Source organism: Eptatretus burgeri, chromosome 3 (genome assembly GCF_056783735.1).
Source record: "Eptatretus burgeri isolate ZD-2024b chromosome 3, Ebu_testis_v1, whole genome shotgun sequence".
NCBI lineage: Eukaryota > Metazoa > Chordata > Myxini > Myxiniformes > Myxinidae > Eptatretus > Eptatretus burgeri.
This window is the reverse complement of record NC_140963.1, coordinates 49274275-49375369: the sequence shown is the minus strand read 5'-3', so window position 1 is coordinate 49375369 and position 101095 is coordinate 49274275. Positions and strand designations below refer to the sequence as shown.

At 43.0% G+C, this 101095-nt stretch overlaps 1 protein-coding gene across 6 annotated transcripts; it reads right to left on the bottom strand.

Moving 5' to 3' along the window:
- Positions 1 to 5531: 5531 nt before the first annotated feature.
- SLC12A8 (solute carrier family 12 member 8) lies at positions 5532 to 91504 on the bottom strand. Of its 6 annotated transcripts, none has more exons than XM_085873208.1 (17): positions 91410 to 91498; positions 84166 to 84255; positions 78829 to 78910; positions 63020 to 63136; positions 48171 to 48350; positions 44608 to 44754; positions 37439 to 37630; positions 36871 to 37102; positions 32575 to 32688; positions 32232 to 32319; positions 30341 to 30428; positions 29447 to 29593; positions 14245 to 14914; positions 13277 to 13374; positions 12947 to 13064; positions 10530 to 10590; positions 5532 to 7107 (listed from the first exon to the last, which is right to left on the bottom strand). In XM_085873208.1, the coding sequence occupies exons 5-17, from the start codon at positions 48336 to 48338 to the stop codon at positions 6942 to 6944; spliced, it is 2289 nt and encodes a 762-aa protein (XP_085729334.1). In that variant the 5' UTR covers positions 48339 to 48350; positions 63020 to 63136; positions 78829 to 78910; positions 84166 to 84255; positions 91410 to 91498; the 3' UTR covers positions 5532 to 6941. The 6 variants fall into 6 exon arrangements, with proteins under 6 accessions (XP_085729334.1, XP_085729335.1, XP_085729339.1 ...); XM_085873209.1 differs by lacking the exon at positions 91410 to 91498 and adding an exon at positions 91375 to 91402; XM_085873213.1 differs by lacking the exon at positions 13277 to 13374 and having other exon boundaries at positions 91410 to 91504.
- Positions 91505 to 101095: the final 9591 nt, after the last annotated feature.

Below are 101095 nucleotides of genomic sequence, written 5' to 3'. Positions count from 1 at the left end.
AGTTTTGTATACGTTAAGAGCACGCTGGCATACGTCGTAGTACGCTGGCATACGTCGAAAAATTTTCAACATGCTGAAAATTTGTCGACGTACTCGGCGTACTACGACGTATGCCAGCGTGCTTCAGCGTGCTCTTAACGTATACAAAACTTACCCACAACGTATTCGACGTGTACCAGCGTATTCGGCAAATTTTTCATACGTCGGCATATGCTGGCTAAAACGTCAAGGTGTGACAGCGGCTTATGTGGCGCATGACTGTAATGGGAAGAAATAAAATCAGTCACGGACGGAGTTTCTGAACAATCTTTTCGTGACAAGATTTCGGCCAACTCAGCCTTCTTCTTGGTCCTCCTCAAAAAGAGCAAATGTGCAAAACAAAATCTCTCGCTCTCGTCCGTGACTCATTTCATTTCTTCCCGTTGTATACTTTATACAAATGAGGCACCCTACCCAAATTGTGGAATTTCTGCTATTTCTCACAGTTATATGTGTATGTATGCAAATGACCTCCTTCCATGCTCTTCTGGCCAAATAAATCTGCATTAGCATAAAGCACCGAAGAAAAGCAACACAACATAAGCCCTTTGCTGTTTCAAACTCTACCTGAGTTCCTTCACAGCTGCAGACATTCACAAGTAGTACATACATGAGAATCACAATTCTACACCCCCCCCTCTCTCCATCCATTCATCCATCCACTGGGACTGTGGAGATTGAGTTATTTTCCACCACTGTGCAGAGTATTGGTGCTGCTTAAGCAGTCTCTTGGGCTATTGGGCACAATCATGGACAGGACGTCACTCTGACACAGGGTACCAGCAAGCTGGCACTCATTTTGCTGACCGAGGAAGGATAACAGGCAGAGAGTCAACCCCACCTGGTATTAATTCAACAGCCAAGCAGGATTTGAACTCAGGATCCTCGGATTCCAAGCCTACCACCGTAACCATTAAGCCAACACCAGGCATACGTCCCCCTCAACCACCAGATACAAACATATTGTTACAAATTCGCGCCCGCCAGCGTCTTTCCACGAATAGCAACCGCGTCGCCCACCGGACGGACAATTCAGTCTTGACTTTCCAGAGCTAACGCCGGAAACCAGTCACGGGTGGGTTTCTAATCCCCACCATGGCCGAGCCAATTGTCTACCCGCGCAAGATAGGGTCACTCGCTGAATTTGATATACCTGAGTACCTGCGCGGGCAGCTGACCGGGCGACCGTACCTCGACGCAGGTCGGCTTGGGACACGAACCGCTTAAGCGGTCCATTCCGTTCTGCAGTGATAACCGAGCGGGTATTATCGCCCGACCTCGCCGGATCCGATTCTATTGAACGGGTGTTTAAAATCCAACTATTTATTCCGCGATGCAAGATGGCATTTTCAAGAAGGGAAGGAGGACGCAATGAACGGGATACATTCAAACCAAGCACCTTTATTTATACAACACGTATGCAGGCAAATTGAAACAAAAGCAAGCACGTATACAGGTGAATAGAAAACCAAAAGCAATACAACCGAATATAAGCAATAACTGCACATGCACTTAAACAGTTCCACTTCACAGACTCGGCGCCACAACAACATTCATTCAAAAGAAGGAAAGGGCCACCCTCGTGGTGCAACAATGGGCAGGTCGCGACGTCTGCTCCCCACGGCTACCAGGACAGCCACGCCTGATTGCGGCCATGCGACGATGCGCAGGTCGTGACGTCTGTTTCCCACGGCCACAAGGACAGCTGCGCCTGATTGCGGCCTTGCCAAGGTGAGGTGATCCGGGCCCCGGCAGGCAACGCGGTTTGAGAGGAACGAACGGGTCTTTTAGTGCTCTGTCAGAGTTGATGCTCTATAAGAGTTGATGCTCGATAAGAGTTGATGCTCTTCCGACCCCGTCCGCTCCTCAGCGATGCGCGAACTGTGCCGAGGTCCGATCATCTCGGACGGCCTTGGCGCTGGCAAGCTCTCCCCGGCTGTCCTCTCCGACCCCTCCAGACTGCAGCGAAGCTCCGTTCTGCTCGCCCTTATATAGGGCCGGGAAGACGAGATTTGGCCTTTGCTCTCTGACCCTTGACCCTGTGCGGAAAGTGGACGTGGTAGAGATCACCAGCCCTCTGGATCCGATTCTCCGAGAGCGAAGCTTCCACACAGAGCGGACGTGGTAGAAATCAACACCCTTCGACCCCCACAGGCCCTGCCCCTTTCTCTCCTGTGATCCGTTTTTCGAGGCGAAGGTGAGGTGATGTTTGTGGCGTGGAGATGTTGACGGTTGCTGGCAGAGTGGTGAGGATGGCGTGGTTGTTGAGAGGCAGGTGTGGTTGTGGTTGGTGTTGTGGTTAAGGGGAGCGATGTTGGTTGTTGTAATGGTGGTGGAGATGTGGTTGGTTCAAAATAACGATAGAAAAAGAAAAACCTACCTCAAAGGATCACAGCCCTGTGACACGAATAAACCCCATTAAACAACGGTGGGGGAAATCTAACTGAACACAGACTTATCGATCTAACTGAACTACGGACCTTTATGGTGTCCTGCGAATTTCCACAGCCGTAACAATATTTTCACGAGCAAAGGTACTCAGCGTTGCCAGGTCCCTCCTCCCACCCTCACCCCCTCCTTCTAGACTCCGACCCCTTCCCCTCTCTCCCCCACCCCTTCTCCTCTCACCCACCCCTCCTTCCATACTCCCACCCCATCCCTTGCCCTCTCTCCTCAACTGACTCCCACCCCACCAGTGACAGAAAAGTTGAATGGGCATTTGAAGTCACATCACGACCAACACCCTTCCTTCGCACTTTCCACTGACTTTCAAGGCTCGTTCTGGACCTCTTAATGAGAGTGAAAGGCTTGTGATCGAAAGGGGATTGATGAGATTGAAAGGGGATTGAGGAAGAGGAGGGGGGGGGAGAGGAGGAGGAGGAAGAAGAAATAGTTGTGAAACAAGATAGAACGAGCATTGAGTAGGAATAAGGAATAGTGGTGAAAATAATTTTTGAAATTTTCCATCGCTAATCGTTTCTTCACGCATTTCAAAAACGAAATACATAACCATGGCAATGTTTTTTTTTCAACCAAGTAAATCGATGACTAACTTTCCAACGGAAGATAATCGGCTGAAGGTACAGGGCAGGGGCGAAGTTCAAAACCATGAACAGGCATTTTTTGTGGAAAATTGAGGATTTTAGAAATACTACCTTAGTTGTTGACCTTTGGCCTATGTTGACCTCAAAATTATTTGGCTGGTTGAATTCAGTGCCCTGAAATATAAATCCTCTTCAAATTTCAAGTCAATCGGATAAAAATTGAGGATTTTAGAAATCTCACCAAAGTTGTTGACCTTTAGACCTCAAAAACCATAGGCTTCTTCCTTCTGACAAACTCTACCATGTGGTGAAGTTTCGTGAAGATCGGTTTAAAATTGTGACCTGTAGGCAACACACAGACAGATAGACAGACAGCCAGAATATTAAAATCCACTGACCAATATGCTTGAAAAATCTTCGACTTTGCAAGTAACAATCTAGACATCAGGCAGAGCATGATACTTGTAAAGTCCCTAAAACAGATTTGACCATGGAAATAAACTGGTGGTTGAATTCAGTGACCTGATCGGCAAAGCCTGTTTAAATTTCAAGACGATCGGATGAAAATTGAGGATCTTAGAAATGTGACAGTTGTCAAGTTTTGGCCTATGTTGACCTTTTGACCTAAAAAAACAATCGGCTTCTTGCTTATGACGAACTCTACGAGGTGGTGAAGCTTCGTGATGACTTGTTAAAAATTGTGACCTGTAGGTGGTTTACAGATAGCCAGACATACAGATTAACAAGATATACCTCGTGCTTCGCATGACAATCGCATTATCCACCCCCCTCCCACCACCCTCACAAAAAAGTTGCCATGGATACATCAAATTGTCCATTTCATTCAGATTAAAATTGACAATCTTAATCAAAGCACAGGTCAATCGGATGAAAATTGATTTTATAAAGTTGACTTTTGACCTTCTTGCCTCAAAATGAGTTGGTTTCCCAATTCAGCGAGGAAATCTGCAATATCTGTTTAATTTTCAAGTCAATCAGAAGAAAAATGATTTTAGATATTTGACCTTCGATCTCAAAATCAATAGGCTTCTCAGTTATGACTACCTCTACAACTTGATGAAGCTTCATGAAGATCGGTCGAAAATTGTGACTGGTAGGCGGTTGACAGACAGAATAAGAAAGTCGACCGACCAATATGCAGTACATGAAAAATCTTCGATTTTGCAAGTAACAAAAAGACAGGGGTAAAAACATAACCTCCTTCCACCTTCGGTGGCAGAGGTAAATAGAATGGCATTCCGTAGAGCGCATACCACATACCTCTACCAGGTGGAACAGTTTACGTTTTGTATCCCACTGATAGGCCGGTTCTACATCCGGACCTTAAGCAAAATCGAATTGGCCCATTCATCACCTACCCAACTCATCCACTAAGTTTTGTCATAACTCGTCCACAACTTTTTGAAATATCATGCTATATATCGTTTTCGGCCTCAGTTGTAGGACTTAAGTACCACTTTAAAAAGCACGATCCGCATCCTCACCAAAATCGAATCAATTCATCCTTATCACAACCACAACCTGTCCACCAAGTTTCGTCCGAGTGTGTAGAGAACTTTTGGAAATATTGCACTGTATATAGTTTTTGTCCCATTTCTCAATGATGAAAAATCACTAACAAAATTATAGTAGAAGGATTTTCACCAAAATCTCACCATTTTGCCATCGTCACACACCCAATCTTTCCCGACAAACAGACAAACAGGAGTAAAAACAAAAAACAGGGGGGCTAACAGACACTTCTCAAATTATTCCATGTAGTATGTGAAGTAAACATGTACTCTAACAGGGTGTTGTAGAAGTAGTACACTTACCTTTGTGTGTGTCTCGTCTTGGTGAGATTATCGTGACGACTATAGATTTTGGGATTTGGTGCTTTGCAGACAGAGTGTTGTTCAGAGGGATGTTAAACTGGCAGTCCCATCTGCCAGCAATTGCTGTTGTATGTTAAAGATCCCATGGTGTCCTTCACAAAGAGTAAGCAAGTTATTGCTCACACTCTGGCCAAACTCCAAATTCCTGCCACCTCAAGTCAAATGACGACCTGGCCAGGCAGTTCGTGAAAGACTTGTGCCAAAAACGTTCCATCGCAGGCCCCTCAAGGAAGTGAGAATAATGGAGCTGCTGCAAGTAGTAGTAGTAGTGGTAATAGTAGTAGTAGTAGTCGGAGTATGATAAAAGTCTGAATGGAATTCAAAGCTCGACTTTCCAATTATTGCAAAATGATAAAAACATTTGACTATCTCTGCCCCTCAATGCATTGCAAAGCAAACTACGTATATAGCATTTTAACCTCATTTCCGTACGTGTCACAACAAAGTCATTCGGATAGTTTCAGTACCAAGATGATAACCACTCCAGTTACCCAAAATGGATTGTTTATTGGCTTCATAAATTTAGACAGCTTTATTTACTTATCTCCTGGTGTTGCATGGAAAGATTGCTTTTATTTAAAACCAAAATAAACACAACCAAGGGTATAGGTTTGAACACAAAGAATACCATCCAGAATAAAAATTATCCAAAACGACCAATTTAAGGGCACACGTCGACCACAAAGGTTGGAAACTACAATTAAGATTCAATACATTTTAACCTTTCCTTTCAAGGGTAGTTGTATTGTGCATGAATATACATGCGAAGATCCCTTTCAATTACCTAACTTTTATCATCAACCCAAATTGGTAATGTTATCAACCATTGTTGCTGTAGCCAAAGGCAAATGTTTAATTAAGACCTTATTGAGAGCACACTTGTCCAAGAAAAAAAAAAGAGAAGTAAAAACCTCCTCGAACCGTTCAACACAGATCCAGCCAACTTTAACGTTCACCTACTAACTGGTGACGAAACGTGGCTTCACTACTAGGATCCTGATACCAAATTGGTACATGTGCAATTAAAGCACAAAGGATCTCCGATCCCCATCACCCGATAAATTCCGTACTTAACCCTCACCCAATGAGATCATGACCTTCATTGTTTTGGGATGCCAAGGGTATCCTACCGATGAGCTGCATGACTCACAAAACTACAATCACAGGGACTATTACACCAACCTCATGCTAATATTGCAGTAGATAATCAAGGACAAAGTGTTTAATGCTCCTCGTTCATAAGAACACATCTGCATACAAGGCCAGTGTTGCATAGACCACCATCCATCACTGTGGCTTTGAGCAGCAGGATCACCCTCCGTATCACCTATACTTGGCCTCAGAGGCTGCTCGATGTTTTCATATCTAAGTCCCACCTGCACGGCCATTGATTCACCAACTTGATGAACCGACTGAAGAAACTAATACATGGCTGAAGGAGCAATCTGAAATCTATTTTACTCGAATAAAACGCTTGAAGGACAAATGGAGCAAGTGCAACGAAGTCAAGGGAAACTATGTTGAAAAATATAAAAAGTTGGCATTGCGAACTATTGTGAGATTTTCGTTCCTTGAACGTTTTGAATTACCCTCATAGTTATTACAAGTTACAATTTTTTTTCAGTAATACACAGTACATACTTAAACGTCTTTCATTCACTCTCCATGTTACTGAAGTGTGTTTGTGGCATGAGGTACACGCATTAATAAATAGTAGTGCAATTGGGTAGTTGGTCGTTGTGAAATGTTGCACATTGAAAAGGATGGTAGTTTTGTGCATCATTAACGGTTTTGATGCAACAAGGATTGACCTTCAGGTTTGGTATAAGCGTTCAGTCAAAAATGCACCAGGAATAGAGTATGCGTCTCCTCTACTGTGTCTCTCCTCATCTACAATTTCCAGCATATTTCCTCTTTGTGAAATGAAGAGCACAAAGACTGATAAAAAGCGTTTCAGAGGTCCTCATTGATCCTGTAGGGTTAGAGCAGCTGGTGTAACAGTGGATGAACGGTGGAAGCGTTCACGCAAGGCAAAGTCCTCATTTTCCTCAGTCAACTGTGTTGTGGATATCCCTCCAGGAACAAATGAAGGTGGGACAACAAACTGCTCGACAGGTGCTGGTCCTTTCCTGTAATGCAATCAACAGGAGTACAAGGTGAGTAAATGAAACAGACAACAAACTTTACTGCAACCAATTCAATTTTGCACATCATGCTGGGAGAATAGATGAATGTATATGCAGGGTGCATTGAACAGAAAGGAATTAAAACAATCAAATGAACTGACAACATTCTACATGACTGTATTTGATTGGAACTTCTGCTGTCTATGTGATGAGGCAAATAATTTACCCGGGCATGGACTTCTTGGCAGGATACCATTCCATTATCTCATGTCCAGAGGTGGTTTTCGGTACATACACAAACCTTGAAATTGTATGGGTCCCCAGGGCAATTATCTGCACTGTGCCACTGATGGTAAGGCTGTTGATGAGGACATATGAGAAGCCAGCTACAAGCATTTGGAACTCAAAATAGGTGATAAAATTGATTTCAGGAACCTGACGGTGAAAGTACACTCAGACAGAAAGAATGGAAGAAGGCTCTGAGTGACTAAATGATATAATAGGTTGTGAAGAAAGTGAAAATTTCAGATGAGCAGATTTTGTGGAGGTTGGGTGAGATAGAACAATAACTAAGAGCACACACATGATGTGCGTTGAATTAAAAAAAATTTTTTTTAATGTTATTGGTACAGGTTAAGGTTTATGCTGATGGTCATTCAGGATGAACTCCTGTAACAACGGAAGTGAATAAGAGTCGAGCACAATGAGTTGACCAACATCACGCGTCGTCCAGACCAGGTGAAGGAGGTACATTGCTCCCACTTGAAAGGTCGTTAATTAGCCAGCTGGGTTTGTAGTGGCAATCAAATAGCGGCATGGTAATTCTCCTGAAACTAGACTTCCATTAGCCTGGAATCGAAATTCTTAATACTGCTACCTTCAGCTATACTTGAACATTCAATTTTCTGAGATGCCAGTCTCATGTCCTCACCTGTACCCATGATCAAGCCTCAAAACAAGATTTTAGTTGATTTGGGACTCGACGACACATTTGTTATCAATGCAGTCTCTCGATAAGTTTTCATAAAGGCATAAGTGGGATCTTTATCTCAACTTCATTCCTTTGGTGAAGTTTGTACAAAATGAAAGACAACACCTTAATTCCTCAAACACACAAAGTCCAATCAGCATTTCAGCCACAAGAAGAAGTTCAGTAATTGTGCAAACTGACATGGACTTTAACTTATCTCCCTGTTGACATTGTAAGGATTGCTGATGTCATGCATCGCCACAAGACAATGTTGATGGAAATTCATTTCTAACCCCATCTCGTCGTTCTCTTTCCTACTACCCTGGCACATTGTTAATTGGACTTGCCTCAGCTGTCTAACCTGGGCTCGAATCCCGACCCAACTATAAACTGTCATCCGGATGTTTCACAGGTAGGGTGATTCATCAATGTGCTTGCCATCCCTTGGATGGATGTTAGACAGGCGTCCTGTCTGCCAGCATTATTTCTTGGAAGACGTTAAAGATCCCCAGTGTCGTTCATGAAGATCGTCAAACAGACCATTTTTCAAATTTGCCGACGTATTTTCAAACTGCTGTGATATGAAAAAAACGATTTAATTCTTAAATTGAAAGTTTAATCAATGCATTAAAAGATGCACATACATCTCATCCATATATTGTATCTTATTATTAAATGTCAGACATTTGCATCTCCCAAACATTAATAGTACAAATACTCATAAGTTAATTCCCCCACTCCTACTACAAAAACATCAAGTCAAGCTAGCTACAATTTACAATTTGTAACAACGACAATGTGCTACAGTACTTACTCTCGCTGTGTACACAAAGTTAATTGATCACACACACAGTTACATCCACCAACGAACTGATTGTATCCCTCCAGTCCTTTGATCAATTTGAGCTGCTCTAAGGTATAAGCACTTGTTGAATACAACAGAAAGTTTACAGTCTGGATACGTGACACCTGACCACTTCTCAATGTCACTAAACCACTCAGTTTTGTCAATCTTGTAGGGATCTGTGTCATTGATTGTATTAATCTCCTGGTATCTCTCTTTACTGACTGTCCAAGGTATTAGCAAAGTTTGAAGCAGAGGCATGAATCCTGAGGCCTATATGTACTATCGCCTTCGCAAGGTACGTGATGACTATCGGCTCAAACCTTTTGATATTTGATGATCCTTTTAACAGTCGCTTTGGTCGTTTTTCAATGAAGGGAAAACTTATAGGGAGGGCATGGCAATTGAAAACTTGAAAACTCGAGGGCATGAAAACTTACAGGGAAGACACCCCTACACAATACACTCTTCAAATACAGGTGCTGAATGAAGAGTCAGAGCCGCTGGAATTATGGGTTTCCTGGGTCAAAACTAAGATCCAGGCATTCAATGACATCTTGGATGCTGCTGTCCTGTCTGTGCCTCTTTGTGGTGAGGATGTTGAGGTTATGGAGAGATTCACTTTCCTTGGCAGCGATGTTCATGTCTCTGCTGGCTGTGAGTCAGAGGTCAATAGACGTCTGGGTCGGGCCTGTGGAGTCATGGATTCACTGGATCATGGGGTGTGGCGCTGCCGGTACCTGTGTGGGAGGACGAAAGTCAGTGTTCAGGTCCTTGGTGCTTCCAGTCTTGCTCTATGGATGTGAGACTTGGTCTCTGACCAAGGATCTGAGATGGAGACTTAATTCCTTTGGTACCAGGTCTCTTCGGAGAATCCTTGGCTATCGCTGGTCGGACTTTGTGTCCAACGAGCAGTTTCTGAGAGAGATTCAAATGAGATGTGTCCGTGAGCCGTGATAGTCCGTGAGTGTCAGCTGCGGCTGTATGGACATGTGGCTCATTTTCCTGACGCTGATCCTGCTCACCAGATTCTTTCAGCGAGGGAGTCTCATGAGTGGAGGAGGCCAATGGGCTGACCATGTGCCTCGTGGCTGGAGCAGGTTGATCGGCATCTCAAGGAGATGGGGATGGGCCAGGCATCTGCCTGGGGGATGGCCAGACGGAGGCCCCTGGAGTACCGGCGAAAAGTGGACGCAGCGACGTGCTGCTCTGGCGCATGCTCCCATACCTGACCTGACCTGACATGGCGATTGTGAATGTGGCAGCTCTGAAGGTGGCTTTGGCTTTGCGTAGCACCAACATGGCAACCGTATGATTTTTCTCCAAGTAGAAATTGTGGGTGGAGTCAGGCGAACTGTTCAACCAATGGGTGGAACGGAATGTTACAGACAGACACACAGATGAACAAGCATATTATTATATACAGGTAGATTATTTTTATTATTGACTTGGGGCAAGTTATAACTTATTGATTAATTCAATAAAATGATTTATATAGTTTGAAAAAGATTGGCCTGAAACTTACATAATTTGCAAAAGTCATTTGCTTATCTCTGTGCTCACAGACTGCAACAGAATAGAGAAACAAAACCAAAGCACTTTTTATCTTACCTGCATAACCTCCGAAATTGTTCTTTAATCCATGTAAAGAAGTTGAAGCAAACAGAAATGCCTGAAAGAAAGAAAGGGAACTTTAACATTCAACTAAAGAATGGCAAAATATAGTTTAGTTCCATTCCAACACCTTCTCTTTAATGGCCTAATTGCTCTATCAATGTGCTCTTAAGGTCAGTATTTTAACTATGACAGAGCAATTAGGCTTGGGAAGGTGACACAGTCGGCCACAAATTTGACTTGGACGAGATACGTGTCCGAGACACAACATCCAACAAACAGCACAGATTGATTCTGGAGACATGGGACATCAAGAGCCGAGAGGGTGGCCTAACTGGGGAGACCATGGACACACCGACACAATACACTCCTCGAATACAAAAGGCAAAAACTGGATGGTGAAAACAGCTCGATAAGGGGAGCAAAAACCAACAACACTCGATCTCCAATACCACACCCACACATGCAAAACATCCACCAATCATGCAATCTACACGTCATCACGTCCAACCCGGACATGAACCCAGTCACACTTGTGCCCAGAAACACAAAAATAAGAACGAACACACATTTATTAATCCCCTCAATGGGTACATTACTCGATCACGAGTGACTGAAGAGCAGAGCAGACTGTTGATAATGTGAATGGGTTTTTTGGGGGAGGTTTTGCTTAAGGTCAACACAAAAAAACCACTCCTCAATTGACCCCTCGCACCGGCACATACTGGGAAACGAATTGTCGCCTCGGGAATAAAAGCGGACATGTGTTGAGGCTTGGGGTCTATTAGCCTCAGAGAAGCAGGTGAAACCGCTTGAGACAAGATCTGCTGTTGCTTGTTTTTACTAGATTAGCAGGGAAGATATAATCACTTTTTTGGTTGGATGCATCTTTTTCTACAAAAAAATAAAAACAACACACACACACACACACACACACACACACACACACACACACACACACACACACACACACACACACACACACACACACACACACACACACACACACACACACACACACACACACACACGCTCCGCCTCCTTAATATGCAGCACAAGGCTGCGGGTAGCATCATTGGGTGAGGGCATACCTGTGCCACTGATGCAATTCCCCTATTACCAGTACACTGGTACTCATTTTGCTGACCTCAGAAGGATGACAGGCTAAGTCAACCTCACCAAGCGTTAATTCAATGGCTGAAATGGGGTCAAACTCAGGACCCTAAGGTCCCAAGCCAGCCACCCTAACCGCGAAGCCAACACCAGGCTTGATACACAGATCGTCCTCATGCTGTCAGGCACTTAAGGTTGTAGTTTCATTGGCTCGGGGAACAAACCTGGATGAGTTTCCACGATACTTGACTGGCTCACTTTTCCCAGCAATCTGGTACTCATTTTGCTACAATCAGACGGATGACAGGCTATAATAACCAAATTGCAGGTTAGACCAGAAAACACTGGTTATATTCCACAGTGCTTGATGACAGATCATAATTTTGGCATCGTTTAACTGTATTACCTTCGGCAGTTGTTAAAATACTTCCCATAAAGGCACAAACAGCTAAGCAAATGCTGTTATTTCCCAGAATTGAAAATGATCACTTTTCATCACACTTTACACACCTTAAGGGGCCATGCAAAAGTTATCTGTATGTACGAGTTATGGCAGAGGGGAGGTTACATGGTGGTTACACAGTGTACCAGAAATATCTAACCTGCTTTGCTAAAGCTAAAAGTACTTATGTTATACAATTATACAAGTTCAGTCTCTTCCTCATATGAATTGTGCTCATGGGATTTCAAACAACATGATCCATGTTCCATTCAGTAAGTGACAGGTGATTTGAGTCGTGATGAAACATTCCTGCTCTCAGAAGAACCTCAGATTTTTAAGCTGAAAAAAGTATTTATTGTGTGTTGATGCTGCCCCATTGATTTGATGGACCATCATAAATATGGGGCTATGGCACTGCCTCCTGATGATGATCCTTTTTCCTTGTCATAATCGTTGCTTTATCGACTCAGTGTGGAAGAAACGACTCTAACTTAGCCTTTGCAACAATTTCTCACAAGCATCAGACATCACCATTATACATTTGAATAAGTGGGGAAAGATCAGATACAGGGGGTAAAAAAACAAACATCTTTTTGGGCTGTCAAATGTCGATGTCCCTGAATGTATGATTTATGTGCATAACTACTCCATTTTTAAACGATCCTCTGATACAAATGGTATTATAACAGTGGCAGGTCCTGTCAAATACTGTGGAATAGTCAGCAATATTGCAGTGAGATGCTATTCCACAGGTAACACATCAAAGTCACCTGAGCTGGCCCAGTATTGGGCCAATTGCATGAAAACAATGTCCACCAAATGCTACCTCTGGCCGGATAATGCTCGTCTGGGTACTGACCGGGTGGAAGACCAGGGCTGGCCTGCCCAATGTACAAAAACAGAAGCAAGGCCACAGCTATAGTGATGAGGGAGAAGATCCAGTGGATGATAAACATGATGACGAGGCATACTCCAGCCTGATTACAGAAACACAATGACATCAGTCAATATGAACAAACATGGTGGGCTGCGTAACTTTGCATCTCATCGAAATGGATGAATTAAATGCATTTTACAGTGTAGGTTTCAGGCTGTATGACGAAAAACAAGGGTTTCTCGAGTTCTGCTGCATTTTGATAGTAAAGCTAATTCCTCATTCATAATCTTAAAATATGGGAAACATACTTACACCAATTAGGGAGATCCAGCGATTACAGAGTTTAGAATAGAAAGAATTTGACATCTGATAAATTTCCAATTCCCAGGGATTCTTGTGATGAGAAGAATCTTACAAGGGAGAGAACAAATTTCATCAAAGCAAGAAACACATTCTTCACAATGCATACCTGGTTAAGTTTGCAGAGGCCATGGTCAGTGGTTTACATGAAACAATTGGTGCATTATAGTCAAACTTCAGCAGCAGTAGTGCAATTGTTTCTAAAATAAAATCCACGAAGAGGGATGCTTCCCAAATCATAGAATCACATCATTAAGCTCAATCATTTTAAGGATTTAAACAAACTGTATGGGCTGGCAGGATAAAGTAGAGGTACACACTCGTTTATAAGCTGTCTTGCCTGGGTTTGAATATCGGCTCAGCTATAAACTGCCATCCTGGTGTTTAGCAGGCCAGGTGTGGCATCAATGTGTGTGCCGTCCCTCGGAAGATACGTTAAACTGGGCGTCCAATCTGCCGGCATTAGTTGGTGGACGTTAAAGACCCCGTGGTGTCCTTCACGAAGCGAAGGCGAGGTACATCGCCTACACCCTGAACAGATTCAAAATTCCTACCGTTTTTGACTGCTGAAAAGGCAATGGCAAACCATCCAGCATAACCCTTTCCATGAAACTGCCTCGGCAGCACCGACGCTCTTTGAGGAGTACGTCTCAACACTCTGGAATATAACACAACTTTGATATGCAGTATGCTGCATGACAAGAACAAATTGGAGTGGCTTGGTGGTTAAGTAAGAAAGCCTCGTTATTTTAATCAACATGTGCATATGCAATGCACTAACAGTAGGGTAGTGGAACTATATGGGGATACAATGAGGGGATCAACACACGGGAGAGGGGGGAGGAGGGAGAGAAGAGATTTCATTGTACAATTCACACAAATAAAGGCAAATTAGCAAATAAGCATTGGCTTTTCCTCACCAGTTGCAGTCTCTCCTTTGCTAGATTTCCTGCTGGAAGTCTCAGAGGTTCCATCTCTTTTCTCCTTTGGTTTTTCATCACAATTGGCAGAGACCACAGGCTCCGGTTGGTCATCCACTCCAATGGCCTGGCTATTAATTGAAGCACTGTCCTCAGAAAGTGATCCATCGAGATCTTGCTGGTCCCTCTTGCCAATTGAATTGAGCATGAAGCTGTGCTGCAGCCTCTCTTTGGCCACTTTGTGCTGTTTGCCCTGAGGGACGTCCTTCTCCGGTCGCTTGCTTCCACCAGCATTGCCATTCGGCATTTGGTTGGGAAAAATCATTTGCATATCTCTAGTAAACTCCTCCAACGATCCCTGACTCCGACTTCCTCCACCACTCTCACCCTTGTCTTTGTTTATCAAAGGCTTGTAGCCCCCTCGCTGGTCACCATTTGTTCTGCTATTTCCCACAGAGGGTCCTCCAGTTGCCCAACGCATCCCTTCCATTTGCTGTAAATCATAACTCATTGCCAGGGCAAAATAAGCATAGGCCACAGTGGCATAGGTGATGAGGAAGTTGATGGTGACAATTGGAGAGAGGATGTCCACTTCACTGATGAAGATGAATATTACAGTGACTGCTCCAACCACCCCAATGGCATACATTGGTGTCTTGTTGGGTCCAAACTGTCATAATAATGTTAAGAAACAAGATAATAAACAAGCATGTGTCATACTCATTGTCACATAAAAATCAAACACTCATGACATTAGTTTGTGCTCCATGAGATTAAAATAAACTAGTGACTCGAGGGCTGTGATTAGAGATTGCTGGTGGCTCCCAGTATAGCCAACTTGTAATATTAGCCAATTGGTAGCACTTGAAATTCTGCCTCATAATGAAAACAAATGTTTTTGGTTTTATTCTAAAAAGCGGGACACCACGGACACCAAGTCTAAACACTTAATGCCTCCCTCCAGAAACCATAACAGTTGAAAAAAAAAAAACTATTTGAAAATTGGAAGGAAAAAAAAATCAAACAATTGAAAATGAAATAATTCAAAATTGTGGGGAAAAAATTGAAATTTGAAAAACTTAAACAGCAATAATTATAATTTTTTTCAATAATGGATAAAATAGTCTTCAAAAAGCAGGATACCATGGATATGAAGACTAAACACTTAATTTCTCCCTCCGTGAACAATAACTACCAACAAACAAAAGAGGTCCCACAAGGGAGTACTTTGGACTACCAACCAAGAGGGACAGTGTGCAAGCAATAGTTATATAGATGTGGAAACGTTTTCAACAATGAGTCTTGCACCAGATTATTACGGTCTTTATCATGAAGAAAAATTCTTTGATTGATACACATCTAATGCACAAACTCAGTCAATGGAACAATATGTTAGCAGGAATAGGAAAAACAAAAAGAACCCTTTTCTGGCAAAGATAGAAGCAGAGGTATCAAAAAGGTATAAATGTTTAGTGAAAATATGAATTCAAGCAAAGGTGGAGGATAATTAGCAATAATAGAAAGAGGAGTAAAGAAGAAAAACCAGGAAAATAAAAAGATGCGTGCAGCATTTTAATCACCCCATCACATATCATTCGCATCAATGAGTGGATTATTCACTTGGAATGGCAAATTTAAAATAAACTAGTGCATGCCCGTAGATGCGTGGCCGTATGTGCAAACCCTCCCCCCCCCTGCAAAAAACTCAAACCGAGTGCCAGAAAGAACAACCACACAAGCCGTTCCTTCGTTTTCACGTGCCCTTACGTGCGTGGCTGTACGTGCAAAACAAACAAAAAAAAATATATATATATATATATATATATATATATATATATATATATATATATATATATATATATATATATATATATATATATATATATATACTTTAAAACCACTTGCCAGAAACAACCACACAGGCCGTTCCTTCGCTCTCGCGTGGCCGTACGTGCGTGGCCGTACGTGCGTGTCTGTACGTGCATGGCCGTACATACAAAATAAAAATAAAAAAAACTTTCAAACCGCGTGCCAGAAACAACAACCACACAGGCCGTTCTTTTGCTCTCGCGTGCCCATATGTGGCCGTACATGCAAAAAAACAACCAAAACTTTCAAACAAACACACAGGCCATTCCTTCGCTCTCATAAACAACGACTGTATTGGGGCATTGTGTTTATCTATAAATGCGGATAAGAAATCGAGAAATTATTAGAATACAGTGTCATCACTATCCAAAAGTAGTGCATGCCCGTACGGAATGTTCACATCATTCCACGAATTATTGCTTGCATTGAAGTAACAACTGCTGTGATACTTACACACAGAGTTAATTAAAATCAAGTTTACCTCCCTGTCTCTGCTTGCCATGACATTCGCTGCCATTTACCATTGGCACTCCTACCCCACGGTAACTAAAGCACCGATCGATCCCCATCGTAACCAGCACGGCACGTGACGTCATCGTCGGCCGGCAGTGCACCGGCCTACGCAGCCACGCCCACGCAGCAACGTGTCCTGTGATTGGTAACTAAATGGCGCATCGGCCACGCCTACACAGCACGTGTCCTGCCATTGGTTGGTAAATACATGGCCATAACTTGGGAATCACTTGTCCGATTAATATCAAATCTTGAAAAGGCACATCCTCAGGTCCCCAGTAATATAGCTGGCAAGTTTCAATTAGATCGGACCAGTGGTTGTCGGGAAACAGCAGTCTCACACACACACACACACACACACACACACATACACACACACACACACACATTGCTGGAATTATAGATAGATGAAATGAGGTCAATGACATGACAAATGAAGGGGTTGAATGCAGACTGTAGAGCAATGAGTAAGGAAACCCGTCGTTGTGAATCGTTTTTACCACCAAATTGAGATGTATTTCGTTGGCAAGCATGCTGAGTGGAGCTGAATTCCTTTACCCTTCCAAAGGCCACAGCATTTTGACAATTGGAAACAAAAAAAGTTGTGCACTTTTTTTGATAAATTATTTTTGGAACAATTTTTCTTCAACAAATAAATAATAATAAAAATCGTCTCCATGTACATTGTACACACCTTTATCTCGTTAGCACCTCTTCATAAACAACATCGCTGAGGAAACGGCGCTTCTTCTTTGTTTCCTCGTCCAGGGCAAGAATACGGAGGCTTTTAATGGCCAATTATTCAATTAGCGCCAACGTATTTTGCCTTTTCCCAAGGAAAAACACGAAGAGGAGAGGAGAGGAGAGGAGAGGAGAGAAAAAACCCGTAATGGCAAACGCGGTTGAGTTTCTCTTCACCAACGACCACAGCTATGCAGCAACGCTTCCTGTCATTGGTTGATATAAAATGGCCGCAGCAACGGTTCCTGTCATTGGTTGGTAAATAAATGGCCATAACTTGGGAAGCACTTGTCTGATTAATATCAAACCTTGAAAAGGCACATCCTCAGGTCCCCAGCAATATATTTGGCAAGTTTCAATTAGATCGGACCAGCGGGTTGTCGAGAAACAGCAGTCACACACACACACACACACACACACACACACACACACACACACACACACACACACACACACACACACACACACACACACACACACACACACACACACACACACACACACACACACACACACACACACACACTTCTGGAATTATAGATAGATAAACCTCCAGCAAATGCACAATCATATCAGAGAAATCAACATAGGCAATGTGATTCATTCATTGATTCGTTCATGCAGTATGGGGTTGTGGGCTTGCATCATTGCAGGAAGCATGGCAGTGCTGCTGATACCATTCCCCCTGTAGGTCAGGACAGATATTTGATATTTTTTTCATAGTGCTGGTGATGATTCGACTGCTCCTAGCGAAAGACAGAGTGGTATCATGACCATCCACCAACAAGCAGTGCTGGCAGATGGTTCCACTGGCTGAGCGTCCTTCCGAGGGACGGTATCAACTTGATTAGTGCTTCATAAGCTGGATATGCATTGTTCAAGACAAATGATGGCAGTCTTTAAAGATCTATTCAAACTATTTTATGGGGTTTTTTTCCATACAAAGTTGAGGCTCATGGTGGAGTGATGTCTCTACTCTACTACATACTTAGTTAACGGCCCCAATTATTCCCACATTCTTGTGGGGGCAGCCCAGAAATATATTTGGCCTGTCTCCTTTTGTCCAGCAAAATTAACACAGCCACCCCTCCTCTTCGCATGCTCAGCTCTCAACTCCAGTCGTCGTTCTCTATGAATATACTTGATTTCACCATCTTCAGAAATCTCTCCTGGAACCAACCGATCCTCAGTATCGTCTCCAATAAACTTGGTTTCCTCTTCAGAGCTCGCAAATACTTCAACTTGCATCAGCTTTGCACCCTCTACAAATCCCAAATCAGATTGATGATAGAATACTGCTCCCATGTTTGGGGTGATGCTGTTCCATCAGTCAGTGGTACTCTGGATCACATCCAACTGATTACCCATCCTACTTTGTCTAGCCATCTCCAAACTTTGGCCCACCATTGAGTAGCCCCCTTGAGCAGGGTAATTCTAAAGGGTAATTACAAAGGGTAATTCTAAAAGGTCATTCTAAAGGGTAATTCTAAAGTGTGCTAAAGGCTTCTAAAGGATAATACTAAAAATATTCGAAAGGGTAATTCTAAAGGGTTCTAAAGGGTAATTCTAAAGGGTTTCATTCGTATCTAGGCTTTGCCTCCTTCATATTAAAAATGCCAAACTGAACCGCTTCGTTTGAACATGGATGTGATTTTTCTTTATTTTAAACCTCTCATGGATGAGCTTAAACCTCTCATTGGTGAGGCCTGACGTTGGCATGGATTTTCGCGAACCCACCGAAGGTGGCAAGAATTTGTAATTTATTCAGGGTGCTGGTGATAACTCGCCTACTTTTCGTGAAACACACCGTGGGATCTTTAACATTCACAAACAATCAGTGCTGCATGGTACTTCCGATGGATAGTGCCCACATTGATACATCGCCTCTGAGAAACATGGTAATCATTCATAGCCGAGTCAAGATTTGAATCCATGTTTGGCTGCTCAGAGGTTGGTGTGCAAACCTCCAATCAATCTTGCCTGTCCAACAATAAAATGTATTCAGTAAGAATCCCTATATTTACCTTTGATGCTAGAAGGCAATTCAAGACAGCATTCATACTTTCGTTTCAAATGCAATATTTCCAACATTAAAATAACATGACTTTTGCAAACTTTGTATAAATTATACATACATTATGTACTTGATGCCTGGTGTTTGCTTAATGGTTAGGGTGGTGGGTTTGGGATCCTTGGATCCTGAGTTCAAATCCCACTCAGCTGTTGAATTAATACCAGGTGGGGTTGACTCTGCCTGTCATCATTCTGAGGTCGGCAAAATGAGTGCCAGCATGCTGGTATCCTGTGTCAGAGTGGCGACCCATCCAGAATTGTGTCCAATAGCCAAGGAGACCGCTTAAGCATATACCAACGCCCTGCACAGAGTATGGTCCCAATCTCCTCCTCCTCCTCCTCCTCAACTACCTTGAATGAGCTGAGAATAATTGTAGTTTGATGCTTTTCTACATGTTATAGACCAGATTTTCACAGAAATTGTATGAAATTTGGAGTAGGGTTCAGCACATTTGTCCAGAATGATGATTTGATGCTTTGTGTTCACTGAAGGCTCTCAAACGAAATACCTTTAATTAGGGTTTTGGGAACCTCAATCACCCATTACTGTAATTATTTATTTATTTTATTCCTTTTCACACTTTTTAAACGTTTTTATTTCCTGGTTGATCATCTGGTGTCAAACATTTTTTGTAAAGCAAAATAAAAATTAAGGAAAAACAGATGAGTCTTTAGTATTAACTGTCTTTGTAGGTTTGAGAAATGCAATTTATAAAGTTGCTGATGATGCAAGTAATTATTTATTTTAAAAAATCGTGGAAATTTGTCAGGAGACAATAATAATTGCTCCAAGGACTTCATAAAGGAATTGAGATACTCTCCATGAATTTAGTTTTTCCAACCCCATCATCATCTCCATCCATCCATCAAGACCAGACTCTGTGCAGAGCATTGGTGCTGCTTAAGCACTCTCCTTGGCTATTGGGCACAATCCTGGACAAGTCACCACTCCAACACAGGATACCAGCAAGCTGGCACTCATTTTGCCAACCTTGGAAGGATGACAGGCAGAGGAAGAAGAATTCAATTAAGACACCAAAGAAATGCTTTTCAAATGTGGTCAAAAAACATGCTTTTGTATTAAATGGAGATATATTTGAGTATTGCTTTGTATGTCTCAAAGATCATTTATTTATTGTACATGGGTGGTTAAAATTGGTCCCAGACAAATCTATTGTACATGTAGTGCATGTAGAAACTTAACCCCCTCTCAAAATTTTCACCTTTTGTTTCCTTATAGCCTGGAATTAAATTGCGTAAATCAGACTTTTTCCATCTTTATTTACACATCTTAACCAACAACTTCCAAGTGAAAAAATTCCACAAATTTCAGAAAATTCATTAAAAATACAAAACTACAATGTCTTGGTTGGATAAGTGTGCACTCCCCCTTATAATATAAATTGTAAATTATCTCAGGTGTAACCAATCATCTTCAAAATCACACGCCAAGTTAATTGGCCTTCATCTGTGTTAAATTGTAGTGATTCTGATTATTTCAGAATAATATCAGCTGTTCCTGTAGGTTTCCTCTGCTGAGTTGTGCATTTCACAGCAAAGACTCAACCATGAGCACCAAGGAGCTCTCAAAAGACCTCTGGGATAATGTTGTGGGAAGGCATAAATCAGGGGATTGGTATAAAAATATTTCAAAGGTCTTGAATATGCCTTGGAATATAGTCAAGGCAATCATTAAGAAGTGGAAGGCGTATAGTACCACCACCAAGACCCTGCCAAGATCAGGCCATCCCTCCAAACTGAATGACCAAACAAGGAGAACACTGATTAGAGAGGCCATCAAGAGGCCAATGGCAACTTTGAAAGACCTACAGACCTTTAAGGCAAAGACTGGTCACTGTGTGCATGTGACAATAATATCCCAAGCACTCTATCAGTCTGGCATGGACAGTGTTTGGTAAGAAGGATATATTACTCAAAGCCCACCTTGCGTCCCATTTGAGGTATGCAAAGAACCACTCTGAGGATTTTGAAGGTGTTTAGCAAAAAATTTTGTCGTGTGACGGAATCAAAATGGAACTTTTTGCCCAAAATACAAAACATTATGTTTGGCATAAACCCAACACAGCACATCACCCAAAGAACGCCATCCCGATTGTGAAGCATGGTGGTGACAGAATCATGTTATGGGGATGTTTCTCATCAGCAGGGATGGGGTACTTGTCAGGATAGAAGGGAAAATGGATGGAACAATACAGAAAAATCCGAGAGGAAAACCTGCTGCCCTCTGCAAGAAAGGTGAATTTGGGACGGCAGTTCACCTTTCAGCATGACAACGACCCAAAGCACACAGCCAAAGCTACAATGGAGTGGCTAAGGAACAAAAAGATAAATATCCTTGAGTTGCCTCGTGAGAGCCCAGACCTAAATACAATAGAAAATCATTGGCATGACTTAGAGATTGCTGTTAATCAACACTCCCAACACAACTTGACTGAGCTTGAACAGTTTTGTGCAGAAGAATGGGAAAATATTTCCCAATCAAGGTGTGCAAAGTTGGTGGAGAACGATCCCAACAGACTCACAGCTGTAATTGTTGTCAAAGGTGCTTCCACTAAGTATTAGCTCAGGGGGGTGGATACTTTTCAAACCAAGAGATTCTAGTTTTTTATTTTTAATTAATTTTCTGAAATTTTTAGAATTTGTTTTTCACTTGCAAGTTGTGGTTTTGGATGTATAAATAAAGGTGGAAAAAGTCTGATTTAATGAAATTAATTCCAGGCTTTCAGGCAACAAAAGGTGAAAATTTTGAGAGGGTGTAGACTTTCAAGAGGCATTGTATATTTCTCTTTCTTTCGTTCAGGTGAAATATAAGCCACTTGTCTACGTTTATCTCGTCATCTATGACTTGCTACAGGTATCATGTAAACCTGTACTAACCTGTTCCATGGTCAGGTTGTCGGTGACTAAACCATCTCCCCCACCAGGATTTCTGGTGAGGAAGGTGTTTGGTGATGGACACCCAGCAGGATTAAAAACAAAACCTGTCAAAGGGCGAGGAGCTCCTTGTGAGCCAACGGCCATCCATATCTAGTGCCCAACTGTGTGGGCAGACGTCCTCCTGCAGTTGGGTTACTTCTTATTTGGAGGATGGTGGCAGGATTTGCACTCCGGCCACCGTAAAACCCTTCATTCTGCAAAACATTCTCGAAGCATAAAAAAAATCTGAAAACCCACTCCATGGGAGTACTTCCTGTGCAGCTTCCTTTCACAGGGCAGCTCATCGGATGATGGGATTGGGGCAAAGCCTTCGGGACCCCAATCTTTGATGATAGGAGGGAAACCACGGGATAACATTCCCGGGTCAGATTGCGGGAGAGTGTGTTGGAGTGGTGCTGAGGTGTCGTCCACCAGACGGCAGTCTCCTTGGGTTAACTTGAGGCGGTCCCTTCGGGTGGGTGCCTGGAATGTCCTATCCCGAAGAGAGGATGATCATCTGTCTCTGTTATCTGAGCTCAGGCGTTTGGACATCAGTATTGCAGCACTCTCTGACGTTCGGAGACCGGATTGCGGCAAGATCATGGCGGGTGGTTACACCTACTATTGGTCTGGTCGTTCTGATGGTTACCATGCCCAAGGAGTTGCTGTCACTGTGTCCAAGAAGCTGGCTCCAATGATAATTGAGGTAACACCGGTCAACTAGCGTATCATGAGACTAAGGATTCATCACTCCTTGGGTGTTATTTCCCTGGTCTATGTTTTTGCTACGACTGAGGTGAGTGATCTCACCGTGAAGGAGGCATTCTATGCCATGCTTGAGTCTGTGGTTGTCAGGGCCCCAGGCGAGATACACTTCGAGTCATGGGGGATTTCAATGCATCGACTGGAACTGATAGGGATGGTTATGAGACATGTGTTGGTCCCCATGGGTCTGGAACTGTGAACCTGAATAGCACTAAGTTCTTTGACTTTGCAAGAAGACATGGGCGGAGGGTGGCCGGTCAATGGTTTCAGAGCCCACAAGCTCATTTCTGGACTTGGTAATCCAACGCTGGCGGTGTGGCAAAGGAGATTGACCATGTGCTGTTTGATGGTCCCTGGAGGATGATCCAGAACTGCACGGTCTAACGCAGTGTTCAGTTCCTCAATACTGACCACTGACTTGTTGTAGCAACTCTTAAGTTGCACCTTAAATCCAGGAGAATGGTACCTTCCCAGCCGAGGCTGGATGTAAGCAAGCTCAAGAATGAGAGGGCAGCTGAGGAGTTTGCGAATAGGTTGAATGGAGATTTGGGGGGTCTGGGTGCTTTTGGAGATCCTGAAGAGTTGTGGAGTGCCTTCAAGACCACCGTCCTTGATGTTGCCGGTGGATGTCTTGGAACTCACCATAGGGCGAAGAATAATTTTGTCTCTCAAGGGACACTGGATACCATTGACCAGAGTCACAGGGCCAGGCTGAATGGCAGAGCTGAGCTGTTCAGGGAGCTGAGGCGTAAAACTGTACGTGCGCTCAGGGTGGACAAGGAGGCCTCTGTGAGAGGAATCTGTGAGGGGGTAGAGCATCACCTGTGGTAAAGTGATTCTCGTCCTGCTGACAGCAGAATTCACACATTGCGTTCATCTAAGCCCATCCCTCGGTGTACTTTAGTTAGAGCAGAGGTTGGCAGGCTCTTGACAGAGGAGTCCGAAGTGAAGGCCTGCTGGGCCGGTTACTTTGAGCGGTTGTACCATGATGATCCACCAGCTGTCAAGTTGGACGTCAGGGGTGTTACAATCACTGTAGCTGACCCTCCAATCAACTGTGGTCCACCTTCGCTTAAGGAAACACAGGCTGCGATGAACCGGTTGAAATGGGGTAAAGCTCCTGGGATCTGTGGCATCCACGCTGAACTTCTCAAGGCTGGTGGAAATGCTGCACCCGTGTCATTGCATGCAGTTCTGTGCTCTGCCTGAAACACAGGCATCATCCCAAATGACTGGGAGAGGGGCCTTGTTGTCCCTTTCTGGAAAGGGAAGGGTGATCGCCAAGACTGCAACAACTACCGAGTGGTGACGCTGCTCTCGGTGCCGGGCAAGGTCTTTGCTCAGATAATTCTTGATAGGGTTTTCCACCATCTGCTTGAGCACCAGCATCCAGAGCAGTCAGGCTTTACACTAAAGAGGTCAACGATTGACCGTATCCCTGCTCTTCGGGTCTTCACTGAATGCAGATGAGAGTTTCGGCAGGGGCTACTTGCAGCCGATGTTGAACTCTGCAAAGAGTTTGATTCAGTGAATCGGGATGTCCTCTGGAGGATTCTTGGTCTTCGTGGGGTGCCACCGAAACTGATCGATCTGATGTCTGAACTCTACTCTGGTACTGAGGGTGCTGTGAGATGTGGTGGTACCATCTCTGACTTATTTCCAGTTGTTACTCAAGTTCGTCAGGGGTGTGTACTGGCCCCCACACTTTTCACCACTTGTATGGACTGCATTCTGGGGAGGATGTCAGAGAGATCAAGCTGTGGTGCATCATTTGGGAATGTCAAGATCTCTGACCTTGATTTTGCAGATGATGCAGTCATCTTTGTGGAGACTTTAGAGATCCTTTTGGGGGGCCCTCGAGGTGCTGAATGAGGAGACAGAGCTGCTGGGATTATGGGTTTCTTGTGTTAAAACTAAGATCCAGGCTTTCGATGACATCTTGGATGCTGCTGTCCTGTCTGTGCCTGTTTGTGGTGAGGATGTTGAGGTCGTGGAGACATTCACTTACCTTGGCAGTGATAATCATGTCTCTGATGGGTGTGCGTCAGAGGTCAACAGACCTGGGTCAGGCCTGGGGAGTCATGGATTTACTAGATCATGGGGTGTGGCGCTGCCGGTACCTGTGCAGGAGGATGAAAGTCGGAGTCTTCAGGTCCTTGGTTCTTCCAGTGTTGCTCTATGGATGTGAGACTTGGACTCTGACCAGGGATGTGAGATGGAGACAATTTCTTTGGCACCAGGTCTCTTCAGAGAATCCTTGGCTATCGCTAGTCGGACTTTGTGTCCAACAAGCGATTGCTGAGAGAGACTCACATGAGATTTGTTACCTGCATAGTCTGTGAGCGTCAGCTGTGGCTGTACGGACATGTGGCTCGTTTTCCTGACGCTGATCCTGCTCACCAGATTCTCTCAGCGAGGGAGTCTCATGAGTGGAGGAGGCCAGTGGGCCGACCACGTGCCTCGTGGTTGCAGCAGGTTGACCATCATCTGAAGGAGATGGGGATGGGCCTGGCATCTGCCTGGGGGATGGCCAGACGGAGGCACCTGGAGTACCGGCGGAAAGTGGACGCAGCGACGCGCTGCTCTGGCACATGCTCCCGTACCTGACCTGACCCTGTCTTAGGGAGGATTACTGATTACTGTCTTTAAGCTGTCTTCGGGAGGATTACTGGTATAATATTGTTTGATAAAGCAGAAATGTTTTAATAATGGCATCAGGGAACCACAGCTGGGTTGTGTACATTTCCGTCAGTAAGAATCTACTCTGGACAAATGAAACTGTATTGTAAGATTCAATTAATGGCTTTAATGTCTGTGAAATTGGTTTTTTCTAAGGCTTAGATGTTAGAGCATTCACCCATGAGCTATCTAAAGGCCCAGTCACACCTTGACGTTTTAGCCAGCTTATGCCGATTTTTTGAAAATTTGTCTAAAACGCTGATACACGTCGAATACGTTATGGGTAACTTTTGATAACATTGAGAGCACGCTGAAAAACACTGCCATACGTCGTTGTACGCTGGCTTTAAACGTTGTACTTTTCAGTTGTCCTCAAATTTTCCATGCTTGAAATTTTAAGACTTATGCCAGCGTATGACTCACACATTCTGCTGAACGCTGGCCATAAGTTGTAGGCACGTCACGCGATCGTTAACACACGTCGACACATGTTACTTGTAAGTTACTCATAAGTCGAAACACGTCGAGGTAATGTTTAGCGTACCCGAAACTTATTTCTAACCTATGAGTAACGTGTTGTACTCACGTTACGCGATCGGTGACAAACATAGACACACGTTACTTGTCAGGTGCTCATAAGTCGAAACACATCAAGGTAATGGTTGGCGTCAGTGTTCCAGACTCCCTGGTTTTATTTTTATTTTATTTTTTTCTTCCTTCCTTCGGTATGATGGTAATTTTGACACTTCGATTTCTAGTGCGGTTATAATATAATATAATTAATAGGCTGCCGCTCAACGATTTAAATCATAACCGCACTGTACACTGAACACCGTCATACCGAAGAAAAAAAAAAAACAGGGAGTCTGGAACACTGACGCTAACCATTACCTTGACGTGTTTCAACTTATGAGTACCTTTCAAGTAACGTGTGTCGATGTGTGTCAACGATCGCATATCGTGCGTACAACTTATTCCCATCGCATGCGGAGCATGTGTCATACGGCAAGTACGTCGTAAAATTTTCAACATGTTTAAAATTACAAGACGTACTCCACTTACTACGACGTATGATAGCGTACTTTAGCGTTCTATTGACGCATACCAAACTTACCCATACCGTATTCGACGTGCGCCAGCGTTTTCGACGCATTTTTCAGAGGTCGGCATACGCTGGCAAGATCGCCAAGGTGTGACTGCGATGTTGACACTTCCATTTCTGCGGCGGTTATAATTTGAATCGTTGTGCGTCAGCCTTTTCATAACCTACGCCACGTCATCGTCGGCGATGCGTGCAGCGCGCTATGCCTAAGTTAGACTATCGTTGGGCATAGGTTGTGAAGGCCGATAACAGGTTCAGCAGTCGTTGGTATAAGTTATCTATAACACAACGAAACGTTCTGTGTCCGTTACTAATATGTTGTGCATAAGACCAAGTCGTTATGAATACGTCCGAATCTTTAAAAAAAACATCAAAAGTTCAACGTAAGCCAGCGTTTTACATACATTTTAATACGTTGCCATTGCTGGCTAAAACGTCAAGGTATGACTGGGCCTTAACATGGGTTTGAATCTTGGCCCACCTATACAGCGCCATTCTGGTGTTTCAGACGTCGGATGATTCATCAATGTGTGCACTGTCCCTCGGATGAATGTCAAGCTGCAAGACCTGCCAGCCGGCACTGGTCATTGGTGGATGTTAAGTATGTCAGTTTCTTTCACAAAGAGTAGGAGAGCTACCACCATGATCTTGGCCAAATTTAAAATTTCTGCCAGTGAACTGTGAGGCCTGGCCAGTCGGTTCACGAGAGATTTGTCCAAAACAAACAAAAATAACCTTATATAGCCAACTACACAAGGTCTGAATGATTGGTGCAATTTAAGAAGAAGATTAGTAATAGTAGTAGTTGTTGTCATTGTTGTTGTTGTAGTAGTCGTAGATCAAGCAAATCCTAAGATATTATCTATGAAAAGGACTTTATACTATTATTTAAGACTCAAATGCCTGTTGTTTGCTTAATGGTTAGGGTGGTGGGCTTGGGATCTTTCAGTCCTGAGTTCAAATCTTGCTCAGCTGTTGAATTAATTCCAGATGGGGTTGACTTAGCCTGTCATCCTTCTGAGGTTGGCAAAATGAGTACAAGCAGAATTGTGCTCAATAGCCCAGGAGACTGCTTTGGCAGCACTGACACTGTACAGAGTATGGTCCCAATGGAATTTAATTTAAGACTAAATAAGAAATATTTTTGTTAATCAGAATCTCACAGAGGAGAACAAAGATGGCTGTCCCATTGACCATCACGTTCATGTTTGGGTCTGTTCTTACAGAAGGGTTGGTCTGGAGTAGATCCAAAGTTTTTAGTGCTGATGCCTCTTTAAATCCAAGTTAGTACTGCATGTCAAAACTTTGGAGGTGTTAATTCATCAGAGACCGTGGAAGAGTCATTCAGAGCAAATCTGTGAAAAACACAGCACAAGCACATCTTGCTCAACAATAACTCAATGTGTGGGTGTTTAACTTGCTTGAGGGCAACAACTGCAGCAATCATCATGTGATTTTTTCATCACGCTTCCTTAGAACCGAGTTTGGTGTAACATGATTGCCTCTCATCACTGCAGAGCATAGGAAGTCCACATTTTCCACAAGCAATAATACATTTGAAGCATCATGTTGAAAGACTGAATGCAGGAGTGGTGTGTGTGTGTGTGTGTGTGTGTGTGTGTGTGTGTGTGTGTGTGTGTGTGTGTGTGTGTGTGTGTGTGTCTCCATATGCAGGTTTCCGAAGGTGGAACGGAGCCCTCCAAGGTATCGAAGTATCCACCTTCGCGTGTGTGTGTGTATATGTGCACTATTTGAGAGATCATACCATATGTATGTATGTATGTATGTATGTATGTATGTATGTATATATATATATATATATATATATATATATATATATATATATATATATATATATATACATACATACATACATACTGCATACGAGTATGAGTGTGTGGCTGTATATGGGTGTAAGTGTGTGTGCGTGAAATTTGCTGTTGTTAGCTGCTATCGCCACATGGGTGTGGATTTCGGGAGATGGAACGGAGACCTACTCCTTTCATAAAACAGTCATGTGGTCCGCCGCCATGTCTTCTCATGATGCCAACTAGTTTCTTACCCTGCTCTTATGACTTGGGACATGCTAAAAAAATTTTTTTTAGTCTGAACACCTAACCTTTACCACAGATTAAGATTGTTGTAAATTGTTATGTACCAATTCCATTGGATTAGGTCTGTGAACACATTTTAAAAGACCTTGTGATATACTTTGCTGGAGTCGGCCTTTTCATCAATTCCACTGCTACAGAGATTGTAGCAATAGACTGAGCATTATGGGATGTTTCTCTTAAATTAAAGTAGAAAGGATATAAATGAGTTTTGTTGAAGTACACTGTCAGAATAAGTTGAGTCAGAAAAATAAAGATTGCAGGAATTGCAGATACAATGTTGGCATGAAGGGCTGAATTGCCTTTTCACATACTTAGCCATTGTTGTACTCATATAAGATTCCTTGACACATTTACTTCAATATGCAAATAAAGCTTCTGTCAATTCTGTCGGTGAAATGCTTGACCATACCCCTTTTGCGAGGAAAGAAATAGCAGGAATAACATGTTCTTCTGCGATGCACTGTAAGATGCGTGGAGCTCCGTAAAGCGAAGTCATACAAGATGCTAGCGAGGAGATATAAAGCCCAATGAGGAACAAGAAACCAACCAGGGATACCTGTAACATACAAGGCACCCACTGTTAGATAAGCAGGAATAGTTTGGTGGGTTAAAAAGAAAACTACTTATTCTGAGTTTTCTTGGCCAGGCAAGAGTAAGGATACTTTGGGAACTAGAACAGCACTTGGTGGAGAGCATTTCTTCACCAGGTTGAACAGTTTACATTTTATATCCCACAGATAGGCTGGATCTGCAACCGGACATTAACTGAAATATAATCAGCTTGTTCTTGTCACCTTCCCGACTCACCCACCAAGTTTTGTCATAATCCATCCATAACTTTTTGAGATATCATGCATTATTTCGTTTTTGGCCCTTTCTCTATTGAAGGGAAGATTCACTTTAAAAAATTCTCATATCCGGATTTGGATCTTCGCCAAAATCGAATCAATTTGTCCTTGTCAAACACCCAGCCTGTCAACCAAGTTTCGGCCGAATCCATAACTTTTTGAGATATCGTGCTATATATAGATTTTAGCTGTACCTCTCAATGGTGAACAATCACATAAAAAATTCTAGTATCCGGATGGATCCAGAAACAAATCTTCACCAAAATGGAACCAATTCATCTTCGTCACAAACCTAACCTTTTCACTGAATCCGTTCATAATTTTTGGAGATATCCCACTCATAGACAGACAGACAAACAGACAGGGGTGAAAACATAACCTCTGTCCACCTTCGGTGTCGGAGGTACAATTTTACAAGGGGAGGTATGTTGAAAAGCAAGGGTTTCACGACTTGCCTTTTCAGCTATCATGAAGTCAGTGTGGAGAGCATCACGTGTACAGGTCGATCCAAGCAGAAGAACAAATACCAAATAAAGAAACCACCTGAAAAAAGAAACAAGCAAAGATATTTACTATGACATACATGGAACACTGGAAATACATGAAATGTAATGGCAAAGATCTACTATCTCGTGCTGCAGCTGTTGTGTCAGTGCTGTGACTTCCCAATTTTAGCACCTTTAAGTTTGAGAAAAGGAAACCGAGGGCCAAAGTCCTGCTTGCTGGTACATAACTCCATACCACAGGCAAAAAAACCTGTGCACCTAATCAAATCAGCTCTCACCGAAACTGCTGTGTAAAGCAACCTTCATAGTTGCTTTATGCAGCAGTTTCGGCTGGAGGATCATGGGAGATGTTAATTTATTTATATAATCCTAGCCACCTGGGTTTAGTTGATTCGGTGAGAGCTGATTGGCTATTCCCTCAATTCACAGGTGAGAGATGTGGGTGGGCCTTTTCTATATACTAGACGATCCGTGAACCCGTTGGGTTCCCGTTATGATAGCGGTTGATGAAAAAAACCAAAAAGACACGAAATTTTATTATTATTTAGTGGTCAAACTTTAACTTGAAGAAAATTTGAGCATTCACCTCAGGAGTCATCGTTCAACGAAGCACGTGTCTAAACACAATTTTATTTATTAACGAACACGGAAGTATGAGATCAAAATGGCGATGTTTATTTTATGCTTAAAAATAAATCATTCTTTGTCTGCACTAAATGTTTGAGATTTTTTAATAAATAATTTCAAGAAAAAAAAAGATAGTTCCAGCAAACTATACCGCTGAGGTTGTTTGCATTGATCAAATTCTCCTGAAGAGTACTTGACTGAATCGGGAATTGATTTTTTAATAATTTTTTTCGTTGCCCGATTTTAAGGAAACTTGATACTGCACACCACAGGTGAATGGTGAGTAAGGTGGCCGTAAAAGTTTTGCGCTATCTTGTACCGTTTTCACTGTATTTCGGGAACATACATACATACAAGATTAGAGGTTTAGTAATATATATATATATATATATATATATATATATATATATATATATATATATATATATATATATATATATATATATATATATATATATACACATGTATGGAGAGGGTGCAAATTCTCTCTGAAAATGTGTATCGTGTAGCACCACCGAGTAGTGGTGGCAGAGGGTATTACAATTTCCTTTTTTACCTGGCAATGCTGAGGTTAAAGTACTTTTGCACAGGTAAATTTGTCTTTCCCTCCCCCCCCCCCAAGAAAAAAACCAATAGAAGGGCCTGTCAATGTGTGTGAGACATTTCTAGGGGGAACTGACATCAGGATGAATGGGAGGTAAAGGTGGAGGGGGGGAGTGGGACATGAGTATGGGAACAGGAAGAGGGAGTGGGGTGGGGGATCGAGATGTTAAAGCACTCTATGTACAAGTAAATTTGTTTTTCTTCTCTTCTCCTTCTCACCAATTTTTTTGGCAAATATGACGACTAATTGGTCCATCAGCAAAGCGACAGGTAGGCTCTACTAGTTGATTGTAAATGAGCTTCAACACTTGATGTAACCTATGTAAAGTACCTGCTGCTTTGCATTGTGGGGGAAAAAGACAAAAGAGAGTTGGGAGAGTTCTTTTTGAGGTGAGAGTTGCTGTTGAAAAAGTTTTGGGAAGAAAATGGAGTTTGTATTCAAGTATTATATGCAAGTCATAAAGGTGATTGTCATACAGGCATGATGGACGGAGTGGCCTGAGCTCCTCCTGTGCGGAGGTTTCTTATTGTTATTCCTTTTAGTAACATTGAAAAAATTTCGAATTGATTTGCACAGTGTAAAATTCAATCAACAAGCATCGCATCTTACGTTATGGCGAGAGCACAAAGGGAACCCACAGGGATACTGAGTGATGGTTTATTCAGATCTCCACTCATATTGAACCCAGCCATGACCCCTGAAAGTAAAGAAACAATGTCACAAAGCACAGATTGTATACTAGCTGACAAAAGGCCTCATTATATTTCATTGCAGTTTATTCAGTTAAATTAATGGAGTAATGTTTCTTTGAATTCATAATGTACTTCAATGTGGGGATTAAACCCAACCTTTAGATTTTAACATACACAGCATTAATCATTAGCCTATTAGAAGTTTAGTTATTCCTTTGCTCAAAATTTTAAAGGACTTGTGCTCTATTTGCTTTGCTTGCCTGTTGCTGTTGGAAAGAAAATGCCAAAAACGGTGAAGAAGTTTTGGTCTGGCAAGTATTCTGGAAATGTATTGTTTCTCAGCAGTGTCTCCGAGTATCCCACAAAGCCGTTTTCTGAAATCACCAAAAAAAAAACAATGCACATATATTTATTTTAAAATGGGAGGGGTTCAGACTGATACCTAAATGCGGGGTTTGGATGGGGGGGGGGTGGCAGGATGGCCTAGGGGTACGCACACTCATCTCTCAGCTGTTTCGAATCCTGACCCAGCTATAAACTGTCATCCTGGTGTTTCATAGGCAGGGTTATTCATCAGTGCCGTCCTTCGGATGTATGTTAAACTAAGTGTCCCGTCTGCCGGAATTAGTGCTTTTCTACGGTACCTCAGTAAAAAGATTGCTTTACTCTGATTGGGAGACATTCATGTGGAAATAGTGGAGAGTTTCATCTTCCTGGGTTTTAAGATTGATGTGAGTGGAAAATGTTCACCTGTGTCTGTTCCCCAATGTTTTGTCCCTTCCACTCCCGCCCCTCTTGTCTCATGCCTCCTTGCTGTGAGTTGTGTGTTAGCTCTCATACGAGCCTCGACCAAGGTATACAAAAAAAAAAAAAAAAAAAAAAAAAAATGGGGAGAAGAAATCAATAGATGTTTTTAGCATTGGGAAGAACAACAGTGTCAGGATTGACAAAGATATCGACATTAATACAAACCAATAGGGGGCTGATGAATACTCTGGTATTTCCAGTTGCAATCTATGGATGTGAGTCATGGGCAGTGAAGAAAGAAAGGAAGGAAGGAGATTGAAAGTTTTGAAATGTGGTGTTGGAGACTAATGTTAAAAATTCCATGGACTGCGATAAGAATGAACAAATAAGTGCATGAAGAAATTACACCACCATGTACATTAGAAGTGCTGATGCTAAAACAGAAAGCGTCATGTTTTAACATCATGTGTACAGACAACGAAAGTCTGGAGAAATGAATCATGCTGGATATGGTTGAGGAAAGAAGAGGCACAGACCTTGTAATGTACTACTGTATGCATGGGGTAAAGGCTGAAACCAAGCTGTCTCTGCCAGAGCTTCTAGAAGTATAGTAGTGCAGGATAGGGATGTTTGGAGAAAGCTGATCAAGAATGTCACCAGAAGTCGGACATGACTTAACGGAACGAGATGACTCAATGATCAAATGTAAATAACAACTTGGAATGCTGATATCGTGAACGATTGGGTTTTGTAAATATGGTCCGTGTTCGCAAACTCGTTTAGGGTGCATGTTTTGAGAGTCAATCGTACGACGTCACCACGGCAGCTATTTACAGTGTCATATGACGTCACCATGTCAGCTATTAACATTGCCAAGCGGCTGCGTGGCCACAGTGGTCGTAAATAAATTGGCCTTTTGCCTTCTTTCAGGTAATGTAAACCTTCAATCCTTGTATCAGATAGTATCAGAATATAAGGTGGACCATTCTGTAGGAGTTTAGGTATAAGTTCCTTCGAGATCTTGTTGTTTTATCAGTTTTATGGGCAAGGTTGTTTGCTGGTATGTGTCATGTCATGCCATGTGGGCCCCGCACAAGGCCTGGTTCAGGATGGACTTCTTGATAGTGTACCGAATAAATGACTGATATAGTGCAGCATTTTCTATGAAAGATAAAGATAAGAAGTACTTAATGTAATCTATTTCATATATTTGCATCTTTTATGATGCTCTGGAGTTTTGATAATGGAGTACATTTCTACGGTAGCCCAGTCACACCATATTGATGTAATGTGAACATTCCAGTTCATGTAACTTGTTCTCAGATCATTCCCGACTGATCTTATCAGGATATTTATTGCATTGTGTCAGATTAAATGATTAAAGAAGACAATTGTATTGATTGTAATAAACCATATCGTTTTTCTGAAACTACTATAGCATTGTAACTTTGATAAATTTAGTGAGTAGAATTGCTAACTTAGCAAGGATTACGTCACCACGTCAGCTATCAATGTTGTTGCCAACTGGCTGTGTGTCCACAGTGGTTGGAAATAAATTGCCTTTTTGTCTACTTACTTGAGGTACAATGTTCAAACTGTGTTGTTCAAACAATGACTATGCAATCCCAGCCCATGACTGGCTAACAATGACCATTATACTTACTGCCAAGGGAAACTGGGGTCCTCTCTTTGATTGGCTTGTGGATTTTCTTCATGTTTGCATGGAATGTGTATTTTTTTGATATTGCTGTACCCACTCCCCCCCATCCCCAAGGCCTTTCTTTAAGGTCAGTGTCCCTCAAGGCAGTGTCCTGTGACCAATTCAATTCCATCAATGTAGGAATTACCCAAGTTGGCTCTGTACCGCTTAAGGCCCGGTCACACCTTGACGTTTTAGCCAGCGATGGCAACGTGTTAAAATTTATGTAAAACGCTGGCTTACGTTGAACTTTTGATGTTTTTTTTTTAAAGATTTGGACGTATTCATAGCGACTTGGTCTTATGTATAACGCATTGGTAACAACACAGAACGTTTCGTTGTGTTATAGATAACTTATACCAACGAATGCTGAACCTGTTGTCGGCCTACACAACCGATGCCCAACGATAGTCTAACTCAGGCATAGCGCGTTGCACGCATCGCCGACGAGGTCGTGACGTAGCCTATTAAAAGGCTGACGCACAACGATTCGAATCATAACTGCCGTAGAAATGGAAGTGTCAACATCGCGGTCACACCTTGGCGATCTTGCCAGCGTATGCCGACGTAACAAAAAGTGTGTCTAAAACGTTGGGGCACGTCGAATACGGTATGGGTAAGTTTGGTATGCGCGAGTAGAACGCTAAATACGCTATCATAAGTCGTAGTAAGTAGAGTACGTCAAGAAATTTTGAACATGTTCAAAATTTTACGACGTACTCGGCGTATGACACACGTTCGCATGCGATGAGGATAAGTTTTACACACGATATGTGGACGCTTACACACGTCCACAAAGGCTACTTATAAGCTACTCATAAGTCGAAACACGTCGCGGTAATGTCTTTTTTACGCGAAACTTATTTCTAACTTATGTTTGACGCGCTTTGAACCAATTCTTTACGTAGTCCCAACACACATCGACGTATGTAGACGTATTCTGGTCGACAAAAAAAAAAAAATGAATGTGTTTCTAGGTTACAACTGCCATATAAAGACGTGTTCCCAGCGGTTTTGGGAATTGGTATATAAAAATGCTGCTCATAAAAGGGGAACCCAACAGTGTTTTCGAGTCCTTTTTGAGTCGATGTCCATGTCAGCAGTATCAGTATCAGTATCAGTATTAGTAGTAGTTTGTTCATGTTGGCAGTAGTAGGTGAGTGTGAGGGGGAGGGTGTGGGTTATGATGGATCCTCCTTGCGTCCGCGTGTCCACGGGTAGGTTCATAGGCTGCCACTCAACGATTTAAAGGGCTGCATCTCCACTATTGAAAGTAGACGCTTGCGCTCAGCAATTGGAATTTTTTTTACACTCAACGACTTTTAAACGGTACCACTCAGCTAGTTTCATTGTTTACAATGAACGATTTAAATTGCTGTCACTCGCCTTTGTTTTTTTTTGTTTTTTTTGTTTTTTTTTGACGCTGGGGTTTGGAAATTTGAAACGTTTCTTCTGAACGTGTTAAAACGCTCAAACTTGACTATTTTAAATAGACGCTGCCGATGGACAATTGGAATCATAGCCAAGCTAGACATCGAAGTGTGAACATCCTCATCATGCCGAAGAAAAGTTTGAAGAATCCTGCAAATAAGTGTCCTGGCCGTGGCCGTGGACGCTGACGCAAGGACGATCCATTATACCGACGTCTTTCAGCCTATGAGTAACTTAAAAGTAACGTCTGTCGATGTGTGGCAACGATCGCGTAACGTGCCAACAACACGTTAATCATAGGTAGGAAATAAGTTTCGGGAACTCTAAACATTACCTCGGCGTGTCTCAACTTATGATTAACTTACAAGTAGCATGTGTTGACATCTGTCAACGATCGCAGACCGTGCCTACAACTTGTGGCCAGCGTAGCGGAACGTGTGAGTCATACGCCGGCATACGTCGTGAAATTTCAAGCATGAAAAAATTTGAGGACAACCGAAAAGTACGTTTAAAGCCAACGTACAACGACGTATGGCAACGTACTACGACGTATGCCAGCGTGCTCTCAATGTTATCAAAACTTACCCATAACGTATTCAACGTGTGCCAGCGTTTTAGAAAAAAAATTCAAAAATCGGCATACGTTGGCTAAAACGTCAAGGTGTGACCGGGCCTTTACCAGGATCGAGATGTGTGAAGGAGCCGGTGACAAAGTCGAGCATGGACACAGCCAGAAGCACAAGCAGAACCAGCTGCAGACGGATGACCCAGATGACCCCAGCCAGGTTTATGGCCAGCAGGCCAAGTAATACGGCAACAGCCAAGCCACGCACTGCCCACACGTGGGTCACATCAAGTGAAGCCAGCACCGACTCAGCAAAGCCAGTGACATAGAGTGCGCCGACCACACACTGCACACATCGGTCAGGGCAAGAAAACATTGCGGCAGGCTCAATTTTGCACAATGAAGGAACGTATCGATAACTTCAACTACCTTTTTATCCAAACCAGAAAAAACCTTCAATGATACACTTCAGAATGTCAATCTTTCAGTCTGTAAAATGTCACCTAGAATTAAACAACAAAGCATTCATGACATCAGCAGTCCAAAGGTGACATCCACTAATGCTACAAATAGCCATTCTGAGAGCAAAGAAAGTGCAATTGGCCACATATCTCAGCTATTTCCAGTTATAAAGACTTCTGAAGAAAAACTGACAAATATGATTCCACTCTTCTGTACTCACCTGACCGAAGACGTACAGTAGGCCTGTTGTCCCTCCAACTCGGCTGCCCAAAACAATTGCTATCATGTAATAGGTTCCGCCACTGCCAATCTTGCATCGTTCACAGATGCCAATACCAGACAGTACCGTCACAAGAGCAACCATGATTGCCAGGAAGACCATCACGACACTCAGCAATACACCGACATTTCCCTAAACAAAATACAGCACACTTATGTACTCTGCAACCCTTACTTCGATATCACAACTCACATTATATACAAGTTCATGAGGTAAGCAAGAAACAGCATAATATAGATTTCGAATGTCTTGAGTAATACAAAAAAGAAAATGCAAGACATATTAACTGAATGAGACTCGATTCATGTATTCATATTCTTTTCATACGGAGGTCTTTGATTCATCGAAGAAAAGGACGACAAGTGATGGAAGTCTTAAAGACATTAACTTGGTTCATCAAAGTGAAAACATAAAAATGAGATTTCATATTCATTGGCGAATTGAGAAAAGCATTAGAAAGATGCAATCATTAAATTACGTCTGTCACAATAACCTTAAAATTTGGTATTGCACTGTCTCGCTTCGAATGGTGTTTTAAATTTCACCAAAATAATAGCCAAGGTCAACTTATTTATTTGCAAAATCAAAATTTTTCAAGTATATTGGTCAGTTGATTTTGTTATTGTCCGTTTTTTTGTTTGTCAATCGCCTATTGCAATTCAAAATCAATAGTCATGAAACTTTGCGAAGTTCTCGAGGTCGTCCCAACTGAGAAGCCCATTGATTTTGAGGTCAATGTTATAAAATCATCATTTTTCATCCGATTGACTAGAAAGTTGAACAGGATTTGCATATTGCATCACTGAATTGAGAAACCATCTATTTTGGGTCAAAGGTCAACTCAAGGTCAAACTTCTAAAATCATCAATTTTTTCGTTGAAAATTGTCAATTTTCATCCGATTGACTGGAAAATTAAAAAACAATTGCATAGTGCCTTACTGAATTGGGAAAACAACTATTTTGAGGTCAAAAAGTCAAAGTTGAACTCAAGGTCAAACTTCTAAAATCAACTTCAATCTGAAAAGTAATCAATTTTCATCCGATTGACCTGAGCTTTGATTAAAATTGTCAATTTCAATCTTAATGAAATGGACAATTTGATGTATCAATGGCACCCTTTGGAGAGGGGGGGGGGGATTTTGCAAGTATCATGCTATGCACGACGTCTTTCTCGTTCGCTTATTCATATAAATTTGCAGTTTTACTGTTCTTTGTTACTACGAGTATTTTATCTGCTTCTTTTAATGACACTGGGTATTGGAAGATGCATCTGCAGTATTATCCACTTGTGATCTGCTGCAGCGACTGCACTGTATGCATGGAACATTGGTTTTCTTCATTTAGATCATAACAGAAATGACAAAATTTTCTCGGGGGACAGAAAGGTTGGGAATCATGAAAATGGATTAATGCATGCAGGAAAACCGGAAAAAGGCGCTGACTATTCCTTGTTCATTACTGGAATTCTGCCTATCAAACCAAGGCTCAACCAGGTCTTCACTGACTTGTCGATTTTTAGCAATGTGCCAGAATGATTGACAATTAAAAGAAACATTTCTGGAATCGAAAAACTGACAATGTCTGACGATTTTGAGGAATAGGAAAAATAGAGAAAGGAAATTTGTCGAATGGAAAGGCAATGCAGAGGAATGGTCCACTTCTGCTTCATCATCTGTGAGCAATCAAAAGTATTTGTTTGAACTTTAACTCTCTTAAGTAACACAGAGTACTGTTATTCAATATATGCAACTCTTTTCAATATTATGACTCAGGTTTAATATGATTACAATTGCTTCTTATGCAAGGAGTTTCATAAATAATGCAACCCTATTAAATTCACAGTGCCTAAAGAAAATCTACACCCCCTTTCAAAATTTTCACCTTTTGTTGCCTTATAGCCTGCAATTAAATTGCATTAAATCAGACTTTTTCACCTTTATTTACACATCATATGCCTGTTGTTGGCTTCGTGGTTTGGGTGGTGGGCTTGGGATCCTAGGATCCTGAGTTCAAATCCCACTCGGCTGTTGAATTAATACCATGTGGGGTTGACTCTGCCTGTCATCCTTCTGAGGTCGGCAAAATGAGTGCCAGCTTGCTGGTATCCTGTGTCAGAGTGGCGACGTGTCCAGGATTGTGCCCAATAGCCAAGGAGACTGCTAAGGCAGCACCAACGCTCTGCACAGAGTATGGTCCCAATGGATGGATGGATGGATTTATACATCATAACCCACAACTTCCAAGTGAAAAACAAATTCTACAAATTTCTAAAAGTTAATTAAAATTTGCCAAACTAGAATATCTTGGTTGGATAAGTAGCCACCCCTCTGAGTTGATACTTGGTGGAAGCACCTTTGACAGCAATTACAGCTGTGAGTCTGTTGGGATAGGTCTCTAAAAACTTTGCACACCTTGATTGAGCAATATTTGCCCATTCTTCTGCACAAAACTGTTCAAGCTCAGCCAAGTTGTGTGGGGAGCGTTGATGGACAGTAATCTTTAAGTCATCCCACAGATTTTCGATTGGATTTGGTTGGGGATCTGAATGGGCCACTCGAGAACATTCATCTTTTGGTTTCTTAGCCACTCCAGTATAACTTTGGCTGTGTGCTTCAGGTCATTGTCATGCTGAAAGGTGAACTTCCGTTCCAATTATAGCTTTCTTGCAGAGGGCAGCAGGTTTTCCACAAAGATTTTTCTGTATCTTTCTTCATCCATTTTCCATTCAATCCTGACAAGTGCCCCAGTCCCAACTGGGGAGAAGTATCCCCATAACATGATGCTGCCACCGCCATGCTTCACAGTAGGGATGGTGTCCTTTGTGTGATGTGCTGTGTTGGGTTTGTGTCAAACGTAACATTTTGCATTTGGGTCAAAAAGTTCCATCTTGGTTTTGTCAGACCTCAAAGCTTTTTGCCACATGGCTTCAGAATCTCTGGAGTGGATTTTTGTGTTATTCAAACGGGTCTCAAGTTGGGATTTTTTGAGTAATGGCTTCCTTCTTACCACCCTACTGTACAGGCCAGACTTGTGGAGTGGTTGAGATATCGTTGCCACATTCCCACAGTGACCAGTCTTTGCCGAAAAGGCATTTGCCATTGCCATTGGCAATGCCATTGGCCTCTTGGTGGCCTCTCTGATCAGTCTCCTCCTTGCTTGGTCATCCAGTTTGGAGGGATGGCCTGATCTAGGCAGGGTCTTCGTGGTGGTACTGTATACCTTCCACTTCTTAATGATTGTCTTGACTATACTCCAAGGCATATTCAAGGCCTTTGAAATATTTTTATACCAATCCCCTGATTTGTGCCTTTCCACAACTTTATCCCAGAGGTCTTTTGAGAGCTCCTTGGTGCTCATGGTTGAGTCTTTGCTGTGAAATGCACTACCCAGCAGATAAAACATACAGGAACAGCTGAGTTAATCCTGAAATAATCAGAATCATGACAATTTAACACAGTTGGAGGCCAATTAACTTGGTGTCCGATTTTGAACGTGATTAGTTCCACCTGAGCTAATTTACAATTTCTGTTATTGGGGAGGGGGGAGGGGGGGTGGACACCTATCCAACCAAGATATTCTAGTTTTGTATTTTTTATTAATTTTCTGTAATTTGTGTAATTTGTTTTTCACTTGGAAGTTGTAAGTTATAATGTGTAAATAAAGTTGAAAAAAGTCTCATTTAATGCAATTTAATTCCAGGCCATAATGCAGCAAAAGGTGAAAAATTTGATAGGAGATGTAGACTTTCTCTTGGCACTGGATGTGAAATATATATTTCTTGATATAAAATTTGTTTCTATTGCAGGTTTGTATGAAGCATCATTTGGAGGAAAAACTGCAAACATCAGAGTCATATTGCTAATTTTGAATTTTGAAGATGGCATGAAAAATTGAATAAAGGATATTTATTGTGGAGTCTTACTTTGCCACATAGTAATTTAAAGAAACTCAAACACGATTCAGAAAGAAGTTCGAGATCAGATTAACCCCAGATAAGTCTGCTATTTTTTGATTGATAAAGAGACTTAAGTCCCATGAGACAGTACAAAATCTTAATTGCTCAAAGTCTGGTCGACCGAGGACTGAAAGATCACGAGAAAACATTGAAGCGGTCCATGAAGCAGTTTTGAGGAGCCTCAGAAAATCGCTGCAACATCCATCTCAAGAATTGAATTTATCTTCATCAAGTACACAAATAATTCTGAAGCAGGAACTAAAAATGTACTCGTATCGCATAGAAACGAAGCAAAAACTAACAGACAATGATAAATAACTTTGTGTGATGATGTGTGAATGGGTTGAGGAAAAAATGCAAAGGGATCCAAATTTTCTGAGTAATGTGTGGTTTTCTGATGAGGCCTACTTTCTTTTAAGTGGTCATGTTAACTCTAAAAACAACGTGTTCTGGGGTTTGAATTCTCCAGGTGAAGTTCTTGCCAGGCAGTTACACAGCCAGAAATGCACTGCATGGGTTGCCATTAGCAAATCTGACATCATTGGGCCTTTCTGGTTTCAAGATGAAGATGGGAAATCAGTAACCATAACCACTGAATGGTACTTGAAAGTTATCCAGAAGTTGTGGTTGCATTAGCTAGGAAGCACCGCATCGACAGGGCTGTGCAATGCTTTCAGCAAGATGGGGCCACACCTTCCAACGGATCAATTCAGTGGCTACAACAGAAATTCAGTGATCAAATCATCTCGAGAAGGACTGATGTTGAATGGGCACCCCATTCTCCAGACCTCAATCCAGCTGACTTCTATCTTTGGGGTTAACTAAAGGATAGAATGTACCAGGGGAGACGACTATTGACAACCTCAAGAATGCAACAATGCAACAATGCAACAACAAGAAAGAGGTGACAACCTCACCAACATCAAAGCTATTCCACCAACATCGAAGCTACTTTTTTAGTCAGTTCCGAAGGAAGTAACTTATAAAATGGGGGTCCATGTCCGTCGATCCGTCCATCAGTCAGTCCGTCCGTCTGTCCACAATCAATCTTTCGATCATTATTCTGCAACCTGTGGTCAGAATTACTTGAAACTCGGAGGGATGATAATTGGGGAGATGCCGCAGAAAGTCACGCAATAAAATTTCAGATTTGTCACCAATTGACTTAGTTAATTAGTCTAATGAATTAATCTTCAAAGTCCTAAAACTCATAGACTATTCATAGTTTTTGCTTCTGGTTTGGTATAATGGTTCTATGAAACAATGTCTACAGCTTGTCTGAGCGTTTTTTGAATTTTTGTTCAGGAGGAAAGAAGATAATGAGTCTTAATGAGTATGAAGTTCATTAGGGCCAATTAATCTTCAAAGTCCTAAAACTCCAAGAGTATTCGTAGTTTTTGCTTTTTGTATGGTATAATGCTTCTATGGAACAATGTCTACACCTTATCGCAGCGTTTTTTTTCTTCTGAATTTTTGCCCAGGAAGAAAAATAATGAGTCTTACTGAGTATGAAGTTCATTAGGGTCAGAATAAAAACAATGAATGTTAATGAATATATCCAATATCGATGAAGTCGGAACTGACCAGGGCCCACGGGCCATATTTTCATTTCGATCACCAAATTTAACAGCTACCAGGAACAAATAGTATTGTAAGCTCTTTTTGATTCATTTATAAACATGAACAAGTTGAAGGAGTGGAGGATCCCCCAGGCAAAAATGCTACAGTTGAACTCTCATATACTGGAGTTGGTAACAGGTCCTACTACAGTAGTCTGCAGAGAATTACTACAGGAAAGGAATTTTTACCTGGGGATGAAAAAATAGATGTCCACCATCCAACAAACACCCTCTTTTTGCTTAGATTTAAATAACCAAAACTCATGGAAATTACTGGAAGAATTGGAATATTAGAATATCCTGTGATGAATCTGAGTCTATGGGCCTATCACTTTCACATCGCAAACAAGCGGTGGTCTCTCTGTGTTCTACCATGTCCTTTCTGGTTTTGCATCCTCTGCTCTTTCTGTGCTTTGTCCCGCCCCAGGTTTTTGCAGGGTGCATGTGTTCCACCATCAACCCCCTTCTAGTGAAACTCCCAACATATAAAATCACTGCTCACCTCCACTCATTCATCCCTCTTTTTTTCCTGCCAACTCCCACATTCTCTTCAATCTCATTTTTCTCTCCAGATGTTCAAGACAGCTGTTCACCACCATCCCAGATCATCCCCAATCCAAAACTATGATCGACGACAACATATTGGGCCCAATATATATTTGAAATATCATGCTATGCAGTACTAGATCGTTTTTAGCCCTATCTCTCAATGGTGAAGAATCACCTGAAAGATTAAATAATTCTTGTATCAAGAACCGGATTCGGATCTTCACCAAAATCGAATCAATTTGTCCTTGCCACACACCCCAACCTGTCCACCAAGTTTCGTCCGAATCCGTACACAACATTTTAAGATATCCTGCTATATATCGGTTTAGTCCAATCTCCCAATGGTGAAGAATCACTTTAAAAATTAGCAGATCCAGATCCGGATTCGGACCTTCACCAAAATCTATTCAATTCGTCCTTATCACACACCCAACCTGTCCAACAAATTTCGTCAAACTCAGCCCATAACTCTGAGATATTATGTTTACAGACAAACAAACAGACAGACAGACACAGAGGTGAAAACATAACCTCCACCCATCTTTGGTGGTGGAGGTAAAAATTAAAAAGTTATCGTATCCAGATATTCACCAAATTCAAAACATTTTGTCCTTGGCAGACACCCAAACTGTCCACTAAATTTTATCCGAATCCGTCTCTAACTCTTTTGAGGTATTGTGCTATGTATCGTTTTTAAAGTGATGTTAAAGAATCACTTTTAAAATTATTATATCCAGAACCAGATCTTCACCAAAATCTAATCAATTTGTTGCTGTCACATATGCAACCTGTCCACAAAATTTCGTTTGAATCCATTCAGAACTTTTTGAGATATCCTGCTCACAAATATATGGGCAGCAAAACAGACAGAGGTGAAAACAACCTTCATCCCCCTTCGGTGGCAGAGGTAATCACACGTATGTGCTGAACACAACCACATGAAGCACACACATTCCCAGTCTCTGTAAGCTCGAAGATAACTTACCACCATCCAACCAGTGCGCAGAAAGATGACAACACCAAAGATATTGATCAAGCAGGAGGTGAAGACACCATCCCAAGTGCCGAATAACACAGGCTCTCGCACAAAGAACTGGCTTTGCCACCAAGGTGTGGTTTCAGTTTCCTGTGCCTATAGGTGATACAAGTATACAAGTTAAATCAAACAACAATATCACAGCTCTATACAAATTCATGTCTCAACTCTCGTGTTGCCAATGACTCAAAAGGGTTCTTATCCAGGCAAAAAGTCCAAATATTCCTTCGATTTGATTTTCCTCTGAGGTTGTTGATAGTCATCATGTGGTTTAGTGAAATCACATTTCTGTTTAGAGGGGAGTAAAGTGATTACAACATTTTACACCAATATTATTATGCAGTAATTGTGAAAATGGATAGGAATTTTATAAGTACAAATATAAACTATTGTGTTGTGTTCACACAAAACAAATACAGTGAACCCTCCAATATCGTGCGGGTGAGGTTCCTAGAAAATACCATGATAGTTAAAACTGAGATCGTGGAAACCAAGGGCCAATGGGAAGAGGGGGGTTTGGTTCCTTGACTTTGAGAAAATATCGAGGAAGATCGACGGTAACCATAAATAAACACATTGGCATTGAAATAAACATATAACTATATATAAAGTGTGTTAACATTGAAATAAACATTAAAATAAAATAAATACAGTGGATATTAAACAAAAACACATGATTTTTACCTTTCTAATTTATTGCAAAACAGCGAGATTGGTGGTGGTAAACATATTACGTACTCGCACTGCACTCTCTGCCTCAATTGAAAACACAAAAGTTATCTTGGGATGATGCTGTTAGAGGGGGGAGGGGGAGTGTAGAGGGGGAAGATTGAGCAGGGAGGATGAGTGGGGAAGGTGATTCAACGAATGGAAAAGCAGCATTAGCTTTATGACGAAGGTGCCTGCAGCATTGCCGCAACCCACAATGGAGAAGGGTAGCACGATCCATTAAATGACCTTCCCTTGAACTATGAGCTTCCCTGCTTGGAGAGCAGGGTAAGAGATGGCATCATCTTGCAGAATAATCCCGTCTTGTCGGTGTTAAAAACGTGCTCCGTCATAAATCCCTTCACCTCGACTGGTTTCATGAGCTGTGCCATGAGAATGTGTGTTTGAGAACGGGGGTTCAAACCTGGGAGTCGGAAATTAATGGTTTGGGAATTCGGTTCGAATAAGGAGTTGGATAATGAAGGTTTCGGAATTTAAAAAACAGTGCATGAGAAACACTACAAGGCTCGTAATGGGAGGGAATCGTTCACGCACGAGCACAGGACGTAAATCTTCTATGCCTAGAGAGCAAAGAACGAGGTACAGAACGAGGTACACCGAATAATCCTGTATTGTCAGCGTTAACAACCTGTTCCATCATAAATCCCTTCGCCTTGATTTGTTTCATGAGCTGCGCATGAAAATGTGTGTTTGAGAATGGGGGTTTGAATGTGGGGATCGGAAATTAAGTGTTTGTCCATAAGGTTCGAAAATGAAGGTTTACGATAGAGGAAGAGCAGTACAATGTAGAAGGTTCTACCTTCAATCATTGACATCGTAATGGTGGCCGGACAGATGCCGCATTTTCTCCTCGAACCAACCGATAGAACAGCTCGATCTTTTCACCCAATGTCATAACCTTTCTATGTCTTTTGGCACAACTAACTTTGTCCATCGCTTCACATTTGGGCTTACTTAAAACGGTGCACGAGAAACACTACAAGGCTCATAATGGGAGGTAATCGTTCACACACAGGATGCAAACAATGACTCATCTCAGCACAAAAACTGTGATTGCTCGAAATGAAATCCCGCGATAACGGATTCAGAACACAATTGGTTACCCACGATTGGTAGAAACCCGCGATAGTAGAACCCGCGATATTGGAGGGTTTACTGTGTGCCAAATGAGTTTCTCTCTTTTGCTCCAATTGAAAGGAAAGTAAATCCAGATTTTATTTGTCCATGCTATTTATTTCCTTTTTATTGGCATTCTATATCCCATTATTGTGAGATTCTTCATGTAACATGTATACATTTGTTGATTTAAAAGAAAACAAGCTCAAATGTGCGAACATCCTCGTCCTCTTAATGATGACGTCATAAAAACGAATATGACGTCATTGTGATGTATCAAGTTTGTGAGAAATTATCTGTGCTAATGCCCGGCTTGATTGCCGCAAACAAAATTCAAACAGCTTGCCTAGTTTCGGAGATAATGGTATAGGCGATTTCCGTTAGCAGCGATATTATGACGTCAACTTTTTTTCGAGGAAGAATTTCCAAAATCGGAGATGGTTACTGCCTGCGCGTCGGCTTTCTGCATATACATGGCAAGTTTCACGAAGATCCAATGAAAACTCTGGGTTGTGAAACAAAAAATGTCAAAATATAGGAATGACATCGTAAAAATTGATATGACATCATAGTGATGTATCATATGTGCGGTAATTCATCTCTGCTAATGCCCTGTTCGATTCCCGCAAACAGAATTCAAAAAGCTTACCTAGTTTCGGAGATAATTTTTTAGGCGATTTCCATTAGCGGAGATATTTTGACGTCATCGATTTTGAAAATTCCTCCAAGAAAAAAAAGTTGAGATGGTTACTGTCTGCGCAGGGTATTTTTACATATATATATATATATATATATATATATATATATATATATATATATATATATATATATATATATATATATATATATACATATATACACGCCAAGTTTCAGGAAGTGTCGATGAAAACTGTAGGCTGTGAAACAAAAAAGTCCACAAGAAGAAGATGAAGAACAACAACGTGAGTAAGACCGAGATCCTCCACGAGGATCTAAAACGTTTTTATCCACAAAGCAGAGTCCACTATTTTTTCCATAATCCAAAGCTGCAGTGATGTATGTTTCTCATGTCATGTGGTTCGCATACAAAGCAAGAAAAGTGGAACTACATGGCTCTGGCGATTGCCCATGACAAATGGATGGATCCCTTCCATATTCAAGTTAGATTGTCTGGATATTTGTTGCATCGAGGAATGTGAAAGTAATCACTATCAGCGATTCAACTTGTCCCATAGCACAAATCACATTCAGATCTTTCGATCTTGTGTAGAAGATAATATCAAGGTAACGACGTTTCTTCTTAGATCTCAGTACAGTACTTGTTTTACTTTCAGTCTGGGTACCCTTGCACACTCTTTCTGCACTAATTGCTAAATGAAAGATAAACAGGTGTGCATTTCTCTCAGTTAATTCAGGCCAAGTTTTCAGTGAAAATGGAAAGATGGGGATTGAGACTTGTCCTCAAAGTATAACAGCAACATTCCTGCATTGTCATGTGTAACAACAGCAAGGGTTAAAAGGTAAAAAATAATTGATGGCAAACGACAGTACAAGAGAAAGTTCTCCAGTCATTCTGCAGCAGGTGGCTAAAGGCTCACAATGTTCTCAAATGGTGAAAGTGAAGCAACATAATTTGTAATAAAAATAATGTGTGCAAAGGTTTGCATGATATTCTTATAAAACTTTACCTGCGTTTCCTCATAGAAGAGCTCCTGGAGTTGGGATTCTTCCTTGATTGCTCCATACGAGTCCCCTGGTGCTGCCATAACCACTGACACTTCTTTGCTGTGACCCAAGAGTAGTGCTGTCTTGCTATTCTGCTCAGAGTTAGCAGGCCACACACTTGATTTCACCATAGTCGGTTCGAGCTGGAGGTAGATCCATGGAGACATGTGAAGAGTAAAGAAGAAAATTTAAATGCAATCAGATAAAATCAAACACGATGTACTTGTAGAAAGTTTTAAATGTAAAATTGATGATTTTCCAGAATAACGACTTGCTTAAAAATAAACAAAAAATCATAACTACATTAAGATGTCATGAAAAAGGGAGTTTTTTTAGTGCTGATTTGTACCACCACAAATCATTTTACAATGAAGTAATGTGGGAAGGCATTGCATTTAAATACATATGCATACAAACTTACACGGAAGAACAACATGATACTAGGTTTTGCAGTCTTCTGAAAACATGTCGAATGAGGCAAATAACATCGGGAAGGCAAAGGGAAGCCTGGGGTTAGCTTAATGGTGAGGTGGCTGGTTTAAGATCTTCGGATTGTAAGTTCAAGCCCCTGTTGAGCTGTTGAATTAACACCAGGTAGGGTTGACTCAGCCTATCATCTTCCAAAGTTGCCAAAATGAGTACTATTGCACTGGTACCAAGGGCATTCTTGTTCTTCTGTATGGCAGCTTGGCTGCCAGGTAACTATCATTTTGTTGGAGTGCAACTATGCTGCTGATGTAGTGCCCCTATACCAGTACACTGGTACTTATTTTGCTGACCTTGGAAGGATGAATGGCTGAGTCAACCCCACCTGGTGTTAATTCAGCAGCCAATGAGGCTCAAACTCAGGATCCTAAGATCCCAAGCCAGCCACCAACAGGCTTACACCAGGGGCATTGCATCAGCAGCACAGCTGTGCCCCCAGCCAACGATGCCACTTGCCACCTCGTGCTGCACACGAAGGAGGGGGAGTAGGCATGTGGAACCTCAGGCCTTTGACATGTTTTGATCCAGCCAACGTGGTCTTGCTTACAGGGTGATTCTCGTCCTGCTCAAGTGATTCTCATCCTGCTTACAGGGGAATTCGCGCATTGCGTTTATCCAAGCCCATCCCTTGGTGTACTGCAGTTATAGCAGAGGGTGGTAGGCTCTTGACAGAGAAGTCCGAAGTAAAGGCCCGCTGGGCCGGTTACTTTGAGCGGTTGTACCAGGCTGATCCACCAGCTGTCGAGTTGGATGTCAGGGGTGTTACAATCACTGTTGCTAACCCTCCAATCAACTTTGGTCCATTTTCGTTTGTGGAAACACGGGCTGCGGTGAACAGATTGAAATGGGGTAAAGCTCCAGGGATCTGTGGCATCCATGCTGAACTTCTCAAGGCTGGAGGAAATGCTGCACTCATGTCATTGCATGCAGTTCTGTGCTCTGCCTGGAACACAGGCATCATCCCAACTCACTGGAAGAGGGGCCTTGTTGTCCCTCTCTGGAAAGGGAAGGGTGATTGCCAAGACTGCAACAACTACCGAGGGCTGGGCAAGGTCTTTGCTCTGATAATTCTTGATAGGGTTGGCCACCATCTGCTTGAGCACCAGCGTCCAGAGCAGGCAGGCTCCACACCAAAGAGGTCAACGACTGACCGTATCATTGCTCTTCGGGTCCTCACCGAATGCAGACGAGAATTTCGGCAGGGGCTGCTTGCAGGTTGATCTCTCTGTTGGTTTGACGACATTGCTATGTTGATTTCTGTAAAGCGTTTGATTCAGTGAATCGGGATGCCCTCTGGAGGATTCTTGGCCTTCGTGGGGTGACACCAAAACTGATCCATCTGTTGTCTGAACTCTACTCTGGTACTGAGAGTGCTGTGAGATGTGGTGGTACCATCCCTGACTTATTTCCAGTTGTTACTGGAGTTCGTCAGGGGTGTGCACTGGCCTCCACACTTTTCAGCACTTGTATGGACTGGATTCTGGGGAGGATGTCGGAGAGATCAAGATGTGGTGCATCATTTGGGAATGTCAAGATCTCTGACCTTGATTTCGCAGATGATGCAGTCATCTTTGCGGAGACTTTAGATATCCTTTTGGGGGCCCTCGAGGTGCTGAATGAAGAGTTGGAGCTGCTGGGATTACGGGTTTCCTGGGTCAAAACTAAGATCCAGGCTTTCAATGACATCTTGGATGCTGCTGTCCTGTCTGTGCCTGTTTGTGGTGAGGATGTTGAGGTCGTGGAGACATTTACTTACCTTGGCAGTGATATTCATGTCTCTGCTGGCTATGAGCCAGAGGTCAACAGACGTCTGGATGAGGCCTGGGGAGTCATGGATTCACTGGATCATGGGACGTGGTACTGCTGGTACCTGTGTGGGAGGACAAAAGTCCGAGTCTTCAGGTCCTTGGTGCTTCCAGTCTTGCTCTATGGATGTGAGACTTGGATTCTGACCAGGATAAGAGACGGAGACTTAAATCCTTTGGTACCAGGTCTCTTCGGAGAATCCTTGGCTATCGATGGTTGGACTTTGTGTCCAACAAGCGGTTGCTGAGAAAGACTCAAATGAGATTTGTTACCTGCATAGTCCGTGAGCATCAGCTGCGGCTGTATGGACCGGATATTTGTTTGGATATTTGTTGCATAGAGGATAGTGTTGTTGCGGATAGTGGCTCGTTTTCCTGACGCTAATCCTGCTCACCAGATTCTCTCAGCGAGGGAGTCTCATGATTGGAGGAGGCCAATGGTCCGACCATATTCCTCGTGGTTGCAGCAGGTTGATCGGCATTTCAAGGAGATGGGGATGGGGCAGGCATTTGCCTGGGGGATGGCCAGACGGAGTGCCGGCGGAAAGTGGACGCAGTGACGCGCTGATCTGGCACATGCTCCGATACCTGACCTGACCACGTGGTGATATTTCATTCAATATTTTATGTAGCTATTCTCACTTCACCCCAAAACAACTTATGAATAACAAAACAAAGTGTTTCCCCCAACATAGACGTTGTAATGTCAATCATGATATTTGCCGGCTCGTAAAGATTGACAGTACAATTTATGTTCTGAGCAGATGTTCTGGGCGGAGCTTGAAGCGAAGGTTCTGGGCACAGCACAGAACGGATGCAGATGCATTCTGGGAAGCCAAAAGCTTTGGGCTCTCTGCTAAGCTTACAGTTGCTGCAAGCTTAAATCACTCTGCGAAGCTTCCATCATGTTGTAAAGCTTACACTGTATTGCGAGTTTAATACCTGCGAAGCTTACATCATGTTGTAAAGCTTGTACTGTATTGCGAGTTTAATACCTGCGAAGCTTATATAGTGTTGTAAAGCTTATACTGTATTGCGAGTTTAATACCTGCGAAGCTTACATCATGCTGTAAAGCTTATACTGTATTGTGAGGTTCATATCGAGCCACGAGGCCATCGGGGTGACCAGGCCCATTCTACGTTTTATCTACATACAAGCACGACTCGTTAAGGAGGATTAAAGTGGTCAGTATATCTCTCTATGTTGCTGATTGTAAGACTTTATGTTGTAAGAAAGATTGGAATGTATTTTGTCATGTATAAACGCTTTGCACGTCACTTACATTCGTGCTATTTGCATAACATATTGTTGCGAATCTGGAAGCCATGAGCACTCAAAATAAAGGTCCTATAGAACAGTTATACCAGAAAGTAAGTGTTTTTTAGCTAGGGTCCCCGTCTTTCGTTTAATGGGTGAATAAATGTACATGCGCTGTGAGTTATTTTAATAGTTAGGATTTTTACAGCACTCACAACAACTACGGCTCCTACATCTACAACTACAACAACAACGCCATCTTTGCTCTAACAGTGACAACCCTCTGCTCCCGGCATTCTCTGCGTGCTCGCTGACATGCGGATGTGTTCAGAATTCGTTCGGGGATTGAATTCCATTCCCAAATATGGTCATGAACCGATTTGCTTGGCTGCACGCCAAGTAAGGGAATGCGTCGTGTCCCACCCACTGAGGACAGGCCATGCCTGAGCGAACCGCGCCAGAGAGCGATAAAAGGAACGGAGAGGAAATAATCAGGTAGATCTGCTCGAGCGAGAGAGGAAGGATTCGCGCCCGTTCAAAAGGCATCTCTCGAGGCTGGGCGAAAGGCATCTCGTCGCTGGCGTGCTCCAGTTCTCGGCTCGTCTTGTGGCTGGCGTGGCTTGCGTCTGGCTGCCCTGGTTCCTTCTTGGCCGACTGGTGCTCCGGGAAGGTGCGGACGTCGAGCCGCGTGGCACGGCCAGGTAGCCTACGACTTTCTCGTCCTTCAGCTTGACTTCCCTCCGAGCTGAAGGGATAATAAAGACCATTTTGGGTCCGTTTCTTTGGGTGTGCGTCTGTGTGTGGGAATTGTATAAGTGCTCTTTGCTGTACATACTTGCATCTCATTAGTCGTGATAAATCTGCCCTTATGTGCTTCCCTCGTTTTCCCCCATTAAAAATAAATACATTTGTTAAATGTATCAGTTCGTTGCTGTGTTTCTTCCATTGGCTTAGCATGGCGCTTGTTGGTGAATTATAAAGGCTGTTGCCGCTGTAAATGTACATTTGGACCGACGGAACTTCGGCAACCGTCCGCTTGGGTTGCGCACGCTAACGGCTCGACTCATACGAGCGCCGTCGAGGGTGTGAATACTCGGTAACTCGCCACGTGGATCTCTAGGTATTTTGAAGATTGGCAAATAACCCTGTACCACGTGGTGGAATTATTGACGATTCACGGTCCAGTAAGGGACCCGTATCTGTCGGAGTTTTCCGAAAGGTACGATCTAGATTCCGGGTGTTCGGAGGAGTCGACCCTACCGCCCTACCTAGCAGTCGTGCTCGCAGCCGATAGCCGGTCCGCAACAGTATTTCGACGCCATTTGAGGTCTGTTTCCTGTTCGTTTGATTTATTGTATTTAATTTATCGTGGAACTGTAATGCACTTCTGAACTGTAACGCACTATCATCTATCATTTATGATGATACCATTTATGATGTCACAAAACAACATCATTCCTTTACAGTTTCACGGAGCTTTCACGAAGCTCTTCGGAGTTTCTTTGGGAATGAATGAACGGCTGAAGGCTTCTGTATGAACACTATTCCTTGTGTCTATATCTGTGTATGACATGCAACGAACCTGCGATACTACGATTACGAAACCCCTCACGGCAGATAAGCGCTTGCTGTCGCTTGTGGCATGCTGCCATTATAGACATTCTTATCAAAAAGGAAGCAATTAGTCATGTTAGGTAAGTTACTTTAAAATTATGAGTATGAGACATGCCTACCTGCCGCTTTGCTGAGGGATTTAATCAAAAGACAGAAAGTTAGAATTCACAAACATATTGCATGTCCATCTGTGAGTGCCAATGAGAATGTAAAATGAAGTGAAATACATTCAAAAGGATCTTCTATAACACGTAATTGTTGTTGGCATGGCTGTGGTTCTTGTTGTTTGAGTGCTCCTTCCATGTACTTTTATATTTGCACTGTATTTTTCTTTTTCTTTGAGAAGGAGTACTATATATAGTTTTGATGTTTGTTCCTCCCATGTCATTATAAAGGGTTCCTGCTGTCATATAATAATTGATGTCACTGTATGAACCACCACAATAAAACTCAAGGTCACACTTCTTCCTCAACCACAAAAACACTGCCTTTCAAAACAGGCATCTTTATGATTAAAAGGACAATAATTTTTGTTGAAACTTATTCTATTATTACCTTTCCAACCAAGTAAATTGATTATTACCTTTCCAACCACGTAAATTGATTTTAGTATTACCTTATGGTACCATTTGTAGGATACAACAGCAGGATCCCCTTCAAGGGGCTGTCACACCTTGACATTTTAGCCAGCGTATGGCAAGGTCTCAAAATGTATGTAAAACGCTGGCGTACACTGAACTATTGATGGTTTTTTTTTTAAGTTTTGGGCGTATAATAACGTGTTGGACGTATGCATAACGTATTAAGGCCCGGTCACACCTTGATGTTTTAGCCAGCGATGGCAACGTATTAAAATGTATGTAAAACGCTGGCTGACGTTTAACTTTTGATGTTTTTTTTTTTTTTAAGATTTGGACGTATTCATAACGAGTTGGTCGTATGCATAACATATTAGTAATGGACACAGAACGTTTCGTTGTGTTATAGATAACTTATACCAACGAATGCTGAACCTGTTGGCGGCCTACACAACCGATGCCCAACGATAGTCTAACTCCGGCATAGCGCGTTGCACGCATCGCCGACGATGTCGTGACGTAGCCTATTAAAAGGCTGACGCACAACGATTCGAATCATAACTGCCGTAGAAATGGAAGTGTCAACATCGCGGTCACACCTTGATGATCTTGCCAGCGTATGCCGACCTAAGAAAAATGTGTCTAAAACGTTGGGGCACGTCAAATACGGTATGAGTAAGTTTGGTATACGTGAGTACAACGCAAAAGTACGCTATCATACGTTGTAGTAAGTAGAGTACGTCAAGAAATTTTAAACATGTTCAAAATTTTACGACGTACTCGACGTATGACACACGTTCCGCATGTGATGGGGATAAGTTTTACACACGATATGTGGACGCTTACACACGTCCACAAACGCTACTTATAAGCTACTCATAAGTCGAAACATGTCGCGGTAATGTCTTTTTTACGAGAAACTTATTTCTAACTTATGTTTGACGTGCTTTGAACCAATTCTTTACGTAGTTCCAACACACATCGACGTATGTAGACGTATTCCAATGACGTCTTCCGGTCGACAAAAAATAAATAAATGAACGTGTTTCTAGGTTACAACTGCCATATAAAGACGTGTTCCCAGCAGTTTTGGGAATTGGTATATAAAAATGCTGCTCATAAAAGGGAACCCAACAGTGTTTTCGAGTTCCTTTTTGAGTCGATGTCCGTATCAGTATCAGTATCAGTATTAGTATTAGTTTGTTCATGTTGGCAGTAGTAGGTTAGTGTGAGGGGGAGGGTGTGGGTTATGATGGATCCTCCTTGCGTCCGCGTGTCCACGGGTAGGTTCATAGGCTGCCACTCAACGATTTAAATGGCTGCATCTCCACTATTGAAAGTAGACGCTTGTGCTCAACAATTGGATTTTTTTTACACTCAACGACTTTTAAACGGTACCACTCAGCCATTTTCATTGTTTACAATGAACGATTTAAATTGCTGTCACTCGCCTTTGTTTTTTGACGCTGGCACTTGGAAATTTTAATCGTTTCTATTGAACGTGCTAAATCGCTCAAACCCCACTATTGAAAGTAGACGCTTGCGCTCAACAATTGGATTTTTTTTGCACTCAACGACTTTTAAACGGTACCAGTCAGCTATTTTCATTGTTTACAATGAACGATTTAAATTGCTGTCACTCGCCTTTGTTTTTTGACGCTGAGGTTTTGAAATTTGAAGCGTTTCTTCTGAACGTGTTAAAACGCTCAAACTCGACTATTTTAAATAGACGCTGCTGATGGACAATTGGAATCATAGCCAAGCTAGACATCGAAGTGTGAACATCCTCGTCATGCCGAAGAAAAGTTTGAAGAATGCTGCAAATAAGTGTCCTGGCCGTGGCCGTGGACGCTGACGCAAGGACGATCCATTATACCGATGTCTTTTTGCCTATGAGTAACTTAAAAGTAACGTCTGTCGATGTGTGGCAACGATCGCATAACGTGCCAAGAACACATTAATCATAGGTTAGAAATAAGTTTCGGGTACGCTAAACATTACCTCGGCGTGTCTCAACTTATGATTAACTTACAAGTAGCATGTGTTGACGTCTGTCAACGATCGCAGACCGTGCATACAACTTGTGGCCAGCGTAGCGGAACGTGTGAGTCATACGCCGGCATACGTCGTGAAATTTCAAGCATGAAAAAATTGAGGACAGCTGAAAAGTACAACGTTTAAAGCCAGCGTACAACGACGTATGGCAGTGTTTTTCAGCATGCTCTCAATGTTATCAAAACTTACCCATAACGTATTCAACGTGTGCCAGCGTTTTAGAAAAACAATTCAAAAATCGGCATACGTTGGCTAAAACGTCAAGGTGTGACCGGGCCTTTAGTAATGTACACAGAACGTTTTAATCACATATAGATAACTTATACCAACGAATGCTGAGTGTGTTGTCAGCGTTCACAACCTATGCCCAACGATAGTCTAACTTATGCATAGCGCGGCAGCGTATCGCCGACGATCACGTGGCGTAGGCTATTCATAGGCTGCGGCTCAGCAATTCAAATCATAACCGCACTAGACATCGAAGTGTGAAGCTGCTGTCACACCTTGACGTTTTAGCTTGCGTATGCCGACATATGAAAAATTTGCCGAACCAAGCTGGCACACATCGAATACGTTATGGGTAAGTTTTGTATACGCTAAGAGCATGCTGGCACAAGTCGTAGTAGGTTGGCATACGTCGTCATACGCCGAGTACGTCGAGAAATTTTCAGCATGTTGAAAATTTATCGACGTACTCGATGTATGACACACGTTCCGCATACGCTGGCATAATTTGTAGGCACGCTACGCGATCGTTGACAAGCGTCGACACACGTTACTCATAAGTCGAAACACGTCGAGGTAATGGTTAGCGTCAGTGTTCCAGACTCCCTGTTTTTTTTTTTTTCTTCGGTATGACGGTGATGTTGACACTTCGCTTTCTAGTGCGGTTATGATTTAAATCGTTGAGCAGCAGCCTATTAATTATATTATATTATAACCGCACTAGAAATCGAAGTGTCAACATCACCGTCATAACGAAGAAAAAAAAAGAAAAAAAAAACCAGGGAGTCTGGAACACTGACGCTAACAATTACCTCGACGTGTTTCAACTTATGAGTAACTTACAAGTAACGTGTGTGGACACGTGTCAACGATCGCGTAACGTGCCTACAACACATTACTCAGAGGTTAGAAATAAGTTTCGGGTACGCTAAACATTACCTCGACGTGTTTCGACTTATGAGTAACTTACAAGTAACGTGTGTCGACGTGTGTCAACGATCGCGTAACGTGCCTACAACTTATGGCCAGCGTTATGCGGAACGTGTGAGTCATACGCTGGCATACGTCGAAAAATTTCAAGCATGGAAAATTTGTCCAACACCTCGGCGTACTACGACGAATGCCAGCATACAAAGACGTATGCCAGCATACTACGAAAAAAAGCCAGCGTACTACGACGTATGCCAGCGTGCTCTTAACGTATACAAACTTACCCATAACGTATTCGACGTGTGCCAGCGTTTTTGCCAAATTTTGCATACGTCAGGCATACGCTGGCTAAATCGTCAAGGTGTGACAGGGCCTTTAGAATGGACAGACACAGACACAGACACAGACACAGACACAGACACAGACACAGACACACACACAGACACACACACAGACTGTGACTTATTAAAATGTATATGTTCTCCTATGTTACTTTTGTTGTACTAATATCAAGAATCAGGATGTTTAGTTACATTACAATCATTTTCACATGTGCAGTAATAATAGTCAGAATGATTAGTTACATTACATTTCTGCATGTGTGCTGTTTAAATTATAAACACATCACTCGGCATATATGCGGCCCAAAGCAAGTTTAGCAATAACTGTTACAGCCTCCGACTCGGAATGGTTTCCTCCACCCAACGTAGGGCAAGTAACATAGCTCAAATAGAAAATACTCTGACGGAGAGAGAAAGCTATATGGATAAACATTCAATGGAAGCTAACTTTTCGGAGAAGATGCAGGTAATAGAAACATTGTTGCCTTATCAAATCTCTTTGGTAAAGTTCAACCTAATGATTGGCGCACATTGCATTGCCTGGAGCACTTGGTGGAAAACCTGCTGATCTACTCAGGAACATGCTCAGAAACTTACAGTGAGAAGTGACGTGATCAAACAATACAGAATGGTGAGCTCATCACACTTACATATGGATATTTGAACATTGCAAATTTCACTCTCGCTTTTTGACTTTTTTGCAAAACTTTAGAAAATAATTAGAAATATATTTTATGCGAATTTATGATGATACAATGCAACAGTTAAGGTGGGAGATATCCGACTTGAAACTGATGCAAAGACGCAAATTATTAAACTTTTAAATATAATGATAAATTTCTGAGGCACTGGTTGTCAAACACTCATGACCCTTGGGATACTGGCTTAGTGTGGCCACTGCATGAGAGAGCAACTTACTCGAGTGGTGTCATCAATGCAAGAACTGAAAGGGTGAGATTGCCAGTCATTTGACAGTACAAAACATGATGATAGCTTTGCTACCTGTGTTATTACCGTACATCAAATTAAATACAAATGGTTTCAAAATACATTATTCTTTGACTAGCTGAAACCCCGTCACAGACGGATTCTGTTCCATGAGCCCAATATGACAACCAGTGGCGGCTCTTGTAAGAGCCGGATCCCAGTCGATGTACTCCATCTCCATGGCCTTACCTAATGAGGCCTACAAAACGTCCTTGTACACGACATTTTTGGTGTACACTACTCCTTGTGAAGAAGTCCCCTGATTTGTGCACGTGTCTACTTTGACGTACAAACACCATGTCAAAACTTCTCAGGTCACAGTACCAAGAAAAACGTGACGCGACTGTGAGGAGGAGCACAAAATTGGTCCTTCAGTATTAATATATAGATACAATGTTTCTTGTTACATTTTTTGTGTCAAATTCAAATTCTGAGGTAGTCAGCATGTGCAGAAGAGGGTTTTACATTGCAGACGCTATTTTGGAGGAGTGGAATTACACCTCTCAGCGGTGATGGTTTGTCAACGACAGACATAATGACGTTAGCGAATGACCGATAATGTCATGACATCCTTACGCCTCTCAGCGGTGACGTCACACGTCGCCATGTAAACGAATGTAAAACGAAAAGTGTTTATTCTGTTTCAGAGTTTAAGTTTGACTATTGCCACTATGTGCGATGCACTCTTACAGGTACGAAGTTTCTTTCAGTCCAGGTCACAGTACCGAGAAAAACATGACGCGACCGCTAGGAGGAGCACAAAATTGGTCCTTCAGTATTAATATTGTTGTGGTTGACGAAATTCGCACACCACCATTCAGGTCCCTTAGGTGAGATATCTCCGTAAGTATATGTGTAGTTAGGCCCAAACCCGTTGTTTAAAGGGAATACATGTCATTCACTCGAGCTGCGACTCTTCAGGATAGCCGTTTTTCTTTTCCTATCTTTATTTTGGACCAGCCGCCATTTCTACCACCACCAACCACGTCTCAACAGTCATCACACAACAACCACCAACCACAACGCCGCTTCACCACAACAGCCACGACCTTTACCGTCACACCTCGCAACCGTCGCATCACCACCATTCTCGCGCCACTTGTGGGCACCGATACTGGACTCGTGCAGGGCGCGCACCGAACAGCGTGTACAAAAACATCACAGACTTTCCGAAGAAAAACGGATCAAAAACGACTCACGCCCACTTTTGTTCCGTCCTATCGGAGAGCGTGGGCGATTTGGCCCCGCCTCCAGGGCGTTGGAGTGAGGACGCTATATGCAAATTCATGGATCAAAAAGCGTTCACGCCCACTTTTCCTCGGTCCAATGGGGAGCCAGTTAGAGAGGTGAAAGGTCGGAGGCAGAGGGTCAAAGGCGAAGCCACGGGGCTTATATAAGCGGCTGCGTTCGTCAGTAAAAGGAAGTTGTGCGTTGGAACGAGCTGTGCAGAGTTCAAGAAAGGAGACGGAGGGAACGAGTTGTCGGCGGAGCTGTGGAGAGGTGGCGGCGGCGAAGACGGACGAGGGGGTGCTCGCGTCGGTGCCGGGAGCTGAAGGCGGGAGGCCGACGGCGCGACCGAGGTCGAGGTGGAGACGCTCGTCGCGGGACCCGAGACAGGGTAATATCCTCCTTCCCCCGAGCATCAGCAACCCCCTCCTGTTTCCCCCCGCGCTGAGATAGTGCGACAAAGGGGGCCCCTTTTCCCACCCCCTACCAGACACTGTCCGCGAGGCCCGCGGAGTTGAGGCACCATCGCCACTTCGCGTCTCATCATCAGACGGGTAGGCCCGACCCGGTCTCGGCCCCAGGCCCGCCTCATCCTTGAGGGTGTTCTTTTTCTTTGGTTTTGGGTATGTGTTGTCGGCGCCGTCTGTGAAGTAAAATTGTATAAGTGTTGCCGTGTGCTCGGTAGTCGGATAGCTCTGCATTGTGTCTTCTCTTTTACATTTGCTTTTTGTGTAATATTGTGTTTCTTCTCCCTTTACATGTGCTTTAGGTGGAATTGTATATGTGTGCTTTCCGTTCATCGCGAATAAATGTGCTTTATGTTGAACTGTTTTCCCGCTTCGCTTCGTCTTTTCTTTCATTGAATCTCCATCTTGCTTCACGTAAAGGGTTGGTCGTGGGTTAAAATGCCCGATAATTAATCGAACCGTCGAGGCCGACGAATAACACCGCTCGGTTATCCCGATAGTACGGAACGGGTCGCTTAAAGTGGCCCGTGTCCGAAGTCGACCTGCGGCGAGGTGCGATCGCCCGGTCTACCCTCAGTGTGGGTACTTAGGTAGGTCGAATTTGGCGAGCAACCCTATCCCACGCGGGGGCCGATTGGCACGATCGCGGTGAGACCGAAAGGTCCACCCGTGACTAGTTCCCGGCGTTAGTCCGAGAGGGTCACGACTGGATTGTCTGTCCGGTGGGCGACGTGCCGCGATTCGAGTTACGTGGCCGTCAGCACGCCGGCGGGCGCGAATCCGCAACAATATATAGATGTTTTTTTTTTTTTTTACAAACAAACGAAAACATAGGGGGAGCGAGAGGAGGTTGTGTGGGAGTCAGAGGAAGAATTTAGGCTTATGCACTGCTTACATATCCGGTATGAAAATAGTGTTCTCTTCCTGTATTTAGATCAAAGTTTAGTGCAAAGTTGTCCTTCGTACTATTGCTGGGGATGGGGGAGTGGGGGGAGGGTTAGGGATTGTCCAATTTAGTGGTTAGACAGGATAATGGTGTCCCATGTAGTTGTCCTCCCTCCCTGAAACAGGTTCGGATCCAGGCTGGGTCAGGGTGCCATGGTGAAATCACCAAGCCTCTGAAACAATGCTGATTGGCTCTGCGGAAATTCCTGCGCATGCGCATGATTGGTGAAGGAAGTCAAAGTATGCTGGGCTTCTATCGACCCTACTGGTGCATGAACGGGAACACCACTTGTAGGCACACCTATGGTGGATGTGAATGGCTAGTGCTGGGCATGAGGAGTAGTGCAGATTGTTGTGGTGCTGGAGTGAGCTAGTGTATGTAACCTTGAAGGGAGGGGATGTGCCAGAGAAAAGATAAAACCAAAGGCAGCTTTTTTTTTTTTTCTTTTTTTCTATATATATATATATATATATATATATATATATATATATATATATATATATATATATATATATATATATATATATATATATATATATATATATATATATATATATATATAGATATATATATCTATATCTATCTCTATCTCTATATATCTATCTCTATCTCTATCTCTATCTCTATATATCTATATCTATCTCTATCTCTATATATCTATATCTATCTCTATCTCTATATATCTATATCTATCTCTATCTATCTATCTCTATCTCTATCTATATCTATATCTCTATCTATATCTCTATCTCTATCTCTATCTCTATCTGTATCTCTATCTCTCTCTCTTTATCTCTATCTCTATCTCTCTCTCTCTCTCTTTATCTCTATCTCTATATCTATCTCTATATATCTATCTCTATCTCTCTCTCTCTCTCTATATCTATCTCTATATATCTATCTCTATCTCTATCTCTCTCTCTATATCTATCTCTATCTCTATCTCTATCTCTATCTCTATCTCTATCTCTATCTCTATCTCTATCTCTATCTCTATCTCTATCTCTATCTCTATCTCTATATCTCTATATCTCTATCTCTATCTCTATCTCTCTCTCTCTCTGCCCTGCAAACCCTCTCAGTGAGGAATCATCACTGTTGGAACCCTGATCGTGCTCACCTGTTGGAGCCCTGAGCCTCTGGAAAGACATGCTGGAGAACAACACAAGGAAGAACAAGAACTCTGAGCTGCATGCAGGAAGTTCCCCATCACCGATTAGGACAATTTATCCCATAAATCCCAGCCTGGATTTGAATGTATGGGAGTTGTTTGCATGTGGTGGCACCTGGAATCTTAATTCCTCTGTCTTGTGAAGTATCTATTTATTTATTCAGTGTGTCTGTCATCCCAAGTCCCATTCTGCTTGTGTTCTGTCTCGTGTGAATAAATGATTGTGATTACACAAGACAAAGTGTCTCCCTTGCCTCACATCTTGACACACTCAGAGATATTTCAGTTCCTTGAGCTTTCCCTGGGGGGTGTTTAAATTATTTAAGGAGACGAATATAACCCAATAATTACCGGCACCTTTAAAGGTTGCCAAAGGTAAATCAATTAAAAAACACCCACAATTGGGAAACTGCCAGTTAGAATATTAATCAACCGTTGGTGTGACCCCTGCGTGGGTAGCGGTGCACACAGATCTGCCAATTGGGTGTTAACCCTATCCCAGGCAGGCCATGCAAGGACAATACTTTACCAGATCGTGTTCTCTACGGCTCCGCCCAGTGCTTCAAGTAAAAAAAAAAATTCAACAAATGCTATATTTAATATTGAAGCTATGTTTCTCTTGAGTACTGTAGATCAGTGAAAAGCCAATATTAAACTGACAATTCATCTTTGTGTGCAGCCAAAAATAGCAAAACTTCCACAACAATGCAAGTCAGTCCTACCACTCATGGTCAGATGACTTGTAAAAACATCCAGTGTAAGAGTGTCTGGTGAAATGAGCAAACGGTGAGATTGATCTTTGTACAACCAAAATGTTGAATGATTCAATAATATTCATCCTGCAAGACAAAGGAGAAAAGCCAACAAGGAACAGCATTACGCAGAACAGTCAAGGATGTTGCACCCTTAAGCAGAACAGTCAAGGATGTTGCACTCTTACATGTTTCATAGAAAATGGAATGACGACAAAGACAACCGCTACTCATAATGTTCCAACAGCCACCACACTCTGCAATGCAGTACATCAGCCATCTCATATGTACTGCACATTTCCAATGTTATTGTACTGCACTGCATGTGCAAATATGGGCTTTTGAAATCAACAATCCAGTAATCTATACAGTGAAAAATTGTCCATAATCACTTTACATGTTGCTCATATAAAATTTTAAAAATCTACATTTTTCATCATCATAATCATCAATGTACCATACTTACAGAGTGTTGTTGCTGCCAAAGCATCCTGCCTTACTCTCCAACCTCTCTGCCTATGGCATACAAGGCCAACTGCGCACATGGCTTACTGACTTCTAATCTCGTAGCCAACATGTGGCACTCAACAGAATCCTTTCATCTTCTCTCCCTGACAAGGCTGGAGTGTCCCAAGGCAAGTGTTCTGTGCCCAGTCCACTCTTGATCTTCATCAATTATCTCAGACTCTGTGGAAAAACCCCTTTATCTATTTGCTGATGACTCCACTCTCTGCCTTGACATCCCTAATCCTTCAGACAGATGGACGACAGCCACTTCCCTCTCTTCTGACCTTGAAAAAAAAATAAATCATAAGATGGTGAAAACACTTGGAATATGTCTTTCAATCCAGGCAGAATTGCTGTCTGTCTGTCTGTCTGTCTGTCTGTCTGTCTGTCTGTCTGTCTGTCTGTCTGTCTGTCTGTCTGTCTGTCTGTCTGTCTGTCTGTCTGTCTGTCTGTCTCTCTGAAAGGACCATCTGGCAAACCCTGCTATTAAACAATCCTCTTGTGGAAGTTCAGTCACTCAAACTCTTGGGTCTCACGGTCAGCCATGATCTTTCTTGTGGGCAAACCACATTTCAAAGTTGGCCTTCAAAGCCAGTCATCGACTGGGCATCCGTCATCATACAAAGTCTTTCCTTGGCACACCTGAACTCCAATCCACCTACAAGGCCTTCATTCGCAGCTTGATAGAGTGCTACTCTCTCCTCTGGGCCGACTCCCCTGCCGCACATCTTGCCCAGCTTGACGGCATGGAAACCAAGGCCTTTGAGATTATTGAAATCTCCAATGATAAAGCTGAGTCTATGGGCCTATCAATTCACCATCGCAGACAGATAGGTGGCCTCTCTGTCTTCTACCACTTCCTTTCCTTCTGCTCTTTCCAAGCTTTGTTCCCACCCAGCTTTCTGCAGGGCACACACGGTCCACCATCAAGTCCATTCTGGTGAAACGACTGAAATCAAAGGATCACTGCTCATCTCCACTCATTTGTTCCTCTTTTTTCCCCCCATAGTGTCTATCAGATGCATCCTCCCCTGCCCCCCATTCCTCCCTACACCTATTGTTTGTCCAAATCTGCCTTTATGTTGGACTTCAACTTCGCTGATAGTATTTCTCCCTCTACTGTTCCTTTTGTCTTGTTGCGTCCTGATCCATTCACAAGTACTAGCTCTTCCATGAGCCTCGACTACATAAACAAACAAAAAAAACAACAAAGAAAAAGTGAAAGAAAAGAAAAACACCACAGTGGATGTCTATCATCAACAAGCAATCGATATTAATAAATCGCTCCCCGGCTTACAAATGCATCTTGAGCCTTTGAATTGAATGAATTGGGCCAACAAAATGTTCGCTTTTGTGGTAGGAACATTTCACGGTGCACTGTTATGAAATAACAGAGATAGCTAGATTTTCTGGTCATCCACCACGATCGAGAGAAGATGCCATCCCCGAGATTAAGTGGGAGAAACAACCGTTGCTCAAAACTGGAACACATTCTCTGCCCAGCTACCGACACATGTATGTGGACAATTTGAGCGGTGAATCAAACACCTGTTGTCATATTTTTTTTGGATATCATGTCAAAGCTCATGTAAGAGCTAACAACCATAACATATAACAAGGCAGGAGACAAGAGGGGTGGGAGAGGGAAGCACAAAATAGTGGGGAACAGAGACAATGGGAGATCTGTGGAAAGGAGAGGGATGGGGTGTGGTACATGGGATAAACAAGATGGACACTGCAGGGATTTTCAGCAAGGAAAACAAGGAAATTTTAAGGAGGTGGGGTTGGGGTTGATTAATGGGGGAAGTAAAGATCAAAATTTTGAATGAGGGAAGATATGAGATGGTGGTAAACAGCTGTTTTGAAAACCAGGAGGGAGGAGTGGGATTGAAGAGAGTGTGGAAGTTTGTTCCAGAGGCAGGAAAACGAGGAATGAAAGAGTAAAGGTGAGCAGTGATTCTTGATTTTGGCAATTTCACCAGAAGGGGTTTTTTGGTGGACCTTGAGTGCCCTGCAGAAATATAGAGGGGGCAGATCACAGACAGAGTGGGGGGAGGGGGGAAGACTGGAGAGGAGATGGTGGAAGACAGAAAGACCACCAACCTCCCTTCGGTGAGGGAGAATGAGAGACGGTGAGGGAGAAAGACTCAGCTTCATCGCGGGAGATACCAATGATCCGAGAAGCCTTGATTTCCACAGCTTGAAGTCGAGCTAGGTGTGAGACAGGAGCACCATCCCACAGGGGAGAGAAGTATTCCATCAGACTGTGGATGAAAGCTTTGTAAGTGGTTGGAAGCTCAGGTGTGCCACGGAAGGGCTTTGCACGACGTCGGATGCCCAGTCAGCGACTGTCTTTGGAGGCCAGCTTAGAGATGTGGCTTTGCCAAGAAAGATTGTGGCAGATAGTGAGGCCCAAAAGCTTGAATGAAAGGACTTCTTTAAGGGGATTGTTGAGAAAGAAGATGGGGGGGGGGGGTTCAGACGATCCTTTCAGAGAAACAGTGAGAGTGTGAGATTTGTCATGATTGAAGGACATATTCCAAGTGGCTGACCAACTTATGATTTATCCAAGTCTGCAGAGAGTGAAGAGGCTACTTCCTGCCGATCAGTGGGATGAGAGATGATTCGGCAGAGGGTAGAGTCATCAGCAAAGATAAATAAAGATGATTTTCCAGGGAGTCTGAAAGATCGTTGATGAAAACGAGGAAAAGCACAGGGCCAAGAACACTGCCTTGAGGAACTCCAGCCTGGACAGGAATAGGAGATGAGAGAATTCCATGAGGAGCAACATGTTGACTGCGACAGGAGAGGAAGTTCGCGAGCCGTGAGTGGAGATTGCCTTGGATACCATAAGAAGAGTTTGGTAAGCAGTGCGGGATGCCAGACCATATAGAAAGCAAGCAACATATCAAGGGAGATGGCTCTGATCTCATGTTTGTCATTTAGGACCACCATCCATTGTTGGGAAAGCAGAAGCAGCATGTCCAGGATAGAGTGACCTGGTCTAAATCAAAATTGATTGTCAGAAATCAAGCCATTGGAGAAGAGGAAGGATTTGATGTCAGAAGCGATGATGGATTCCATGACCTTTCTGATGATTGGGAGTAGGCCGATTGGTCTGAAGTTGCAGGGATAAGTTTTTGCACCTTTTTTATGCAGAGCAGTAGTTTGCTGATTTTTAAGCAGACGGCAGATGACCTTGAGCAAATGAGAGGGTGAATAGAACACAGAGAGGGTGAGCAAGAGCAGCAGAGCAGGTTTTGAGAGCATGACGGTTGATGCCGTCTGAACCGGATGCCGAATCATTGTTGAGGTTTCATAGCAAAGTCTCCACCTTGTCAGGAGAAAAGGACGGAGAGTCCAGGAACAGCTGGGTGCGACTGGTTAAGGTAAGTACAAAAGGCGATGGGTTTGGGATACAAGATTTCGAAGCAAACACAGAGTTTAGGTATTCAGCCTTTTCACGTGCAGTGTCAGCTGTGCGGTCATTTGAGGTAAGGGAGGGATTGGAGGGGGAACATACACTAGAAACAGACTTAACTGGATGCCACCAGGATTTGGAGGAGGGAGACAGGTTTGAGAGTTCAAACTTGAGAATAGAAAGATGTTTTTTTCCTGGCTTTCAAGAGGGTAGAGACACATTTGTTCCAAGCTTTGTGGAAGGAACTGAGATTGCCTTCAGTAGTATTTGCCTTCCATGAGGTGAAGGTACGTTGTTTCAGGCCAACAGCCTCACCATTAGCTTCATTGTACCATGGGCGGGTGGAAGGGTAGGACAAATGAAGACGACATGAGATAAATCTGTGCATGAGAGGGAGAAAATTTCTTTGAAAAAATTCCCAGGATGAGTTGATGTGGAGAAAGTAGGGATGGGAGACCAGTCTATAAAATTGATGGCTGCTTGAAGACCCTGCCAGTCGGCCTGAGTGAAATGCCAGAGTCGTCGGTGCTGAGGTGGTTCTCTAATCATGGCCAGAGAGATGACCACTTTACCAAGCACACGGTCAGAAGAATCGATTGGAGGAGAAGAACAGCAGACATTTTCTGGGAAATTGGTCAAAATCAAATCTAAAAGAGATGGAATACCATTGGCTGAGATCCGGGTCCCAAAGTTGACAGATTGTGTCAGTCCCAATGAGTCACAGAAGTCCTTTGCTGAAATGCCATAGCAGGTGAGAGAGGTATCCACACCCAGCCAACTGGAATGATGGCAGGTGAAGTCACCACATATGAGGAAGAGAAAGTTTGGAAGAGAGGATAGGAGTTGGTCCATGTTATCGATGAGTGAGATGTAAATGGAGTCATCACTGTTTTGTGGATGGTACAACACACATATAAACATGAGGTGGGAGTGGAGGGGAAGCCGTAGCCAGAGGTATTCCTGAGGGTGTGGAGGTGTGAGGGCAGTGCATGGAGAGTGAGGAAGAGAGTTTTTGAAAAAGAGAGCAACTCCGCTGCCAGAACAAGGCTCAGATCTATCATACCAGAGGAGGGAGTAACCAGGGAGAGAAACTAAGGAGTCAGAGACGTGTTGAAGGAGTAAAGTTTCGGTTGATCAGATTATGTCTGGTTTGTCAGTGGCAACCTGTATGGATAGATCAGTCAGGTTAGAATGAAGGCCATGGATGTTTGAGGTCCACACTGTTCAGGAAGAGAGAGGGGAGGAGGCTTTAGGTGCAAGGGAGGGGAGGGGGAGGGTAGTGAGAGGGAGGAGAGGTGGAGGTAGTGAGAGTTGTTGACAGATTGCAGAAGAGCTTGGGTAGAGGGTCGGATGGGGAGGAGGACAAAGGGCTAGGTGGTGAAGGGATGAGTAGCAGGGAGTAATAAGAGAGGTGGCAAAGGGAATTGGGAGATTGGAAGAGGTGGAGGAATGAGAAGGGAGAGAGAGGGTGGGGGAAGGAGGCAGCTTTGTGGATGTGAGCGGGGCAACTTTGGGAAGGGGGAGTGAAGGGGAACATTGGAGGGAGAATGATGAGAGGGGAAAGTTGAGGGAGAAGGGTAAGGGGTGAGCTTTTGAGAAAGGTGAGGGGAAAGCGAGAGAAGTTTGCTTTGAAGAGGGAGGAGGTCGTTGATTTGTGAGGGAGGGGTGAGATGGAAGGTTTGAGAGAAAGGGGAGATGATAAGAGCAGGCACAGCCATGTGGGAGAAAGGAGAAGGGAGGGGTGGGAAGATGGGAGGGATGAGATTGGGAAGAGGTATTGTGAATATGGGAGTGGGTGGAGGGAGGAACAAAAATTTAGAGGGGGAAGAGGGGGAGGTGTGGTGACATTGGAAGGGGGGGAGAGGGAGAAGCAGCTTTGAGAAAGTGGAGTGAGGGGGGGGGGTCATTACCTGGCAGTTGCTGCAAGAGCACCTGAAATAATTAGCTATTACACTGAACAACAAATTTCAAAAAATTTTTGTTACTGGAGATGTGTAAAGTGATTAAGACTAATTTGGGTACGCTGATTTCAAAAATCATAACCGTTTTGCTGTATCACGTCAGGATTTTCAGGAACAGAAATATTCCCATTGCCTAGAAGTCAGGATTTCAATGAAATTTACATATGTCTTTAACATGTCTATTTCGTACAATTGTTGTTAACTTGTGTTATATTTCTTTCTTTCAGATAAAGATGAGTAGGCGTTCCTGTACCAATCATCCTGACAACTTCTGTTATGTCTGTGGTCGGTATACCAAAAAAGATCAACAGCGAAGTATATCTACAGCAGTGAAAATGAAGGCCGCCTACTTTCACTACTTTGGGTGTAAGGTGGGGGACCAAGAACAGAGCTGGGCACCACACATCTGCTGCACAAGCTGTCACACAACCTTGACTCAGTGGTTGGTGGGCAAGCGCGCGAGCATGCCATTTGCGGTGCCCATGATATGGCGTGAGCCGCAGAATCATCATGATGATTGTTATTTCTGCTGCACAAGCATCGCCGGCTTCAACAAGAAGAATAAAGGTCACATCAAGTACGCTGACTGCGTCTCTGCTCGTAAACCTGTGCCTCATGATGACGAGAACCCCGTTCCAACACCTCCAGCTGATCAGAACATAGCTGTAAGCAGTGGTGAAGAGGATGGTGATGATGAACCTTGGAACCCGACACTCAAGAATCACACCTTCTGAACCAGGGAGACTTAAATGATCTTGTAAGAGATCTCTCGCTGTCAAAGGCGAAGGCAGAGCTGCTTGGATCAAGGCTGCAGCAGTGGAATCTACTTGAACCTAACACCAAGATATCCTTGTTCAGAGCACGTCACAGAGATATGGCTGAGTTCTTTGAGATGGAAGACACGATGACATTCTGCAGTGACATCAACGGTCTGTTGAAAGAACTTGGGTGTGATCACGATCCTGCAGACTGGCGCCTCTTCATCGACTGGGAAGAACAGCTTGAAGGCTGTTTTGCTCCACAATGGCAACGAGAAACCATCAGTCCCACTGGCTCACGCGTTCGGCATGACAGAGACCTATGAGACTATGCGGCAGCTGCTTGATTCCATCAAGTACAATGACTTCAACTCACACATCTGCGGAGACTTGAAAGTGGTGGCGCTGGTGTTAGCGCTGCACTCAGGCTACACGAAATACATGTACTTCCTTTGTCTCTGGGATAGCAGAGACGACAAGAATCACTGACGAAGAAAGATTGGGAAGAGCGAAAAGAGCATGTACCTGGTCGACACAACGTGAAGCATGTCGCCCTTGTCGACCCAGCCAAGGTTTTCCTTCCACCACTCCACATAAAGCTCGGCTTGATGAAAAGTTTTGTACGGGCAATGGATATGAATGGGCGTGGGTTTTTATACCTCAAGGAAAAGTTTGGCAACACCTTGTCGGAGGCCAAGATCAAGGCTGGTGTCTTTGTTGGACCGCAAACCGACAGATTATGAAGGACGAAACTTTTCCGACAACTCTAAACCCCAAAGAGCTGGCAGCGTGGAGGAGCTTCAAAGCTGTGACGGACAACTTCTTGGGGAACGAGCGCGCGGACAGCTATGAAGAAATAGTGCAGCAGCTGCTGGAGTCCTTCAGGAAACTTGGCTCCAGGATGTCCCTGAAAATCCATTTCCTACACCAGCACCTGAACTTCTTCCCTGACAACTTGGGAGCAGTCTCGGACGAGCACGGCGAGCGATTCCACCAAGAGATTTCACTCATGGAGACGCGTTACCAAGGGCGGCACAACCCGAACATGATGGGCGATTTCTGCTGGTTCCTGCATCGTGAAACTGACACAGAGCAGCACAAACGCAAAGCCAAATGCCTAAAGCATTTTTAATTACATTCTAGTGGAGTTTTTCTGTAATTTCTATAATTTTGAAGCATTCATGATGAAATAAATGAATAAATGAATTTTTGTAAATTTCATTGAAATCCTGACTTCTAGGCAATGGGAATATTTCTGTTACTGAAATTGCTGACGTGATACAGCAAAACGGTTATGATTTTTGAAATCAGCGTACCCAAATTAGTCTAAATCACTTTACACATCTCCAGTAAAAAATTTTTGTTGTTCAGTGTTCTCAACACAAATATCTGCAAATCAAATGAAACACTGCCGATTTCTGGTGGAGAGAAAGTATGTAGGTATTCATCATCTACTCCGACGAAACGATTTGACAGAGGAATTTTAAAACTTTCAGGGTACAACCCCCATCCCTTCATCATCCCCTCCACAAAACCCCATCAACCATCACCCCCACAATGCCCACCACCATGCCACCACCCCCACCATCATCATCATCCCCACAATACCCACCACCATCCTACCCTCTACCCCTCTCCACAATCCCCCATCCACTTGGGAGGGACATCAACACCTCACGGACATGACGGTGGGATACGGCACGGACACAAATGGCGTCCGGGAAAACTATGGAACAGGACGATCCCGTAACATACAAACACCTGGTGAGCCTGTGATGGTAGGACAAAGCATTTGTCGCCCATTTTGTCCACAGTGTCTGTTATCGATGGAGACAAGTTTGTGATAAAGCAAAGTTGAAAGTCAGCAAAAAGCTCAACCAGGAATGACCCAATATTAAATGAGAGTTTAAATTGTTTTTTCTGTTTTAACCCCTGTGACGCTAAGTCCCCACTCCCTGGGGCATGAACTGGCGATTAAATCAAAAAAACCGTTACATCTATAATCTACACTAATAAATGTGTGTGTGTGTGTGTGTGTGTGTGTGTGTGTGTGTGTGTGTGTGTGTGTGTGTGTGTGTGTGTGTCCTCCAGAACTCCAAAATCGTGAAACCTCTGCTGATGACTCCACCTTCTATCGTACCATCCGTCATCCCTCAGACCGGCACGCCACAGCTTATTTGCTCTCTGCAGATCTGGATAAAATCACAAACTGGTCCAACACGTGGAACATGTCTTTCAATCCTGACAAATCTCATACTCTCACCATGTCTCTCCAAAAGGATCATTTAGACCCCCCCCCCAATCTACTTTATCAACGATACTCTGGAAGAAGTCCTTTTGTTCAAGCTTCTGGGTCTCACTATCTGCCATGATCTTTCCTGGGAAAGCCACATTTCCAACTGGCCTTCAAAGCCAGTCGCCGACTGCAAATCCTCCATCACACAAAATCCTTTCTCGGCCCACCTGAGCTCCTGACCACAAACAAAGCTTTCGTCCACAGCCTGATGGAGTACTGCTCTCCCCTCTGCTGTTGCTCCCGCCTCTCACCTTTCTCGGCTTCACGCTGTGGAAACCAAGGCATTTAGGAACATTGGTATCTCCCGCAATGAAGCTGAGTCTTTGGGCCTCTCACTCTCTCACTGCAGGCAGGTCGGTGGTCTTTCTGTCTTCCACTGTCTCCTCTCCAGTCTCGCCCCCCCCCCCCTGCTCTGTCTGTGATATGTCCCCACAAATTTTCCACAGGGCGCTCAAGGTCCACCAACAACCCCCTTCTGGTAAAACTACCAAAATCACAAATCACTGCTCACCTTCACTCTTTCATTCCTAATTTTTCCCGCCTTTGGAATAAACTCCACACTTTCTTCAATCCCATTCTTCCCTCCAGGTCATCAAAACAGCAGTTCACCGCCACCTCATATCTTCCCCCATCCAAAAGCTCGATCTTTTCTACCCCATTAATCCACCCCAAACCCACCTCCTTCAAATTCCTTGCTTTCCTTCCTGAAAGTTCCTGTAATGCCCATCTTGTATACCCCGTGTTCCCCACTCCATCCGTCTCCCTTCCACAGATCTCCGAATGTCTCTGTTCCCCACTGTTTTGTCCTTCCCTCTCCTGTCCCTCTTGTCTCATGCCCCCCTTGCTGGGCGTTGTATGTTAGCTCTTATACAAGCCTCGACAATGTATACAACCCCCCCCCCCCAAAAAAAACCTTGCAACCTGAAACTTTGCATGCATACAAAGGGAACTATAAGGGTGTGCATTAATGAAAATTGGATGTTTGGGTGAATTAAAACACCCCTTTTGAACATAATTAACGGCCATATTTAATTATATACTTCATCAGCCGATCCTTGGCCACCTCGCTCTCTGGAGTCTGAAGGCGTTTCCTCGGTAACCTTGCTGTGATCTGAAGCCACCATGTTTTTTGGCCTGCTTAACCATGCCTTGACTGGGAACAGGCAGCAAAAAAATTCTTTACGATAAAGTTTTTTTTCTCACTTTCCTCACTCATATTGAATGCCTGGTTCATCATCACTACCAATCGCTGAAAACATCGATTTTGTAGGTGCGATACTTTTCAAATTAAGAGCTTGGATCAATTTCATCCACTGCATGATACGATTTTCCACGATCTACTCTCACGGACTAAAGTAAATCATAAAAATATTATTTCGGTTTTGAGGATCAGATATCCTCTGGACTAAATAAGTGTCGAAATTTGTTGTGAAATCTGATCATTTCAAGAAATAACGAGTCATATAACGAAGCCGTTATACCTCTTTACTTTAAGCAAGCAAGGAAATGTTCCTTCCTTCTCCATACATACACAAGAAAATGTGAAATTTCCAAAACATTCAACTTATCTTTTCTATTGTTTGGAGATTTTTTGAGTGAACAAACATTTTTGGAACGTGCCACAATTAACGAGTTTCATTGAGCTATATGATTTAATGCATGCACTGCTAGACCTGACACACCCTGTCCCGCAGAGGGGCTGCCTATCCATGGCTTCTGCCAGACCTGTCTACATTTTTGGAGGTTTTGCAAGTTGCTCTGCAGGGAATCAAATCAAATCTGGTAAGAAATGGACAATAAAAAAGTTATAACGTTTGTGTAGACCCTGAACCGATGTACCACATGACACAGACACAGGCGAGCAGGCAAAATGGTGGATTTTCTGCAATGTTTATTTCACGGAACCAGCTTCATTGAGCTATACAATTTAATAAATTAACTGCGAGACCTCGTGCCCTGTCTGCCAGAGAGACTGCCTATCCGTTGGATCTGCCAGATCTGTGTCTATATTTTCTGAGTTTCACGAGATGCTCTACAGGGAATCAAAGCAAATCTGGTAAAAAAAAAAAAAGCGAACATTAAAAAAAAACAGTTATAATGTTTGCGTGGACACCAAACCGATGCACCACGTGACAAGTGCACAGATGACAGGCAAAATGGTTTATTTCACAGGCCATTTAACTTTCCGATGTCTGCAGGGTTGTTCTGCATTAAGTTGCAACTCTTTTGTGAATAAAGAAATTTTATTTCATTGATTCATTTTATTTCATTAACTGCTGTGTGCACGGCGAAGACTGGCTTAAATTTAAAGGGATCGTTTATGGTATGCAGTGACAGCCTGGCCAATCGTTCCTTATCAACCATTGAATTGGAGTACTTGCATGAGTGCTTAAGTCACTTGCCAAGCACCCATTGTCGATCACGGTACCACGCTACATCCTTCTGAGTGAATCGTTGACTCACTGCGGACGCTTTTGCCGCGTCACATCATTTAGAGTGATGGTTCGTGCTCCATCACCCTGAGAAAATGGTTCGTGCTCCATCACCCTGAGTGAGGGGTTCGTGCTCCATCACCCTGAGCGAGTAGTTGTGCTCCGTCACCCTGAGCGAGTAGTTGTGCTCCGTCACCCTGAGCAAGTGGTTCATGCTCCATCACCCTGAGCAAGTGGTTCATGCTCCATCACCCTGAGAGTGGTTCATGCTCCATTACCCTGAGCGAGTAGTTGTGCTCCGTCACCCTGAGTGAGTGGTTCTTCACCCTGAGCGCATGGTTGTGCTCCGTCACCCTGAGCGAGTGCTTCATGCTCCATCACCCTGAGCGAGTGTTTCATGTTCCAGCACCCTGAGCGAGTGTTTCATGTTCCAGCACCCTGAGCAAGTGGTTCGAGCCCCCTCACCCTGAGCGCATGGTTGTGCTCCGTCACCCTGAGCGAGTGCTTCATGCTCCATCACCCCGATCGAGTGGTTCATGCTCCATCACCCTGAGCAAGTGGTTCGTCCTCCGTCACCCTGAGCAAGTGGTTCGTGCTCAGTCAACCTGATCGAGTGGTTCGTGCTCCGTCACCCTGAGCGAGTGGTTTGTGCTCCATCACCCTGAACGAGTGGTTCGTGCTCCTTCACCCTGAGAGTGGTTTGTGCTCCGTCACCCTGATCGATTGGTTCATGCTCCACAATTTCTGAGCGAGTTGTTGTGAAATAACACCCAATTTCCGAGCCGTTTGCCGTATTAACATGTTTTATAAATTACTGAGCCAATTTTTTTTGCTACTTGTTTATAAAGAATAATGTTTGTGAACATATTCCTGAAATGTCTACATTAATGTAATGTTGTTTTTCGATGAAAGCTACTCAAGGTTTCTGGGTTGTATGCAGTAAGTACTGTAGTTGATAATCACAGACTCCAACCTGCCAATTCCTGAAAAATTGCCGATATCACGGCCGTGTGTGTGTGTGTGTGTGTGTGTGTGTGTGTGTGTGTGTGTGTGTGTGTGTGTGTGTGTGTGTGTGTGTGTGTGCGTTTCATGAAGCATAACATATTCTCTCTGCAAACTCCCCTACCCTAACTATCTATCTATCTCTATATCTCTCTCTCAACCTTCCTCTACTCCTTCGCAATACAGCGCATCACCCTCCTCCCAACTTCCAAATCTCCTCATTCACTCTACCCTCCTCTTCCTCTTCCACCCTCTCCCTCTCTGGACATATCTTGACAGTGGTTATGTCTGGAGGGTGTTTGTCTCCGGACGTGCCTGGGCAGGGTTCATCTCCGGATGTGTCCAGGTGGTGTTTATGTCTGGATGGGAGTTTGTCTCCAGACAGCTGAGCTCCTGATGCGTCCTGGCCATATTATGTCTCAGCGTGAGTTTGCTTCCGGACGGGAGTTTGTCTCCGGACCGTGTTTACAGTATGACGGGTAGAAAATGGATTTCAGACATTATTTTGCTTCCATCTTCACTGTTATTCTGTGCAGAATTATTTTGATGAAATAGTACGAGTCGTAATTAACACTCCACCACATATCTGCCTTGCCTTCCTCTCACATCACACTGTCTTCCCTTCCTCCACCCCTCCTCGCTTCCCCTCCTTCCTCCCTCCTTTCCCCTCCACACTTCTTTCTCTCTTTCTCTTTCCCTCTCTTCCACCCCCTATTTTCTCCCTCCCCCTTTAGTATTACTGTCAGCAAAGCGATGGGTGGTATTTGCTTGTGTCCTAATATAAAAGGAGCTCGGTCTCGGCGTGCCTGCATCCATCCCTGCGTGTGTCCCTGCGTCCGTTTGGCAACAACTGTTCTATAGGGGATACCACTAATCAAGCTCACTTTGCAAACAGTGTGGCATGGATGAGTAAGGCCACAAACGGCATGATATAGATGAGTGAGGTGAGGATAGATGGACCGGTTTCAATTTACATTAAAACAAAATTCTTCTTCCTTCATCTTCTTCTTCACTAATAATAATGGCGAGTTTCATTCATTCCTGTTTCTCATATCAATTAGATTCAGAAAAAGCTTTCTATATTCAATATTTTTCAACATTTCCATTTTATTGGTTCATGAGCGCCAGCCAGAGTGACCACTATATTCGTTATGTCTATGTGTCTGTCTGTTGGGTAGTCGATCTCGTCGAAAAAAAAAATAATTTTGAGCTTTGTTCTACCCTTATTATCAGTATTTAAAATGGCGATTTCAGTTAATACAATGGCGATTTCGATGAAACTTTGTTGGTAGGTTCATACCATGACCAAGTTGTGTGCAAATGAGAACCGTTGCTATGGACACCACCGTTGACTAACAATGGGACTGAAATTTTTGAAAAAAATCATAAAAAATTTATTTTTTCAAAAATCAAAAATCGGGCCACGAGCAACTGTGGGCAGTACATTCAGCCATGTTGTCAAAAATTTCCAGCCGGATCCTATGAAAACTGTCGGAGAAGACAGACTTTGAATGAACCCTGGTCGAAAACAATAAAAAAATGAAGTTCGTTATATCTCAGAGACTATGAGTCAGATATACATGAAACTGGTATGGAAGGTTCATGGTATGTCTCAGTTATGTGTGAGAAAAAACCGTTGCTATGGACCCCTCCATTGCCTAGCAACGGCCGAAAAACCTCTAAATGTGGGGGTATTTTAATGAAAAAACAATCTGCAGCATTAACCCTTGAAGCTGGAATCATGAATTTTTTTGTGCTTAATCCTCAGGTCATTCCCCATCGAACGGGCCCATCGAGTCAGGTTCTATTGGGTAGGCGACTACCCATGTCCACCTACCGGCTTGTCTGTGTGTGTCTGTCTGTCCAGAGCATAACTCCATGCACTTTGATCCGATCTTGATGAAACTTGGATATGTGTTCGATATCAATGTCTGGTTGTGTTTTCCTGGATGAGGGCGTGCTCCGCCCTTTGTGGGCGGAGCCACGCCCCCAAAATAGCCATTTTTAGGGGGTAGTCGGATTAAAAATCTATCTTCTCCTCGGGAATTGACTGAATGGAATGGGTTCTTCGGTATTTGAATAGCAAGATGAATTATCTAAAACTTGTCATTGTCCGATTTTTCATTTTCGTCCCAAGGTCAAGGTTACAAGGTCAAAAACTTAGAAAATTGCAAATTTTGACATAAAAATCATATGACCGCCCAAACTTTGAGAGCTGGGATGACAATATTTTTATGCATAATCTTGAGGTCATTCCCCACCTAAAGTCTTGAAACCATTTTGCTCTATCTCGAACACCTTGCCCGTGGCACAACTTCAAGTTTGTTTTTACGCTGATTTCATCAAAGTCTGGTTAATCCGAGGAGTTAAGTGTGAAATGCCACATAGCCTATATGACGTTATATTGTTCCTGGAATGTTCCAGAGGAAGTTTTGCACCAAAGGTCATAATCCTTGACTTTTGACCTTTAAAGGCCACAAAGGTCAAATTTTCAAAGTTGTGGGAATCAAACCGGGTTTTCGACCTTCTTCGACAAACTAACTCCAATAAGCTATAGCACGTATCCTGTTTCCTTATTTTAATGTCCACAACATTGTTTTGTGACCTTTAAAGGTTATGCAAAGGTCAAATTTTTAAAGTTGTTGAATGAAACCGGGTTTTCGACATTTTGCAGCTAATAACCTGTCACCCAAACCACATCATGTTGATCATTTTTATAACTTGGTCAAAAATTATCACATTGTCTCATCCTTGACTTCTGAAACAATCTACATCGTCAAATACCGCTCGTGAACCATTGTCATCTTCAGACTTGTTCATGTTACAGTTATTAATATATCGCCCGATCAAACTGTATGTATGATTATGCACCACCTTTCGCTCTACTTGCAATATATAGGTGAGAAAATCATAAGAAAATAGCAGCTGATATTTCAATAATTTATTCTGATGATTTTTTAAAGGGTGAAAGTTAATTTTTCGCCAGGTACCCCCTTTGAGTCACCCTAAAAGCTTGTAAGGTACAATAACCCTAAAAGCTTTGGAGCTTCCATAACCATAAAAGCTTGTGAAGTTCCATAACCCTGAAAGCTTGTGAAGTTCCATAACCCTAAAAGCTTGTGAAGTTCCATAACCCTGAAAGCTTGTGAGGTTCCACAACCCTAAAATATTGTGAAGTTCCGTAAACCTAAATGCTTTGGAATTTCCAAAATAAAAATCGCGGCCACACTGTCTGAAGCCCACGTAAGACATCAAAACACTGTCTGTCATTTAAAGAGTAAAACAGGTGTAAACTGTATAAATAATTTCGAGTGAACTTCCCTGGAATCTGAACATGCACAATGCAGATTTGAAACTGAAAGAAAAGTGAAAGAGAGAAAGTTCGGAGACGAACACACTCACCAGGTGTGTGATCAGGCAGTCAGGTGTGTGCTGGAAGTTCTTCCGCCATGAGGCGGAGTGGGAAACGCCTCGCACGGCACACCTGGCGGGCGGGGCTCAGTTTTCAAAACTCCTCGTGCTTAAGGATTACCATAACTCAAAAGGATTATGTACAAGCAAAACCAAGCCGTGTTATTACCTGCAACAATCTTTTTCCTATAATAGCGATAGAGACGTTACCATTAATTTCCGGAATTTATTTCACAACTGAGTGTTATACTCAGATTAACAAACTCACATAAAAATAAATCCTTATATTCAACTATCCCCATATTTAAGGTATCCAGGAGGCCAACAGCAAGAAAAGTTTCCTTTCTTCAACCAAACATAATACGATAATGGATAACAAAATTTAATGACAAGCGTCCTTCATATGATGGGTTTTCACCGAGATCAGGTAAGGGTCGTGCAAAGTTGTAAGACTGTCTTGCAAGAATGGAGATTCCTTGAGCCAGGTGGATTTAAAGGCCAACACCCAGAAAATTTTGCAGGAGCCAAAACTCTAAAATGGGCGAGAGATGAGAAGCGAGGTTTGTGAACAAAAAAAAAATACATATTTTATTCATACAAGTATAATAAGAGAGTGCCCCCAAGGCAGTGTTCTGGGCCCAGTCCTATTCCTGATCTTCATCAATGATCTCTCTGACTCTGGAAAAACCTCTTCGTCTATTTGCTGATGACTCCACCCTCAGCTGTGACGTCCCTCATCCTTCTGACAAGCAGGCTGCAGCCTCTTCCCTGTCTTCACACCTTGAAAAAAAAAAATGACAAGCTTGTCAAACACTTTGACTATGTCTTTCAATCTTGAATCACACTCTCACTATTTATTTCTGAAAGAACCATCTGGAAAACTATCCGATCTACTTTCTTAACAATCATTTTGAGGATATTCAGTCATTAAAACTCCTGGGTCTCCTCCTCCTCCTTCGTATGCAGCACAAAGCTGCAAGTAGCATCACTAGTTGGGGTGCGGCTGTGCCGCTGATGCAATGCCCCTGTTACCAGTACTGTTCATTGATGAAGTACTCATTTTGCTGACCTCGGAAGGATGACAGTCTGAGTCAACCCTACCTGTTGTTAATTCAACGAATGACAGGGGATTGAACTCAAGACCCTATCATCTTAAGCCAGCCACTTCTGGGTCTATCGGCCATGATCTTTCTTGGGCAAACCACATTTCAAAGTTGGCCTTCAAAGCCAGCCTCTGACTGGACATCCTCCTAATCCTTCCTTGGCACACTTGAACTCCTATCCACCAACAAGACCTTCATCTGTAGCTTGATGGAAACAAAGGCCTTTAAGATGACTGGATTCTCCCATGACAAAACTGAGTCTATGGGCCAAACACTTTGCCATTTCAGATAGGTTGGTAGTACCTGTCTTCTACCACCTCCTTTCTGGTCTTGCGCCTCTGCTCAGTCGATGCTTTGTCTCCCCCCCCCCCACCCCCCAGGTTTCTGCAGGGCTCACACAGTCCACCATTAACGTATTACTGGTGACACTACATAAATCCAGGCTCACTGCTCACCTCCACTCATTTACTCCTCTTTTTTCTTTCTTGTGAAATCAGCTTTCACATCCTCATATATCTCATTCTTCCCTCCAGGTCTTCAAGACAGCTGTTCACCACCATCTCAGATCATCACCAATCCAAAACCGTGATCTTTTCTCCCCTCGTTAACCCCACTCAAATCCCGACTAATTTCGCAGTTTTCCCTCCTTGGAGTTTCGTTCTGTATCCCTCATGTCTACCCCAAGCATGCATGTTTTGAATCCTGTTTTTGTCTGTTATGTCCTGATCCATTCAGTGAACTAACTCTTCCAGGAGCCTCGACTATGTATACAAAAAAGGCTTGATGAGGAGCAAAAAGCAGAGGAGAACATGAAGCTGGATCTGATCTCCTGCAAACTATAAGGTTGTGGTTATCAGCATCACCTAAGTCTTAAACCAAGATGTAAATTGTTATTTAAGCAAGATATTTATCATCCTTATAAACACCATCCATGAAAATATCGCTCTGTACTGGCTCTCACTGCATCAGACAGTAGTTTGCCAGACATGATTATTCATGAGGATTCAAAATAAACTCGTTCAAAATTGCTGATACATCTTATCCTCTTAAATGAAGGCAGTTGGTGTGTTCTTTCATTTTACTATGTCCTGATACTCGCCTCGAAGCTGTCCAGCCTGGGTTTGAATCCAGACCCAGCTGAAAAGTGTCATCCTGGCAATTCCCAAACAGGACAATTCATTACCTCCACCACCGAAGGTGAAGGAGGTTATGTTTTCACCCCTCTCTGTCTGTTTGTTTGTTTGTTTGTTTGTTTGTTTGTTTGAGTGCAGGATATCTCAAAAAGTTGTGGACGGATTCGGACGAAACTTGGTGGACAGGTTGTGTGACCACAACAAATTGATTCAATGTTGGTGAAGATCCGAATCCGGATCTGGATACGATAATTATTTAATTGTTAAAGTGATTCTCGACCATTGAGAGATGGGGTCAAAAAAGGTATATAGCAAGATATTCCAAAAATATATTGGGCCCGATATGTTCTTGTGGACCAGGCATTACGTGGTGGAAGTATGCGCTCTACCGAGTGCCCTTCTCGTTAATGTGTGTGGTCCCTCGAATGGATGTCAATTTGGGCATCTCTTCTGCTGGCATTAGTTGGTGAACGTTAAAGATCCCACGATGTCCTTTGCGCGGAGTAGGCGAGTGTTGCGAGAGTTGGAAAATTTTGAATTTGTTTGGCATCCTGAACAAATTCCAAATTCCTGCTCCGACTTCATGAGTCTAAGTGGCAACCCATCCAAATTGTAACCATATTAACTGCTTTGGCAGCACGAATGCTCAGCATGTGGCATGGTATATGATGATGCTGATATTATACAAGGATTAAAAATGTAAACAAGGTAGGGATGGTCACAAGAAATGATCATGTGAAACAATCCCTACATATTTCTTTCAATAATGATTGTCCATAGAAAAGACAAAGTTACATCGAACACACACACACACACACACACACACACACACACACACACACACACACACACACACACACACACACACACACACACACACACACACACACACACACACACACACACACACACACACACACACACACACACACACACACACACACACACACACACACACTTTACAAGGGACAGCCATTGTTCAAAGAAAGATGTAACGATGGTTTCACATGATCATTTCTTGTGACCATCCCTACCTTGTTTACATACTGCTATGTTTGTGGGGTAGATGGAGGAATTTCATAGGAAAGATAGGATTGTATCGAGTAGCTTTGTCCGTGGACGTGTATGAGACATCAAGATGTACATTAAGTAGGGAAACTGTGAGCTTAAGTGTTACGTGTCACCACACAGGGGGTGGTGCTGTGTTAATTAGGTAGAGATTAAGGATAATTTCTCCCAGTATGTAATTGCCCCTGTGACCTTTTCCTATGTTTTTGCATTTCAAGACCAGTGATAAAAAAGGGATCACATATTTAAAACAGCGACAACTGAGCTGCATGTCCAAACAGGAAAAAAGCCCCGCCTCCAGAGGTGATGGCTGGGAAAAAAACACGCTCCCGGAGTGGAAGATTGATGGGTGTGACGTCAGAGCAGAGAGGAGAGTAAGGTTAGTCAAAGAGTCTCACGTGGGGGACAAGGAGGAGACGAGACGAAGGCTCGGAGTGGGACAGAAGCGAGAGAGGCAGGATTGGCGGTTGAAAGAGAGGGGCACTATGGCTGGCTTCCCCTCGAAGCAGTGAAGATGACTGCATGATTCTTGTGTTCATGCTGAAGCGAATTGGCTCGCGTGGAGGATCTAGAGCAGCGTTTCTCAACCTTTTTACCCTTGTGGAACCCTTGAAATCGTTTTCATGTCTCAGGGAATCCCTGCATAAAAATTATTATATACCATTATTAATATCAAGCTCTTTTATATTCTTATCGTAGTTCACGTGGTAAGTATAATATTTTTTTTCGGATACTGGTTTAAGGAAAAAATGACCCCCTTTTTGTCAAATTTATTGGCAATGAAAAAACAAACATACTGCTCGTTTATGAGACCTCACACCGAGGTTTTAATTCACAAAAAAATCTGTAAACACAAACACACACACACACAAAAAAAAAAAAAAAAAAAAAAAAAATCACTCAATGATACACGAATCCGCTGCGTACAGGACGTCCACGAACCAGTGAGGGCGGTTTCACACTGGCGCCATATAGACATCGTTAAATACATTCCCTATGGTTGTTATAATTGTAAATAATATAAGAGGTTGAAGCCTCTATTATAATAACCAAGGAGTTTCCAACAATATGCCGTACGTGTATAGTAAAATTACGAATATTAAATCAAACAAAAAGTACTCAAAAATACATTAGCCTATTTATTACTGTTTCTCGCGGAACCCCAAGCGACCTCATGCGGAACCCTAGGGTTCCGGGGAACCCCGGTTGAGAACTGATCTAGAGTCTAGATGCTGGCCATTGACTTTTGGCTGAATTGTGTGGGACCAGCCTCGAAGCCTCGTGTTGAGCCATCGGGGGAAAGACAGTGCCATTCTGCAAAGCAGGGGCAAGGTGAGGACAATCGATGAAAGAAGCTGCACGGCGGTGTCTGAGCCACGGTGTTGAATACCACCTCACAAATTTCCTGCTGTACGTTTGCCCGCCCAGAGAGTGGCTGTGCGCCATTCTGGGCACATTTTCCCACGCAGTGACAAAGTGCTTTGGTGACCTTCAAGCTACTGAAACTCACTCCTGGACCCAAAGCTAAGTGCCAAAATAAAGGAGGGATTTTTCATTTTTTTATTCTGTCCCCTTGCTTGTATTTAAGTCTGTGTGGAGGCTCCTCAAAATTAGATTTAGGTTACTTCACACCTTGATTTGTTTCCATTACAACTCTTGATTTTGTTTATTAAATCATTAGTTGTTTAATTTGCTGGTGTCCATGTATCTGTTGTGGGTTCGAATTCAACCCATGTGCCTCCGTCCTTTGCCGCCCTTTCCTTCACGCGCGCACCACAATCTCCGAGAATCTTGGCTGTAAAACTCCAAGGGAACTGCTTAGCCATCCGTCCAGGTAGGGGCTGACACACTGGACACAATATTATCTTTTGGAGTTTCATCCCTACATCCTTTTTTCATTTTAAAAAATGTTTTTATTACTTGTTTCTTTCCTTTTTAGAAATGCATACAGATGTTCCACGACTGATTTACAAATGTTGTAGTACACATTTTATAAATGATCGAACATTCGAAATCGTACGTACTTTACAGAAATATGTGTGGGTTGTTGCTGTCACCGACTTTCTGATAATGTGCCACCATTAACCACACCCATATAGGTATGATTGGGTAATCTGTGGACACAGACAAAGGCAGGGACAGGAGAATGTGTATCACAGTTGAATAAAAACTTAAACAAAATAGCAGTTTTGTGATGGAAAAAGGTTCAATGTTTGAGTTTGTTGAAAAACAAACAAACAAGAAGGGCACTCTGTAGAGTGCACACTGCCGGCCCGCAATGCCTGATCCACGAGAACATATCGGGCCCAATACATTTTTGAAATATCGTGTTATACATCGTTTTTGGCCCGATCTCTCAATGGTGAAGAATCACTTTGAAAATTAAATAATTCTCGTATCCAGATCCAGATTCGGATCTTCACCAAAATTTAATCAATTAGGCCTTTCAACACACCCAACTGGTCCACAAAGTTTTTTGCGGAATCCATCCATAACCTTTTGAGATATTGTGGTACATCTCGTTTTTGGCACCATCTCTCAATGGTGAAAAGTCGCTGTAAAACATTTCTCGCATCCGGATCCGGATTTGGATCTCCACCAAAATTGAATCAATTCTTCCTTGCCACACACCCAATGTGTCCACCAAGTTTTGTCTGAATCCATACACTTTTTAAGATATTGTGCTCCATATCATTTTTGGCCATGTCTCTCAATGGTGAAGAATCACTTTAAAAATTAGCAGATCCGGATCCGAATTCAGGTCTTCACCAAAATCTAATCAGTTCGTCCTTGTCACACACCCAATCTCTCCACCAAATTTCATCTGGATCCATCCCCAACTTTTTGAAATATCCTGCACACAGACAGACAGACAGACAGACAGACAGACAGACAGACAGAGAAGGGTGAAAACATAACCTCCTTCACACCTTAGGTGGTGGAGGTAATAAAATTATCAAATTTTCAAGATGCAATTAATTAGCGAGCTATTAATTTCCACTCCACAAACGAGCGCAATGTGATGTACTTGTTGCACAAAAGTGTGTTGTGAAGACTTTTCCATCGACACAACGATGAACAAGCTTTAGTCTGAAAGGGAGAAACTTAAAGTCGCTTTGCTGGAGAAAGGTAACCTTCAGTTCCCAAGCAGAGAGGAACCCTCTGCATATCCCTGACACATTCACACAACAAATAGAGATTGCAGTGATTAAAAGGACAGACCAAGAAAGAGAAAAAGAGTAGTTTTAAAACTGCGTACCAATGCAACGGCCTACTGCTTTTTAAAGGCACCAAATATATGTGTATATATATCAATTTCTTGTAGAAAGCTAGATTAGACATGACAGCAAAGCAAATTTAATCTCCAAAAGGATGGCACGTAAAGCAGACTGTCCCGTAATGAAGCGATACCCTTGCTGTGGAGCATAAGAATGACGGTTAATCGTCAGGTCCAATTACACTGTGAATCAAACTCAAATAAGTCAAAAGAAAATGCCCCCTCGAAGTGACCCAGTCAGACCACAAATGTATCCTGTTTAACTAACCTGAAAAGTACTGGTTAGAGGGATAGCGCGAGGTGGCGCTACAGAGTGGTGTTGAGGAGGAGCTTCATCTTGTCGAGAGATATGTAAGCCTACCGGGTAATCAAGATTGCTCGATGTGCTTGAACCCAGAAAGTTGTCAATGAGTATTCTATCCAGAAAGAAGTGGAACATTATATGATGTCAGAAGTGGTAGGAGCAGTCTTTCCGAGTTGCGTCAGCTGGAGATGCGAATAAAGGAAAGAAGCTTCCACAGTGTGTGAGTACATGACTCCAGCCTTCCTGTGAAGTGCAGGTGATTGAATGGATGCTTCTCTCTGGGGGTGGGTTTACCCCTCTCATTAATTGGTTGTAAAAGCCTTTTTTATGAGAGTCAGTACCTAGAGTAGAAGTGTTTATCTTGAACACTGGGCATTACAGTGTGTGTAAATAATCATGAAGTTGCTTAAGCCACCTCAATACTTAATTTGGAGGCTGTGGAAGGAAGAGCTGTTATTGTACTGAGATTTAGCCATGGCTGCTCAAGATAACACAAATATCAAAATGTTACTGTACCTGGTTGGCAGTAAAGGGCAGGAGTTGTATCAGTCAATAAAGCTAAGCATGGAAATGCTTGAGAATATGTTAAAGATATTTGAGACACACTGTAACTCACCCAAGAATGAGATGGTTGATCGCTGCAGATTCTTAACAAGGGATCATTGAGAGGGAGAATCCTTTGAGGCATACGTCACAGAGCTCAAATTATTGGCAATAAATTGCAACTTAGGAAATTTGCAAGATGGTCTGATTTTGGATAGAGTGATCTGTGGCGTCAGAGTCAGCATTGAGAGAGAGGCTCCTACGAGAAACTGACCTCACAATGGAGAAATGTGTCAGACTTGTCAAAGAACCAGCTTGGGATCATTGATGGACAGGCGGTAAATGCTGTGAAGCAAATGTCCCAGTGGAGTAAAGACACACACAGAAACCCTCTTCATCGGATGATCAAGTTCACTCAAAGTTACACTACTGATCAGAAGTTTTAGAACACCCCCATTTTTCCAGTTTTTACTGAAATTTAAGCAGTTTAATGTTTCAATGTACTCTGAAATTAGAGCATAGAACAAAGAAACAATTGCAGATGAAAAAGAAATCATGGAATCGATTTGTTGAACAAAATTTAATCGAAATTTTAGACTCTTCAAAGTAGCCACCTTTTGCAGATATAACAGCCGAACATACTCGTGGCATTCTTTCTCCAATGTAAATAAAATATTGTTCGGAAAGTTCTTCCCAACACTGTTGCAGAAGTTCCCACAAATGTGTTACCATTGTAGGTTGCTTTGATTTCACCATTCATTGTAGGCGACTGGCTTTGGAGGCGAGGTTTGAAATGTGGCTTTCCCAGGAAAGGTCATGGCAGATCGTGAGACCCAGAAACTTGAAAGAAAGGACTTCTTCCAGAGGATTGTTGAGAAAGTAGATGGGGGGGTTCCAAACGGTCCTTTCAAAGAGACAGTGAGTGTGAGGTTTGTCCGGATTGAAAGACATGTTCCACGTGTTGGACCAGTTTGTGATTTTATCCAGATCTGCAGTGAGCGAAGAACCTGCTGCTTGCCGGTCTGAGGGATGACCGATGGTACAGCAGAGGGTGGAGTCATCAGCAAAGAGATACAGAGGATTTTCCAGAGTCAGAGAGATCATTGATGAAAACCAGAAAAAGAACAGGGCCCAGAACGCCACCTTGAGGAACCCCGGCTTGGAAAGGAAGAGGAGATGAAAGAACTCCATTTAGGGCCACACGTTGACTGCGACAGGAGAGGAAGTCTGCGAGCCATGAGTGGAGATGGCCTTGGATACCATAGGAAGAGAGTTTGGTGAGCAGGGAAGGGTGCCAGACTGTGCCAAAAGCACGTGATATGTCCAGGGATACGGCTCGGATTTCCTGTCTGGCATTGAGGACCTCCATCCATTGTTGGGAGAGCAGAAGCAGCATATCCAGGGTAGAGTGACCTGGTCTGAAACCAAATTGATGATCGGAAATCAAGCAATTGGAGAAGAGGAAGGATTTCATGTCTGAAGCGATGATGGATTCCATAACCTTGCTGATGATTGGAAGAAGGCTGATTGGTCTGTAGTTGCAGGGATTTATTTTTGCACCTTTTTATGCAGGGCAGTGATGTTTGCTGATTTCCAAGCAGATGGCAGATGACCTTGGGCAAATGAGAGGGTGAATGGAACAGAGAGAGGGTGAGCAAGAGCAGAAGAGCAGGCTTTGAGGACACGTGGGCTGATGCCGTCTGGACCGGTTGCAGAATCTGAGTCGAGGTTTGACAGCAAGCTCTCCATCTTGTCAGGAGAAAAGGACACAGAGTCCTGGAATAGCTGGGTGAAACTGGGTAAGGTGGGTTGAGAAAGTGATGGGTTTTTGACACAAGATTTAGCTGCAAACACCGAGTTTAGGCATTCAGCTTTTTCATGTGCGGTATCAGCAGTGTGGCCATTTGAGGGAAGGGAGGGGATGGAGGGGGGAACATACACCAGAAACAGATTTGATTAGACACCACCAGGATTTGGAGGAGGGCAAGAGGTTTGAGAGTTCAGACTTCAGCTTTGAAAGATGTTGTTTTCTGGTTCTCCTGAGGGTAGATACATACTTGTTCCGAGCCTTATGGAAGGAACTGAGATTATCCTCAGTTGGGTTTGCTTTCTATGAGGCAAAGGCAAGTTGTTTCAGGACAACTGCCTCGTCACAAGCTTCAGTTTTCCAAAGGCGGGAGAAAGGGAAGGACAACTGAAGATGAGAGGGGATAAGAGTGTGAGTGTGAGTGTGAGTGTGAGTGTGAGTGTGAGTGTGAGTGTGAGTGTGAGTGTGAGAGTGAGTGTGAGAGTGAGTGTGAGAGTGAGTGTGAGAGTGAGTGTGAGAGTGAGTGTGAGAGTGAGTGTGAGAGTGAGTGTGAGAGTGAGTGTGAGAGTGAGTGTGAGAGTGAGTGTGAGTGTGAGTGTGAGAGTGAGTGTGAGAGTGTGAGTGTGAGTGTGAGTGTGAGTGTGAGTGAGAGTGAGAGTGAGAGTGAGAGAGTGAGAGTGAGAGAGACAGAGACAGAGAGACAGAGAGACAGAGAGACAGAGAGACAGAGAGACAGAGAGACAGAGAGACAGAGAGACAGAGAGACAGAGAGACAGAGAGACAGAGAGACAGAGAGACAGAGAGACAGAGGATGAGTTGATGTTGGAGAAAATAGCGATAGGAGACCAGTCTATACGTTTGATGGCTGCCTGGAGACTCTGCCAGTCGGCTTGAGTGAAATGCCAGACTCGACGGCGGTGAGGTGGTTCGCTAATAATAGCCAGAGAAATGTCCACTTTGACAAGGACGTGGTCAGAAGAACTGATTGGAGCAGAGGAAGAGCAGCAGATATTGTCAGGGAAATTTGTCAAAATCAGATCCAGAAGAGATGGAGTACCATTGGTTGAGATCCAGGTCGGGAAGTTGACCGATTGAGTCAACCCCAGTGAGTCGCAGAAAGCTTTTGCTGAGGTGCCATGACAGGTGAGAGAGGTACCCACACCTCGCCAAATGGCATGATGACAACTGAAGTCGCCACAAATGAGGAAGAGAGAGTTTAGATGAGAAGATAGAAGTTGGTCCATGTTTTCGGATTGTGAGGTGTAGATGGAGTCATCACTGTTAGGTGGACGGTACAGTACACATATAAACGAGGTGGGAGTGGAGGGGAAGCCGTAGCCAGAGGTATTCCTGGGGGTATGGGGGAGTGAGGGCAGTGCATGGACAGTGAGGAATAGAGTCTTTGATGAAGAGAGCAACTCCTCCACCAGGACGAGGCTCAGGTCTGTCATACCGGAGGAGGGAGTAACCAGAGAGAAATACTTGGGAGTCAGACACGTCTTGGGGGAGGAAAGTTTCTGTTCGGCAGATTATGTCTGGTTTGTCGGTGGCAACCTGCATGGAAAGATCTGAAAGGTTTGAGCGAAGGCCCCGGATATTTGAGGTCCACACTTTTAATGAAGAAGGAAGGGAGGAGGCTTTGGGTGCAGGGGGTGGGGGAGGGGGAGGGGGAGGGTAGGACAAGGGATGAGGAGGGCAGGGAAGGAGGGTTGTTGAAAGTGTGGGGGATTACAGAATTGCTAGGGGAGGGGCCGGATGAGGAGGAGAAAAGGCGCTGTGGTGCTGAGGGAGAGGGGCACAAGAGAGGGGGAAGAAGGCAGTTGAGGATTTGAGGAGGTGGAGTGAAGAGATGGAGGGGAGAGGCCAGTGGAAGGAGGCAGCTTTGTAGATGAGAGGGGGTGGCAACTTTGAGAAGGATGAGTGACGGGGATGAATGGTGGGAGAATGGTGAGGGGGAGTTTTTGAGAGAGGTGAGAGGGAGGCTTGGAGGGAGAAGAGTGGGATGGTTGCTTTGAGAAGGAGGGGTGAGAGGGGTGAGAGGGGTGAGTTGGCACTGAAGTTGGAAAAAAGAATGGTTGATGGAAAGCGAACATTCATAGCAAACTGAGGTTTTTTTTAAAGTTTTAGGTCAGAGATGTGATTTAACACAATTCTTGATGGATGCAATAAAGGCGAATTCAGAGAATGGAGAGAAGAAACGCTGTCACAGTTGGATTTTTTAGGCAATGTATGAAGGAGAGGTCGAATTGAGAGCAGTCTGTTTAAATATCAGAAGAGTAGTGCATTATGATACAGTAAAGAGTACCACACGAGTGAAAGAGGAAGATGAAGCGTTACAAGAGATCGTTGTTATTATTATTAATGTTTGAGAGATTTCAACAGATTAGGTCATGGAAGTGTTGCAGAAAATAAATCAAGGAAGAAGAAGAAGAAGCAGAAGAAGAGGAGGAAGTGGAAGAGGAAGAAGAAGAAGTAGAAGAAGAATAAGAAGAAGTAGAAGAAGAAGAATCGAGACTCACGAGTGTGCAAGGAGAAGGGTAGAGTTTTTTTTAGGTTAAGATAAGAAATAGTGATTAGTTGGGAGGGATGGGAGATGTTTGGAAAGTGGGGAAGATAGAAATTGAAGGTAATGGGGAGAAAAAACAAATAAACACGATCATACACCGAGGAGAACTGGTAGGCCTCAAGCCTCAAGGGTAGGCCTCAAGCACCCGCTAAGACAAGATCGACAAAATCTCACAAAATAGCACGATTTTTGAAACAAAACCTAACTCGGAACACATACTAAGCATGTAGGTGAGAAAAAAACAAACACTTAAAACGGGACAGATAACGACCGGAAACTTAACTTTGAGATCGTCAGCAGAGTGCCGTGAAGGAAACCTGCCGCCGCTCCAAACCCAGGATTTGTAACCCAAACCCAATCTGTAAGCCTCCTGATCGTCTTGATTTGTAAAAAAAAAAAAAAAAAATAGGGGGGAGATGAGATGTGTCTAGTTTATGCTAATGCATGCAAACATGGGTGCACCGGGCGTGGTGAATGAGTCATGTGACCCATCCATGTTCCGATGCTGTACTGTGCCCGTGTCCGAATTAAACCTGTTGTTCGCACTTCAGAGCCTTCGTCCCTGTCTATCGAGTACATTACAGACGCTTCATACAAACACTCATGAGGTAAACTAATATAGATGCTTCACAGATTTGCCGGCGCTGGCCCAAAAAGTGAAGGGGGACGGACAGGCAGACGGACACTTGTTTTTTTAATATAGATAATAGAGACATAGATAGATAAAGATTTTTACGTGTCCACGTGAGAGAAACGTTTAAGGTCACGTGCCTCCCCTCGGCGAAGCACCATGTTGTATCAGTCCGCCACCACTCAGTGTGGAGAATACAGTGCAGAGAGGAAAAGTAAAATCCTGTCATTGCTGCTTACGTAATAAATAGATAGTACAGCATCGTGTTTTGACAGACAGGTTTGAAGAAAAAATAATCAAAATTAACTTTCACCCTTTACAAAAAAACGTGCGAATAAATTATTTAAATATTAGTCGCTTTTTTGTTCGTATCCTTTTCTCACCTGCGTTGCAAGTTGAGCGGCCTGCTTTGTAATGGTTTAAAAGGCGGTGTATAATCTGAAATTACATTTCGGGCGATACACCATTACTGTTATGGGAATAAAATGGAAATGCGAAAAAAAAGTGTTGAATATAGCAAAGCGTTTTCTGAATCGAAATGATACATGAGAAACAGCATTGGATGAGACCCACAATGATTATATACGTGAACAAGATGAAGGAGGATGAGTTTTAGTTTCAATGTAAATGAGTTCGGCCAATGGTTTCGATTCGTGGAGATTGGGAATGACGGTGTGGGTAAAATATCTTCGGAGGGAGAGGGATAAGTGGTTGTGTTTACTTCCTGAGAGTGGTTTCATTTCAATCCGTTCATCCGTTCTCGAGTTAACAAAAAATGATTCCTGGGGGATCCTGCCCTCCAATCTCCATGCGGGGGTAACCAGCACCACAAGTTGGCATTTGCAGTTTCGATACATACATACATACTTACATACATACATACACATACATATACACACATACATACATACATATACATACACATACACACATACACACATATACATACATACATACATACATACATACACACACACATACACATACATACACATACACACATATACATACACATACACACACATACACACATATACATACATACACATACACATACACATACACATACACATACATATACATACACATACACACACACATACACATACACACACATACACATACACATACATACATACATACATACACATACATATACACACATACATACACACATATACATACACATATACACACATACATACACACATATACATACACATACACATACATACACATACATACGTACACATACTTACATACATATATACATACATACACATACACATACACATACATACACATACACACATACACACACATACATATACATACAGACACACACACATACACACACATACATACATATACATACACACACACACACATACATACACATACATATACATACACACACATACATACACACACACACACACACACACACACACACATACATACACACACACACACACACACACACACACACACACACACACACACACACACACACACCGATGAGCCAAAACATTAGCAACAGATCCTTCAAGTCCTGTAAGTTGCGAGATGGAGCCGCCGTGGATCGGATTGTTGGTCCAGCACATCCCACAGATGCTCAATCGGATTGAGATCTTGAGAATTTGAAGTCCAGGGCAACACCGTGAACACTTCATCATGTTCCTCAAACCATTCCCAATCAATCTGTGCAGTGTGGCAGGGCACATTATCCTGCTGAAAGAGGCCACTGCCTTCAAGGAATACCATTGCCATGAAGGGGTGTACCTGGTCTGCAACGATGTTTAGGTAGGTGACACGTGTCAAATTGACGGACCCAGGGTTTCCCAGCAGAACATTGCCCAGAGCATCACACTCCCTCCAACGGCTTGTCGTCTTCCCACAGTGCATCCTGGTGCCATCACTTCCCCAGGTAAACGGCGCACAGGTACACGGCCATCCACGTGATCTAAAAGAAAACGGGGCTCATCGGGCCAGGCGACCTTCTTCCACTGTTCCAAGGTCCAGTTCCAATGCTCGCGTGCCCATTTTAGGCGCTTTCGATGGTGGACAGGGGTCATCATGGGCACTCTGACCGGTCTGCGGCTACGCAGCCCCATACGCAGCAGGGTGCGATGCACTGTGCATTGTGACACATTCCTCCCATGAACACCATTAAAATTTTCTGTGAATTGTGCCACAGTAGACCTTCTGTCGGTTCGGACCAGACGGGATAGCCTTCGTTGCCTTCGCGCATCGATAAGCCTTGGGCGCCCAACACCGTGTCACCTGTTTGTGGTTTGTCCCTCCTCGGACCACTGTCAGTAGGTACTCACCGCTGCTGACTGGGAACACCCCACAAGCCTTGCCGTTTCAGAGATCCTCTGACCCAGTCGTTTGGCCATAACAATTTGGCCCTTGTCAAAGTCGCTCAGGTCTTTACTCTTGCCCATTTCTCCTGCATCCAACACATCAACTTCAAGAACTGACTGTTCACTTGTTGCCTCATATATCCCACCCCTTGACAGGTGCCATTGTAACAAGATAATCAATGTTATTCACTTCACCTGTCAGTGGTCATTATGTCTTGGCTCATCAGTGTTCATATATATATATATATATATATATATATATATATATATATATATATATATATATATATATATATATATATATATATATATATATATATATATATATATATATATATATATATATTGGAAAACTGTGTGAGTGCATGCGTGTGTGTGTGTGTGTGTGTGTGTGTGTGTGTGTGTGTGTGTGTGTGTGTGTGTGTGTGTGTGTGTGTGTGTGTGTGTGTGTGTGTGTGTGTGTTTCTATATGCAGAGCTATCTCTACTTTTTTATACGTGGTGCTGGCTTAATGGTTGGGGTGGTGGGCTTTGGATCCTAGAGTCCTGAGTTCAAATCCCACTCAGCTGTTGAATTAACACCAGGTGGGGTTATCTCGACCTATCATCTTTCCGAGGTCGGCAAAATGAGTGCCAGCATGCTGGTATCCTGTGTCGGAGTGGAAACCCGTCCAGGATTGTGCCCAATAGCCAAGTGGACTGCTTAAGGAGCACCAGCGCTCTGCATAGAGTATGGTCCCAATCTCCTCTCCTCTCTACTTTCTTTCACCGATATATTATTCCTCTCTTTATACATCCTAATTTTATTATTGCTGGCTGTTTTCGTATATCTTTTTTCCAGAAATCTGGGTTCATGGCGGCTTTAAACGACAGAGGGCAGCAGGTTCACAGATTAACAGAGGATCAAAAGGGAACATCAAGCCAAAGACATTGCACATGAGTAGACAAGAAGTAAAAAGGAAGGGAGGGGGTGGCCGGTGGAGACGTCGGAGTGAATAGAATAGAAAAGAGAATAGAAGGTGTGCCCACGGGATAAAACATCGGTGATGATGGGCAGCACTTTTGAAACACTTCTGAAGGGGGCACAAGAAAACAGTCACAAGCAGAGAGTTCCACAGCAAGATGATTTAGGAATTAAGGAAGGAGGTGATTGCTCAAAATAGAATTGGAGACTATAACAATGTTTGAGATCTGGGAAGAACTTGGGTGGGCCAGGAGAGGACTGAGGGACAAGATGACATCAGGAGTGAGAGGACATGAGGCAATAGTAAACTTGGAGTCTACCAATCTCTCTGCAATGGATAGCAATAGGACCATGAGACTCAGCCTTCTGTTGTGAAACATGTCCATAACAAGAAGAACCTTGAACTTGAATGCCTGTTGGGGAGAATCATGGGAACCAGCACAGAATTGAGACCCACACTCCATGATACTTCAGATTAAGGTCTTGTACACTGTACTGAGCTCTGAGTTGCTCAGGATTGACTTGTGTTCGCCAGATTTAGAGGCCACTTTGGAGATGTTCATCCAAGCCAGGCTTTGACAGATTGCAACGCCTAGGAGCTGCAAAGACTGCATTTCTTCCAGGGTTTGGAAAAGTAAATTAGGACGCGGTGGAATGGGGGTCGACAGTCGATTCTTGCTGAGGGACAGAGTGAGTGCTTGGGAATTTCCTGCATTGAAAGATATTTCTCGGTCGCAGAACAACCACATTTTCCCCCAGATCTGCAGAGATGGATACCAAAGCAACTTGCTTTTCAGAAGTGTGGTGTATCGTTCTGTACAGACAAAGTTGTCAGAAAAATGATATGGAGCACTTTCATGGGAAGAGGTCTTGATGTGGACCAAGAATGAGGGAAGTTCTTAAAAGTTGCATTGTGGGGACACCAGCTTCACAAGGGAGATCTCAAAATGGAATGAAAGTGATCGAAATCCGTCGTTTTTGCTCGCTGAGAAAATCTTGTAACTACGGTATTCAAGGAGAGGGTCCTGCACATCATTAGCAGATGGCTTGGAAAGTGAGGTTGGGTGCCAGACAGGATCAGATGCACTCAAGATTTCCAGCGAGCTCACTCTGATCTTTTGTTTGAGATTTAATGCATAAGTCCATAATTGAGATCGAAGAAGCAACATTGATATGGTAAAATAGCTGGGAGTAGCCAAAATGATGATGAGACATTAGAGTCAAAAAAGAAATAATGCCAGAGCCTGAGATCTACAGAGATATTAGGGAAGAAGAGCAGAGAAGAGTATAATGGATGAGGGGTAGCGATCATTGGTAGCCGGTGTCTACATCATTTTCTGGGGGCACAGCTCTGCCACTGATGCAATGCCCTCTGTTAGCAGTGCAGTGCTACTCATTTCACCAACCTCTGAAGGTTGACAGGCTGAGTCAACCCCACCTGGTGTTATTTCAGTGGCCAATGGGGCTCGAACTCAGGACCCGAAGATCCTTAGCCAGCCACCCTAACCACGAAGCCAACACCAGGCTAAAGTTGGGATTGAGGGCAAGGAGTGGGGTCCCAGATGTGACAGCTGACTCGACCTCCTGATCCGAAGGATGGTGTGCTCCGTAATACAGCACCTTTATCGTGTAGAATTTGTCTGTTCATCATGTAACGGATGAGTTTGATATTCGTAACATTTACTCTGGAGGCAAACTTGCATGAAGAATTTCTTAAATGATTACTCTATCTTACGATTACTTAAATGATTACTCTATCTCTGCAAAGGCACGAGCCAAGTGTAGTGTGGAATGAGATGGAGGTATTTTACCAGTGTCTTGCTCAGTTTTGTGCTCAAACCATCTTACTTGTTTGCATGATGCAAAATCTCTTGATATTTTCCTTTAAACCGAGAATACTATGCCACACAGCACATGCTTGGTTATCATTATATTGTGCTAATCAGAGCGAGTCACTCATGTGATCATCATCTGGGTTACTTTCATGATCATTCTCTTGCCAGCGAATCTCTTTCAATGCAAATATGAGGATCCGTGGGAAGGCTAAATGACAGAGGGTGGAGGTTAACATGCTGATAAAGGAATGACAGAGAAAGCTCTTTCTGGTTGCCCTCCTGGCTCTGTTGACCCTGCACCGAAATGATTCCAATGGTGCTGCTGAAAGGCAGGCTCACGCAGCTTGAATATGTGCAGGGAAGCGCAAAACGCCAGCTGGCCTGCATCTTACCCTCATTTAAATGCACTATTATCCTTCTATTTTCTCCGGTATTAGTCATACTGCGCTCAGGTTGGCCTTTGGGTTTTTCATTGTGGAAAATCGAGGAATGTAGTCATGTATACTAAATGATGCTGCTTATGAGAGTCATAATATTCCCGAACCACATAATAATGGGCCAAATTGGAAAGGAAAAAACAAACTTGTAAAATGCTGATTGGTAATGTCTTCAACAACACAACCTGGTAAATTCATCTTGGTTCTCATAATTTTAGGCGTTTCTCATTGCTTGCACAGTTTCCAGACTGTAATTTGAAAAACTAGAGTACTTAGGGTTTGCTTAATGAGCAGTTTATGTTCTTAAAAAACCCCTTGTAAAGTGTCTTGATCACTGTAAAATGCACCAATTTCAATTTGGTGTTTGTACACAATTGCATAAAATGTATCATTTCTGCTTCTCCACTTTCCTGCCTTTGACAGATAACAGATGCAGATGGCATCACCTCTTCACTGGAATGATGACCGTGAACCAATGTGCCACACATCCCACCTGCTGCATAGGTCCTGACTTCAGGCTAGAAATGGTGAAGTAGCTCCCAACCTAACATGGTTTGAAGTATGACCATGCTTTCTAGCCCCGTGGGCGAGGATGTATATGATTTTGTACGACCATGAGCTTTGGCCTTAGGGCCAAGGTGCATGTGTATTAGTTTGACAAGCTGTTTTTTGACTGTGTTCTTTGGTCTTCAGGCTGAGGAGCACATCCTAAGCTCTCAACAGAGATGGAAGCCGATGAGTCTTTTTAATTTTTTTTTTGAGAAAAAGAATGAGAAAAAGTTTTGAGAATGAGAAAAAGTGTTTTATATTCTTTTTTTCTTTCGAGGAGCGAAGCTCATGGAATAAATAGCAAGGTAGATCTGATAGTGGGCCAAACATCAAGGGAATGAACAAACAGGAGAAGAGGAAAGAGAGGAGGAGAGGAAATGCTGAAACTAGCAAGTAAGATGGTTTGGTCAGGAGTGGTTAATGGGAGTAATAAAGATCACAGGACAGAATGGGGGAAGACAAAATATGGTAGTGCACTGCTTTATTGAGGTCTGGGAGGGAATAATGAAACAGAACATCCTCTGTAAGTTGGTTCCACAGACAGGAGAAGTGAGGCATAAACTAATTGAGATGTGCGGTGCAATCAACCTGGATTTTGGAAGTTTAACCAGGAAGGGGTTATTCGAAGAATGCGTACATCATGGAGTAGATTATAAGGAGGGTTGGTGGACTGAGAGAGCAGGGGGAGCAATATTGGAGAATTGATTGCAACAAAAAGAGTGACCACCAACCTGCCTGTGATGTGAAAGCAACAGACTTTGTGCTTCGGCCTCATCACGGAGATTCAAATAATCTTGAGAGGTTTAAATTCCACAGAATCCAAGCGATTCTGTTCGAACCGCAAACCTCCCAGACTCGGAACACTCTAACCATTACACCACCGAGGTCGATGGAACAATTTTAATGGAGGTTACGAATAGATGCCCTTTAATGCACTACTCACTGAACATTGTTCCCTGACAGGCAAATGGCTGCAGAATTGGCATTTCGGAGGAAAATGCTCTCCAAATATGAAAAGGTAATCTAGCTAAGGCCTGCATGAAGCCAGTTGTTGAAAGATGCAAGACATTATGGGACGGAGTATGCCATTTTGAACAGCCTTAACTTTCGATAGGCAACATTTAATTCCCATTCCGAGTTACCCTGAAGGCGTCAACATTTAACCCCAATGTGTGTTGAAGTTGAACTAGAGGGGCTATCTATCTGTTACATACGACTCTTGACACCTATTTTGATGCAGTGTGAGCCACCTGAGAATAAGCACTGGGCCTGATTCCTGCGTTGAGGCTTTTTTTTTTTTTTCCTTTTGAAGGCAAATCGGTGCGTGCCAGAGATGTCTAAACATTCAATTGTGCTTGAACTTGGTTTTACACCACATGTGGCTCTCATCTGCTTTTTGTTTTTCTGTGGTGTTTCCCATTTCATTGACGCATGAATTGCAACAACACCATTCTGGGCTTTAATCTGCAGTGTGTCCTGCAACATATGAAGGGAAAGGTCAGATGTTGTACTTTCTTGTCCTTGCTTTTGTCTTCAGCAAAGTCATAGTTGTTAGTGGCATGCTTCATGGTATATTTGATTTGATGCATTTGTTTCCTGGAGCGTTGCGTTGTCTTAGCTAAGCGGTGACTTATTTAGTCTTGGCATTTTTATTTTGGAAAAGCAATGGAGTCTTCTCTTGATGGGTTAACACTTTGGCTTGTGCAACAGTGTGCATTCCTCATTGTACAGAAAAAGGTACAAGAAGAAGTTTGACTTCCCAACCATTGAAAGCATCTGTTAGTAGTTTCTGTTGGCAGCCGCAATTTCTGGAACACCTCCCAGGTTTTGAAAGCTGAAGTTTTCGAATGCTCTGGAACCGAACCACCTGATTTTCTTTCTTTTTTTTTCATACGAAGAGAATAACAGATCACATTCCAGGAGAATGTGAGCTTTGTTTCATTTTTTTTTTCCTTCCTTTTTCTTTTTGGACTCATCGAACTTATCCCATTTTGGAAGTCTCACAGCGTGGAAAGAACATTCCTGTTATTGTCGTTTCTGCTCTGTTGTCAATCCATTTATCAGCCAGAAAACAAAGAGTTCAAAAGTATGTCTGTGCAGTTAGTTTGTGATGATTTGCTGTACATTGGGGGGAAAAATGCTTTTATTACTAAGTTTCCTTTTTTTTCTTTTTCTTTTTTGTATGATAAGAAATCCATTGACAACCAAGACTGCAGAGCATTTAACAATCTAGTCTTACTGGGGTATATACATTACGGTAGATCACCCCAGGAACAGCTGATGATAATTAGAAGGAACAAGACCCAACAGTTTCTTGTTATATTGACAATGTGCAAGGTCTGTTTTATAGTCAGATCCTTGAAAAATATAAATTGCCAAATTATTTTTTTGCTGCGCCTAATTATTTGCGATGTTATTTTTTAATTTGGCTTGAGTATTGATATTATGACTACATTGCTTGTATAACTCAGCTTTAATTGCAAATTGCTTTGGATTATTGGTGTTGTGCTGTTTTAAAAGAAAGAATATAATTGGTTAGGCTGGGTCACCTGGACATCTTTCTCATCTGAGCACGGCACACGCATCAAGAAAATAGGTTACATTCCAATTTTGTACATGAATAGTTATGGTGTTGTGTATAATTGTAAATTACGAGCGAACTCCTCTTTTATTATTTTCCCTCAATGATTGTTTATTCGAGTGGTTTAAGACCCGTTTGTTTCTCCACTGACATTCAAAGTTGTGTGTTGGCGGTGGAGAGGGTAACGTGTAAATCAATAAATAATTCAAGGTAGTATGCTGCGGTGATCGTTTAAAGTGTAAAAAATAAATTTTAACGTGTAATTCAAGGTGGTACCTACGTATGTTGGGGAGACGGTGGAGTGTATAAATAAATAATTAATGGTGGCATGTAGTGTGTACGTTGTAGAATGGTAAAAGGTGTATAAAAATTAATAAGTCGAGGTGGTATATCAGTAGCGGTCTTTGTAAAGTGTGTATAAATAAAAAAAATAATTTGATGTATGTTGGCAGTGGAAACGGTAAAGTTTTTTTATCAATAAATATATTCAAGGTGGTGTGTAGGTACCGGTGAATGCAAGGTGTATGTAAATGTGGGTTTTAAATCAAATGGCTGCTCACTCTCACTCGATCCTCACTTGGAAGGAATGGTGAGTATGCCAAATCCGATTAACATGAGTTTAGGAAGCACTTCGGCCTGCAGTCGATTTAAATAGGCTTATTTATGGGCGGGGGAGGGGGTTCTTAAAATGGATTAAGGCAAATTTAGGAGATTGTACAGAAAGACATCAATCCATGAAAATTCGGAAACTATGGGCAAAGAAAATGCATGGAATTGGAATTCGTTCCTTATGCATCGATGGAAACGCTCGGAGAGAGCTGTGCCGATTTGGCCGCAGGGAAAGGTTTGCTTTTCACGATGGATCAAAACTATGTAATTTTAATCCATAATTTTCGATTTTCTGAGAAGACTTATTTGCTTTTTTGGGAATGCGTGTTTCATTTAAATAGATTTTATCATGTATGTTTCGATGAATATATTTTATTTGATCGCGAATGCACTCCAAGTCTAACTCCCGCGTCGTTTCGTGTAGCTAAAGGGGGGTTTCATTGTGGTGTGAACTTATTCTTTGTCATTCTTGCAAAAAATGTGAGA

What these genes read in the sequence shown, in the direction of transcription:
- SLC12A8 (XM_085873208.1), bottom strand. Translation starts at nt 48,338, where the DNA reads ATGGTGAAATCAAGTGTGTGGCCTGCTAACTCTGAGCAGAATAGCAAG. An exon ending in TGCGCACTGGTTGGATGGTG is followed by an intron (nt 37,631 to 44,607) that starts GTAAGTTATCTT and finishes TATTTTGTTTAG; the next exon opens with GGAAATGTCGGTGTATTGCT. An exon ending in TTTCTTTCCTCGCAAAAGGG is followed by an intron (nt 14,915 to 29,446) that starts GTATGGTCAAGC and finishes TTATTATGACAG; the next exon opens with TTTGGACCCAACAAGACACC.